The sequence below is a fragment of the Hyperolius riggenbachi genome, chromosome 6 (assembly GCF_040937935.1).
Source record: "Hyperolius riggenbachi isolate aHypRig1 chromosome 6, aHypRig1.pri, whole genome shotgun sequence".
NCBI classification, from domain to species: Eukaryota; Metazoa; Chordata; class Amphibia; order Anura; family Hyperoliidae; genus Hyperolius; species Hyperolius riggenbachi.
The window spans coordinates 169460577-169604755 of record NC_090651.1 but is presented as its reverse complement, the minus strand read 5'-3'; the positions used below and the strand labels follow the sequence as shown (position 1 = coordinate 169604755).

The 144179-nt window shown below is 43.8% G+C and overlaps 3 protein-coding genes across 6 annotated transcripts in view; 2 read left to right on the top strand and 1 right to left on the bottom strand.

Annotated features, from left to right (window-relative positions):
- The window catches only part of L3MBTL2 (L3MBTL histone methyl-lysine binding protein 2), a 336131-nt gene extending 306989 nt beyond the window's left edge, over nt 1-29142 (top strand). Inside the window, exons 13-17 of one of the 2 annotated variants that reach the window (XR_011022081.1) lie at nt 1083-1165; nt 10863-11094; nt 20698-20766; nt 23622-23764; nt 29003-29142. Coding sequence is in view for 1 of the 2 variants with exons in the window: in XM_068240208.1 (XP_068096309.1) it covers nt 1083-1165; nt 10863-11094; nt 20698-20766; nt 23622-23701 (464 nt within the window). In the remaining variant the exon portion in view is untranslated. Of the gene's footprint in view, nt 1-1082; nt 1166-10862; nt 11095-20697; nt 20767-23621; nt 23990-29002 lie in introns of those variants that run through there. The other variant, XM_068240208.1, reaches the window with a different exon arrangement.
- Nucleotides 29143-55790: 26648 nt separating this feature from the next.
- Nucleotides 55791-89746, bottom strand: CEBPG (CCAAT enhancer binding protein gamma). Of its 3 annotated transcripts, XM_068240210.1 has the most exons (3): nt 89384-89722; nt 74850-74935; nt 55791-64267 (listed from the first exon to the last, which is right to left on the bottom strand). In XM_068240210.1, the coding sequence occupies exon 3, from the start codon at nt 64212-64214 to the stop codon at nt 63801-63803; it is 414 nt and encodes a 137-aa protein (XP_068096311.1). In that variant the 5' UTR covers nt 64215-64267; nt 74850-74935; nt 89384-89722; the 3' UTR covers nt 55791-63800. The 3 variants fall into 3 exon arrangements, with proteins under 3 accessions (XP_068096311.1, XP_068096312.1, XP_068096310.1); XM_068240211.1 differs by lacking the exon at nt 74850-74935 and having other exon boundaries at nt 89384-89723; XM_068240209.1 differs by lacking the exons at nt 55791-64267; nt 74850-74935 and adding an exon at nt 79277-84958 and having other exon boundaries at nt 89384-89746.
- Nucleotides 89747-89766: 20 nt separating this feature from the next.
- SMDT1 (single-pass membrane protein with aspartate rich tail 1) lies at nt 89767-124439 on the top strand. Its single transcript, XM_068240212.1, has 3 exons — nt 89767-90000; nt 112913-113053; nt 124268-124439. The coding sequence occupies exons 1-2, from the start codon at nt 89845-89847 to the stop codon at nt 113048-113050; spliced, it is 294 nt and encodes a 97-aa protein (XP_068096313.1). The 5' UTR covers nt 89767-89844; the 3' UTR covers nt 113051-113053; nt 124268-124439.
- The last annotated feature ends 19740 nt before the right edge of the window (nt 124440-144179 follow it).

The following is a 144179-nucleotide window of genomic DNA, read 5'->3' as shown; positions in this document are numbered from 1 at the left end:
CCACATTGCCTCTCATCTGCTATGGACCTCTAGCGTTAGGCCTCACCATCTTAAAGAGACTCTGAAGCGAGAATAAATCTCGCTTCAGAGCTTATATTCAGCAGGGGCATGTGTGCCCCTGCTAAAACGCCGCTATCCCGCGGCTGAACAGGGGTCCCTTACCCCCCAAATCCCCCCTTGCAAAATCTACGACCAACTTGTCGTTGAGGCGGGCTAACGGCTGCAGCCCTGCCTCTCAGCGCCGTCTATCAGCGGCGCATCGCCGCCTATCCTCCGCCCCTCTCAGTGAAGGAAGACTGAGAGGGGCGGGGGAGAGGCGGAGATACACGCTGATAGACGCGTGTGAAGCAGGGCTGCGTGCTTTAGCCCTGCCTGAAACAGAAAGAGATCCCCGTGAGTAGACGAAGGGGTTTGGGGGGTAAGGGACCCCCGTTCAGCCGCGGGATAGCGGCGTTTTAGCAGGGGCACACATGCCCCTGCTGAATATAAGAGCTGAAGCGAGTTTTATACTCTCTTCAGTCTCTCTTTAAGCAACAGCACTGATGATCAGTTGCGTAGCTAAGGAGCTGTGGGCCCCGATGCAAGTTTTACGTTGGGGCCCCCCAAGCACTCTATACTGTACATAACAATTGATACGGCGCACCAAAACCTGCCAATGGCAACTACAGTGTCAGAGGTGCAAGAAGGGAATGGAGAGCAGTTTGTTAATGATTACAACTATTCAAAGTATCTATAGGAGTGATTATTATGAGCACAGCACCAATAGAGAGATAATATTGCAGTTGAGGGAGGGCCCTTCGGGGCCCCTCTGGCCCAAGGGCCCTGATGCGGTCGCAACCTATGCAACCCCTATTGCTACACCCCTGCTGATGACCCAGCAAGTAGTAATCTCAGGAAGCCTCAGATATTAACTTGCACTTAGGTGCTCTTAGGGAAGTGTGCATAAAAAACTTTTGCATGCAGGCTATACTTTCAGATTACAAATGCAGAGAAACTGGACAGGTATGCTCCAAGCAACATGAAAAACCTATCCTACATTCATATATGTTTTTTCCTAAGCGCCATCACGTGTATCTTTTCAGGTTATACCAAAGATAATTTTTCCTGGGAAAGCTATTTGAAGAAAACTAATTCCAAAGCAGCACCTGCATTGTTATTCAGCACTGTAAGTTGCATTTTTATGACTATTTACAATAATATATATACAGATAGGCAGTAAGTCTGCTTATATACATTTTTGTACTTTCATAAACTAAGTTTCACAGCTTGATTTCTATAAAGTTTTAAAGTCCTGTTTTGCAGGCTCTTGCTGGAGCAGATCTGCCATTAGGTGGCAAAGGCGTCAATTCACCAGAGGTTACCAACCTATTTATCTCTTGGGAGGTAATTTACCTCCTGTGATATCTCCAAATAGCAATTCTCCAGAAGTATAGGGGAAAATATCGACAGAGAGAAATGCAAGAGATAAATGTGAGATAAGTATGAGATAAATAAGTGATAGTTAGTAGTTAGTTTTTCTCCAAATCACAATTCACCAGGGAAGAAAGGGGGTGTGGCCATTCGTTATTTTTTCATCTCTTTATCCCCTGAATGAACCTGGAGATATCGTGGTTTTCACACAGCAGCTGCTGCTGTGGAAGATGGAGCCTTTTGAGCTTACTCTGTTAGGCCTGGTGCACACCAAAAACCGCTAGCAGATCCGCAAAATGCTAGCAGATTTTGAAACGCTTATTTTTCTGTAGCGTTTCAGCTAGCATTTTGCGGTTTTGTGAAGCGTTTTTTGGTGTAGTAGATTTCATGTATTGTTACAGTAAAGCTGTTACTGAACAGCTACTGTAACAAAAACCGCCTGGCAAACCGCTCTGAAGAGCGGTTTGCGTTTTTCCTATACTTAACATTGAGGCAGAAACGCCTCCGCAATCCAAAATCTGCAGCAGCCCGGGAGTATGCGTTTCTGCAAAACGCCTCCCGCTCTGGTGTGCACCAGCCCATTGAAATACATTACCCAAGCGTATCCGCAGCCACAAGCTGATCGCAAAACGCAGCCGAACCGCTCTGGTGTGCACTAGGCCTTAGAGCTTGCTTCTATTATGAGGAGACGAAGGCGCAGGAGGAGGTTCTGTTTAATCGCCCCTCGTATTTTTCGTGAGAGAACAGTTCTAGAGGTGGTGAAGAAGTTCAGACTCACTCGTGATATGATTTATGATATGGTCCGGCAGTAAAAGGCGGGAATACTCTGGTCAGGTAGTGGTAAAACTACGCCTCCTACCCACAATGCTTCACTTTCAAGCTTACAGAGAGGAAAAGTATCCCATGTAAATCATTAATGGCGTCAATTCACCAGAGAGGATTTACTAAGAGAAAAAAGGTAGGTAGTTTATCTCATGAGGTATTTTAACACCCTGGAGTCAATTCACCAGTGTGAGTGGACAGAGAGAAAAGTGTTCGATAGCAGGGGATAATGGAGAGATATGCATGAGGAAAGTGTGAGAAAGCAGAGAGTTAGGTAATCGGTATTAATGATTTACATGGGATACTTTTCCTCTCTGTAAGCTTGAAAGTGAAGCATTGTGGGTAGGAGGCGTAGTTTTACCACTACCTGACCAGAGTATTCCCACCTTTTACTGCCGGATCATATCATAAATCATATCACGAGTGAGTTCTTTACTTCTTCACCACCTCTGTCTCAGTAAAATTATCAAGAACTGTTCTCTCACGAAAAATACGAGGGGCGATTAAACAGAACCTCCTCCTGCGCCTTCGTCTCCTCATAATAGAAGCAAGCGCTAAGGCCTAGTGCACACCAGAGCGGTTCGGCTGCGTTTTGCGATCCGCTTGCGGCTGCGGATACGCTTGGGTAATGTATTTCAATGGGCTGGTGCACACCAGAGCGGGAGGCGTTTTGCAGAAACGCATACTCCCGGGCTGCTGCAGATTTTGGATTGCGGAGGCGTTTCTGCCTCAATGTTAAGTATAGGAAAAAACGCAAACCGCTCTAAAAAACGGCACTTCAGAGTGGTTTGCCAGGCGGATTTTGTTACAGTAGCTGTTCAGTAACAGCTTTACTGTAACAATACATGAAATCTACTACACCAAAAACGCTTCACAAAACCGCAAAATGCTAGCTGAAACGCTACAGAAAAATAAGAAAAAGCGTTTCAAAATCTGCTAGCATTTTGCGGATCTGCTAGCGGTTTTTGGTGTGCACCAGGCCTAACAGAGTAAGCTCAAAAGGCTCCATCTTCCACAGCAGCAGCTGCTGTGTGAAAACCACGATATCTCCAGGTTCATTCAGGGGATAAAGAGATGAAAAAATAACGAATGGCCACACCCCCTTTCTTCCCTGGTGAATTGTGATTTGGAGAAAAACTAACTACTAACTATCACTTATTTATCTCATACTTATCTCACATTTATCTCTTGCATTTCTCTCTGTCGATATTTTCCCCTATACTTCTGGAGAATTGCTATTTGGAGATATCACAGGATGTAAATTACCTCCCAAGAGATAAATAGGTTGATAACCTCTGGTGAATTGACCCCTATTAATACTGATTACCTAACTCTCTGCTTTCTCACACTTTCCTCATGCATATCTCTCCATTATCCCCTGCTATCGAACACTTTTCTCTCTGTCCTCTCACACTGGTGAATTGACTCCAGAGTGTTAAAATACCTCATGAGATAAACTACCTACCTTTTTTCTCTTAGTAAATCCTCTCTGGTGAATTGAGGCCAAAAAGTCTTCATTTCAGTGAGAAAGTAGAGGAGCTGATGCTCCAGGCAAGCTTCTCTCCAGCCACTTACCACTGCTGCTTCTTATAGCCATGGTAAGGTAGTCTCCAGTCCTCTCACTGGCCACTCTTATTTGGCTAAAGGGATAGCTAATGAATACTGCTACATTCTTTACTTGTAAAAAATACATTTACTTATGGTACAGCTGTATTCAGTGGTCATTCTTTCATAAAACTGGATTTCAGCAAACACACTCCTTTCATGGTGCACAACAGATGTTTTTTAACCATTTACCGGCAACCTAGCGTATTAAAACGTCATGCTTTTGCCTGTTAATGGCAACACGACGTTTTAATACGTTGCGCGTTCCCGCCGCCGCTCCGCACGTGTGCGCGCCACTACCGCCGCCGTTTCCGTCGGGTTCCCGTGCTGGGCGATTGGGGAAAAGGACCGAGAGGTCCTCTACCCAATCACACTGCCTGGAGTAAATGGACGCGACAGCGAACAGCGGCAGCGTCCATTCATAAAACAGGAAACTGTTAAAGTTTAATAAAGAGTAAAATAGTGTTCACTAGCGCCATCTTGTGGCCAAAAAGTATATTACACATACAAAGCACATACATATGCAAGTACATACACACTATTAATAACATTAATAAAATTACACTTACAACCCTCTGCCCCCCCCCCCCCCCCCCTAAAAAAAACACTTGTGTAAAAAAAAAAATCAGCTTAAAATAAATAAATAAATAGTTGCCTTAGGGACTCAGCTTTTTTAATCTATATTTTATGGGGGAAAATGATTTTAATTTATTATATAGGGGCAAAAAAAACAACCCAGAAAAATAACACCTAGATTTCAAAATAATATATTGTCGCCATACATTGTGATAGGGACATAATTTAAATGGTTTAATAAACAGGACAGCTGGGCAAATAAAATGTGTTTGTTTTATCCACAGGAGAATGTTTAATTTTAAAACTATAATGGCTGAAAACTGAGAAATAATGATTTTTTTTAATTTTTTTGTTTTTTTTCCCATTAAAACGCATTTAGAATAAAAAAATTCTTAGCAAAATGTACTACCCACAGAAAGCCTAATTAGTGGCGAAAAAAACGAGGTATAGATCATTTTCTTGTGATAAGTAGTAATAAAGTTATTAGGGAATAAAAGGGAGGAGCACTGACAAGTGAAAATTGCTCTGGTCCGTTAGAGTAAAAACCCTTGGGGGTGAACTGGTTAATACAGTATAAAAATCCTTGAAATATTTATATACTAGCTAGTGGCACACGCTATGCTGCATGGGGCTGGAGTGCTCGTGCCATCTCTCAAGACATTGTTCGCCACCTCAGATTGCTCGATTGGATCAATTAGATTGGACAAATCAGATTGGGCCAATCGAGTTGCATGATTGGGCTAATCAGACTTGAACAGTTGAATTGCGCAATTGCACAGCAACAGAGGAATGTGTGCATCAAACACCAAGTTAAAACCTGATCTATATGGCTTTGCAAATTTGGCCTAATTGGCTTGATCACGAGGCAATGCTCATGCAAATTTGCATTTGCTTTTGCATGCCATAATAGCCCGGTCTACAACTAATTACCGCAAAACGGGAGATAGACACGAATGGAGGCAGAGCTGCAGCTCAAAGTTCTGCCTCCAACAGGAAGGAGCTCCGCAATTTGCCATGGGCATTTCGGGGTGATTAAAGCCTTGTTTTGCCGCGGGATATCGGCATTTCAGCTAACCCATTAATGCTTAACAGGACTGGCTAAAAAAGGGTCATTTTCGAAGGGTTCAGTCTCTCCTCAAAATGCAGATAAGAAAATGTTCTATACATAATGGAAACCGGTTGAAAATGTATTTCGAGTAGAATTTAAATTAGAATAATGCTCAGTACAAACTGCATACATTTTCGCACATTGTGCCCAGTTGGCTTTGCAAATGCGGGTCCCACAACACCACTTTTCCCACAACAAAGAGCCCCCCATTCCTTCTCCTGTTCCCCTCTCTTTTGTTCTTCCCATGCTTCCCTCCCTGTTTCTTTCTTGGACACACTCTCACACTATAATTTTACCAGTTCGGTTTAAGTGGCTAGGATCACCCGTTAGACAGTATTGTGCAATACACACTTACCTGTGGATTTTCTAATGAATGCAGTTTGATGTACTGTAACTGCTAGGAGTGTGGGCGAGGAGCTAGCCTAGTCACTGATATACAGTAGCAATAAAAAGTATGTAAACTCTTTTGAATTATATGGATATCTGCACAAATTGGTCATAAAATGTGATCTGATCTTCATCTTAGTCACAACAATAGACAATCACAGTCTGCTTAAACTAATAACACATAAATAATTAAATGTTTCCATGTTTTTATTTAACACACCATGTAAACATTCACAGTGCAAGTGGAAAAAGTATGTGAACCCTTATGCTGGGAATACACAGCTCAATTCTGAGCCATTTAGATGACTCGATAGATAATTTCCAACATGTCCGATCTCCTGCCCGATCGTTTCCGCACTCAATTCCGCATTGAGGACAATGGAATAAGATAAGAAAAACAAGCGGAGGATAGGACAATCGCCTGTGGAATCGAGCGGGGAATCAATCAGGCGGGAGAATCGAAAGGCAAAATCGAGCCGTGTATGCCCAGCATTACACTAATGACATCTCCAAGAGCTAATTGGAGTATGCTGCCAGCCAGCTGGAGTCCAATCAATGAGATTAGATTGGAGATGTTGGTTACAGCTGCCCTGCCCTATAAAAACACACACCAGTTTTGGGTTTGCTCTTCCCAAGAAGCAATGCCCAAGAGCATTGAATGATGCCTCGCACAAAAGAGCTCTTGGAAGACCTACGATTAAGAATTGTTGACTTTCATAAAACTGGAAAGGGTTATAAAAGTATATCCAAAAGCCTTGCTGTTTATCAGTCCACAGTAAGACAAATTGTCTATAAATGGAGAAAGTTCAACGCTGATGCTACTCTCCCTAGGAGTGGCCGTCCTTTAAAGAGACTCTGAAGCGAGAATAAATCTCGCTTCAGAGCTCATAAATAGCAGGGGCACGTGTGCCCCTGCTAAAACGCCGCTATCCCGCGGCTAAACGGGGGTCCCTTCACCCCCAACCCACCCCCCGCAAAAGTGTGTCGTGAAAAAGTCGCTGGCTGTCTCTTCCTGGAGGCAGGGCTAACGGCTGCAGCCCTGCCTCCAGTCGCGTCTGTCAGCGGCGCATCGCCGCCTCTCCCCCGCCCCTCTCAGTGAAGGAAGACTGAGAGGGGCGGAGATACGCGCTGACAGACGCGCGTGGGGCAGGGCTGCGGCGGTTAGCCCTGCCCCAACCAGGAAGCGCTCCCCCGGTGTATCGAGGGGGATTTAGGGGTGAAGGGACCCCCGTTAAGCCGCGCTATAGCGGCGTTTTAGCAGGGGCACACATGCCCCTGCTATTTATGAGGTCTGAAGCGAGATTTATTCTCGCTTCAGACTCTCTTTAAAGAGACTCCGTAACAAAAATTGCATCCTGTTTTTTATCATTCTACAAGTTCCAAAAGCTATTCTAATGTGTTCTGGCTAACTGCAGCACTTTATACTATCACTGTCTCTGTAATAAATCAATGTATCTTTCCCCTGTCAGACTTGTCGGCCTGTGTCTGGAAGGCTGCCAAGTTCTTCAGTGTTGTGGTTCTGCTATGAACTCCCCCCTCTCTGCACACTGCCTGTGTATTATTTAGATTAGAGCAGCTTCTCTCTTCTCTCTTATCTTTTACAAGCTGGATAAATCGTCCTCTGAGCTGGCTGGGCTTTCACATACTGAAGAATTACAGACAAGGGCAAAGCTGTTTGCAGGAAGAAAAGAGCAGCCTGAAACTTCAGTGCATGAGAACAGGGACAAGAAACACACAAATGATCTCTTGAGATTCAAAAGGAATGCTGTATACAGCCTGCTTGTGTATGGATGTATTTTCTATGTGTGGACATACTGTACATCAACCTACTTCCTGTTTTGGTGGCCATTTTGTTTGTTTACAAACAAACTTTTAAAAACTGTTTTTAACCACTTTTAATGCGTCGAGGAGCGGCGAAATTGTGACAGAGGGTAATAGGAGATGTCCCCTAACGCACTGGTATGTTTACTTTTGAGCGATTTTAACAATACAGATTCTCTTTAAAGATGACTATAAAAGCACAGTGCAGAATGCTTAATGAGGTGAAGAAGAATCCTAGAGTGTCGGCTAAAGACTTACAAAAGTCTCTGGTATATGCCAACATCCCTGCTAGTGAATCTATGATCTGTAAAACACTAAACAAGAATAGAGCTCATGGGAGTATACCGCAGAGGAAGCCACTGCTGTCCACAAAAACATTGCTGTACGTTTACATTTTGAAAAAGAGCACCTGGATGCTCCACAGCAGTATGGCAAAATATTCTGTGGACAGATGAAACCAAAGTTGTTTGGAAGAAACACACAGCACTATGTGGAGAAAAAGAGGCACAGCACACCAACGTCAAAGCCTCATCCCAACTGTGAAGTGTGGTGGGGGGCATCATGGTTTGGGGCTGCTTTGCTGCATCAGGACATGGACGAATTGCTATCATCAAAGGAAAAATGAATTCCCAAGTTTATCAAGACATTTTGCAGGAGAACGTAAGGCCATCTGTCCACCACCTGAAGCTCAGCAGAAGATGGGTGTTGCAACAGGACAACGACCCAAAGCATAGAAGTAAATCAACAACAGAATGGTTTAAACAGAAGAAAATACGCCTTCTGGAGTGCCCCAGTCAGAATCTTGGCGTCAACCCGATTGAGATGCTATGGCATTACCTCAAGAAAGTGATTTATACCAGACATCAAAAGAATATTGCTGAACTGAAACAGTTCTGTAGGGGAATGGTCAAAAATTACTCCTGACCATTGTGCATATCTGATCTGCAACTACAGGAAACGTTTGGTTGAAGTTATTGCTGCCAAAGGAGGTTCAACCAGTTATTAAATCCAAGGGTTCACATACCTTTTCCACCTGCACTGTGAATGTTTACATGGTGTGTTTAATAAAAACATGGAAACATTTAATTATGTGTGTCGTGTTAGTTTAAGTAGACTGTGATTGTCTATTGTTGTGACTTAGATGAAGATCAGATCACATTTTATGACCAATATGTGCAGAAATCCATATAATTCCAAAGGGTTCACATACTTTTTATTGCTACTGTACCTGTTCAGAATGAAGGTCCGCCCCTCACATGCACTCCACCACGGGTCCATTTGTCCTTGGCTCCCAGCCCGATCCAGTTCTATGACCCTACATGGCGCTGGTTGATGTTACTCGGCACGTGATGCCATCTCATAAGTACTTAATCCTGGGCTGCTGCCGCTACACACAGAATCTCAGAAGCGCGCTTTGTGGGAAATGGTCTCATGATGTAATTTTCACATTGTGCTAATGTAATCACCAATTTGTTATTAAAATGCCATTTTCCACTAAAGTCTTCAACAATAACATAGAATTAAAAATATACAGGTAGTCCCCAGTTAATAAGCGAGATAAGGACGATAGGTTCATTCTCAACCTGAATCTGTCCATAAGTTGAAACACTGTGCTATCTATGTCCTCTGTGCCCTCCATGCATTCAGTATCCCCCTCTGTGTCACCTCTGATCCCCTGTACCTCCAGTGTCCTCCTCTGTGCCACCTCTGTCCCCCTGTTCCCTCAGTGTCCCCTTGTGCCTCCACTGTGTCTCTTTGTGCCTCATTCTGTCCACTTGTGCCAGTTTCTATCCCCCTGTGTGCCTCCTTCCCCTCTCTGCATCCTTCTGTCTCCCTGTGCCCCTTTCTGTCCCTTTGTGCCTCCTTCTGTCCCATTGTGCTCCTTTCTGTCCCATTGTGCTCCTTTCTGTCCCTCTTTGTGCCTCCTTCTGTCCCCTTATGCCAGTTTCTGTCCCTGTTCCCCTCCTGCACTTCCCCAGACCGGGTTGTACTGCAGTGCAGAGTATCGGGCATCGGAAGTAGCACTTCTCTCACCTGCTTCAAGCGCCTCCAGCAATGAGCAATCTCCTCTAACCCTGAACGCTCACTCTAATGCCCAACATTTCTTCTACTGAGGTATGTGACTTTAAGTTTGCTTACAGGTTTGTTTTAAAGGGAACCTGAACTGAGTAAAATTATCTAAAATAAACACATGACATAGCTGCAAATGAATATTACATACTTACCTCGCCATCAGTTCCTCTCAGAAGCTCAACATTTTCTTCTTACAGTGATCCCTTCCAGTTCTGATAATAGTTTGTCAGAACTGAAATATATCACTTGCTGTCAGTTAAATATCAGCTGCTGTCAGTTACAATTAAATGTGCAAGGTAATGTCCATGTTTCCCTATGGCGATATTACAGTTTAACAGTATGCTGACCAAGAAGCGGTTATGGGGTAATGGCCATACGCAGGACGCAGGAGAGGAGAAAGAGATTGAGGAGTAGACTACACGGGAGGTAAGTATGACGTGTTTATGTTTATTTTGACTTACTTTTTAGTTCAGGTTCTCTTTAAGGACTGGACTGGAGTGATAAAAAAAAATCACTCACTCTCATGAAAATGTATCACAACAAGCTAATAAGGCAAGCTTCTTATGAATTAACACTTAAAATACCAATCAATGTGTAGTGACAAGTTTTCACTTGCCTTATTATCACTGGCATGATCACCCCACGCACGCACACACCCAAAACAAACAACAAAATATTAATATTAAAATTGCATTGGACAAATGCAAATTCCTTGTACTTTGAGTAGCCGCAAATTGCAGTTCATACAGGCAGTCGGCATCACCATAAAACCAAGTCTTGAGCAGATCTGTGAGTAGGCAGTTATGTGAAGCTTGTTTCTTGTTGATGCTGTATTGCCTGTTGTACAGTAAATAATCTGGTGGTACAGATACCCCAGGTAGATGGTTTATATTTTATTATGAACTGAGAGGCATGGTCTAATAATGACCAGTCTGATGCAAGTAAAACTTTACCCTTATTTGCAGCTGCAGCAGTATATCCTAATCTGGAAGTGAGCATTGTCTCATCTATTAGTGATTTGAATAACCTTTAACATTTGGATTTTTTTTCTCTCTGTCAGGAATGTTCTAATCATGGATTTGAACCAGGTATGAAACTGGAGGCAGTAGATTTGATGGAACCAAGCTTAGTTTGTGTCGCTGCTGTGAAACGTGTTGTGCATCGTCTACTCCGTATCCATTTTGATGGCTGGGGTGATGACTACGACCAGTGGGTGGATTGCGAATCTCCTGATATCTACCCTGTGGGGTGGTGTGAATTAACTGGGTACCGACTTCAATCACCTGCAGAAGGTATTGCTTATCAATTTAAATACAACATTCATCTAAGAAATGTGTAATTAATTGCATGTGTAAGAAATGCACAATCTTAAAGGGACTCCGAGCAGTGCAGAAACTATGGAAAGATGCATATCATTTTAAAGCTCTCTTTCTCCTCTTTCCAATGATATATAAACCGCCGTCCTACACCTTTTAGTTTTCGCTATTTTCGCGATTGAAATTGTCGCGGCTGCGATTTCGATCATGAAACCAGAGAAAACTAAAAGGCGTAGGGAGACGATTTAGGTGTCGTCAGAAAAAGGAGAAATAGAGCTTTAAAATGATATCCAACTTTCCATAGTTACTTGTATTACACAGGGCGACTTTTTTCTAAAGTCAGCAGCTCCATTCTGCTGAATGCAGCTGCTGACTTTGAGAAAAAGTCGCCCTGTGTAATACAATGTAACTATGGAAAGTTGGATATCATTTTAAAGCTCTCTTTCTCCTCTTTCTGACGACCCCTAAATCGTCGCCCTATGTCTTTTAGTTTTCTCTATTTTCGTGATCGAAATCGCGGCCACGGCAATTTCAATAGCGAAAACTAAAAGGCGTAGGGCGGCGGTTTATATATCATTGGAAAGAGGAGAAAGAGAGCTTTAAAATGATATGCATCTTTCCATAGTTTCTGCACTGCTCGGAGTCCCTTTAAATGGCAATTTCTATATCAGGCGGTTTTCTGTTGACTTTGCAATCCTTTGTACACATTTATGTCACAGTTAACATAAAGTATACCTAGCCGGCAGCTTGGGTGTTTTAAGCACATAAACATTAAAGGAGCTGACTGCCTTACAGTGATCTTGGAGAATTGTTAAGGTGCCCATTAACGGTACACTTTTTAGTGAACAATCGTATTTTCAATCAGATTAATCAGATCGTATTGCATGAAAACACAGAAGCTGATGGGCCCTATCGATCTTGAATGATCACATTATCAACACTCAAAAAAGTGTGGGGAGCTCAGAGCTGGTATGCAAAAACATAGTATGAATTTTTATTGGCAATAATAACCATAGCAAAATGGCAAATAGACAAACAAGGACTGTAAACACACATATACCCTCCCATAAAAACACTGTGGGACCGACAGGTATCTGGGAGAACAACGTCCTGATCGGAGTGCACTTCTATTGTAATCAAAATGTATGCATACTTAATTCTTCAGGCCCAGAACTAACCACGATATCCAGCAATTCCTAGGAAAGTCCGCAGATATGCACTCAATCAATCCCATGTGTATATTATAAATACACGCCTCTACAATAATATGTGTACACCCTCATTACAGTTACTATGTGTTGTGTCAAACCTCAACCCCTGCCACAACTGTCCCATGTATGGAGGATTCACTCACGTGACCAGGACAGCGTCGTCAGTCCACCAGGTGAAGCTAGAACGGACCGCGGCATCTCCAAACAGGCCCTTCTGGTCAGCGGATATCTCGTGTGAAGTCTTAACACTGTGCGTACATGGAGACGAGTCACAACGCGTACCATGTGGCAGGGGAAGGAAGAGTGGTGGAGATGATACGCAGACTGAATGTCCGGGTGAAGCAGCGCCTCACGTGACATGTTTCATCACGACCTATGTGACTTCTTCAGACGTGATTACATTATGAATCGTTTTCTTAAAGGGAACGAGAGGTGAGAGGCATATGGAGGCTGACATGTTTATTTCCTTTTAAATAATGCACATTGCCTGGCTGTCTGCTGATCCTCTGCCTCTAATACTTTAATCCATAGACCCTGAATAAGGATGCAGATCAGATGTATATGACAAATCTGACCAGATTAGCTTTATTAGGTTTCACACCTCGAGTTCCTTTTAAAGAAATTATCCTTCTGTTTGGCTGATTTTGTAATAGATATGATCATAACTGCATCGAGAGATGATTGTAGGTTGGATTCTTTAGTGGTGTGTATTGACTAAATGCGATCTTATGTTTAAATTTGAATGATCTTATTGAAAATATGATTGTTCGCTTAAATTTTTACCATTGATGGAGTTTTAGTTGTCTGACATAGTTTCATGAGAACCAATCCTATAAGAACTGGACTCTGACTTTGCCTAACAGGGCAGAAAATTACTGTTATATTCTAACTGTAATCCTCAGTTAGATGAACGTTCCCCAAGAACATTTGGGAAATAGTGATCACAACATGATAACGTTTTATCTGGTGATTGAAGGGCCGCAGGGAAGCAGGACCACTAAAACTAGGAATTTTAGAAAAGCAAAGTTCAATCAACTCAGGCAGGCACTAAGTTTGGTGAACTGGGATAATGTACTACAAGGGGAGGACACTTAAAGAGAACCCGAATTCTAAGAATGATATCCGCACACAGAGGCTGGGTCTGCCTATACAGCCCAGCCTTTGTTGCTATGTAGTGGCCCCCCAGGCCCCCCCCCCCCTCTGCGCTCTGCTATGCCCCCATAAATCACAGCCAGGCTGTCGACATGCAGCGCGTCGCAGCATGCTGTGTTTACCTATGTAGTGTCACTCTCGCCGCTCCCCCCGCCTCCTGTATAGCTCCGGTCCCCGCCCGCGTCCCTTCCCTCCAATCAGCGTGACACTACATAGGTAAACACAGCCCGCTGCGTGTCGAAAGCGCAGCTGTAATTTATGGGGGTGTAGCAAAGCGCAGGGGGGCTTGGGGGGACACTACATAGCAACAGAGGCTGGCAAGCTTTTAAACTTATTCTCAATCAATATTGTAGTATGTGTATCTCATATGGAAACAAAACGTCTAGGAATAAAAACAAAGGCCTCTATCGATGAATAGAAAGGTTAGAGATAAAATGAAGTCGAAAAAGAATGCCTATAAGGTCCTAAAACAGGAGAGAACCGAGGCTGCATTAAGCAATTATAAGGAGTGCAATACAAGTTGTAAAAAAAGAAATTAGGCTGACAAAGATTAAAGCTGAAAATCAAATCACTAGAAATATCAACTCTAACCCAAAGAAGTTTTACAAGTACATCAACTCTACAAAAAGAAAGGTTGACTGTATTAGACTCCTAAAGGATGAGGGTGGGAACTCAATGGTGGATGACCAAGGTAAGGCAGAGTTATTAAATTCTTTCTTTGCTTCTGTCTTCACAAGGGAAACATCACTGTTGCAAATTACAGATGCAGAGGCCCAATTTCCAATTGTAATATTAAATATTTAACACCGGAAGAAGTGAAGGCAAGACTAAATAAATTAAAAATAGACAAGGCTCCTGGCCCGGATGGCATGCATTCTTGGCTCCTAAGGGAATTAAGTTCAGTTATAGATAAACCCCTTTATCTTATCTTCTGTGACTCTCTTTCAACTGGCAGAGTCCCAGTGGATTGGCGTATAGCCCACGTTTTCCCATTATTTAAGAAGGGCAAACAATCAGATCCAGAAAATTATAGACCTGTAAGCTTAACATCAGTTGTATGCAAACTATTTAAGGGGTTACTAGAGATACTATACATGACTTCATAGTAGAAACTAATCTTATTTCTCAGCATGGGTTTACTAATGACAGGTCCTGTTTGACTAACATGCTCAGCTTTTATGATGTAGTGAACGCTAATGTGGATATTGGGAATGCTGTAGATGTGATCTACTTGGACGTTGCAAAGGCCTTCGACACTGTTCCCTACAAAAGTCTGGTGCAAAAGATGAGGATGCAAGGACTGGGGAAGAGTCTGTGTGCATGGATAGGGAACTGGGTAATGGACAGAAAACAAAGAGTTGTGGTCAATAGATCATACTCAAATTGGGTGACTGTTAGCAGTGGGGTCCCACAGGGGTCTGTACTGGGCAGGGCTGTGGAGTCGGAGTCGTGGTGTCGGAGTCGGAGCAATTTTGGGTTCCTGGAGTCGGAGTCAGGAAAAAATGCACCGACTCCTAATGAATTTGTAACTGTAACTAAAATAGAAAATATGATAAAATGTTCTATTTCTCAGATAATAGTCATCATAAATAATGTAAGACTAAGGAAGCAGGAGGAAATAAATTATATATCAAAGTACAAATTTTATTAATGACCAAAATACAAACACATATATATGTAAATCTATTTAAAATTGACCAGAACACACAGGTGTGCCACCATGTCTAGGCCAGATGGAAAGATGTAGGGGATCCCCTAAAGAAAATATTGATAGTGCGCAATCCATCAAATATCTTAATGCAAAAAGAGGGGGAAGCGACTCCTAGCAGGTAACATTGAAACAAAAAAAGAAACAAAAAAAAAACCCTTGGAGAAAAATATATCATTGGTTTTGAAGGCCAAGTGTCCAGGACCTAAATGGAAAAAGACATCCTAGTAAAAAAGCACAGGTGTATCAGATTCCGGCTGTGTTGCTGCAATGTTTCATTGGTTTTAAAGGCCAAGTGTCCAGGACCTAAATGGAAAAAGACATCCTAGTAGAAAAAGCACAGGTGTATCAGATTCCGGCTGTGTTGCTATAATATTTCCAGTGATTTTGCAGGATCAAAAGGCTGAATAACGGCTGATAGAGAGATTCAATCCATCACAATAGGTGGTCTTACTGCATATGTTATCACAAAATAAATATAATTAAAATATTTTGTGATAACATATGCAGTAAGACCACCTATTGTGATGGATTGAATCTCTCTATCAGCCGTTATTCAGCCTTTTGATCCTGCAAAATCTCTGGAAATATTATAGCAACACAGCCGGAATCTGATACACCTGTGCTTTTTCTACTAGGATGTCTTTTTCCATTTAGGTCCTGGACACTTGGCCTTCAAAACCAATGATATATTTTTCTCCAAGGGTTTTTTTTTTTGTTTTTTTTTTTGTTTGTTTCAATGTTACCTGCTAGGAGTCGCTTCCCCCTCTTTTTGCATTAAGATATTTGATGGATTGCACACTATCAATATTTTCTTTAGGGGATCCCCTACATCTTTCCATCTGGCCTAGACATGGTGGCACACCTGTGTGTTCTGGTCAATTTTAAATAGATTTACATATATATGTGTTTGTATTTTGGTCATTAATAAAATTTGTACTTTTATATATAATTTATTTCCTCCTACTTCCTTAGTCTTACATTGGTCATATTGAGAAGTCTCAGACTTGTGGAGGATTATCTGTGATACCAATTTTTAGGACCCATTTGTCTAAATTGCATCATAAATAATGAGTATATATACAGTAATAGCTGTGCTCAGTCCACAAAAATGAAATAAACCAATCAAAATTAGTTACTTGTGCTGCTTCAATAAAGCAATCCCCGTATTTTTAAAGTCAGATATACATACAGTATCTGATTGTGACTGTATATATGATATGTACACGGGAATCTCTTATATATATACTAAATAACATCTATGCTGTAAGAATAAAGCCTGATGTGTAGCTGTGCCACTAATAGAGATGGTCAATGAGATGGAAATAATTCTGCGTTGATTCTGATTTATGCAAATGCAAGAGAGCACTCTCTTTGCTCATGAAATCAAATAATTTGATATGTTGTTAAAATTTGGTTTGGTGACTACAAATTAAAGGGTACCTGTATTTTTTTTATACATACCTGGGGCTTCCTCCAGCCCCCTTCAGGCCAATCAGTCCCTCGCTGTCCTCCTCCACCACCTGGATCTTCTGCTATGAGTCCTGGTAATTCAGCCAGTCAGCGCAGTCCAGCCACGTGCCGCTCCCACAGCCAGGAACATTCTGCACCTGCGCAATAGTGCTGCGCAGGTGTAGTACGCTTCCAGCGGCGGAGTGTGTGCATGCGCACTATGCCAGACTGGCTCAAGTACTTGGACTCATAGCAGAAGATGCAGGTGGTGGAGGAGGACAACGAGGGACTGATTAGCCTGAAGGGGCCTGGAGGAAGCCCCAAGTATGTATAAAACTTTAATTTCATCTGTCTCAGGTTTACTTTGTTACACAGTAGTACTATACTCTACATATGCACTCTGCACAGAGCTGCAGGGAATCCACTGAGAATGTTGTGCACATTGAACAGAGAGGTGTTGTCTGTCACCCATAAACCTGGTTCAGATTGTGCATGAAGAATGTGTAATAGAGGAAGAATCTCCTCATTCACCTGCAGTGTACCTGCACATCACTCTTACATGTACCCACAGTTACATTGCCTAGGACCTGATCCATGTTCAGATTGTACATGAATAATGTGTAATAGAGGAAGAATCTCCTTGTTCCCCTGCAGAGCACCTGCACATCATTCTTACATGCACCCACAGTTACATTGCCTAGGGCCTGATAGATGTTCTTTGTTCTGGTTTGTACCTTTTACAAGTACTCTTAACAAGGACTAGTTTTAGTCTAAAGGGAATAAATATAGTAGTCTACATATCCTTCTCACTTCAGTTGTCTTGTAAAATTCCTAAGCGTTGGCAGTTAAGAGACGAACTAAATGGTTTAAAGAGGCGCCCTGGTGGTATATAAAAGCGTTTAAAAGCAGTTTAAAACCGAGAAAGGTTTGAGGTTGCTTACCTCAAGGACGACAAATCTTTGTAGGGACAAAAGATTTTATTGGTAGCACAGGCAAAGCGTTTCACGGGTCTGAGCCCACTTCCTCAGGCCAATAGCAGTGCCAGGCCAATTGAAATAGCAAGCTAAGGGAGCTCCCTTAGTTGGCTATTTCAATTGGCCTGGCACTGCTATTGGCCTGAGGAAGCGGGCTCAGACCCGTGAAACGCGTTGCCTGTGCTACCAATAAAATCTTTTGTCCCTACAAAGATTTGTCGTCCTTGAGGTAAGCAACCTCAAACCTTTCTCGGTTTTAAACTGCTTTTAAACGCTTTTATATACCACCAGGGCGCCTCTTTAAACCATTTAGTGCATCCCTAACCCCCATACGATACCCGTGTGAGGGGTGGAGGCAGAACATATGTGGTTTACACCACGGTGGACATCTGCCTCCCTTCTTTTTTCCAAGGAGAGCGACCGCATCCAGGTCCTTAGTGACCTCCCCGAGTGGAGTTGGGTTAATTGTCTCCACCTGCTTCCTGTGGTCGGTTGCCCCCTTGCAACCCACTCTTGTGAGTAGATTCTTATCTTCTACATTGACAATTTTGACTAAACATATTACACTATTGGGCTCCCGTGTTTTTTGTTTCCTGTGTTTTTTCCCCAGAAGGTGTGCTGACACCAATCATCCACTACAGTTAAGAGACGAATTTCACGTTACATACTTTTAATCAACAAAATTGTAATATGCAAATTAGAGGAGTCTGAGTCGGTGGAATCCTAAACTGAGGAGTCGGAGTCGGGGGATTTTTGGACCGACTCCACAGCCCTGGTACTGGGTCCAGTGTTCTTCAATTTATTTATTAATGACCTAGTAGATGCAGTAGAAAGCAATTTTGCTATTTTTGCAGATGATACAAAATTGTGCAGAATCATCATCTCTCAGGAAGATAGTGATCTATTGCAACAGGATCTGGATAGGATGGCTATATGGGCACATAAAATGGCAGATGCAATTCAATGTTGAAATATGTAAAGTCATGCATTTTGGTTGTATCAATGGTCTAGCACAGGCATGGGCAAACTCGGCCCTCCAGCTGTTACGGAACTACAAGTCCCACAATGCATTTGCCTTTATGAGTCATGACTGTGGCTGTCAGACTCCTGCAATGCATTGTGGGACTTGTAGTTCCTTAACAGCTGGAGGGCCAAGTTTGCCCATGCCTGGTCTAGTACCATACAAAATAAATGGGATACAGTTGGGGACATCAAACTTGGAGAAGGACTTAGGAGTACTCATCAACAACAAGTTAAATAATCGTATTCAATGCCAAGACGCTGCAGCTAAAGCTAATAAAATGTTGGGATGCATTAAGAGGGAAATAAAAACTAGAGATGCTAGCATAATATTGCCCGTTTAACTCTCTAGTAAGGCCACATCTGGAATATGGATTTCAGTTCTGGGCACCACATTACAGGAAAGATATTGCAGTTTTAGAGCAGGTGCAGAGATGAGCAACAGAATTGATACGTGGGACGAAAGGTCTCACTTACCAAGAAAGGTTAGATGAACTAGGTTTATTTAGTCTAGAGAAAAGTCGCCTTAGAGGGGATCTAATTAACATATATAAATACATCAGATGGCAATATAAAAGCTTTGCGGATGAGCTTTTTGTCCCTAGGCCTTCTTAAAGGACTAGAGGACATGATCTGCGCATGGAGGAAAAAACGTTTTAGCCATTTATTTAGGAAAGGGTTCTTTACAGTAAGAGTGATTAAGATGTGGAATGCATTGCCACAGGAAGTAGTTATAGCAAATTCTATACCTGCGTTTAAAGGGGGCTTAGATGCTTTCCTTGCGTTAAAAGACATCCATGGCTACAATTACTAGGTAATGCCCAGTGATGTTGATCCAGGGATTTTATCTGATTGCCATCTGGAGTCGGGAAGGATTTTTTTCCCTTTTGGGGCTAATTGGATCATGCCTTGTAAGGGTTTTTCACCTTCCTCTGGATCAACAGGGATATGTGAGGGAGCAGGCTGGTGTTGTACTTTGTTCTCTGGTTGAACTCGATGGACGTATGCCTTTTTTCAACCCAAATAACTATGTAACTATGGAAGCCTGTTTACCCAGACGCAGCATGGTTTAGCCCTGGAGTTATTTAATCTTAAAGAAAACCTGAACTGAAAATTAAGTCATAATATACATACACACGTTATACTTACCTCCTGTGTAGTCTACTCCTCAATCCCTTTCTCTTGTGCCGTGTCCTGTTTGTCCACTGTGATCAAAGGAATTCTCTGTCCTCCATTTTGAAAATGGCCATTACCCCATAACAGCTTTTGGCATAACAGCTGACAAAATGTTGTCAGAACTGGAAGGGATCATTGTCAGAAGAAAATGGTGAGCTTTTGAGAGGAACTGATGACAAGGTAACTATGTAATGTTTATTTGAAGTTAACTCGTGTTTATTTTAAATCATTTTAAGTGTATACTGAGTGAAGCTACAAAGCAACATGTGTTCTTGACCATTGGGGCAGGAAATTGTGTACAGCTGTCCCCTGTTGTCACTTGGCTCCTATATAGTGATCTGTCCAGATGGATCGCTGTCCCCAAATATATTTTTGTCTTTGCAGGGACTTTAGCAGATGTTCTCAAAGTGTGTTGCTAGTTACAAATCCTCCCCCTCTCTATGGAGAAATACAATACAATTGTTGAGTAAGTAAACACTAAGCATAACCAGATCAAAATGATGTAAATGATAACTGACTTCAAGTATGGCAAAATCTGTTTCTTTTTAGGCCAACCACACCAGCTCCAACAGCGTGTAGGTCCTAGCTACAGTATGGCAGTGTGCACTCATAGGTAAACTTAGACAAAAAATAAATAGTATGGGCAGTGAGGTCATATGCGACAGAGTTGTGTACATGCATAGTGTGAATGCACTCTTATAGTGTATGAGTAGTTTCCCATACCTACCCTCTAATAAGATAACTATAGCTGGTGGGAAAAAAACATTTTTCAGTCCCTAAAAATGCTATTATAAGACCTTAGCAAAGTACAGGAATATCAAAGACTGGGAGCATGCTCAGTCATCTACCCTTTCCTATTATTGTAATCATGTAGTTTTGCTTACAGGTGAGCCAGAAGTGATGCAGAAACCCAGTGAAGTTAAGAAAAGAAATACTTTCATGAGTCGAAAAAGACGTAAGTAAAGGCCATTTTTATATGCTGGATTTCTTTTTCTTTTTTTTAATTATTAACAAAAATTTAAATCTGCTTATAAATATTATAGTTGGTGTTGATAGTGACTCAGCATAGAGATACTGCAGTTCTTAGTTTGTATAATTTATGAGCATAGAATTGAAACAGACTATTTGCAATTTCTATGCATATTTTAAAGAGCTAACTTTTCAACCTTCATTACTGAAATAATGGAGAACTGATGTAAGTGAAGTTATGATTTTATAGTAAAGTCATAATTAAAAGTAGCTTGGCTTTCTCTTCATCAATCAGTGTGTAAACTCAAATGGAGGGCTTGGCATCTTGACATCACGCACACCACTCTCTACATGTGCCTATAAGAAACATACACAAATGAAGCACATGCACCCACCCCATTGTTTGTCATGGTCCATAAGACCATGACACACAACAATACAAGACATAACATTTATATTGAGCTTTTCTCCTGGTGGACTCAAAGCACTTACAATTTGCAGTCACGCTCCACGAGCGACTGGGAGCATTATAGAGCTTTGAAATGGGCTCCTGACCGGTGCATGGAGCTCTGCTGTCAGCGCTGATCGGGCTGCAGCAATGACAGTCTGGTGTGTTCTTTGGACTTCATGATGGTGTTGCTTCTAATTTTCTCTTAGACAACCTCCATCACAGAGCAGCTGTATTTGTACTGACATTAGGTGCACTCTATTTAGTCATTAGCACTCATCCGGCAATGTCTATGGGCAACTGACTGCACTCAGACCAAAGGGGGCTGAATAATTACGCACACCACACTTTGCAGTTATTTATTTGTAAAAAAAATGTTTGGAATCATGTATGATTTTGGTTTCACATCTCATGTGTACACCACTTTGTATTGGTCTATTACGTGGAATTCCAATAAAATTGATTCATGTTTGGGGCAGTAATATGACAAAATGTGGAAAACTTCAAGGGGGCCGAATACTTTTGCAAACCACTGTAAGTATGCCAGTACAGGTAAGCCAGCTACAGGTGCGTTACTAAAGGTAAGCCAGTAAAGGTAAGCCAAGTATAGGTGCTCTAGTATAGGTATGCCAGTATTGGTAAGACAAGTATAGGTGCCCCCCATCCTCTGCACTATGCAGCAAGTGAGGATTACTCACCGTGCCTCTGTTCAGCGGCACTCGCACATCCGCCCCCACTTTACAGCTCCGGTCTACAGTACCGGGATGCGGCTTGATGACGTCATCAAGACATCTCCCGGTGCTGTGGACAGTAGACGGAGCTGTAGGGGATGGAGGAGGGTGTGCGATCGCCGATGGACAGAGGCATGATGAGTAATCCTCACTTCCTGCAAGTGCCAAGGATCTCGCGTGGCAGGGGAGAGAAGGAAAGGGGGACGCAGCGGGTGGGAGGACAGAGAAAGATTGATGCAGGGAGGGAGGGGAGGTCGCTGCGGGCAGGCAATCACTGGGGGGAGGATCGTTGCAGGAAAGCCGCCACAGAGAAACCGCCGTAACGTCTCTGCTCCACCGGGTCCGCTTGCGGGATTTCCTAGGATGGCTGGATAGATGTTGACACACCGTGGGTAGCACAGATCGCTATCCACAGTGTGCCGACAGGCAGCCAGCCATCCTAGGGTATCCTATATAAGTAAAAAGGCGTTCATGCAGAGGGAAAAGTACAACGTTCTGGAATGTCCTTCTCAGTCCCCTGATTTGATTATCACTGAAAATCTACACAGTGTTAGACCAAGCACTCCAATGGAGATAGGAGATAGATAGCTGATATGACCCTGATGCCCAAGGGTCGCCGATTCAAGAAACCAAGATCAGCAGCACCACTCTTGAAGAAATAACTCTTTATTCAGACACGTAATTAAAATCACATGCCAAAAAATGGGCTTAGACGCAGCTACAGCCTACTGTTTCGAATGCTTCTTTGTCAAGCTGCAAGCTTACAGCTTGACAAAGAAGCATTCGAAACAGTGGGCTTTAGCTGCGTCTAAGCCCATTTTTTGGCGTGTGATTTTAATTACGTGTCTGAATAAAGAGCTATTTCTTCAAGAGTGGTGCTGCTGATCTTGGTTTCTTGAAAATCTAGAATGTGATTTGAAGCAGGCTGTCCATGCATGGCAGCCATCAAATTTAATTGAACTAGAGAGATTTTGTGTATAGAAGAATGGCCAAAAATATCTCCATCTAGAATCCAGAGGCTATAGTAGCCATCTAGAGGCTGTTATATTTGCAAAAAGAGCATTTCTTTGGGCTGCCCAAGTTTATGCACCTGTCTGATTTTGTTATGATTCATATTGCTTAGTATTTTATGTTAATCCAATAGATTTAGTTGCACTACAGAAATACTGTTTCAATATGGCATTACATATATTAAAAGGAAGTTTCTACTTTGAAAGATCAGTCAATGAGACACACATGACTGTTATTTGCACTCTACACATACTTCACTTATAAATAAAAGCCAACCAGGACATAGTGCTCACTTTACGTTTCAACGTTTCATACTGTAGACAACCCTATCAGACATTGGCTGTGGAGCATCAACTTATGTTCAAAAATAACACTACAAGGTCTGAAATTTTCTCAAGATGTAAACTATTCCAAGTAGGTAACTCTTATTAAAGAAATCTAATATCAGTTTTACAAATACACATTTTCTATCAACCTCTGGTTATCATGTCAAGTGTTTGGATCTTTCACTTTAAATTGCCTTAATATGGTGCAATGGAATAAAACTAATTTATTATTACTGCATATGTTCATCGCTTTCATTTCCTTTCTGCATAGAAATAAAACATTTTGTATGGGAAACATACTAAGTGCCAACATTTCCTTTAACAGGTGATCGCCCTAATAAAAAGAAGACTAAAAGCCATGGCAGATGTTCAAGGAAACAAAATTCTCATGCAGGAAAAAGCTAAAGAACGGACGTGTTGCCTATCATTTCCAGTGATGTGCAAAATGTGGAGATGAATTTAAACTTGGTACACAATCAAAAGTTTCTCACTGCTTCAAATGTACCTGAAATCATGTTAAACTGCCTACTTGGCACTTTTATCACCATATCAGTGCTGCCAGCAAAGTTACACAAGCCTCTACTTCCCTCTAGCACAAACTCTAGACTAAAGGGCCATATACATGCTAGATCGATGTCGCCCAACAGAGTTTGGGATCCAATCCCTCAGGCAACATAGCTGGGCCAAGACTGTACAGACAGGTAGTTAGCCTGTGGGCTCACTACATGTTCTGTTGCAATGTGCAGGGGAAGGGGGGGGGGTGGAGGACCAGTGAAGCGGCGCAAGTGTTGTGACTTCACACGGCGGGCTGGGTGGGTGGGGAGAAAAAAACTTTCGGTTGGATTGATCCCAAACTGCACAAGTCTGTCCACGCTTTCCATTGGTGCAGAGGGTGTGTAGAGCATTGTAAGAGGATGCAGTAGCTAAGTTTATATGCATGGAAGCCCAGCTGAATGCAGGGCTCAAATACTTACACTGCTGTCTAAGGCCTCGTTCACATCTGCGTTGCTGAGAAACGTGTGAAAGCGCGTGGTAAAAAACCGTATGCGCTTGTGCGCGCTTTACTGCGCGTTTCTGTGCGTTGTGCTGTGCTTCTTTAAGGCACGTTTTGCTTAATGTAGCAGTTGTCAATAAAGCTTTGTTTTTCTATGTAAATGTATTTTTTTTCCAAATAGGGGTAAAAAACGCATGCGCTTCTATGCGCTTGGACGCGCTTCTATGCGCTTAAAAAGCGCACCCATTCACTTGCATTGATGTGCGCTTTACAGCTCAACGCACAGAAATGCATGCAACCCAAAGTTTTTGTAACGCTGCTCAGCGCAGCGCATTGATGTGAACCAGCTACATTTAATTACATAGCAAAATCAATACCTTGCTGAACGCACAGGGCAGTGCACTGTGAAAAGCGCACAGAAACGTCCCTGATGTGAACGAGGCCTAAAGTGACTGGGTGGGCCTAGAATACTACCTTAAGGTTTCCAGACACAATACTTTTTTTCAGTAGATTAGATGCTGAATATCAATAAAACATGGATTCCATGATCATGTGAGTGAACTATACAATAAGCGGCCTAACGCACGTTTCGTTGCCCACCCCTATGCATACATACAGCTCTACATATCCAAAATGGGTGAGCACCATGCACAAAATTGAATAAATGTAACAAAGCTGTACAAACATCTATAGTGTGCAGAAAGGATCAATCATATAGAGTATACAACTAGAGAAAAGTAGATCCAATAAAAACCGCACCACTAAAACCGATGTATGAAAATATAAAACAGCTTTATTCAATCACAATACAATGTAATTAAAAACAATAAATAAAAAAAACAGTCAAACTGTGCAGGGGTACATGATAATACAATATTCAATGCCAAAAAATGTAAATTCCATTCCCCTAAAAGTCCTATATAATCTAATTGCAAATGCACTCCATCCTAACTGCCATGGTAAGGCAAAGAGAAATTGTGGTGTGAACCAAGCTGAAAGAAATGGATAATAGCCAGGAAGAGGAGGAAGTCTTGAAAGGTAATAAGCCAATGCTCAGACACTCACCAAAGGTGAGTGTAAACCCCACTGTGAGTTAGTAGAGAAATATGTGAAGAGTGCTCAGAATTGGCCCAAAAAGGTGAGTAAGAAACATCAATGGCGACACACTGGTGTTAAACACGATGGCACAAGAAAGCGCTGTAAAGTGACAGCAAAAAAGGCAATCTGTGTGATGTGAAGGCTTATCGAGGCAGACGGAGGACAAGAGAGGAGAAAAGCGTGGCCCCTGCAAGCAGGCCATCGCTATTTGGCGGAAGAAGAAGCCCGGAAGAAGCCGCTAGTGTGTTTGCAGGGGCTACGCTCTTCTCCTCTCTTGTCCTCCCGTCTGCCTCTGTGAGCCTTCTCACCTTTTTGGGCCATTCTGAAGACTCTTCACCTATTTCTGTACTAACTCACAGTGAGGTTTTCACGTGGCTTTAAGTCTCTGAGCATTGGCTTATTACCTTTTAACACGATTTCCTCCTCCTGGCTATTATCCATTTCTTTCAGCTTGGTTCACACCACATTTTCTCTTTGCCTTAACATGGCATTTAGGATGGAGTGCATTTGCAATTCGATTATATTAGGACTTTTAGGAGAATGGCATTTACATTTTTTGGCATTGAATATTGTATTATCATGTACCCCTGCACAGATTGATTGTTGTTTTTAATTATATTATATTGTTATTGAACATTATGAACTTCTTTTACCTGCCAGTACTTTGCCATTTACTGTTTGGATACAGGACCCCAACTGTTTTCCCTACCTTCTTGCCCTACTCTACAGGGATACTTTGAGACTCTGGGAGGATACTAAAGTGCCATGTTTGTATGATATGATTTCATCTCCATCACAGATATCTACTTGCTATATTCTATGCCTTTGAAGAAGTAGTAGTGTGCTACAAAACGTGTGTTAGGCTGCTTATTGTATAGTTCACTCACATGATCATGGAATCCATGTTTTATTGATGTTTAAATACCTGATTTTTAGAAATGTTCAATAAATGGTACTTTTTACAATCTATGTATTAGATTCTCACACTGGCCTATAAACCCTATTGATTTTTGTTTTTCTTTATTGTACATGACTCATATTAGAGGGGTGGCCAACACTGGGATTTATCCTGTCATATACAAATTATATGCTAGATTTAATAAAAACATGACATTGTACCAAAAACCTTATGAAAAACCAGGGCATTACCAATCTGGGAGCATAAGTAGGACTGGTACACGGTCAACAGCTGCATAACTACACTGAGCATTACAGGGCTTACTGTGATAGTGCAATTTATATTTCTTCTGAAATCTTGCATATTATCTACTGCAAGGTGGTAGACAAGGTAAACCATCAATACAAAGTAGATATGGATCATGTACCTGATCCACCACTAATCTAGCACTTATGGCTAGCTTTACCACCATTCTCTCTTTATGAAGATGACTTCCTGTTAGATATTTTTTCTAAGCATGTAAAAAATTATAATCATGCATAGAAGATGTAAAAATATTGAAGATCGCAGCAGCCCCAAAATATTAAAAAGTAATGAGCTTTAGGATGTTGTACAGAAACACTTGCAAACTCCATAATAGTGATAGCAGTAGGGTATTGTACCGTGTTAGCCATCAGTAAAAGCAAGACATTTTAAATCAGGATGATACCATTTATTGGCTTACTAAAAAGAATAAGAATAAGCAAGCTTTCGGCCTTGCAGCCTTCGTCGGGCTTACAAACAGGATGTAAGCCCAACGAAGGCTGCAAGGCAGAAAGCTTGCTTATTCTTATTTTTTTTAGTTAGCCAATAAATGGTATCATCCTGATTTAAAACTTCTTCCATAATAGTGAAATAACTAATTATGAATAAAATAAAATAAATAATTGTAATAACAAAATCATGATGAGTTAAACAATTGAATCTATCCTACTCCTAAAAATGACTTTTTGAGATAACCCACAGGTTTATTTTATGCTTAAATCTAGTTTTTAATGTTTCATTGGCCCATATGCAATTAACTTTTTCTCCAAAGTTTTCCCCTAGGTGATAATTTTTCATTGTCTTTTTAAAACAACTTTTCAGCACTTTGCAATTGAAGATGAACCAAAAGTAGTCAAAAAGGTGCAATCAAAAATATTTTTAGTATTTTCTTGCTTGCTGGGGGGTTTAAAAAGCATTTTATTAACAAGGTGGGAAAATATGAATTTGAAGGAAACTAAGGAGAAAAAGTGAATTGCATATAGGCCGTTGACCCATATGCAATTCACTTTTTTTCCTGACTATCACATAGGTGATATTTTTCCACCTTGTCATAAAATGCATTTTAAACCACCAGAAAGCAAGAAAATACTAAAATATTTTGATAGTACTTTTTCACCAACATTTAGGTACTTGAATTGAAGTACTTCAATTGTAAAATGCTGAAAAGTTATTTTAAAGAGAAGTTGAAAGTTATCTCCTAGGAGATAACTTAAAGGAATACTATCGATTCACATATTTTTTTCAATTGACACAGGAATTGTTTGGGAAGTGCTGCTAAGTACTGGTGTATACATTTTAGTATCAACTTCTTTGTTTACTGTTAGCAAAATACTTTCAAACTTTACTGACGCCAAAACTGACGGCTGACTGAGCCATGAGGAGAGGGGAAATTCCCCTCACACTTGATCAGTTAACTCTATATGTAGCTCTGTGTGTGACGGAGAGAGAGAGCTCCCAACAGCTGCAGCTCCTGTGTCCTGTGTTTCTGACTGACCTGTCTGAAGAGAGCAGAGGAAATGTAACTAATTCTCACAGCTTTTCATACTGTTATTGCTTTCAGAGTTTGATATGTTTGAGATTTGCTTTCTGTAGTCTGATATGCAACTCTGGCTGTGCATTGAAGCAGACACCCCTTCTGCAATTGATTTGTCCCAATATAGCTAAATCTTACCCTCAATAAATTACAGCTTTTGCCTCTGATATCTAACATGGAAAGTAGGAAAATGTTTACACAGCTACTTAGACATTATTTGTACATTGTAATTTTAGAACACTTGGGTATCAATAGTATTCCTTTAAGAGGAAAAGTTAACTACATACTGGCCCATTTAAGCCACCAGCAAGCAAGAAAATACTCAAGATAATTTTGACAGAACGTTTCCACCTAATTTCTGGTACTTTTTTTTAATTGCAGAGTGCTTAAAAGTTATCTGAAAGATAAATTAAAAAATAATCTTAGGAGAAAAAGTTGACTGCATATGAGCCATTGTCTTGTCTCAATAAAAAAAAAAAAGACTTTAAAGCATGCCATACCTTTTTATCTCTTCCCTGCTTTCAGAAGCTCTGCATGGAAAGACATTTATGTCTGTAATTCCTTATCAATGAGAGTTAGGCTATAGTCAGGCTAGGTCTCAATTGGCGAGAAACTGTCACTTGCATGTTAACTCTTTCAGGCAGAGAAAGAAAAAAAGGAACACAGCCTAGGTATTTGTATGCTTGGCACTTTGCATACACATGCTAATCTCATCCGTTTATTTGTACCTTGATATTACTTTAAAAATGCACTGTTCATTTTATAAGTTTTATTCTCAATTTTACAGAATCATTCATTCATGTATTAAAAAAATAATAGTTTTAAAAACGTTGCATAAGTACCTGAGTTTTTCTTTGTGTTTGATGTGATTCTCTACAGCAGCTGGCAGAAAAAGAGGAGGACCAACTGTGTGATCCAGTTGACAGTATGTACTGCCCTGTATTGCTGTTGACCAATCTCCATATTGTAAAAGCATATGATCTGATGGGTAACTAATGCTGAGCATGCATGGGTCGATCCGGCGGCCGATTAGCCGCCAGATTGACCCCCGCTCGTCCGCGCGGATCGATCCCCGCGGGTGCTCCTAATTAGCCGCTCTATTCCCTGCTATTGTCCGCCGGCGGGAATCGAGCGGGGAATCTATCCGGCAGGTCATCGGACCTGTCGGATATCATCAATCGAGCCATCGGGCTCGATTGATAAGCCTGCCGTGTATGCCCAGCATTAGACCCTCATAACCAAATAAAAAACAGAGCTGTACAGAGATGTAAGGACAATAAACAAAGCCACATATTCTGGTGGCACTATGGCGTACTGGATAGCACTCACACCTTGCAGCACTGGACCTCTGGTTCAAATACCAGGTAGGGCACTATCTCTATTTTCCCTGTGTCTGTGTAGGTTTTCTCCGGACACTCTGGTTTTCTTATGAATCCCAAAATGTACCGTTATGTATGACTCTAGACTATGATTGACATATGATTATGGTGGGTATTAGATTGTAAGCCCCTCAGGGACTTGCTCTCCCAACTAGTAAGATTGTACATATAATACATACCTTGTATTGTATTGACCTATGCAAATAGTGCACTGTATATGTCTTTCCACATTTTTAACAAATCAGTCAATTGTTCCATGTAATAATGTGGTGGAGGTAAAGTCACTTGAATTCCTACACTGTAAATAAAGTTCATCTCTAAACTCCTGGAACCTCACTGTACTATCCTTACTTAAAATCATTCAAAAATATCTGAATTGAACATTATGAAAAAATCTAACTTATAAAAATGGAGGGGTGCAAAAGCACGAATTGAATTGGAGGCCCTAATTTAAAGGGACCCTGAGCTGTTCTTAAAGAGGAACTGTCGCGAAAATCTTAAAATTTAAAACACACAATACACACAAACACAAATAAGAAGTACCGTACATTTCTCCCAGAGTAAAATGAGCCATAAATTACTTTTCTCCTATGTTGCTGTCACTTAAAGTAAGTAGTAGAAATTTGACATTGCCGACATATTTTGGAATAGCCCATCTTCTCATAGGGGGTTTCTCAGGGTTTTCTTTATTTTTAAAAGCACTGAGTGAATGGCAGTTGCTCCGTCCAACTGCCAAAATAGTGTGCAGCAAGCAGGGAGGCTGACCAGCATCTTTGTATTAATCATTTTCAGGGAATGTCTTTATAAAGAATAAAGGCCACGCTGAGAATCCCCATGAAGAGATGGACTAGCCCAAAACCTGTCGGTAATGTCAGATTTCTACTACTCACTGTAAGTGACAGCAACATAGGAGAAAAGTAATTTATGGCTCATTTTACTCTGGGAGAAATGTACTTCTTATTTGTATGTGTTTTAAATTTTAAGATTTCGCGACAGTTCCTCTTTAAAATCAAAATCGGGACTTACCTGTGGCTTCGCCAGCCCCCTGTAGCCTGCATGGTGCCCCGGCGTATTCCTGGCCTCTTCTGTGATCCCACTGTCCGGTAATTCAGCGACTTCCAAGCGAGGTGCCCATGTGCGATCCAGAAGCATGCCCAACACGTCATCACGCCACGTGCCATCAGCCTCCTGCACACTTTTCTAAACTATGTACCACACAGGAGGCTGATGGTGCCCGGCACGATGAAGCGGCGGTTGCTAGGGATTACCACACCTTCGTAAGGCACCTCATTGCAGGAACTGCGATAACTTTACATTCGTCACAGCAGCAGGCAATGGAGGAAACTCACTGACATCTTTAAATATCTAAGTAGATTTATTTGGCAATACAGGTATACAGCAGAAATGGAATGCAGGCATACGACTTAAAGGATGCCTCAGCTAAGCACGAATCTAAAGTTCATCTTGAGTTTCGTGGCATATCGAGTTCAATCCTAGCGACTGGCTCTGGTTCATATTAAGAACACTCTGTTACATTACCCTAAGACCAATGCAGCATATATACAATGATACAGGAAAGGAAGTTAGAAGTGCTTTTACCTTAGACGGTCTGTTCCTCATAAACAGCCAGTCAAGGGTTAACTCTGGATCCCACCCTAGAGAAGGATCAGAAGTGTGTTATGTCTATCAATCACGTGCTGGGCCTGTAATTGGGGGGCCTGATCTGATGTCATGACAGGCACATTTTTTTTTACTGCGCAGGGCCCAGGACCTACACCAAAATTGGAGATTCTGGTGGCCTGTACACTAAATACCAGGAATGTAAATTTATGTTTTCGTTGGCCATTGTTTTCCTTTAGAAATATAACAAAACTCATGTTTTTCCCTCACTACAGTCAGCCAGTCTGCACATTTGAGCTGATATCGCTCTATGGTCTTCCTTGCAAGGGTTTGTTCCATTAAACCCTCAGAATTGTTCTTCGCTAAAAATGTATTTTAACCATTTCAATTGAGCTTTCTTTGGGTGGTACATTTTGCTAAGGATTATTTTTTTGTAAATGCATTTTCACAGGAATATTAAGAAAAAAATTGAAAAAAAATCATTATTTCTCAGTTTTCGGCCATTATAACTTTAAAAGAATACATGCTACCATAATTAAAACCTATGTATTTTATTTGGCCATTTGTCCTGGTTATTACACCATTTACATTATGTCCATATCACAATATATGGTGCCAATACTTTATTTGGAAATAAATGTGCATTTTTTCAGTTTTGCATCCAGCACTATTTACAAGCTTATAATTTAAAACATTTTCGTAATATGCCCTCTTCACATGCATATTAAAAAAGTTCAGATGGGGCGTGGCTTGGCACTGACGGAAGATGGCCGTCTGAACTTGAGCTCCCGGACAGCATCCACCAGCAGCTGCAATAAACCGGCGATATATAATCCCTAACCGGCTATGAGGAGTACTCACAGCTTGCAGAACACTGCAGCAGACTCCAAACTCACCCAGACACAGATCGGGAGAATGGTGCCTGAGATATTCCGTGCTCAGAAAAACACAGTGCAGGCCTCCAAGATGGCGCCGATCAAAGAGACGTAAACGGCGCACTCCTCTCCAGAGACTTCTCCTCCAAATAAACTGAAGGTGGGTGACCCACATCTGAATCCCCCCACACTGGCTGACATCCGCGCAATGGCGAACGACATTAAAAGCTCCTTACACTCTGCCATAGCTGAAGTGCATACGGAGGTGGTCGCCATAGGCAGCCGTATGCACTATCTGGAAGCTGCTGGCCAGAAGCAAGACACGCAGATTCAGCTACTACACAAAGTAGCTATCACCCAGGCTGAAAAGCTATTGGAGCACAATCGCCACCTAGAAGACTTAGACAATAGGGAGAGGAGGTGTAATATTAGAGCCAGATGAATCCCTGAATCTGTAACGGCCGACCAGATTCCTGATGTCCTTCAAACTATCTTTAACTAGTTACTCGGAAGATCCACAGGTACATCAATTGGCTTTGTTAGAGCCCACAGGGCTCTTAGATCCCGTATAATGGATTCCGATCTATCCAGGGACATAATCTGCTGTTTGGAATCATTTCAATTAAAGGAAGAGATCATGCGAGCAGCCAGGAATCAGGATAAGATTTTATTTAATGATCAACCTGCCTACCTTTACCAGGATCTGTCGGCGATCACTTTAGCTAAGCGAAGAGCTTTAAAACCTCTCCTTCAAGCGATCAAGGATAAAGGACTTTCTTACAGATGGAGATTTCCGTTCGCCCTGACAGTTCTCTCAGAGGGGAAAATGTACAGTTTAAAGAATGGTCTAGGCCTCCGGGACTTCTGTAAAGATCTGGGCTTGCCTACGATTGTGATCCCTAACTGGGATGGTGAATGCTCTGTTCCTGATCTGACACCTAGCACTGGTCGACGTTCTAAGAAAGTAGCTGACCCTCCGGACGAAAACGGTCACAGGCCTGCCAGCATGGATACTGATTCTCATGAAAAATCACCTGATCCTGATTCTGCTCAAGATTCCTCAGATGAGGATTGAGGTTCTACCAATTTTCTGACCCTTTCCCTCCAAATACTCTATATTTGACTTACTAGCTAGATCCTGCTCCCCCCCTAATCTACCTCCTGCTATAGTGTTCACACTTGCTATATTAAGATAATACTCTTGCTACCCTAACAGAAAGACAGTCATGCACTTCCCTATGAAACAAGACTGCTAGGTTGTATAGCTAAATGTTTTATGTTTTTGCTTTTCTTGATTAACCTATTTGATTTTGATTGATATAATATTGCAAATAGTATGCTAACTTTTATACCTACAGGTTGAACTATGCTGACGTGTTATACTTCCTAATGCTGGGGATACACGGAACGTTTCTGTACCGTGTATCGACCAGCTGATCCGGCCAGCTGATAATATTCAGCTGGCCCGATCAAGCCGCTCGACCCCCGCCCGCTCGATTCCCGCCTGCGGACAATGGCAGGGAATCGAGCGCTGATAAGGAAACGCCGGCGGGGACGAGCGGCAATCGATCCGCGCAGATGAGCGGGGATGCGGCTGGGGTCGATCTGGCGGCTAATCGAGCCGCCGGTCGACCCGTGTATCACCAGCATAAGATATCAGCATAACTACTGTAAATCTGGGTCTTAAAGGGCATGAGTGTGTTACTATTTTAATAGGTTTACTTAAGGAAGCCTATACCTCTTGTTTTTCTTTTTATTTGTGTTGGTTTTTTTTTTTTTTTAGTTATTTTTCTTTCTGTTGTGAATGAGCTAGAAAGTGTTTTAATACACTTATTAGAGCGGGCAACTCCGAGAAATCCTGTCCTAATGTTGATCCTCTAAAGCCAGGATAGGTACTGCTTGATGAATAAGGAGGGAAGATTTGTTAGGTGGGAATGGGATAGGAAGGTGTAGTTTATCGGTTCTAGGATGGGGAAGGGGGAAGACAGTGCTGCTGCTTATGCTAAATTGAGCTTATATTTTCCTAGGGATATATTTAACCTAAAAATGTTATTTGACTAAGGTGGATATAGCGGGTTATCATGTAAGGATTTTTGTTCATTTGTTGATGCCCTCTAGGTCCCCAAACAGTGTGTTTTATATACTCTGAACGAGTTTCATCCCACTGTGATTCAGATACGACCCTCCAAGTCGTGTCTGAGTGGGTAACAGATGATATTTCTGTTAATTGTTTTGCTTTATTATTCTTTTGTGATCTATCGTTCCATGTGCCGGAACATTACTATTTTCTTTTCTATTTTTCCTTTTTTTTTTTTTTTCTGGTTGGGGGCTGTTGCCGGCTGGCATTTACATTTTAGTACCCCATCTGAGTGTTACTTCTGTATATCAGCAACAATGCAGGAGCCTTCAAAAGGTGTCCCTCATGTCCCAAGACTGCTCGGAGCAATATACCCAATATACCCTATTTCAGGTCTCAGATGGATATAAACATATTATGAGTTAGGCCGCAACACAGTTACCTTCTTTTTTTTTTTATTATTATTTTCTGTTCTGTCCTATTTCGGCACATGGACATAGGCAATGCCTAGTGAAATACTGTTAAATATAATCTGATTGAGCTAATTATACTACTGTAATAATGTTTGCAGTATGTCTTCATCTAATCTAACTGAATGCTATGCAATTTGATATTTGCTGTTTTAAACATGTTAACTTGTTTTTGTTATTCCCTGCTACTTATCCAAGTGTGTAATGTTTACCTGTTTTGCTATTGATATATTCTTTTTTTCTCAAATCTCAATCGTGAAAAAAAAAAACAACGTTCAGACCTTTAGGTAACTATTTGTTTTGTTTTTGTATCTTATTGTAATTTTTTTTTTCATTTAATTTTATTTGGGTAATTTATGGTGTGGGAGGTAAACAGTTAATTTTAAATGTAATAATGTGTGTTTATTTCATTAAAAAAATGTATGTAGATGTAGTTTTACTATTTGGCCACAAGATGGCCACAGTCAAAAAAACATTTTTTTTAGTCCTGGAAGCGAGAGTGCTCGCTTCCAGGAAGCATAAGTAGGACAGGAATTTTTTTTTTTATCAGAAAGACGGCGGCTTCAGATAAGAAGCAGTTGGTCTTTCTACCGGGGACTTAGATCAATGAATGGGAATTATGTTCCCATTCATTGATCTCTGGGCTAACAGGGGGCAACACGTGTGCGTGGGAGTCCGCATCAGCGCAACAGCAGCCGCCTAGACGTGCTAATCATGTCCAGACGGCTTAAATGGTTAAAGAGACACTTCGGATATCCAGTCTTCTTGCCGAAACTGCCTCTCTAATGGAAATCAGAATTCACACTGAAAGAATCTAATCCTAACAGTCCCCCCTGAGAAGACTTGATATGCAGAATTCTTACCTATGTTCCTCTTAGTATTTAACCTTGAACCTCTATGGTTCAGACAGCGCTATGAGCTGTTTTTATGTTTCACTTTTCCATGTTCGTGCTCACACACTCTCTCTGATCTAGGTGTTTGCCCCTGGGAGAGAGAGCAAGACCTCTTGGCCTCCTTTTAACCTGGCTCTCTGGGACGCCCTACGTCTAGGCCAGGCATGGGCAAACTCGGCCCTCCAGCTGTTCCGGAACTACAAGTCCCACAATGCATTTGCCTATAAGAGTCATGACTGTGGCTGTCAGACTCCTGCAATGCATTGTGGGACTTGTAGTTCCTTAATAGCTGGAGGCCCAAGTTTGCCCATGCCTGGTCTAGGCCTATTTTGCCCATCCGCTCAGTATCCGTGTCACATGCATATCACTTGCACACTTGCATGTTTATGAAAAAGTGGAACTTGTTGGTACTTAAAAAAGCAAAGGAGCAGTGCCAAGTGTCTTCTAAAAAAAAACACCTTTTAACAATCAGCTTCTTTCTATATTTACTGTCGGAAGTTTGGAAAAAAAACTACTATCCTTGTATGATGTAGCTTAGCTTGGAAATATTGGCTTATAAGATTGTGTATTTAACACCAATCTCCTAACCATGTTGATTTGTTTGCGTAATTTCAAACACAAACTCACCTGTGCAATGATGTATATGATTGTAATACCCATCATGACAACCAGTGGGTGTAGAAAAAAAGTTTTGAACCGCAGAGGCCCAGTCTGAGTGTCCCTGGAACATCGCCAGAATCCTCTTTCACCAGGTCAGACTGGAATTCACCTGCTTGTATTTGTGTTCAAACCCTCTAAGATCTCCTTGATCGTGGTGGAATATCACCTCTAGTTTAGTGTTATGTTTGTTTAACTGCTTTAACAAAGTGTGTCTTCTGTCCCATGGCGTGTTATCTCTCAAAACTGGCACTTCCTGTGGAGCTTTGAACTTAGTTTTCTTAACAATTAGTGAAACCTCCATGACTGGATCCATATGGGATCTCTGCTCACACAGTAAGTTCCCCTTGTGAAATCAAACTTGTCTTAACAATTATGAAAATGTATAATGAATGTGTCCATAGACTTCATGTTTAAAAAACAAACGTTTCCTTCAGCCACCGGAGATATTGGTTTGGCTTTAGGGCGGATCTTTTGAATGGCAGCTGTGCATTCTGTGCTATCAAGCCAGCATGCTTCATCACTAAATCTGGCTTGTTCAGGGAAACATATGTACTTATCTGAGAATTACCAGCATGAAGACAAGTCTACCTGTTTTACCTCTCTGTCTAGTACGAAAAAATGGCGACCTCTCAGGTTATGATGCAACACATGAGGATGACACAGGTGTTCAGTTGCATAGTTCCCCTCCATTCAGGCTATTTTATGTGTTAATAAAAATAAGCCAAATAAGAAACATTAGACCAGTGGTTAAGTGGGGGGAGCTTTGAGTATACAAAGGAACTTGAATGTACAGCAGGAGATACTACCACATAAACAAAATTAAATGGGAATCCAAATGCAGAATATGTAACAGAATTGAGAGCTTTATTGAAAGACGGTAGAGATGGCTCAAACCTCCAATTTTAGGTTCGCGAAACTCGAACGCGAAGTTCCGCAAGCGTTCGCGAACATACAAACTTCGCAAACCGCAATAGACTTCAATGGGCAGGCGAACTTTCAAAACTACAAACACTAATTCTGGCCACAAAAGTGATGGAAAAGATGTTTCAAGGGGTATAACATCTGGAGGGGGGCATGACTGAGTGGGATACATGCCAAATGTCCCGGGGAAATTTACGGATTTGACGCACAGCAGGGTTTTAAGGGCAGAAATCACATTCCATTGCTAAATTGAAGGCATAAAGTGCTTTAAAACATCTTGCGTGTGTATACATCAATCAGGTAGTGTAATTAGTGTACTGCTTCACACTGACAGACCAAACTCACTGTGTGCGTTACACAGTGACTGCAACAGCTGTTTGTGTAGTGATGGCCGTGCTGGACTGGTGCGTACCATGGCGAGAGTGCAGGCAATGGTGGTTTTCAAGCCCATATAGTCAGGCTGAGGTAGCTCAATGACAGAACAATAGTGACTGAGTGTCCAGCTGATAGAATTTGGTCTGTCCACAATGAAGCAACGACCTTATTATCTTGGGTCAGGTGTGCCCCCCAACACACTCATATAGCCGGTCATTGCTTCATTGTGATACGCAAGCCCCTTCACCGCGGCAAGGTAACGATCACGAAGGAGAATTGACACATGCTAGCAGCGGCCTTAAAAATTCAGGAATCCACCTGGAGTCCTGGACCCTGTTAATGGTGGTGGAGAAGGCAGTCAAGCGGCAGAGATGCTGTGTGGGGACCGACTTAGTCTTCGGGCAGGCCTGACTGTGCTTTGCAGACAAGGCATCCGTGGTCAGATGGGCCCATGACCCAACGCTGTGTGCCAGAGATGACACCACTTGCCTTTCAACATCGCGGTACAATTTAGGTATCGCCTTTTTGAGAAATAATTTCAGCCTGGTAGCTTCCACTGCGGTGTGTGGCTTTGCTTTTGTGTGCTGTTTTTCATCCCATTGCAGTTTGTGCTTTTTCATCATGTGCCTTCGTAAGGTAGTTGTCCCTACACGGGTCTTGGTCTTTCCACGGCTCAATTTTCGGTGGCAGAGAATACAGATTGCATCGCTCTCATCTGAGGCAGACACAAAACCATTTCCACACCGCTGAGCCCTGGGATAATGGCACTTTGGTGATGGCTGCCGACTGAGTGTTAAAGAGACACTGAAGCGAAAAAAAAATTATGATATAATGAATTGGTTGTGTAGTACAGCTAAGAAATAAAGCATTAGGAGCAGAGACTTAAGTCTAATATTTGTTCCTAGTACAGGAAGCGTTAAACTCCAGTCATTATCTATGCAAATAGCCATTGAGCTCTACGACTTTGAAAAGTCGCAGAGAGCTCTGACTTCTGATTAGGTTATCTTAGCTGTATTGTGTTTTTCTTTTGCAGAGAACAGTTCAGGACAGGTCAAAAGTTCACTGCCTGTTCTGTAAAAAACTTTTAGGGCCTGTAGAATGCTGAGTAATGTGTAAACTGCAAATATTAGAGAATGATGCAATGTTATTAAAAAAAAAAAACTGTATAACTGAAAATAAAAATATGAGAATATTTTATTTTGCTACCAATGTTCTAGTAATTACCCCTACTACACAACCAATTCATATCATCATAATTTTTTTTCCGCTTCAGTGTCTTTAAGTAGGGTGCCAGAATCAGTGCGGAAGCTGAGGTGTTCTGTGTTAAATAGTCAAATACGTCCTGACAATATTGGGGGTTGATGTCACGTGCCTTCTTCTGAACACTGTACTTTGGTCGAGGGCTGCACGAAATCACGACCTCGAACAGACCTGCCGGGTTGCCTGCCTCTGCCTGTTGTTTTGTCCATATTGGGGGGGATGAAGTGAAAGGTATGCACTGACTTGACTAATACAATGTGCAATCACACAGTGAAAGGTGTACACTGACTGCTGGTATAATACAATGCGCAGTCACACAGATACAGTGAATGGTAAACACTGACTCCTGGTATAATACAATGTGCAGTCACGGATGCAGTAAAAGGTATGCACTGACTGTTATATAAAACAGTTTGCAGTCACACAGATGCAGTAAAAGGTATGCAGTGACTGCTGGTATAACAATGTGCAGTCACACAGGTGCAGTGAAAAGGTATGCAGTGACTGCTGGCATAACAATGTGCAGTCACACAGGTGCAGTGAAAATTGATGCACTGAATGCTGGTATATAAAACAGCGTGCAGTCACACAGATGCAGTGAAAGGTATGCAGTGACTGGTATATAAAACAGCGTGCGGTCACACAGGTGCAGTGAAAAGGTATGCACGGACTGGTATATAAAACAGCGTGCTGTCACACAGATGCAGTGAAAGGTATGCAGTGACTGGTATTATAATACAATGTGCACACTAGGCACTGAATGTGCTGGACCTGGCACAGTATAACAATTAGCAAGGGCCAGCTGCGACACACAGGGCTGTATATGCAGTGTCAGTGGGCCACACAAAAAAAAATACACATCATAAGAACATTAGCCCTCAAAAGAGCTGTTTTGGGGTGCTTTTCATAAACAAATATCAGCAAGGAGCAACCTAACAGACCTAACTATCGCTTTCCCTATCTCTCCAATGTCTTTCCCTTCTCTCACTAATACAGCAGCACACAGAGTGAGAAAAAGGCTGATGCTGCTGCCTTATATAAGGGGGGGGGGGGGGGGGGCCTCCAGGTGGAAGTGCAGCCTGGTTGGCTGCCATGTGTCTGCTGACTGTGATGTAGAAAGTTTAGCCCAATGATGTAGTCTAGGGAGCTGGTCGAACTCGCATTAAGTTCGCGTTTCGACGCGAACCCGCGTTCGCGCGAACAAGTTCAAGTGCGAACCGTTCGGGCCATCTCTAAAAGACTGTCTGTATAGGGGCCTCTTGGGGATGTGGAATTTAGGATTGTCAAGTCTCTGGGTGTCGGTAATATACTAGAACCCTACACTAGTACTAGAAGTCGAAAATAGAAAGATCACTCACCAGGAAGAGCCATTAGCAGTAGGATTTGTTCATTTATGCTAGGCACACACTATGAGATTTTAGGGCAGATTTACTGTCAGATTTTTATCCAACATGTCTGATCTGATTTCTGATCGATTTACGACTGTTTTCCGTTCACTACTATCGGAAAACGGTCGTAATTCAGATCGGACATATTGGAAATAATCAATCTGACAGTAAATCTCATAGTGTGTACCTAGCATAACACATCAGTTAAGGTTCAATTTTTCCTTAAATGCGATCATCCTATCAGATTTTTCAGATCCATTAAATTGTACAGAAAATCATGTTGTATGTGGAAAAAAATGAACATGAAACAATTCTTTGATCAATTGATTTGAAGACTTTTATCTATTCAAATGTTGGACTTTACATGTATCTGAAGTGAATAAATGCTCAAAGGAAAATCGAAAATTACCTTTCGATTACATTTTTGTTTTTAAACATCTTAATGTGAAATTTGAATTAACACACTGGGCTTGATTCACAAAGCTTTTTCACCTGTTTTCCTATGTTCTCTCCTTATCTATGTTACTTTTTTAAGCTTCCAAAGAGCAAAAATATAATTACGGTAAGAAAAGTATTATTGAAATTAAGTTAATCAGGAACGACTTACTTTGAGTGATTATTTTGCTATGTGCTAAAAGGTTATTTTTATCATTTAGGTGATAAATAAGTCATTTATGATAAGTTTTGTGAATAGAGCCCAATGTAGGGAACGTAGTTGAAAATACGGTAATCGTAGACGGTAATAGGACTTCATGATGGTTGTTTTTTTTTTAAAGGCATTCAAAGTAGGAGTTCCACTTTAGTGTACTGCGCAACATGTTTCAAATAGCCAATGCAGAAGTTAATAGGAAGTCTGGGTACAGCTCCCTCCCTTGTCTCTGAAGAAGTACCTGTATTGTGCATAATATGTAAGCAGTTGGCTGGAGCAGGACCCACATGGGGTGGAAATCATATCTGCTTTGAAAAATGCTGGACTAATGCTGTTTATGCAGGCTGAGTTCCAGAACGGACTCAACATGCTACAGACATGAAAATAACAGACTATTACACAGTTTATAACCATCAGTGTACATGTATCGTGGGGTACCCGGTTACACATTGGGAAGTGGCGCGCTCCATTTACTGTATATCAGATGTGTATATATTACAACCATCTTTTCTAATTATGACTTACACCTCCATCACTTTGAATGTGAATATTAGAAGGCTATTGAAACAGCTTACATACCATTATGTGTTACTATGCTGCACATCTTGTTGGAAGGAGGCCACCATATCGGCTGATGCATACTGAATTATGATCAACGATATTGCACCATCAAAAAAGTTTCAAAGCTCGTTTTTTGATTAAAAGCAAACAGACACATGACAGCAAAAATGGCGAAGTTTCGGAGGAGTTCCTCCTTTCTCAAGCCCTGTCCGTGTCTAACTATAGCCTACCTAACATCATCCTTATATACTCTGATATTGGAGAAAATTAACCAATGGTTATCAAATATTGGAGCAAGTTTATCCTTTACGTAGAGGTGGCAATAGAGAAAAAAGACTTCTATACCGTGAGGCAGTGTGGATTAGGAGACTAGACACTTTGGAACCTAAGGGACTAAATAGAGAATATGACATGACGGTATTTTTGTAGATGGATTGGTGATATAATTGTATTAGTGTATATGTTACACATAGTTGTTGTGTGTTGCCGTGGATACGCTTGTACCACGTGGTGGGGCGGAAGGCGTTCCCTTTTCCGCGTCATGCCGCTTGGGGATTATGTATGCGGACATTTGGCCGCGTACGTGGCCCCATGACGTGTGACCAGTGGGCAGCTCTTTGAGCCGCGGCGTGTAGCGCAGTTCCCCATCAAGTCCGCCGGGTGGTAGGCGGTCCTGGAGGGATTATGTCATCTACTGCGCACACGCCAATTGGTCGGCGTTTAGCGATGTGGGGCGGTGCGGGTCCTGCCATTCCGCCCCATCACGTGGTGATAGGACGTCACTGAGAAGTGTGCATAGTAATGAGAAGTTCCCCATCAGGTCCGTGAGACCAGGTAGAAGGGGATTGGTCGCCACATAGTGGCAGTGCATACAATTGGTTAATTTTCTCCAATATCAGAGTATATAAGGATGATGTTAGGTAGGATATAGTTAGACACGGACAGGGCTTGAGAAAGGAGGAACTCCTCCGAAACGTCGCCATTTTTGCTGTCATGTGTCTGTTTGCTTTTAATCAATAAAAGTGCTTTGAAACTTTTTTGATGGTGCTGGTCTCAACCTTCTATAGATGCCTTCAGGACAGTGATGATTGTTTTCACATTACACTCTATGCATGTTGAATGTGTGTGATTGAATGGTGATTCAGCCAGCTCTAGATAGGGAAAATCACTCTCCAGCACTAGGGGACAATAGTTTTTAAATGGTTTTATGGTTCTTTTTTGACACTTACAGTAAACCAGAGATCAGTCATACTTACCACTTTATACATACCTGGGGCTTCCTCCAGCCACATAAGCACGGATCGCTCCTCGCACCGCTGTCCTCCGCTGCCTTCAGCTTCGGTATCGGGTCCCATTAGTTCAGCCAGTCGCGGCCAGTCTGCGCAAGAGGAAGTGCACTCTTTGCGTATTTATCTAGCAGCCACTGGAGAGATATGCAAAGGGCGCACTTCCTCTTGCGCAGACTGGCTGAACTAATGGGACCAGATACCGGAGCTGGAGGCAGTGGAAGACGGCGGCGTGGGAGCGAAACCCTGCTCATGGGGCTGGAGGAAGCCCCAGGTATGTATAAAATTTCATTGATGCAATCACTTTTTGATAAATATATATATGGCTATACTAGCTGATGGCCCGGCGTTGCCCGGGTATGTATTTGGCTGCTGTTGGCTTTGTCCACTTTTTCTAACCCTAACACACAATTACTCAATGACCTGTGAGCTTTGCGGTCTTTGGCATCAATAATTTGCATTGAAATGAAACATATCTGATTGGCTGTGGCTCCACTCCCTGTTCTGAATTTAATAATAATAATGATCCAAACATTTTTGAAGCGCTTTTCTCCTGTCGGACTCAAAGCACTCAAGAGCTGCAGCCACTGAGATGTGCTCAAGAGGCCACCCTGCAGTGTTAACCTCCTTGGCGGTCTGATTCTTTCCAGATTTTAGGGTCTAAAAGCGGTGCAATTTTTTTCCACTCTTTCAGACCCTAAAACCTGAAAAAAATCATTCTGGCAGGGAGATCTGCAGCAAAAAAAAAAAAAAAATGTACCTTCCTGGGCTCCTGTGCTGCAGTTTTCTCTTTGCCCACAAGATGGCGCTAATATACATATAAACGAACTTCTCTATATTTCTCTAATATAGAGAAGTTCGTTTTCAATATTAGCCCCGCCCCCGATGACGTCACGCTGCCACCACCGCTCTGCTGCCACCACCACGGCTCTGCTGCTCCAACTGGCTGCCGGGTCCCCGGAAGAATAGCGGGGACATGGGGGATCCCGGCGGCCAGGGAAAGACCCCACACTGCCGGGGAGAGAGGCTGGAGTCCCGCTGCGCAGCGAGATCGCGCGCGGGACTCCACAACTACAAGTAAAGCTCTGCAATGCCTACCCCGACCTGAGCTCGGGATCACCGCTAATAGCTTATTTTTTCTACCCCGAGCTCAGGTCGGGAAAACCGGCAAGGAGGTTAAGGAGTCTTGCCTTGAAATCCTTACTGAATTACTTGACCTAGCCAGGATTCGAACCCTGGTCTTACATGTCAAAGGCAGAGCCTTTAAAGGGAACCAGAGATGAACGATTTACACAAAATAAACATATCAGTTGATAGCTTGTAAAGAATAAATGCTCTACCTGATAATTTCGCCACTCTGGTGTGCCTTTTTGAGTGTTTTTTATCCATTATTGCTCCAGGAAATATCCAATATGGCTGCCGGCTCATATCTCTTCTGCTTCCAGGTTATAAACTGTTCTGGATGTGCCTTCTAGGCTATATGAGACAAGCATGGCTGCTGCAGCAGGCTTTCATCTGTGTGCTTTCAACTATTATTCTGGTATGCTGTGTGGCTGCCTGTAGGAAGTGTCTCTCATAGAAATGAAACTGCATACAGTAGATAATGACTAGCTGCACAGTGCACACAGATACACTTGTCAGCTCTGAGTAGGGGGCCAGGAGGGGGCAGGCTTGGGCTTGAAAAGACTCCACAGAAGAGTGACTCGGCTATAATGATTCCAGGTCAAACCTAGACTGAGCCAGTCGGTGGATTCTTATCACAGTTGATAACAGATACATTAGACTGAGAAGAATAAAACTAAAAGCAGGGTGTTTACTGTCATGTTCCCACTGATAAAAGTAATAAAATACATGAGGGTGCTTCGTCTCTGGTTCTCTTTAAAGGGAACCTAAACTGAGAAGGATGTGGATTTTTCCTTTTAAAATAATACCAGTTGCCTGACTCTCCTGCTGATTCTGTGTCTCTAATACTTTCAGCCACAGCCCCTGAACAAGCATGCCGATCAGGTGCTCTGACTGAAGTCAGACTGGATTAGCTGCATGCTTGATTCAGGTGTGTGATCCAGCCACTATTACAGCCAAAGAGATCAGTTGGACTGCCAGGCAACTGGTATTGTTTAACCACTTCACCACTGAGGGGTTTTACCCCTTGAGCACCAGAGCAATTTTCACCTTTCAGCGCTCTTTCCATTCATTCGTCTATAACTTTATCATTACTTATCGCAATGAAATGAACTATATCTTGTTTTTTCCACCACCAATTAGGCTTTCTTTAGGTGGGACATTATGCCAAGAATTATTTTATTCTAAATGTGTTTTAATGGGAAAATAGGAAAAATGTGGGAAAAAAATTAATTATTTTTCAGTTTTCGGCCATTATAGTTTTTAAATAATGCATGCTACTGTAATTAAAACCCATGAAATTTATTTGCCCTTTTGTCCCGGTTATAAAACCGTTTAAATGATGTCCCTATCACAATGTTTGGCGCCAATATTTTATTTGGAAATAAAGGTGCATTTTTTTCAGTTTTGCGTCCATCCCTAATTACAAGCCCATAGTTTATAAAGGAACAGTGTTATACCTTCTTGACAAATATTTAAAAAGTTCAGTCCCTAAGGTAACTATTTATGTATTTTTTTTAATTGTAAATTTAAAAAAAAAACATTTATTACAAAAAAAAAATAATGGGGAGTGTGGGAGGTAATGAGTTATTTTTTTGTGTAACACTAATTTATTTCTATGTAAAAAATGCTTAGGGTGTAGTTTTACTATTTGGCCACAAGATGGCAACAGTAACTTTTTGTTTATTGCGACCTGCGAGCGTCCTTCTGGACGCTCGCAGGAAGTACTAGGAGGCTGTGAGTGTTTGTTTTTTTTCACAATGATCACGCTGCCCATCGGAGAGCAGCGGATCATTGCGGGGCTTAGATCAACGAACGGGAATGGATTTTCCCATTCATTGATCTCCGGGCGAGCGGGCAGCGTCGTGTTTACTAGCGGCGGGCGGTGTGTTTACGAGCGGGAGCGCGGGCAGCGGCGGGAGCGCGGAAAGTACAGATTTCTCCGTCCCTGGGGGTTAAAGGATGGAAAAAGGGACGGAGAAATTCGTATGGGCAGGGGTAAAGTGGTTAAAAGGAAACATCCATATCCCTCTGTTTAGGTACCCTTTAACCAGTACACTATCCAGCCACTGCAGTAATGACCAACTGTACCCTATTTGAGGCTTGTGCCATTAACAGTGCAAGAAGGGCAGCAATTAAATATTCCCCTTGAAAATCAATAGGTGAATTTTGATTGGCTTTTGTAAAGTCCACCCACACTGTGTTCAATGTGCACAACATTCTCAGTGGATTCCCTGCAGCTCTGAGGGGAGTGCATATGTAGAGTATAGTACTACCGTGTAACAAAGTAAACGTGAGACAGATGGGGCTTGATTCACAAAACGGTGCTAACTGTTAACACCCTGTGAAAAGTGGTTAGTGCGAAATTTTGCATGCTAATGGTTATCGCGCACAAAAATTTGCGTTAGTGCGATAAATTTGCGTTATCGAGCAAACGTGACCGTTAACGCGCAAACACAAATTTTTGCGCACGATAAGTTTTTCGCACAAAAATCGTTTTTTTTACACGAAAACGCGTGCTAACAGTTAGCACTGTTTTGTGAATCAAGCCCATGAAATTAAAGTTTTATACATACATGAGGCTTCCTCCAGCCCCCTTCAGGCTAGTCAGTCCCTCGCTGTCCTCCTCCGCCACCTGGTTCTTCTGCTATGGGTCCAGGTACTTAAACCAGTTAGGCATAGTGCGCATACACACACTCCGCCGCAGTCGGGCATAGTGCGCAGCACTAATGCGCAGGTGCAGAATGTTCCTGGCTGTGGGAGCGGCACGCGGCCGGACTGCACTGACCAGCTGAATTACCGGGACTCAGCAGAAGATCCAGGTGGCGGAGGAGGACAGCGACTGGATTAGCCTGCAGGGGGCTGGAGGAAGCCCCAGGTATGTATAAAACTTTTCATTTGTCTCAGGTACCCTTTCATTCTTAGTCACCAAAACCAAATTTTAACATATCAAATTGTTTGATTTCATGAGCAAAGGGAGTGCATACATTTTGCATAAACCAGCATCATCGCAGAATTATTTCCATCTCATTGACCATCTCTATTAGTGACTAGAGATGCTAGCAAACCGTTTGCTAGCGAATCTCTATGGGTAAATACTACTTCCGGGTCGCTATGACGTCACTCATGACGTTACGCACATACGCAGAAAGTGCCCAGCAACAGGCGCGCGATCAAGGACGCGCACCACCAGCCCAGCGCAGCCGTACTACTCCGGGTCATAGCGACCCGGAAGTAGTATAGGGTGAGAGGTTCGCCAGCAAACTGTTCCCGAACTGTTCGCTTACATCTCTATTAGTGACACATCAGGCTTTATTCTTACAGCACAGATGTTATTTAGTATGTATGTGTGTATATATATATATATATATATATATATATATGGTTGCAAAAGTATTCGGCCCCCTTGAAGTTTTCCACATTTTGTCACATTACTGCTACAAACATGAATCACTGTTATTGGAATTCCACATGACAGACCAATACAAAGTGGTGTACACATGAGAGGTGGAACGAAAATCATTCATGATTCCAAACATTTTTTACAAATAACTGCAAAGTGGTGTGTGCATAATTATTCAGCCCCCTTTGATCTGAGCGCAGTCAGTTGCCCATAGACATTGCCTGATGAGTGCTAATTACTAAATAGAGTACACCTGTGTGTAATCTAATGTCAGTACAAACACAGCTGCTCTGTGAGGGCCTCAGAGGTTGTCTAAGAGAATCTTGGGAGCAACAACACCATGAAGTCCAAAGAACACACCAGACAGGTCAGGGATCAAGTTATTGAGAAATGTAAAGCAGGCTTAGGCTACAAAAAGATTTCCAAAGCCTTGCACATCCCACGGAGCACTGTTCAAGCGATCATTCAGAAATGGAAGGAGTATGGCACAACTGTAAACCTACCAAGACAAGGCCATCCACCTAAACTCTCAGGCCGAACAAGGAGAGCACTGATCAGAAATGCAGTCAAGAGGCCCACGGTGACTCTGGACGAGCTGCAGAGATCTACAGCTCAGGTGGGAGACTCTGTCCATAGGACAACTATTAGTCATGCACTGTGCTAAGTTGGCCTTTATGGAAGAGTGGCAAGAAGAAAGGCATTGTTAACAGAAAGCATAAGAAGTCCCGTTTGCAGTTTGCCCACAAGCCATGTGGGGGACACAGCAAACATGTGGAAGAAGGTGCTTTAGTCAGATTAGACCAAAATGGAACGTTTTGGCCAAAATGCAAAACGCTAAGGCCCCGTTCACACTTACGGTTTTGTAAAAACCGCACCGGATGTCCGGACCGCACCGCATCCGGACCGGATCCGTACGGTTCCGGTACGGATCCGGTCCGGATCTGGTCCGTTTGCATCCGTTTTCCATGCGGTGTGAACACGGTTGCGGTCCGGATCCGGTTTCTTAAAGAGATAACAACCTGTATAAATACCTGGGGTTCTGGGAGGTCAGCAGAAGCTCTGGGGTCATTGTTGGAGACAGGTGGACGTGTGGAGACCATCCTTGGATACAGAGACTGCAGTTGGGACCATGGATCCAGTCATTTTTTACGCCTATTACCTGGGAATTCTCTCCTTCCTGTTGTTCACCTACTACTATGTGGGGAGAAGGCGTGCTCCTCGCAGGAGATGGTGGGTGCACCCTCTACTAGCCAGGAGGCAGAGGAAGGGAGAGTTCCAGGCCCTCTACCGGGACCTCAGACGACACCCACAGAAGTTCTACAGCTACACTCGGATGTCTATTCCCCTGTAAGTATTTAGGCCTAAATACACCAACCCCCACCATCCCTAAACACCCCACCCTCACCCCCACAACACCTCATCCCTGTATACCTAGCTAAACACACCACCCTGACCCCACACCCCTGTATACCTATCTATACACTACATCCCCACCCTCCACAACACTCCCAAACCTCTGTAAACACACCTCCCCCATCCTCCACCCAACACCTTGTCCCACAACATACTTTACAGCTTCTTCCTTTCCATCTCCTGACAGGTTTGATAACCTTTTGGAGATGGTGAAGGATGACCTAAGGAAGAAGGATACCACGTTCAGGAGAGCAGTCACACCACAAGAACAACTACTCATCACACTGAGGTATGTAAAAACAAATTTTTTTATTGAAAAAACAACAACTTTCCAACATGGAAACATTCTTCCAACATGGAAGACAAAACTTAAATAACATATCTATGGTATAGCCCGGTCAGTGTTGAGGAACACCAACCACCAACTTTGTGCGGGAAGAGTTGCAGGGCATAGCTGCCCAAGTGTCTTTCGGGGACACCAGTCCCTAAAATTAAAGTGCTTTTAAAACCTAACCACTGGCACAGGACCCTCTGAGCCATGGATGAAGGACACAGGTCAGTGAAAAGGCTAGCCCTCTCACCGACCAGTCAAGGTGTCCTTCATCCATGGTTCAAAGGGTCTTGTGCAAGTGGTTAGGAACAAGAACAAAGTGAGGAGCAAGAGGAACCGATGGCAGAGGTGCAGGACTACAGGTAGTGTCTTTCGGGGACACCAGGCCCTAAATTAGTGCTTCTAAAACCTAACCACTGGCACAGGACCCTCTGAGCCATGGATGAAGGACACAGGTCAGTGAAAAGGCTAGCCCTCTCACCGACCAGTCAAGGTGTCCTTCATCCATGGTTCCAAGGGTCTTGTGCAAGTGGTTAGGAACAAGAACAAAGTGAGGAGCAAGAGGAACCGATGGCAGAGGTGCAGGACTACAGGTGCAGTGCAACAGGCACAAGGTTGTGACCCAGGTAGTGTCTTTCGGGGACACCAGGCCCTAAAATTGAAGTGCTTTCAAAAACCTAACCACTGGCACAGGACCCTCTGAGCCATGGATGAAGGACACAGGTCAGTGAAAAGGCTAGCCCTCTCACCGACCAGTCAAGGTGTCCTTCATCCATGGTTCCAAGGGTCTTGTGCAAGTGGTTAGGAACAAGAACAAAGTGAGGAGCAAGAGGAACCGATGGCAGAGGTGCAGGACTACAGGTGCAGTGCAACAGGCACAAGGTTGTGACCCAGGTAGTGTCTTTCGGGGACACCAGGCCCTAAAATTGAAGTGCTTTCTAAAACCTAACCACTGGCACAGGACCCTCTGAGCCATGGATGAAGGACACAGGTCAGTGAAAAGGCTAGCCCTCTTACCGACCAGTCAAGGTGTCCTTCATCCATGGTTCCAAGGGTCTTGTGCAAGTGGTTAGGAACAAGAACAAAGTGAGAAGCAAGAGGAACCGATGGCAGAGGTGCAGGACTACAGGTAGTGTCTTTCGGGGACACCAGGCCCTAAATTAGTGCTTCTAAAACCTAACCACTGGCACAGGACCCTCTGAGCCATGGATGAAGGACACAGGTCAGTGAAAAGGCTAGCCCTCTCACCGACCAGTCAAGGTGTCCTTCATCCATGGTTCAAAGGGTCTTGTGCAAGTGGTTAGGAACAAGAACAAAGTGAGGAGCAAGAGGAACCGATGGCAGAGGTGCAGGACTACAGGTAGTGTCTTTCGGGGACACCAGGCCCTAAATTAGTGCTTCTAAAACCTAACCACTGGCACAGGACCCTCTGAGCCATGGATGAAGGACACAGGTCAGTGAAAAGGCTAGCCCTCTCACCGACCAGTCAAGGTGTCCTTCATCCATGGTTCAAAGGGTCTTGTGCAAGTGGTTAGGAACAACAACAAAGTAAGGAACAAGAGGAAACAAAGGCACAGGTGCAGGACTACAGGTGCAGTGCAACAGGCACAAGGTTGTGACCCAGGTAGTGTCTTTCGGGGACACCAGGCCCTAAAGTTCAAGTCCAGCAAAAAAAAAAGTACCCTGACATGGTCATCTGAACACCTCTGAACCTTGGTTGAAGGAGATGGGGCAGGGAAAAGGTTGGGCTAAAAGCCCTGGGATGGTATCCTTCCTCCGAGGATCGGAGGTATTCAGAGGAGCATGTCCAGGAACAATATGACGTTTTTTTTCAAATTGGATCGGCACCACTACTAGAAAAGGTGGGAGTTGCTGCATGGAAATCTGGACTCTCTTGGGTGCTGGTCGTGGATGAGCTGGACCATGACAGCGGTGGCCCATATTGACTGCCTCTGTAGCCGGTGTACATCTGTGATGAAGATTGCCAGGGGGGCACCGCTGTAGGTTGTGGGGGTCTAAAAATTGGTGGTTGCAACAATGGCGTGTCCATGTGTTGTTTGATCGCGTCCAGCAAAGTTGAATGGCACGCCATCATGTTTTGGGAAGGCACCTTTTCCAAATATGGTAGTAGATACATCACAGTGTGAAAACACGGGTGTGCCTGCAATTTCAGCAGTTCCTTGCTTTGTTGATGCATTTGCTGCATCATGTTCTGCAGCTGGCCCACCGACTGATGATGCTGCGCACGCAGTTGGTCGATTTCTCCTCTGTGCATCTCATGCATCATTTTAAGCTCGTCCCTGTAGTGCCCATGTACAGCTTCGAGCTCACATTGCAGTGAAGTGATGTGGGACTTGTACTGCTCCATGATATGGCCCCTGTCCTCATCTTGCAACTGCCGGGTTATGAGAGTTTGGTGGCTCTGCAGAATACCGAGAAGTCCGGAGACAGCCCCGGACATCTCGGACTCTGTCTCTCTCCTTGTTGGGGGGAGGGTACCTCGACGCCTCACTGGTGGGGTGGTCCTCACTGGTGGGGTGGCAGCATCTTCCCGTCCTCTGGCCTGCGTCGAGGTTGTCCTGTGCGCTTGTTGTGCTGCAGTCTCTCTGTGCTCTCTTTGTTCTTGGTCCCCTGGAGCTTCCATACCGGTCGATTGTGGAGGTGCAGCTTCTGCCACACTCGGTCCTGCAACCTCAACATCAAAGCTCTCTTCTCCCAAGTCATCCTCAGAGCCGAGAGCTTGGATAGCGAAGGACTCCCTCCTCCTACTCCTCCTCTCCTCGGGGCAATATGTGACATCGGCGACCTCATCATCCAACACGCTCTCCTCACTGCTGAAGCGTGCCTCCTGGGTCGGTTCCTCTTGCTCAAAATTGTCTTCAGTCCTGTAGATAAAAACAATATTTATTGGTGTGCCAAACAGCATGTGGCGTCAATTCACAGAGCTAGCAAACACTAATCAAAGACTTTATCAACCGTTTCTACCAAACGTTTGATAAAGCTTTTGAGAAAAGTTCGCTAAAGCCATGGGAATTGAGGCCAGTTCAATACATGGCCGAAGTCATGGTAGTTGTCTGCTAAAATCAGTTCTCAGTTCCTGCCCACAGTAGTGGTACTTACAGTCTAGGTTCCAAGCTTGCATTTATGAAAGATAATTGCTTGGCAAATTGGTAGTCTTTTTGTCGCTTTCCCCCGCCACTGCCACTTCGTTCGGCAAGTTTTTTCTTCAGTAGAAATTTTACGTATGCATCACGTATATTGCGCCACCTTGTCTTGAACCTTTCTCCTGTAACGACATGAAAAATTGATTTTGATTATTTCTCTTGTAGGTACATGGCAACTGGACAAACATATACATCGCTACATGTGACATTTCGTATTGGGAAGAGCACGGTGGCAGGCATCGTCTTGAGGACATCGAGGATCCTTTGGGCGCGACTGAGGGCCAGATACATGCCAGTGCCAGACACCAAGAAATGGGAGGAGATCGCCCAGGGCTTCTGGACCGAGTGCAAGTTTCCTAATTGTGTTGGCGCACTGGATGGGAAACACATCCGGATTCAGAAACCCGTTGGGAGTGGCAGCCATTATTTCAACTATAAAAAATACTTTAGCATTGTTCTGATGGCAGTGGCAGATGCGGACTACAAGTTTGTGTACGTGGACGTGGGGTCGTACGGTAGTTCCAATGACTCTGGAATTTTCCAGCGTACGACCCTTTGCCGGCTGATGGGGGAAGGCAGACTGCGTCTCCCCCGTGACAGACCCTGGCCTGGGACAAGGGCACCGGCCTACCCCTATGTGTTTGTTGGGGAAGAGGCCTTCGCCCTGTCCGACCATGTAATGCGTCCGTACCCAGACAGGGGACTTGATGCCAGCCAGCTACACTTCAATGCTCGGTTGAGCCGTGCAAGGAGAATGGTGGAGTGCACATTTGGGATCCTGGTGTCAAAGTGGAGGGTGTTCCACACGCCCATGCTGCTGAAACCGGCCAACGCAGTTGTCGTGGTGAAGGCAGCATGCATCCTCCACAACTTTGTGCGGCAGGAGGAAAGAGAGACTCCGGAACCCCCGAATGTGCTTCCACTAATGCCCCTGCGGAGGTATGCAACCAGGCCAAGGGTAGTGTCACTGCGGAACAGGGACCGACTGAGACTTTATTTTAATACACCACCAGGACGAGGGTGAATGTTTGGTTTTTAATATGTTTTTTTGAAATGTGTTTATTTTGTAGTTTCAAGTTTTTAAGTGATTAAATGTGTTAATTTTTTAGAATTGATGTTTAATAATTGGTCATTGTGTATGTTTTATGTGCACAGGTGGGGTACATCGCAGGTGGGTGGGGTACAGGTGGGTGGGATACATCACAGGTGGGTGGGATACATCACAGGTGGGGTACAGGTGGGTGGGATACATCACAGGTGGGTGGGATACATCACAGGTGGGGTACAGGTGGGTGGGATACATCACAGGTGGGTGGGATACATCACAGGTGGGTGGGATACATCACAAGTGGGTGGGATACATCACAGGTGGGGTACAGGTGGGTGGGATACATCACAGGTGGGTGGGATACATCACAGGTGGGATACATCACAGGTGGGGAACAGGTGGGTGGGCCACGGGTGGATGGGCAACACGTGGGTGACACAAATCCATAGCAAAAGTGGAATACATCACAAGCTAACCACAAGCCCCCCCCAAAAACTTCTAGTCAACATACCCTCTGTGCCTTGCTGTCTCTTGCTCAAGTGCTCAAAGTCCTCCACATACAGCTTGGCAATTTTTTTCCACAGGCCTCTGCATTTTTTGATGTTGCTGTGGTCCGCATCCCCCTTGTCCCACAGGGCTGGTACCTGCTGCACCTGTAGGATGAGGTCTTCTGCTGTGTAGGGCCTCACCCCCTCGTTATCAGATCCATCATCCAACATGTTGCTGCCAAAGAGCTCCAGCATGAAGTCACTGCTGCTCCACTCTGTGAACGCTGGGCCCATGTGGTCCCCATCCAAAATGGCCACCATACCATAGAGAAAGCATAGGAAGTGGGGTAGAACGTCCGGTTTTTATAGCCAGTGTGTTGTGCGCTCTCCGGTTCTCATTGGTTTCTATTGGCCGGATGCAACAGTCCGGCTCCGGTCCGGATACGTCAGCCGGAGGAGCCGGACCAAAAAATAGCGCATGTTGGAACGGACGCCGGATTCCGGATCCGGACGAAACGGACGCATGTGAACGGTCGCATAGACTTTCATTGCTATGCCGTGCGTCCGTTTCGTCCGGTCCGCATGCGGTCCGGCTCCGGCACGGCGATTCCGGATAGCAACCGCTAATGTGAACCGGGCCTATGTGTGGCGGAAAAATAACACTGCACATCACTCTGAACACACCATCCCCACTGTAAAATATGGTGGTGGCAGCATCATGCTCGGGGGGTGCATCTCTTCAGCAGAGACAGGGAAGCTGGTCAGAGTTGATGGGAAGATGGATGGAGCCAAATACAGGGCAATCTTGGAAGAAAACCTCTTGGAGACTGCAAAAGACTTGAGACTGGGGCGGAGGTTCACCTTCCAGCAGGACAATGACCCTAAACATAAAGCCAGAGCAACAATGGAATGGTTTAAAACAAAACATATCTATGTGTTAGAATGGCCCACTCAAAGTCCAGATCTAAATCCAATCGAGAATCTGTGGCAAGATCTGAAAACTGCTGTTCACAAACGCTGTCCATCTAATCTGACTGAGCTGGAGCTGTTTTGCAAACAAGAATGGGCAAGGATTTCAGTCTCTAGATGTGCAAAGCTGGTAGAGACATATCCTAAAAGACTAGCAGCTGTAATTGCAGCAAAAGGTGGTTCTACAAAGTATTGACTCGGGGCTGAATAATTATGCACACCCCACTTTGCAGTTATTGATTTGTAAAAAATGTTTGGAATGATGTATGATTTTCGTTCCACTTCTCACGTGTACACCACTTTGTATTGGTCTTCCATGTGGAATTCCAATAAAATTGATGCATGTTTGTGGCAGTAATGTGACAAAATGTGGAAAACTTCCAAGGGGGCCGAATACTTTTGAAACCCACTGTATATATTCCTGTGTACACTACATATATACTGTAGTCACAATCAGATGTTTATATCTGACTTTAAAAATACGGGGACTGCTTTATTGAAGCAGCACAAGTAACTATTTTTTGATTGGTTTATTTCATTTTTGTGGACTAAGCAGAGCTATTACTGTATATATAAATTATTAATGATGACTTATCTGAGAAATAGAACATTTTATCATATTTTCTATTTTAATTACAGTTTAAATTTATTAGGCATCAGAGTCGGTGCATTTTCTCCCAACTCCGACTCCAGGTACCCAAAAATTGCCCTGACTCCGACTCCACAGCCCTGATTTCCCATGCAGATTATATACTGGACTGTGAAACTTGACTGTCTTCACAGGTATAATTTGTACAGTCCCTTTTGTGATTAACACCATCATCTCCTATTCCTCACAATTTGCTGTTATGGCTGCCCATAACATTCATAATGTAATTTCATAAAAGGCAAACAGGAAGCAGGGCTTGCTGGAGTCACTAAAATAGTCCAAATAGATATTACATTAAAGCGCAACTGCACTTCAAATCTAATATTATAGTAACTAAACTACAATTGTGACGTATTGAAATACTTTTAAAACCTTGATCTTTCTTACTTTATAAACATTTTCAAAGGTCCTCAGATTCTATAGATGCTTATGCCTAGGGTGGGACTGCAGGGAAAGATGCCAATGCTTAATGGTCATATAACACAAAAACTTCCTTGCATGCAGATATCATCCTTGATATTGTTCAGACATTCAATGTGAGTGGTTCTTTACAGTAGTATGTTTTGATCATTGCCAGAATAAACTGCTGATTTTCTCGTACTCTACCCATACAGATTCATATTCAATATATTGAAAGAAGGCACACATTTCCACAAATACCAAGGCTAGAATACAGTTTTTAGTTTATTTACCAATGGCTGCTTTACTTTGTCATGTACCTGCATGCCATCTAACAGAAAAAAAACAATGAAGTGAACATGAGAGGAGATTAAAGAAATTTATGCCGCACAGCTTTTGATTTACACAGCTCTGAGTAGGAAAGTCTACTTCAACTATCTGTACATGTAAGTGTACTCTGTTTAAACTAAAGCAAAGTCTGTTGGGGCCTGTTGAACAAATGTACCTTGGCAACAATTTGCAAATACACTGCATCCACAACGCATTCCTGGTTTTCAAAGCAGAATAGAGCCACTGTTCCATTCTGGTTTCCTAAATGCAGGATGTACTTAATAACAGTAGTGGACCAACTATGTACACAAGCCTCTATAGTCAATCAGATCTCTATAATGGGGGTCAAATAAAAAAAAAAAAGGCATTTAAGACAAAAAGGGATGATTTTAAAGAGGACATCATTAAAGTTATTAATGATAATCTCCCTGTGAGGAGACTGTAATGGTGCTTTCTAGTAGTTAATTCACATTGAATCATATTCAGCGCATCACTTTTTCCATAATTTTTTATGATATGGCCTTATTCCAAAATGGGTTACATTCATTTTTTCCCCCAGAATTTTGCACACAACACCTCATTATGACAACGTGAAAAATGTTTACTTTATATTTTTGCAAATTTATTAAATAAAAAGAAAATTGAGAAAGCACATTATTATTATTTAGTATTTATATAGCACCAACATCTTACCCAGCACTGTACAGACTATATATAGTCTTGTCACTTAACTGTCCCTCAGAGGGACTCACAATCTAATCCCTACCATAGTCTTATGTCTATGTATGTATCGTGAAGCGTAGTGTATGTATGCATCTTAGTCTAGGGCCAATTTTAGGGGGAAGCCAATTAACTTATCTGTATGTTTTTGGGATGTGGGAGGAAACCGTAGTGCCCAGAAGAAACCCACTTAGACACGGGGAGAACATACAAACACCTTGCAGATGTTGACCTGGCTGGGATTCGAACTGTGGACCCAGCGCTGCAAGGTGAGAGCGCCAACCACTATGCCACCATGTACATAAATATTCACAGCCTTTGCCATGAAGCTCAAAATTTAGCTCAGGTGCATCCTGTTTCCCCTGATCATCCTTGAGATGTTTCTGCAGCTTAATTGGAGTCCCCCTGTGGTAAATTAAGATGTTTGGACATGATTTGGAAAGGAACACACCTATCTATGTAAGGTCCCACAGTCAACAGTTCATGGAAGAGCACAAACCGAGCATGAAATCAAAGGAATTGTCTGTAGACCTCTGAGACAGGATTGTCTTGAGGCACAAATCTGGGGAAGGTTACAGAAAAAAGTCGCAATGAGCACAGTGGCCTCCATCATCCGTAAGTGGAAGAAGTTCAAAACCACCAGGACTCTTCCTAGAGCTGGGCGGCCATCTAAACTGAGCTATCGGGGAGTAGGGCCTTAGTAAAGGAGGTGACCAAGAACCAGATGGTCACTCAGTCAGAGTTCCTCTGTGGAGAGAAGAGAACCTTCCGGGACAACATCTCTGCAGCAATGCACCAATCAGGTCTGTATGGTTGAGTGGCCAGACAGAAGCCACTCCTTAGTACAAGGCACATGGCAGCTCTCCTTGAGTTTGGCAAAAGGCACCTGAAGGACTCTCGGACCATGAGAAAGCAATTCTCTGGTCTGATGAGATAAAGATTGAACTCTTTGGAGTAAAAGCCAGGAATCACGTTTGGATGAAACCAGGCACCGCTCATCACCAGGCCAATACCATCCCTACAGTGAAGCATGGTGGTGGCAGCATCATGTTGTGGGGATATTTTTCAGCGTCTGAAACAGGTATAGTAGGGAGGATAAAGGGAAAGATGACTGCAGCAATGTACAGAGACATCCTGGATTAAAATCTGGTCCAGAGCACTCTTGAAATAAGACTGGGGTGACAGTTCATGTTTCAGCAGGACAACGACCCTAAGTACAGCCAAGATATCCAACGAGTAGTTTTAGGACAACTCTGTGACTGTCCTTGAGTGGGCAGCCAGAACCCAGACCGAACAGAGAGTGAATATCTCTGGAGAGATCTTAAAATGGCTGTGCACTGAAGCTTTCCATGCAATCTGATGGAGCTTGAAAGGCTGCTGCAAAGAGAAATGGGCAAAACTGGCCAAGGATAGGTGTGCCAAGCTTGTGGACTGTAATTGCTGCCAAAGGTGCATTGACAAAGTATTGAGCAAAGGCTGTGAATACTTATGTATCTATTTCTCAAATTTTTTATTTGTATTACATTTTCCAAAACCTTATGTAAACTTTGTCACGTTGTTATTATGGAGTGTTATGCGTAGAATTCAGCAGAATAAAATGAATTTAATTCATTTTGGAATAAGGCAGTAACATAACAAAATGTGGGAAAAGTGAGGCGTTGAAAATACTTTCTGCACTGTATCATGCTTGCATTATTTATAGAAATAGAATGCACAAGTTTTAGTTACAAATGTTTAAAACCATTAGTTTATTTTTCTGTTGCTATAAATAATGCAAGATTGTTATACAGTATGATAAAACACTGTGAATGTAACACTAGAACCAACCATAGCTATTTCATCAGAAACATGCTTAAGGTGACCCCCGAGGTGAAAACAAACTGATAAGATAAACCATTATATTTATCCTCCTACTCCTATAAATGAATCCCAGGGTTTGCTTTTATATTTAAACATTTATAAAGTATGTTGAATGTTTTACGGTCTCTAATCAGAGGCAGCCGTATAAATGTCCCAGAGTTAGAAAAAGATTAATAGTTCATGTATTTTATCTCCCTCTGCTCTCAGAAGTTGTATTCTGCCAGGAAAACCTTTATGGCTGTAATCTGCTTATCAGCAATGTTTACTATATTCCTGACAAGGTACGACAAGACAGAAGCCATTCCTAGAAATTAACACTTTCAGGCAGCAAAATAAAGCAAGTAAAACAGCCAGGTTATCAATGCTTTGTACAGTACATACACGTTTATCTCTTCATGTCACATATCACCTCGGGCACACTTTAACATCTTAATTGGTTCTTCTACAGGTGTGAGTTTTTATGAGCTAATTTAAATATACTGTAGATCTGTGGATTCTTAAGCTTTTGAAATCAACCTGAAACTGAAATGTAAGAAATAAAACTAAGGGTAAGGCTGCTTTTTTCAGGAGACTGCTGCCCAAGCTCTGACAAGTCTACCAAACTGCCTGCAATGTTTGTATGCAGGAAATGCAGGTACGCATCTCCTGCCATCACACTCTAGCCTCTGCATCAATGCAGAGGCCAAATGGAATTAGTGGACTTAATCCCTATTGGGGTTAAAGAGGATCTGAAGTGAATTTTTTAAAAAATGCCTAAGGAGAGGGAAGACTTTGGGTCCAATAGAGCCTTCCCGTTCCTCCTACCGTACCCGCTCTCCAGCGCTGGTTCCCCCGTTAGCAATCTCCGACCGATGGGCGGAAGACAGCTCACTTCCGCCGTTGCTGGAGGTTTTGGGAATCTTCAGGAGCCCGAGTGATTCCGAAAACGGCCGCTCAGTACTACACATGAGCAAGTGCGCAGGAATGCGAGCTCGCACATGCGTAGTATAGAGCAGCCGTCTTTGGATTGCAAAAGCCTGCAGCAGCATAAGTGAGTGGTCTTCGGGGGGACCAGCGCTGGACTGCAGGCACAGTAGGAGAAACGGGAAGGCTCTATAAGACCCAGAGCCTTCCCTCCTTCAGGGAGTATCTGGGTTTTTGTTGTTTTTTTTACTTCAAATTCCCTTTAGGAAAGCGAACCTTTTTCTCAGAAAGCAGCATTATGGCATGGTAACTAATCACATCCCTTAGTTGTATACATTTAAGTTCAGGTCAAGGCATAGGTGTATGTGTATAAGTTCAGTTTGTCCAAAACACAAAAAAATTTAAATACACTAATTCTGTTTCTTCATAATTAAAATCTTCTTTGGGAGAGTCCTGGGGATAGAAAGCGTAAGGTTAAAAAATGGAATTAAATGTACTGTGATGGAATATAACTTTCCATATCCCTTTCAGTACAATACAAATGCTGCTCTATCAAGCATTTCAGGACTCAATGGCTGTGTAATGACTTATTTAATAATAGAATATTAATAGTCTAAAATTATAATAATATCTAGTATAAGGTAAGGATTTGTTTACAGGCTAAATACAGACTTCACTGGTGGTTAAAAGAAATGTATCTAGGTTTTGGTTCCAACTACATCATAGCATCACACTCTCTATATACTATCCCATTGCACAGAAAATGTAAAATGTCACATAGGTAAGAAATAAAATGTGTAAATTTAAAGTGTACCTGAAGTGAAATTTAGTAAAAAAATGTTAACTACTTAGCCAAGTAGAGGAAAGCCTCTGGATGATCCAGATGCTTCCACCATTCCTGGGACCCTCTGAAACCATTCAACGAGTTCTTGTCAAATTACTTCAGCAGCCGTGCTCCTGTCAGCGTGTGAGCGCAGCTGCAAGACAGCTTTTTCCTCTACACGAGTGGCTCCATGCTTCTGCGCAGGCAGTCAGTGCATCTGCTCAGTGCAGCCACGCTTGCACACGGATGGGAACAAGAAGGATTAGAGAAGCCTCTGGAGGATCCAGAGGCTTCCCTCTACAGAGGCAATTATCTAACTTAGATTTTAGTAAGTAACAGGTTTGCTTTAAATGTATTGTGTATGTCATGGTCTCCCCCACTAAAAACAAAAAACTGTGTTGGTGATGTGCTTGGAGCAGTACTTAGTGAAGGAGTGGAAAAAGTTTTTAGGCAGTGGGAGCAATAAGAAAAGATAAAAAGTTTATTTTGCTCAGAGCATCTAGACTGCAGCCGCTATATTCCTTGTGTGACCAAAATGAGCTATTTTACAGCTTTCACTTTCCTAGCTGTACAAAACATCCATATGGCGTAATGGAATACAACTTTCTGGATGACTACATTAGCTGCAGAACTTTCAATCAAACCCACATCTTAAGAGTGCACCTAATGAGAACAAAAACATCTCAAACAAAATAGCTGGGCTGTTAGTTCGTTTACTACCACAATAAAGTAGCTTTCATCTGACCGTGCCTAGTGAACATCATTGGGTACTTAAAGGGAACCTAAACTGAGAATATGGATGTTTCCTTTTAAACAATACCAGTTGCCTGCCGGTCCTGCTGATGCCTTTGGCCGCAGTAGTGGCAGGATCACAGACCTGAAACAAGCATGCAGCTAATCCAGTCTGACTTCAGACTGCATGCTTGTTGAGGGGCTGTGGCTAAAAGTATTAGAGACACAGGATCAGCAAGAGAGTCAGGCAACTGGTATTAGTTTAAAAGGGAAAAATCCATATCCTTCTCAGTTTAGGTTCCCTTTAAAGAAATCTAAGTGAAAAAAAAAAAGTGGCCAGGCCTTCCAGGCCCCTCGCCGTCACCCCACACTGCTCCGTTCCTCTGCTGTCCCCCTCTGAACGCTGCATGCAAGCTTCTGTGGCTGGGAGCATTCTGCGTTTGCACATTAACTAAAAGCTGATACTGTGCAGAACACTCACGGCCACGGATGTGCGATCAAGGAGGAATGCAGTCTACGCTGCGTATGGGCAGTAGCCAGCAACTCACTGAGTCTCACAGCTTAGAGGGGGACACCGGGGGAATGCAACATCGTGAAATGACGGTAAGGGACAAGGAAGATTTCAAGGGGCTGGAAAAATCCACTGGTAAGCAACTGGTCGCATTTTCTTTAACTTTTTAGGACTCCCTTTAAAGAGATCCCGAGACGGAGCTCAGAAACGCATACTTAACCGCTTCCAGATGGTGGTGATTGAAATCTACACCGTTTAGAGGCTGTTATGCCAGGGCGTAGAGTAAACCTCACTGCAGCCGTGTGCTCTTGCCACTCTCGTCGCTCTCTGCCCGCCAGGGCTCACTCACCCTGACTGCAGAGCTCTGTGAGCCGGTCAGAAGTCTATTTCATTGGCTCCTGACCCGGTCATCAATGTGAGCAAATCCCATTGGCTTACACTGATGACAGGGTCAGGAGTCAATGAAACCATCTCACAGAGCTCTGCTGTCATACAGATGGCAAAGTGGGTGGCGCGTGTGTGTGTGTGTGTGTGTGTGTGTGTGTGTGTGTGTGTGTGTGTGTGTGTGTGTGTGTGTGTGTGTGTGTGTGTGTGTGTGTGTGTGTGTGTTAAACGGCGGTAACATAGATTCAGTGCGGCGATTAGTTAGTATGTGGCGGTTTTTGGTGCCAGCAGTGTCTGGTCCTTAAGGGGCCAGAGACTGCTGGTACTGAAGGGGTTAAATGACAACTGAAGCAAGGCTTCAGCATAACCAAGTGCTTAGCTGTCCTGCTAATCCTCTGCCTCTAATAATGTTAAGCCATAGACCTGGAACAAGTATGTGCAGATCAGGTGGTTCTGACATTGTCAGATCTGAGTACATTAGCTGCATGCTTGTTTCTTGTGTGATGTAGATAAATAGATCAGCAGTGCTGGCAAGCAACTGGTAATGTTTAAAAATAAATATGGCAGTCTACATATCGCTTTCACTTCAGTTGTCCTTTAAAGCACAACTGAAGTGAGTGGGATATGGAGGCTGCCATATTTATTTCCTTTTAAAAAATACCTGTTGCCTGGAAGCCCTGTTGATGTATTTGGTTGCAGTAGAGTCTGAATAACACCAGAAACAAGTATGCAGCTAATCTTGTCAGATGTGACAATGTCAGAAACACTTGCTGCCTGCTTGTTCAGGGGCTGTGGCTAAAAGTATTAGAGGCAGAGTATCAGCAGAATAGCCAGGCAACTGGTATTGCCTAACAGAAAACAAACATGGCAGCCCCAATATCCTTCTCACTTCAGTTGTCCTTTAAGTAGAGGAAAGCCTCTGAATCCTAATAAGGGCTTCCCTTGCTGTCCTTTGGTTCCCATTGCTGCTTCTGAAGCCTCCAGCTGTTCAGGGTTGCACTCCTTATCTAGCATGAGTGCGGCCGTGCTGTACAGCTGTGCTCATGCTTGAAGGGGAGCGTGGCCCTGATCAGACAAGCCTTTGTCAGTAATTGTTGGAGGGTCCACACTAAGCAATGGGGGACCAGAGGACAGCAAGGGAGTCCTCATTAGGATCCAGAGGCTTCCCTCTTCTTACGCAAGTCTGTGATTTTTATACCTGAGCTTTGGCTTGGGTATACTTTAAGAAACAGAACCAGGAGCTAGCTAGGTGTCCCAATTCATACAGAGACCTCTAAGGAAAATCCCTGATAGTGGTCTAGTAGAATAGCCAAGGGTCTTTACTCTACATATGAAAAATGCTTGCCCATCTGGTTAACAAGCACCAGTCAATGTTTAATAAGTGCCATCAGCAGCAGCCAGCCCATTATACCATGATACTTGGCTACCCAAACAAGTGAGTCTCAAGAATGTAAGTAACTTTCAGGTCATTAGATGTGCTTGCACACTCACTTTTTTTCAATATAATCTACCTGAAGTTACATTCCCAGCAGGATGAAAAGTATCATGTTGTGAAACCTTTACTATTATCCAAGATAAACCCAATCCTTCTAAAGACAATACACAGCAGTCTGCACTTCTACAAGAGCTTCATTCTATGTACACAAAAGAAATCCCTGTTCAGCACTTTCACTTTTCATAGCGTATGTCCCATACAAGTTATGGGGTACACTATGTTACTAATCTTCTAGCACTGGCTTTTGCCGCACATTTGTCTAGGTCAATCATATTAGTGCATATTTAGGAGTCAGTTAAAATCAAGATAGTCACGTTTCTACTTTTTAAGTTATTTTCTGGTCCTGATAAGTTTCATTTATGGACCGCAAGTTGGCAACCATATTTCTTTATAACTGCAATACACCAACAAGAATAACGTTACTGTTGCCAGTATTATTCTTGGAAACCACCAAGATTAAGCAATATGGCAAACATTTTGTAATAAAGTCCTTCATGCCATTATGAATTTAAAGATTAGTTATTGTGCATCACTCTCTTGCCCTGATGTAGAGCTAGCAGGTTGCACATTGTCTGCTAGACTGTGTGCATGCTCTAGGAACAGGTCCTTCAGTACACTTAGCTCTTTAGTTAGGAGCTTAATTTTTGCCTCAAGGCGTTCATTTTCTTCTTTTAGTTGGTTAACTCTTTGCAATGTGTCTTGAGCTTTCTGTTTGCTTTTTAACCGGCTCTTTTTGACTGCCATATTATTACGCTCTCTGCGTAGGCGGTACTCATCACTGCTACGATCCATCCGCTGTCCTTTCTTGCTTTTACTGGGAGGTGTGGCTTTACCTCCACCACCTGGGTTTAGAGGCACAAGCTGGGGAGTGGCTGGGCTGCCTGATTGGACATCACTAAGGTCTTCGGGTGAAGTAGGCGGAGGTACATTCATTGTGGATAACCTCTGATGCCGTTGAGAAGGCTGAAATTAACTCTTCTGCCGAGCTATATTAAAAAAAAAAAAAAAAAAAAAAAATTTCTTAACGTTACATGCTAAAAATAATTAACATGCTATTAAACCACAACACACTTTTTGTAAACACTGCCCAATGTATCACTTTTGGACTTAAGGTGGTCATACACTAGTTGATGCCCACCAGATCAGCCATTCTGTTTTGCTACCGAGGAGCAAAGGTCTCTTATAACTGATTTAAGTATTCCCAACAACCAGAGCATGTAATTGACAGCATTTCTACTTTGGCTGTCCTTGTAATGTCCTTTGGTTTGGATGGGCTCCCTTCTGTTGCTCTGCTCCCCATTCCTGGGTCTGACTGGAAGTAGTTACACAAAGGACAAAACCTGGTCAGAAGCATTCTGGGCATGCGTACTTGAGAAGTGAAGCGTTGCTTGTGGCGAGCATCACTTCTCCAGAAGCCATGTCCAGAACACTCGCAGCTACTGTGCACAACTGGGCAGGACTGCACATGATGGACAGAGTATGCTCCTTTCCTTTGTCAAATGGGAGGCAGAGTGGCTCAACAGAGGGAAGCTCAAACAAAGAGGATCATTAGTAAGTATTTTAACACCATACTGCACACACTGGCATGTGTAGTTTACTAGGGTTCAGGTGCACTCTAAAAGCTTTCTTCACTTATAGTGAACCCGATGTGAGAGTTATATAGATATAGGTATATATATATATATATATATATATATATATATATATATATATATATATATATCATATTAATTTCCTTTTAAGCAATACTAGTTGCCTGTCTGTCCAGCTGATCCTTTTCCTCTAACAATTTCAGCCATAGACCCTGTACAAGCATATGAAATCAGGTGTTTCGGACATTGTTTGAACTGATAAGATTAGCTTGTTTCTGGTGTTATTCAAACACTACTGCAGCCAAATAGATCAGGAGGGCTGCCAGGGAACTGGTATAGTTTAAAAAGGGAATAAATATGGCAGCTTCCATATCACGCTCACCTCGGATTCACTTTAATAAACCAAAGACTGCCTTCAGTGACAGCATTTTGGTAAGCTCACATTACCATTTACATTAAACATGAGGAAAAATAAATGGATGGGGGGATGCAGTAACTTTATTTTTCAACAAGTTATCCTGTTGATTCTGACTTACAGTCATACTCATGAGGAAACTACAGCCTGCTAGTGCTATGAATTCAACCCGGTAATAGAGGGATGGATTCCTCTCCTCCCTCCCTGTAAAGTTGCACTCATTGCGCAAGGATAGCGTTAACTCACCCAATCTCTCATTGCGCAAGGATAGCGTTAACTCACCCAATCGCACTTTCCAGCGCCGTTCACCATGGGTTGTGTCATGTGACCTGCCGTCAGTGATGTACCAGCGTGTCACATGGCACCACCGTGGCCATGGAGATCGCCACCGGAAAGTGCAATTGGGGGACTTTAAACCTATCCTTTAGTGCGCTAGCAACTCTTCAGAGAGGGAGGAGAGCGCAAGAGAGGAATGCGGGAAGCATGCATCCTGCAACTAAAAGTGCGTGCATTACATATAAAACATTTTGTATTATTCAAGTTAATTACATGGTTTGCAAAACTGACTTCTTGTGAGGTTTACCGGCAGTACAGTGGTGTAGTGGATAGCTCTCTTGCCTTGCAGTGCTGGGTCCCCAGTTCGAATCACACACTATCTGCACAAGGTTTGTATGTTCTCCCCATGGGTCTGACCATGACAGACATGACTTACTGTATTTTTCAGAATAAGACCCTTTTGCTCCCCCAAAAAACAGGAGGTTGGGTAGAGGCGGGATAAGTGGGTGGTTCCTATATTCCAAAGACACTGTAAAATGCTGTGCAGAGTACACAGGGAAGGTCTTACCCGATCCTGCCACTGCGTTCCCCAACCCCATGCCCCCCCCCCCCGCTCAGGTCCTGATGGTAAATGGGCTCCTCTTCTCTTTCTGCAGCTGTGACATTGCTGTACACTGCTGTCACCTACCGCCATTCAGCTCTGGGTCCTCTGCTATGGCGCTTTGAGTCCGCAAGGAGAAAAGCGCAATATAAATGTTATTTGTCTTGTCTTGTCTTGCTATGTGTGGCCTCAGTACTTTCGTATTGATCCTGTATTGTAACACGAGCGGCGCACATGTGCCTGGGTCATGCATGTGCACGCATGACACCTGCACACACGCACCGCTGATGTTACAGTAAAGAACCAATACGGATATATGGAGGCCGCAAGCAGAATGGAGGCCGCAACCAGACAATCATCCGCAGATCTGAAAATCCATCCTGGTGGATCTGATCTGCAAATGAATGTCAGTTAAATCGTGTGTATGATGATCTGCAGATCTCATAGACTATCATTGCAATTTGCAGGAATGGATTTTTGGCAGGAACAGATCTTTTGCAGATACTGATCTTTTGTGTCTGATCTGTGTGTGCAGCATCTTGCAAAGATTTTTTTCTGATGGGGCGTTCAGCTCCATAGAAAAGACTGTGAAGGTATGGCTCTCATACTACATGGAAGGGGGTAATATTGGTCTGTAATCTTTCATTTTCAAAAGACTATGGTCTGATGTGTGTATGTGGCCTAAGTGTATGGCTGATGGCTGGCTATCCTATACTGGAACTCCAATAGCTTGCCAATTTATACTGGGCTTGCTCACCTTTAGTGTGCAAACGTATACTGGGGCACTTATAGGATGTTAACCTATGCAGGGGCACCTATAGCTTGCAAACCTATACGGGGGCGCCTTTAGCTTGTCGACCTGTACAGGGCTCACCTATAGCTTGCCGACCTGTACCGGGGGGCACCTTTAACTTGCTGGCCTATATGGGGCACCTATAGCTTGCTGTCCTACACGGGGGACACCTATAGCTTGCTGACCAACACGGGGGCAACATATAAAGCTCACAATCTAATCCTGATATAGTCTAATGTGCTGCCATATGTTATGTATTTAGTAGCACTGATGTACTCCCTCACGGGGTACTGGACCTGGCGCCCACTTGAGAGGGAGGGAGAGGACAGGAAGGGAACACTGCACACACGGGACATTTGCATGGCAATCAGCAAAGCGCTGAAAAAGCGCTAAGTATGAATCAGCCCAGAGACTGAAAACTAAGGGCATGGAGAGAGGAAAAAAAAAGTAGATATGATCTCCGGATGAAATCCGAATGAGTTTAATTTGGATTTCATCCTCCTATGTAGTGCAGCTGAGCTAAACTTACCCAGCAGCCTTCTTCTTTAATCCGTCCCACGCTGCGTTCCAAGCCGTGGTCACATGACAACAAACATTTCCTCCTTCCGGGTTGAAGGAGGTAGCATGGTAGTCACATGACGCGGCTTGGAACGCAGCGTGGGACGGATTAAAGAAGACGGCAGATGGGTACGTTTAACACCCCCCCCCCCCCCTTACAAACCCGCTCAGCTGCACTAATTAGGATCATGAAATCCCAATGAAACTCATTCGGATTTAATCCGGAGATTATCACTGCTGATAAGGATTCATACTAAGTTTTGTAGACAAAGATTTGTACACAGTCCCTATAGTGTGCAGCAGAGTCTTGTGTACAACACTGCTCTACCCCCAGCCTCTCCGCCCCCTTCCCAAGTGCTATGTACTGTATTGATGCTGGAGCAGTCTGCTGAGCCAGTTCTGCCACCATTGGAGGTGGTCAGAGTGAGTGTAATAAGCTGCGGCTGGGAGTACACTTGTCTGTCAGTCTTCTGTATGAATTTTCTGCACACCATGCCTGCAGTGCTTCACTGCTCTGTTTTTATCTGTACGGGGGAAAATGCATTCAAGTGTGCCCTAGCCAATTGAATAACTTTGGTTCTCAGTTCACCTGTGGAGAAGGGGGGGTTCTAATTACGATTCTGACTGTTCAACTGTGTGTGCAGAAGCGTGCCTCTGTTCAGGGGTGTGTGCGCCTGTAATTAACTGGGGCAGCACAGTGGCATAGTGGTTAGCACTCTCGCCTTGCAGCGCTGGGACCTCAGTTCAGATCCCAGCCAGGTCAACATCTGCAAGGAGTTTGTACGTTCTCCCCGAGTCTGCATGGGTTTTCTCCCACATCTCAAAAACATACAGATAAGTTAATTGGCCGTAGACTATGATACATACACTACACGATACATACTGTACATAGACATAGGACTATGGTCGGGATTAGAGTATGAGCTCCTCTGAGGGAAAGTTAGTGACAAGACAATATACTCTGTACAGCGCTGCAGAAAATGTCAGTGCTATATAAATAGTAATAGTGTGTGTGTGTGTGTGTGTGTGTGTGTGTGTGTGTGTGTGTGTGTGTGTGTGTGAGCCTAGGGACTACTAGACTGACAGGGATATTGGATGCTCCCTCCCTGATGCCACAAACTGCCCTCAGGAATTTACAGTTTAAATACTGCATTACATAGTTACATAAGTTGAAAAAAAAAAAAGACATACGTCCATAGAGTTCAACCAGAGAACAAAGCATTATATTAGTGACCTCAGGAACCTATACCCTAATCCTTGTCATGTCACTGAGACAGTGATTAAAGTGTAATGCTAGTGGCTGGATAGTGTAATGGTTCAGGGCTCTGCCTCTGAGACCTGGGTTCGAATCTCGGCTCTGCCTGTTTAGTAAGCCTGCACCTATTCAGTAGGAGATCTTGGGCAAGTCTCCCTAACACTGCTACTGCCTATAGAGCGCGTCCTAGTGGCTGCAGCTCTGGTGCTTTGAGTCTGCCAGGAGAAAAGTGTGATATGTTCTGTGTTTGTCTGGGTTTACACACTGAGATTTTCTGGCAGATTTACTGTCAGAACCAGTATTTCCAACATGTCTGATTTGATTTCCGATCAATTGCCGACCGGTTTCCATTCACGTCAATAGGAAAGCGATCGAAAAATGCTTGGAAATTGATCTGAAATCAGATCGGACATGTTGGAAATACTCGATCTGCCAGAAAATCTCAGTGTGCACCTAGCATAAGATTCTAAGGACAGGTCGTGACGTGAGGCAAGGATTAGAGTTCAGAATATTTTTACTTGTGGGCGTGGCCTGATTTCAGGGTGGAGTTAAAAGCACCAGATTGCCTGTGCCTACAGGCTTTGATGACGTAAATTCGACTCAGCCCAAAATGCTTATGTCAGAAAATTGCAGCACAGAAAACATAATGAAAATTATGATTTTGCAATGTGTACAATAGCATGCTATTCACCAAGTGTGACCCCTGACTTGTATTTCAAATAACTCATTTTCTTATCACAAAGAAAACAATGCTAGTTGAAAGTATTGCAGATAAAAGCATTTTCAGGGAAGAAGCCTAGCTGGGAGGAAATTATGTAGGGAGAGGGGTTGAGAGGGATGAATAAACCATGACTCACATAGACATTTATTATGCTGGGCATAGACGGTTCGTTTATGCGCCGGCATCGATCAATCCCCGCAGGCACTTCCTTATCAGCGTTTCATTTCTACCATTGTCCGCCCGCGGGGATAGAGCGCGGTATCGACCCACCGCGGTGATCGGACAGGTTGAATATTATCAATCGAGCCATCAGCGGCTCGATTGATAATATAAAGCGAACCATCTAGGGGGAAGCAGTAAAAGAAGGGGAGAGAAACACTTGAATTACAATGAAAGATACCACTGCCAAGAGCAGATTACAATGAGTAAATCACACTTAAGGCTCGTTTCCACCATAGCGAATCCGCATGCGGCGACGAGATGCGGATTCGCTTGTTACACTGAAGTGGCCGGGGCTGTTTCCACATGTGCGGCGTGCGGGAGCGATTTGGCGGCGGGCCAAATCTGCACGACGGGACCCACCGAATTCGCCTGCGTCGGGAATCCGTGCGAATCGCCGCTAATGTATTTAATAGTAAAAACGCATGCGTTTGTTACATGCGTTTTTACCCGCGATTTCGCACCTTTTTCAATGTTATTTTGCCCTGGCAGTGTCATGGTTCATTTTGCATGGCACCCTGCCATGCGAAATCGCACGCGAAATCGCGGGTAAAAACGCATGCGGAAACGCATCCGCATGCGTTTTTACAAGCGTCGGAATGCCGGCGAAATCGCGTCGCAACAGTGGAAACGAGCCCTTAAAAAACCTGACAGCATAGAAGTGACAACAGGGGATAGAGCTGACATATAGAGATGACAGCAGAGGAACGGCAACAGAAGATAGACAAAATACAGAGCAGAAAGATGACAGGCTTGAAAACAGGCAGACATTATATACAGACACAGCCAGATTACATCACTGTAACTGCAAACTACCACAAGCTAATTTGCATGCTGCACAGTGATTGGACAAAAGGAGCAGCTGGAGGAAGGAGGGGCTAGAGGAAGTAGGAATCAGCTGGATGGCACTGTAAATTTGCCAACCGACATATGGATGCACTGTCCACTAGAATGCTGTAGCAGAAATAAGAACATCTTACAGGTATAGTACAGCAAACATACATTTATTAAAGCAGTATTTATGCAACACATCTGATAATTTTACAGTATAAAATGTAAAGGTTACTTCTGGTTTAAATGTAAAACACATACAAATAAGAAGTACATTTCTCCCAGAGTAAAATGAGCCATAAATTACTTTTCTCCTATGTTGCTGTCACTTACAGTAGGTAGTACAAATCTGACATTACCAACAGATTTTTGGCTAGTCCATCTCTCCATAGGGGATTCTCAGCATGGCCTCTTCATAAAGACATTCCCTGAAAAATCTTTATACAAAGATGCTGGCCAGCCTCCCTGCACACCATTTTGGCAGTTGCATAGAGCAACTGCCATTCACTAAGTGCTTTTAAAAATAAAGAAAACCCTGAGACCCCCTCCCCTATGAGAAGATGGGCTAGTCCAAAATCTGTCTGTAATTTCAGATTTCTACTACCTACTGTAAGTGACAGCAACATAGGAGAAAAGTAGCTTATGGCTCATTTTTCTCATTTTACTCAGGAAGAAATGTACTTCATATTTGAATGCGTTTTAAATTTTAAGATTTTTGCGACAGTTCCTCTTTTAAGTTGGAAAACCACTGGGTCTGCACAGCCTCGCCCTCCCTCCCGCTGACGTCACCAGGAGTGTATTGCACAGGCCCCGTATGGTCTGTGCCTGCGCAGTACGCTCCTGGTGATGTCAGCGGGAGCATGGACACAGCCGTGCAGGCACAGTGGTTTTCCGACTTTAAAGTCGTAAATTCCAGAAGTGAACCAGAGGCGGGGCCCAGAGCATCAGTGAGTGGCTGCGCGGGTACAGGATGTCTGCGGGGGACCATAAGAAGCCCTGGGTACGTTCAACTCATTTTCCCCCGACCCCCCCTACAGTAGTCCTTTAAAGCAAGTTTTTTCAAACATATTCATTAAAAACCAAATAGGTTTGTAATGTATCACCTGCCTGCCATGTGCCCAGCTACTGTGTTGTGACTTTCTTCTCCAAATCTCACCTTGACATGTGTGAAAGAAGTATCTGCTTCATCTGCTCTTGACCCTTGTTAATTTGCCACCCACTACATTGTCCGCTATAAGAGACCAATGTACTTCTAAATTGTGTGCTATTACTTGCTGTGTTTGATGAATATAAGTTTCATGGGAGAGGTCGCACACCATCAAGATAGTTGGGGTGCTGGACCATAAACATCAAATGAAATCTAGAAGGTCCGCACACTCTTTAAGTTGCAGATTATTTATTCATCCATCACATTACAAGCCAGATGTACTTTCAATCGGCCAATGAAAGTTTAGGGACCACGGCAGGTCCCCTTTGACAAGGTATACGACAGAATGATAACCAGGGCTGTGGAGTCGGAGTCGAGGAGTCGTGGCAATTTTGGGCCCCTGGAGTCGGAGTCGTTGATTTCATAAACTGAGGAGTCGGATGATTTTTGTACAAAATCTACAGCCCTGTTAAGTATTAGACTAAGGAGTCAGAGTCGAGGAGTCGGAGTTGGGGCCATTTTGGGTACCCGGAGTCGGAGTTGGAGTCGTGGTTTCATAAACTGAGGAGTCGGAGTCGGAAGATTTTTGTACCGACTCCACAGCCCTGATGATAACGATGAATTGATAAATATAAGACACTTATCATTTTGCCATTAAAATCCTATGGATTCAATAAAGCCTTGTTTAAAAAAAAAATTAAAAATTCTAGTGACAGAGACTGGTGCAACCACGGATGATGAGACTTCAGGCTCTTTTGGCTTCAGTAGGTACACTCTTGTTCCAGGGCGCTGACAGCTAAGCTTTCACATTATAAAGACTTCAAAACCTTTAGAAACAAAACTGTCAGTCAAGCTCGTCTGGTCTGGTCCAGTCCAGTCCAGTATGTGTCTGGATGGTGTAATGGGCTCTGCCTCTGACACAGAAGACCAGGGTTCGAATCTCAGCTCTGCCTGTTCAGTAAGCCAGCACCTATTCAGTAGGAGACCTTAGGCAAGTCTCCCTAACACTGCTACTGCCTATAGAGTGCGTCCTAGTGGCTGCAGCTCTGGCGCTTTGAGTCCGCCAGGAGAAAAGCGCGATATAAATGTTATTTGTCTTGTCTTGTCTGTAAGTTTTGCACCTTTTAGGTTTGAAAACAGTTATAGAAACACATACAAAAAGGACAGGACCGGACTAGAAATGTACACCTTTTATGTGTGAACACAGCCATAGAAACGCATGCAAAACTGATGCCAACAAAAACTGATAGGACACCTTTTAATGTGTGAACCAAGCCTAAGATATGCCAAGACCTTTGACGCCTATGGCAAAATGGTACGCAAAAGCCAGTGCTCTAGCTGCAGATAGTGACTTAATTTAATCTATAGTTCTATAGTTCATCCGGTCACGTGTGGCTGCTAGGCGTATGGGTGTCAAGAGGTAAAGGGTCGTCTTGGTCTAAATGAAAATTATTCTGTTTCCTGGAACGATATTGATGTCTATTGTATATGTAGGGTCTTAATCATTTTCTGACTGAATGTTTGCCTAAAATATATTCTGAATTGCCTCATCTGAGGAATGTTTCGCTAGATATTGATTTTGTTTGTCTATTTTTCTTTGTTTCCTAAGATAACACAGAAGTCTCCTTGCAGATTGGCACGTCTAAATCTTTATGACAACAAAGTGTTAAGCAGCTGCAACCACCTGACGACTAGTAAGCTTCTGAGGCTTCACAAGTTGTCATAGTAACTGCTATAAAAAACTTTGACCGTTTTCTGCCATGCATGGGAGGGGAGCCCCCTTCACCTCTTGACACCCATACGCCCAGCAGCCACACGTGACCGGACGGAATCCGGCGGTGATTGGGCGAAAATACCAGGAATGGGCGGGCTTCCCTCCACAGCGGCGTACCGCGCACAGAGATGGTGGGGCGTATCTTCTGGGTGAGTTTACAGTCTTTACTCATGTATTTATTAAGGAGACTTCAGGTGTACCCCACTTTTGGCCTCTGACGAGGCAGGGGGACCTGCCAAATGGCTGTTAGGCCGTCTTGTTCACCCTGTGTGATGTAACTTGCTGTACCTTCTTCGATTAAAATTCACTTAAGCATTGGAACTGGTGCCTGACCTGCTTTTCTTCTCGAAATTGGATGATTAAATATTCATGGGTGGCGAGCACAGTTTGGACAGCTGAATCCAAAGTGTAATTTACCAGTGTGCATACGGGTGCCAGTCACTACTCTATGTACATGCTAGTAGAACATGCATTATGCAAATGGCGTAGAGCTCATTTTAAAAGCAACGCATGCATTGTATACATAACACGAGCTAAGCGAATTGCGCAATGCTCGTTATGTTGTTTGCATAAACATCAGTAAAATTGCCATGTACTATCTGCACAGTAGTTTAGGAATCTGGGCCCTCCTGCTGGAAACTACATGCAGCTGTCAACTGCCCAGCAACCACAATGAATGTAAACCGCAAACATTGGTTCAAACACTGCCATTCACCTAATAATACAACAGCTGAATTGCAGTAGATTCTCAGTATGCTGACCGTTAATACCATACATTTAACTGTCCCTTATGTATACACCAGTAATCCACAGATTCTTTAAAAACTAGCTGGGGGCACGTGTGTGCATGCTACCTCCCCTCACCCTTCCTTGCCACATGCACAGTAGGCAGTTGTTTTATGCCTGTGTAGCACTGCGTCCATGCCATATTACGTCTGCCTTTTAGTATACAAGATACTTTTGTAGTATTTTGTAGCCTAATTATTGTATTTGCAATACCAGCTCATACCAAATCCCCTTCCTAGCCTGCATTCATTATGCTTAATTAAAATACAAACAGTGTAAAATATATTGTATGCTTTTTGCGAAAGATAACTCAACATAAAACCTCACAAGGTACAGCATTCACCATAATGTACAAATCCTTCCATATAATTGGAACCACTAAAATAAAGTCCCTTAAGACTATGTAATTGCATAGTTGTTAGGGGACAAACCTTTGGTGTGACACATGCTGCTTTTATTACAAGACAAAACATCTCAGCTGTGCCTTGCATAACTTCCTTGGTAACGGTGTTGTGTCTCAGATGTGTATAAGGAAGGAAAGCGCAAGTGAAAGTGAGAGAGAAAGAAAATGGGCAACAGAGAGGATTGAGGTGGACATACCTCTTTGTATTCAAACTGGAGACATGCAAGGAAACAGGATGATAGCCTGATAGGTATCAGGAAATAATACATTCAAAGCCTTGAAGCTGAAACAAAAAAAAACATTTTTTTAAGTAAATATTCAAATAATCATAATTTTGAAAAAGATAAATTAACAAAGCTATACAATCCTCTAGTGCATTTCACACGCTGCACTTGCTTACTGGAGTTTTTACCCAACAAACTACTCAGTTCTGTCTTTATGCATTACGTACCTTTACAATGCAACTACAGCCAAATTTATATTTTTAATTTTGCATAGAATCAACTTGGCCATACACAAGTTGATTTTCTTTTTTTTTTTTAACAAATTCCTGCCCGATTTCATCAAATCTGCTAGAAAATTATGTCACAAACAATTCCCAATCAATACATTTTTGGCCAAAATTGATCGATTTGGTTGTTTGCACTGGGTGGCCGATCGACTGGCAGAGACCTGTTGACCTGGCAGGCAGTGTTTTCAATTTCATGCTGAAATCTATTGAAAATCTGTATACACTGTATAGAGGGATTTGCATTTGTAGAGCAAATTAAAATTTCAGAGGATTCTGGGTAAAAATCCCCCCAAAGATTTAATGGATTTATGCTAAAATGGAAGAAACAAAAGCATGCAAAAATAAAGCATGCAGTGCATTCACATTTTGAAAAAAAAAAACCCAGTAAGTGGGAACCTTTATACGGGTTTTGTACTGGAAATGCATGCATATTTAAAAGACTCGTGTAGTGAGAGCAAACTCTTGGTGTGAAAGATCACTTTAGTGACACCAAGAAGGCTGAGTTTATATTGCTCTATTCCACCTATAGATCGTCCAATTTAGACATGTAATTTATGTCGCTTACTATCGTTTGGTCTGTGACCCCCAAGACAGACCCTTCTACCTTCAACCACTCACCTTCTCAATACAGAACATGTAATGGCAGGAGAGAAAAAGAAACTAGAACTTGTGATTAAGTGAGCTGCACGATCCTGTAACGAGATGGTGTACTGAGAAGGTGAGCGATTGAAGAGAGAAAGGGGACTTTGGGGTCGTGGAGTTTCCTGATCTGAGGATATAGAGATTGTTTAAAATCAATATCATGCTATGTCCCAGAAATCCTCTTTTCCACACTGGGCCCACCCATGTATATAGGAAAAGCTGCTAGTTTCATTGTTAAAATAAGCAGAAGGGTAGTTAGAATTTTAAAGGACACTGTAAAGAGACTCTGTAACAAAAAAAAAGTTCCCCTGCAGGGTACTCACCTCGGTAGGGGGAAGCCTTCGGATCCTAAGTCCCACGACGGTTTCGCTGCAGCCCACAGAACGCACAGCCGACAATTTGTCAGGGTGTGCAAGATTTACCTTTTCTGGCTCCAGCGGGGGCGCTGTTGTGGCTCTCCGCTCAGAAATAGGCAGAAATAGCCGATCTCTGTCGGGTCCGCTCTACTACACATGCGCAGGAGACTTGCGCCTGCGCAGTAGAGTGGGCCGACAGCGATCGCCTATTTCCGCCTATCTCCAAGCGGAGAGCTTGCGCTGGAGCCAGGAATGCCCACTGTTCGGAGGACGGGGGAAGCCTCGATAGGATCCGGAGGCTTCCCCCACCTGAGGCGAGTACCCCCCAGGGGGAACTTCTTTTTGTTACAGAGTTTCTTTATCTGTTAAAGGCAAATTACCAGTTACTTACCTGGGGCTTCTTCCAGCCCCTTAAGTTGTTCTTGCCCCTTGCAGTCGTTCTGCAACGCTTTGTTCCTCTCTGAACGATCCATGCGCGACCACGTGTCACTCGCCTCCTCCATCACATTCCCGTGACCGGTAGCGTTCTGCACTTGCGCGGTAACTAAAAATTGCTACTGTGCATGGGCAAAGCACTCCTGGCCACAGTAGCATGATCGAGGAGGTGCAAGGCTAAGTAACAAAGCAGCGTAGAAAGGTGATGAGGGCAGCAGGAGGACTTTAGGGAGCTAGAAGAAGCGCCAGGCAGGTAACTAGCCTAATTTATCTTCAGTTAAGTATCCCTTTAAAGGGAACCTAAACTGAGAAGAATGTGGATTTGTCCTTTTAAAATAATACCAGTTGCCTGGCTGTCCTGCTGATCCTGTGTCTCTAATACTTTTAGCCACAGCCCCTCAACAAGCATGCAGATCAGGCCCTCTGACTGAAGTCAGACTGGATTAGCTGCATGCTTGTTTCAGGTGTGTAATTCAGTAACTACTGCACCTAAAGAGATCAGCAGGGCTGCCAGACAACTGGTATTGTTTAAAAGTAAAAATCGATATACCTCTCAGTTTAGGTTCCCTTTAAGAGATTCCACTACAAAAGACAGAGCCTAGTCTATCAATTTGGGCTACAGCAAAGCCACACTAGAGAGGTTGAGAACGGAAGTTTACACTGTATCTTCGCATATATCTTTGTGTTTTAATGGGCCGGTTTCCATTGTGTGCAGAATCTGTATGGAGACCTGTGCAGAAAAAAATCTGCACAGCAGTGTTGTCAGTTTCTGCATGCCGGATGAGTTTTTCACATGTTTACATTTTTGTGTGTTTTCGCTGATGTCAATAGAAATGAAAAACAAACAAAAAAAATTAGTGATTACGAATGTTAATTTGCATGTTAAAAACAGATGTATACATTATGCAATTATTTGAGTTGTATGCGAATTTGCATCTGAAAAACAAAACATGCGAATTTGCCTGCTTCTAGTGGAAATAGGCCCTAACTGCATAGCTGTAATGATTCCACAATCGACACATACACATTGTCGTGCAGACTCCACTGTGTGTTGCGTTACGTCACAGTAATGCTTAGAGAACACATTGCACACATTGTTATGCCTGCTTTTTAAATAGCTGCCTGACAATGCACAGAGGAGCTGCGGCGAGCCCGCCAGTTTTGCAATCCTTTGCAATGTGCTACATGTATACAGTGTGAACTTAGGACTTGGACACCTGTGACTTTATTTGTACCAAAAACCAGACACAGTATCATCTCATTATAGTAAACTCCAAGGGACCAGGAAAAATGGTTTACAATATCAGAAATTCTGAATGTTCTAGAAATGGCCCAGCATGCCCTGGTACATTTTCTGCTGCAATTGGCCAACTCCCTCCTGTTAGAGGTACAGTACAAGCACTTGCAAATTTGGTGGACTACAAGGCTGGACAAATTGCTGGCTCCTTAAAAATTGAAGCCATGACTAAATAGAGGCAGCCACATGCTTCCTGTGAGTGCAGTGTTCTCCCCAGGCTCTTTTAGCCGGGTGCTCCACCCGGTTAGTTTTGGTGAGCACCCGGCTGTTAGCAGTTCACCTCCACGTATGCTGTAAGCAGAGTTCCACACAGAAGCACGGGTCCTGCATTCTCTCATATTGCCCCACCCGGCTACTTTTTCATGCCACCCGGCTTATTTTTCATGCCACCCGGCTGGAAAAAAATTCTGGGGAGAACACTGGAGTGGTTCCAATACTTCAGAGGGCAGGACTTAGCACCAGGGCTGTGGAGTCGGAGTCGAGGAGTCGGGGCAATTTTGGACACCCGGAGTCGGAGTCGTGGTTTTTGAAACTGAGGAGTCGGAGTCGGGAGTCGGGTGATTTTTGTACAAAATCCACAGCCCTGTTAAATATTAGACTAAAGGCTCATACACACATCAGACTATAGTCTTTGGAAAATGAAAGATCACAGACCAATCTTACCACCCTTCATGTAGTATGAGAGCCATACTCTACACAGTCTTTTCTATGGAGCTGAACTCCACATCAGAAAAAAATCTTTGCAAGATGCTGCACACACAGATGCTGTACAGACACAAAAGATCAGTATCTGCAAAAGATCTGTTCCCGCCAAAAATCCATTCCTGCAAATTGCAATGATAGTCTATAAGATCTGCAGATCATACACACATGATTTAACTGACATTCATCTGCAGATCAGATCCACCAGGATGGATTTTCAGATCTGCAGATGATTGTCTGATCTGCAGATGAATGTCAGTTAAATCATGTGTGTATGATGATCTGCAGATCTCATAGACTATGAATGCAATTTGCAGGAATGGATCTTTGGTAGGAACAGATCTTTTGCAGATACTGATCTTTTGTGTCTGTACAGCATCTGTGTGTGCAGCATCTTGCAAAGATTTTTTTCTGATGTGGAGTTCAGCTCCATAGAAAAGACTGTGTAGAGTATGGCTCTCATACTACATGAAGGGTGGTAAGATTGGTCTGTGATCTTTCATTTTCCAAAGACTATAGTCTGATGTGTGTATGAGCCTTAAGTGTCATGATTCTGATGCATTGGTGTGCAATGCATGGGAATCGCAAGGAAGATTGTACTGTCAGTATGCAAGAAACACTGAGAATGGAATTAAAGGAATAAACAAAGATTTATTGTAATCAGTCTCAAGAGATAAACAGCATAAATGTCGTACATTAAGTTCATGCACAGAGTATGCAACTAGACTGTTAAAGAGCTTACAAACAATCAGCATTAAGATCATGCAGAGAGTCAAATGGACAGGACGCATAAACAATTGAGATTAAGTTTATGCAGAGAATCTGACCATCAGGATGCATACACAATTAGCATTAAGTTCTATGCAGAGAATAGTACTATCAGGATGCATACACAAGTAGCATTAAGTTCTATACAGAGAATAGTACTATCAGGATGCATAAGCAATGGTTCAACTGGAAACTAACACATAAGCAGAATCTATCAGGTATTGCAGATGCTAAGGACCCCCGGCATATAGGATAATATGCAAAGGTCTCCAAGCATAACAATAGTGTGCACACTGAACCCCAGACCTGACTACTATATACACATGAGCATCATATACAAAGGCAGAGCATCAGAATTATAATCGGCAGGCAACGGAACATCATACATGCAGGGTCAAACCAGAGATACAAACAAGATACAATCGCTTAGGCAAAAGGTTAGTCAGATACAGAAAACAGGTCAAACACGATAATTACAGATACAAGGCTGAGCAGGACAGGAAGGCTACGACTCAGGATCAGGAACAGACTTTGATGAGCTAGCGCAGGGTGGTCTGTTAAAGCAGCTTATATAGTGTGCAAGAAAGTCAGATGACAAAATCCAGGTGATCACAGACCTGCCCTCATTAAATCTGCAATAACAGTTCTTGTGAGTAAGACCTCTGCTGGTGGCAGAGAATAGTTCAAGCAGTTTCAAACACTGAGGACACAGAGGACATCTGCTGGCAAAATGGAGGAAGTTCATCAATAGTTCAGGAAATATGCCAGCAGATGCATTTCGTAACACTAAGGAGTCAGAGTCGAGGAGTCGGAGTCAGGGCCATATTGGTTACCCGGAGTTGGAGTCGTGGTTTCATTAACTGAGGAGTCGGAGTCGGAAGATTTTTGTACCGACTCCACAGCCCTGCTTAGCACTCCTCTCCACTTTCCTTAGTTTTGCAGCGAGAAGGAATGCTCTAATCTGCATTACGAGTGAAAAACCTTGTTACTCTTACCGTTTTAACGGTATTTCTTCCAGTCCCTCAGGATGGCCTTCAAATGAGAGATTCCGTGCCCCTCCCCCTAAGGAAACACAAGCCAATCAAAAAAAGTATAAAAGCTCCACCATTTCCTCCCCACCTCAGTTTTACTTATAGAGAACACCCGCAAAAAGAATATATAAAATATCAATTATACAAATACATAAATATCTATACACAATGATAACTCATATACTTATACCTCTCTATAGGGCGGGAAACCCCAGGTCATCCTGAGGGACTGGAAGAAATACCGTTAACGGTAAGAGTAACAAGGTTTTTCTTTCCTGTGTCCCTCAGGATGGCCTTCAAATGAGAGACAAGCGAGAAACTTCTTACCACTAGGGTGGGACCACTGCTTGAAGCACTTTTCTTCCAAACGTTTGATCTTGATTTGACAAAACGTCCACTCTGTAGTGCTTAACAAAAGTATTTGGAGACGCCCAAGTTGCAGCCTTACAGGTTTGCTCCAATGATGCGCCTGCTCTTTCAGCCCAGGATGTAGATCAAGATCTTGTGGAATGAGCCCTGATGTTATCTGGAAGAGTTTTGCCATTACTTTTATATGCCATAGAAATCGCTTCCCTAATCCAACGAGAAATTGTTGATTTTGATGTCTTGCAAACCCTTATTAGGACGTCAAGACAATGAAGTTCGGCTTCTTTAACATTCTTTGGATTGTCACAGAAAGAGGGTAAGACCACTTCCTGTGAACGATAAAAAGATGAATACTTTAGGTAAATAAGTTGGATCAGGTCTAAGAATTATCTTGTCGTCCAGAATAGTCATTAATGGGTCTTTCACTGACAAGGCTTGAAGGTCTCCCACTCTTCTAGCAGAAGTGATAGCAACTAAGAAAATTACTTTTAGTCAACAAATGTATTGATATCTTCTCCAGGGGTTCAAAAGGTTCTTTAATTAACACCTGTAACACCAGTGGAAGATCCCAAGGTGGCATAACCCTTTCTGGCACCCATCTTCTCAGTCTGATTACCTTCATAAATCTTATAACAAGGGGATCTCTAGCCAGCTGTTTATCAAGGAAGACTGATAAAGCTGCTATCTGAACTTTTAGTGTCCCTGGAGCCAACTTACGCTCCACTCCTCTTTGTAGAAAATCCAATATTTCAGGAACTCCTGCTCCCTTTCCTGTTTCCTTTCTCCAGGCTAGAAAAGTCTTCCAAACTCTGAAGTAGATTCTCCTGGTTACTGGTTTCCTACTATTTAGAAGAATGTCAATCACCTTTTCTGAACATCCCTTCTTCCTTAATAAGTCCCTTTCAGGATCCAAGCTGGAGCCACTGAGGATCTGGATGAACTGCTTTTCCCTGCGTCACCATGTCCTGCGACACCGGTAACTTGAATGGTTCCTCTAATGCCACTCTCTTCAACTGTGGAAACCAGCATCTCTTTGGCCACCAGGGTACCACTAGAATCACCAGGGCCTTGTCTTTTACAATTTTGCACACCACCTTCTGGATTAGCTTGAATGGCAGAAAGGCATATATCAGACCTTCCCCCCAGTGAACTGAGAATGTATCCAGACGATTCCGCTGAGTACCTGTCTGGATAGAGCAGAAATCCTTGGTCTTTGCATTCTGTGCTGTAGCAAACAGGTCTAGTATCGGCTGGCCCCATCTTTCTACAATTAACTTGAAAATACGTGGATTCAGCTCCCACTCGATCTCCAGTATCAGCTGACGACTCAGAGTGTCTGCCAAAATATTTCGATCTCCTCTTATATGGACTGCCGTTAAAGAAAGTAGATGATCTTCTGACCATTCCATGATCTCCAGAGACAGGTTCAACAATATCTCTGATCTCGTACCTCCTTGCTTGTTGAGATATGATATCACCACCATGTTGTCTGAAAAAACTACCACTTCCTTGTTTACAATCTTCTCTTGAAAACTTATCAGCGCATTCTTTACTGCCAAAAGTTCTCTGTAATTTGATGATTTCCTGGAAATTTCTGTTGACCATTGTCCCTGAGCCTGAAGGTGCGCACAATGAGCACCCCAAGCACTGGCATCTGTTGTTACTCTCACTGGATTGTTTTGTCTCCACTTCCTTCCGCCGGAAAGAGTCTCTGAACTCCTCCACCAATCTAGCGAAATTTTCACCTCTCTGCTTATCAAAACCTTGCGTTCTAGGGATTCCTGCGTTTTGTCCCAGTTCTTTAAGATAAACTTCTGAAGTACTCTTGAGTGAGCCTGAGCCCACTCTACTGCTGGTATTGCTGATGTCATTAATCCTAGGACCAACATCAATTCTCTGATTGCTAAATTTCTTGAAACCTGAACTCTTTCCACTGACCTCATTAATTTTACAATCTTCTCCTGGGTCAGAGAAATAATTTCCAGATCTGTATCGATCATAAATCCCAGAAACGTCATGGTTTTTGATGGATTCAAATCTGATTTTGCTGTATTTATTATCCATCCTAGAGACTGCATAATCTGTAGGCACAGAACACAGTCCCTTTCTAATTGATTCTTGTCCCTGTTGACAATCAAAAAATCGTCGAGATAAGGGATCACATTTATCTTCTGTAAATGAAGAAACTGGATCATCTCCGCTACAATTTTTGTGAAAATCCTTGGTGCTGATGTCAGACCAAACGGGAGAGCTTGGAATTGATAATGGGCAGTTAGACTTCCTTTCTGGATGGCAAATCTCAGGTATTTCTGATGACCTGGATGAATGGGCAAATGCAAATATGCATCCTGGAGATCTATTGAAGCCAAGAACATCCCCTTCATCAGCACATTCCTCACCGAATAAATATTCTCCATACGAAACTTCTTTTCTTTAAGAAAAGGATTCCGTTTTTTCAAATTTAAAATCATTCTCTGATCCCCTGACGGTTTCTGAGCAAGGAACACATGGGAATAAAATCCCCTGTTTACTTGTTCTGGGGGCACCCTGCAAACTACTTTCTGAGAAATTAATTTTGCGACTGCTCCCCACAAAAAATCTGCTTTGTTTTGGATTTTTGGAAGAATCGTAATAAACTTTCTTACTGGGGCAAATTTTGAAACTCCAGGCGGTACCCGTCTTTTATGAGTTTCAAAATAAAATTGTTGTTTGTGATACGACTCCAATTTGGTAAAAACCATTGAAGCCTGCCCCCCACTTCCGCCTGATAGTCATTTATCATCCGAAGGTTTAGGATTCCCTGGCTTATTGAAAGCTGGTGATCCTCTACCTCTTCCTCTTGAAAAGGCCCATCTGCCTCTGGTTCCAGATTGAGCACCTCTTCCTCTACCTCTGGTGAAAAAAAACTTGTTTTGGGACGAAAAAAACCTTTTATTCATTATCTTCTTTTTCTTATGAGGTAATTTCTTACCCTTTTCAGCTGATCTGCTCAACACAGCATCTAAATCTTTACCAAAAAGTAAATCACCCTCAAAGGGCATGGCACACAGCCTTTGCTTTGAGGTGATGTCTCCTTCCCAAGTTTTTAACCAAATAGAGCGTCTTGTAGCATTTGCCAGAGCAGCAGCTCTAGCCGAATATCTAAGAGCCTCGGCCGCAGCATCTGCCAAAAAAGCCACAGCCTTCAAAATTAACGGAAAAGACTGCAAAATATGTTCATGAGGAAGCCCCTTAATAAGATCCTCCTCCACAGCTTCTACCCATGACAACAAATTTCGGGCTACACACAGAAGAAATTTCCGGCTTGAAACAGAACGTAGTAGCTTCCCATGTTCTTTTACTAAGAACATCAGATTTCTTATCCATTGGATCTTTAAGTAACCCTGAATCCTCAAAGGATAAATCTGAATCCTTTGAGTACTGTGAAATTGCCGCATCAATCCTAGGACACTTGACCCAGGTTGCTTCATTAGATTTGGCAAAAAGAAAACGTCTCTTGAATGAATTTGGAATAAAAGCTCTACGTTCTGGTTCCTTTCATTAGTCAGAAATAATCTCTTTTAATGAAGAATGTACTGGGAAGGATCTGTTAGGCTGAGATTTTAACCCCTTATAAATTTTGTCCTGAGTTGACAAAGCAGGTTCTGACACCTGAATTCCCTCATTTTCATAAATAGCTCTTAAAAAGTTCAAGGGTATCTTCAGCAGAAAATCTCGAATTTTTGGAAGTGGAAGGTTCTTCCTCTTGTATCAAACTATCTCTTTGCTCGCCTTCCTCCATAGACTCCTGCTCTGAGGCCTCACCCTGTTCCAGGGAACCCTCCGGCTGGGATACCTGGCTACTCGCCCCCTGGACTGAATGTACAGGATCCACCATGGCAGAGCGAAAAGCTTTAAACGTAGTACATAATTCTTCCTTAATCATAGACACTAAATCCTGCACAGCTTTGGTACTGGATGATATAGGTGCTTCACATTTCTCACAAATTGATTTTTTGCAAGACTGAGACAATTTTACATCACAAACATCACATCTTCTGGACTTGTCTGTACTCTTAGTAGCATGACCAGATTTAGAAGAACTATTCTCCGATTTTCTATGTTTTTTTGTATCCACATTGGTTACATCTTGCTCCTCTGAAACATCCCCCTTAGGTCTGGATCTGGATGAGCTGTTTCCTTTCTCTGTACTTTTGCTCTGAAAAAATACCAGAGAAAAAGAAAATGAGTAACCCAATCTATATACAAAAATCAGATATAAGCACTGACCATATACAAATATACCTGTCCTGTAGCAAGAGCATTGCTCTGGGCGCTCTGCACAGCAGCAGAAACCTGTGAATCTGCAGGAGAACTGGGCTGCTCCATCTCCTTGCATCAGCACAGAGTTTCCAGACCACATAACAGACTCTTAGTCTGTTTAATAGTCTCCCTAACCCCTCCTCCGCATTACCTGCAGCTGTCCGTATCCGCTGGACGCCAGGACCACAAGGCGGAAGGAGGAAGTGATTACGCCGTCGTCATAATCCGGAATGCGTCATCAAAGACGTAATACGCGTTCCCGCGAGACCTACCCGGAAATGCGTCATAATGGACGCTATACGCGTGCCCGCGACAATCCCGCAATACCTTCCTGCAAGCCGGCTGCCTGCACTCAACGCCGCTCCGCTCGCTGTACCGTCGCACCTCGCAGAACCCTGAGGCAGACGGTAAACATCTTGACGGGGGGACTAAAAAGGGAAACCTGGCTCCCACCAGAAACACCAGGCTATACTAAAGAAAATAACAAACTAGGAGCAGATTGGCTCATGCTGCCGGGTGGACCGGGAAACACAAAAAACTGAGGTGGGGAGGAAAGGGTGGAGCTTTTATACTTTTTTTGATTGGCTTGTGTTTCCTTAGGGGGAGGGGCACGGAATCTCTCATTTGAAGACCATCCTGAGGGACGCAGGAAAGAAAGTAGCCTATACTGCGCTTCACACATTACCAGGAGCGTCATCACTAACAAGAGAAGAGATACCCAGGAAGTGCGTACAATCCCATAGGAGGGCTGTGATGATACTTTTATCCATGGAAGTGGTAATGCTGCATGTTCTTGTTTACAGTTACATTATTCCTCATTTTTCCCAGGCTGTTTATTTGTACCGTACTGTATATCCAGCGCCGGTGCCATTCTTCTTGTCTTACAAATGTTTTCAGGCATCAACCCACCTACATATGTTGCATCAGACATGTCATAACATGTCCAAAATCTGTCCAGAGTCCATATTTATCATGCAAAAACGATCCTTATCAAATTACCTCTATAAATGTATTCAGGGCTGTGGAGTCGGTACAAAAATCCACCGACTCAGGTTAGGATTCCACTGACTCTGACTCCTCTATTTTGCATATTAAAATTTTATTAATTGAAAGTATGTAAAATGAAATGCATCTATTAACTGCCAACGCTTAGGAATTTTAAAATACTGAAGTGAGAGGGATCTGGAGGCTGCCATATTTATTCCCTTTTAAACAATACCAGTTACCTGGCTAACCAGCTGATCTTCTGCCTCTAAAATTTTTAGTCATAGACTAAAACTAGTCCTTGGTAAGAGTACTTGTAGAAGACAGGAACAATGAACATCTATCAGGCCTTAGGCAATGTGACTGTGGTTACATATAAGAGTGTTGTGCAGGGGAATGAGGGGATTCTTCCTCTATTCCATGTTCAGATTGTGCATGAAGAATGTGTAATAGAGGAAGAATAGCTTCATTCTCCTGCAGAGTACCTGCACATCACTCTTATATGTACCCACAGTTATATTGCCTAGGGCCTGTTCCATGTTCAGATTGTGCATGAAGAATGTGTAACAGGCCCTAGGCAATATAACTGTGGGTACATATAAGAGTGATGTGCAGGTACTCTGCAGGAGAATGAAGCTATTCTTCCTCTATTACACATTCTTCATGAACAATCTGAACCAGGTTTATGGGTGATAGACAACACCTCTGTGTTCAATGTGCACAACATTCTCAGTGGTTACGCACCCCGAGGGGGTTACTGTGTAACAAAGTAAACCTGAGACAGATGAAATTAAAGTTTTATACATACCTGGGGCTTCCAGCCCCCTTCAGGCGAATCAGTACCTCGCTGTCCTCCTCCGCCACCTGGATCTTCTGCTATGAGTCCAGGTACTTGAGCCAGTCTGGTGTAGTGCGCATGCACACACTCCGCCGCCGGGAGCATACTACACCTGCGCAGCACTATTGTGCAGGTGCAGAACGCTCCTGGCTGTGGAAACGGCACGAGCCAGACTGCTCTGACTGGCTGAATTACCTGGACTCATAGCAGAAGATCCAGGTGGCGGAGGAGGACAGCGAAGGACCGAATGGCCTGAAGGGGGATGGAGGAAGCCCCAGGTATGTATAAAGCTTTTATTTTAATTCGCCTCAGGTACCCTTTAATTCATAGTCACCAAACCAAATTTTAACAACATATCAATTTATTTGATTTCATGAGCAAAGAGAAAATACATTTGCATAAACCAGCATCAATGCAGAATTATTTCCATCTCATTGACCATCTCTATTAGTGACACGGCTATACATTAGGCTTTATACTTACAGCATAGATGTTATTTCGTATATATAAGAGATTCCTGTGTACACATCATGTATACAGTCACAATCAGATGTGTATATCTGACTTTAAAAATATGGGGACTGCTTTATTGAAGCAGCACAAGTAACTCATTTTGATTGGTTTATTTCATTTTTGTGGACTGAACACAGCCATTACTGTATATATACATTATTTTTAATGACTATTATCTGAGAAATAGAACATTTTATCATATTTTCTATTTTAATTACAGTTACAAATTCATTAGGAGTCGGTGCATTTTTTCCCGACTCCAGGCACCCAAAATTGCTCCGACTCCACAGCCCTGACCAGAAGAGTGTTAGGGTCCACCACTGGGAGTCTTAGGCCCGGTTAAAATTAGCGTTCCCTGTCCGGATTCGCCGGGCCGGATCCGGACCGTATACTGTACAAACGGGACGTACGTTCCGCATAGCAATGCAAAGGCTATGCGGACGTTCACACGTGTCCGTTCACTTTTCCAACATGCGCTATTTTTTGGGTCCGGCTCTCCGGCCCACGCACCCGGACCTGAGCCTGACAACACCATCCGGAACACAGGAACCAATGGGAAACGGAAGGCACAGAACACACTGCCTACAAACACCTGACATTCTACCCCACTTCCTATGCGTATCCAAGCGGCCATTTCGGATGGGGACACATGGGCCAAGCATGTCTGGAGTGGAGCAGCAGTGACAGACGTGCTGGAGCTGTTTGGCAGTATGTCGGAGGTGGAGGTGAGGCCTACAGCGGAGGAACCTGATTCTACAGGTGCACCTTCTGCTGACCCCAACATTTTTTTATTTAAATTTCGCTATTTTTTGCCCACGGATCCGGATGGCAGCCTGATGCAAACGGTCCGGATCGGAACCGCACAGTTCTGATCCGGATCAGGTCCTGATCCGATCAGGATCCGGTCCGTTTGCATGGTAAAACGCAAGTGTGAACGGGGCCTTAGGGATCGGTAGAGGGAGAGTTCCATGTGAAAATAGGGTAAGGTTTAGCCATAGCAAAATATTGGTAAGTATTGCTAATATTTTAATATTGGAATTCAGTAGTAGAATATCCCTAATATTCTACTAGCGGCAAACTCCTGCGCCCTTTTTTCCAAGAGCCTTTTTTTACATGTATGCACCACAACCAACATGCTTTTTAAAACCTGCAGCCTTGATGTAAGAAAAAGTTATATTTACCTGCGGTGTGATGCCCTGCAAGGCCGCCCTGAAGACCCCGCACCACTCCCGGCACTTGCAGGGGGGCAAGTGCCCTTCCTTACTGCATTTAATAACCAAGAGTTTTTTCTTCGAGGCTAGAGGGGAGGGGGCAGACGCAGGAAGTGGAGTGATGCGGAGTCTTTGCGGGGCATCACACCACAGGTAAATATAACTTTTTCTTACAGTAAGGTTGCAGGTTTTTGTATATCAGCCTAGAGGTCCTCTTTAATGTACCACCTAACAGCACACTTTTCAGTAAAGAAGCACCCAAGCAATCAGATAAATGGGATCAGATTTGCAGAAAATCTCGTATTTACCCAAATTCCCCAAATTATCGATTCTAATGGTGATTGTTCAACCACAAATTAGTTGATCATAAAAACTTTTTAATAATCAGTACATTCTATTCTTCCCTGAAAATTGTACCTTTAGTGGGCACCTGTAGGCACCCCTTACTTGGCTATGCTCGAATCATGAACTCATGCTAATAAGACTTACTTTCAGGAAGTGCTAGGACTAGGTGGAAACTAAACGTATTTCTCTCTTGGGGCGAGTGCTTACATCATTATTACTATACACAAGTAACACGCGGAACTTTACATTAATATCTAGATCAGGGCGTAAAATTCATGGAAGAGCCCACTAAAGTGACTTTCTGGTAGCTTTCCCAACTTAGAGCTGTTCCCTGAAAATAAACAATATTACACATGAATATATGCCAAGCGTGTGCCCTCGCTTTCTCTGTGAGCCTCGAGACTAGGATCTGTTATTAGAAGTCCGATACCTGAGTACAAGAGTCGTGCAGCTGTTCGGGGAGGGAGCCCTTTCCCTCCCCCTCTTCCACCTTCTCTTTTCACCTCTCTGAGTAGCGTTCTTCCTTCCTTTCGCCACTACGGGGTCAAAGACTAGACGAACCGCACAAAAGCTCGTTGCGAAATCACACGGGTCTTTCCCCGAAAAAGCAACATGATGCAATCCTGTACAATAAATGGCAGGGCGAGCAGCCAATCAGAGGCTACATCCGATGCACCAGCATACTATTGAGATCTCCGAGTTACGGTCACTAGGGGGCGTCCGAAGATTTAACGCATGTGTCAGTTGTTTCTGCTGAATCTAGAAAGTCCTTTCAACCGGTCACGTGAAATAGTTATGTCAAGTTCCCAGGTCCGGTCACATGACCGTGATGTCATACAGGTTTATCAGTCGCTGCTACCCGTAGTAGGTGGTTGTCATTTGTGCTGCAAGATGGCGGCTAGCGTCAGTGCTTTTTCTTTGCTGAGGGTGCGGCTGGCGCAGCCCTTGTTCCTGCGAGGGTCGGGGAGGTCATCTACCGTGGCTAGTCTACCCAAGAGGACTGCTGTCACTACCAGCACCGGTGCCCTCTACCCCAAGCCGGAGAAAGTAAGCATATAGCTCTGCTGTGAGGAGAGCAAGCCTATATCAAGCAGAAACAATGATCTGAAATTAGTTCCTAGTCATTTCTTTGGTGGTTCAGATAATATAAAGGAGCTGAAAAAAATCAACTTTTATGTTCCGGAACACAGATTTTTGTTTTGATAGCTGGGTTGTTATATATCGCAATTCAGTTTAGCTACAGCTACTTTAAAAGAAAATGGCCACATTTCCCACTCCTACTAGTCTGGTAAGGGTAGTCTGCGATAGTCTAATTTAGGGGACCCAGCAAGAAACCGCATAAGGAAATTATGCTAACATGATTGGGTTTACGGCACCCTCTCGAACTGCTAGGTATCAGATAGGTTGTAGTAAACTACACCCACACTATTTGGCCAGTCATAACGATTCGTTCTGTAGTGGGTGCTGTGATTGCAGAACTGTCGGGGCCCGTTTCCACTTGTGCAGTGTGAATTTGTCGCGGAAAACGCAAAAACTAATTCACACGCGGATGCAAAATTTAACGTGAATTTTACCACGAATTCGGGGGCGTTTTCGCATATGTTAATGAATATGCAAATGTAACCATGTCACTGCCTGTGTGCTTTTACATTGATTTTATGTGAAAACTCCTGCAAATTCGTGGTAAAATTTGCGGTACTTATCCGTTAGCCGGGCGCATCCTCTAGGTGGCGACAAAACCCCACCAGATTTACATCTTTCCCTACTATCCATGTCGGTCTGGAGGGGGAATAGTAATTAGCGCCACCTGCCGGATGCGCCCGGCTAACGGATAAGTACCAAATTTGCATACGAAAATTCATGCAAATTTCCTATTAAATACATTGTATGTGAATTCTGATGGCTCTGCCGTGCAGATTTTTTCTGCACAGAAAAATGCTCAGAAATCCTGACAAGTGGAAACGGTCCTATCCATTTGTATTGTCTATGCGAATCAGCATGCAGGAAATGCATGCAGATTCGCTCTAGTGGAAACGGGCCCTTTTTGAGTACATTTGAAATCGGCGCCGGTAGACTTGGGCGCAGGATACAGCGGTATATGGCTGATCCTGCTTCTGCACAAGTCCGGGCCGATTTAATTACTATTCCCCCTCCAGGCCGCCATGGATAGTGGGGGAATGAAATAATTCGGCTTCCAGCAATTGCTGGAGGCTGAATTATTATGTTTTTAACCTCTTGAGGACTGCAGGGCTAAACCCCCCTAGTGACCAGGCAATTTTTAGTTTAAAAGGCCACTGCAGCTTTAAGGCCAAGCTGCAGGGCCGCACAACATAGCACACGAGTGATTTCCCCCCCCCCCCCCCCCCCCTTTTCTCCCCACCAACAGAGCTCTCTGTTGGTGGGGTCTGATCGCTCCCCCATGTTTATTTTTTTTTTAATAAATATTTGTGTTGCTGCTTTTTTTTAAATAAAACCCTCTTCCTTTAAATCCCTTCCCTCCCTCGCTCCCTCCCTCCCCACAGCCGGCCAATTACGGCGATCGGCTGTCATAGGCTTCTGCCTATGAGAGCCGATCGCTCTCTTGTCCCCAGTGCAGCGCTGCTGCTGATCGCAGCGCTGCACAGAGTAAATAGACGGCGATCACGCCGTCTAACAGTCTCCCGAGTGGCAATAGCCGCTCGGAGAAACTGAGGGCTCGTTTCCACTATAGCGAATCCGCATGCGGGCCCTGCATGCGGATTCGCATACTTAATGTTAGTGGATGGGGCTGTTTCCATGTGTGCGGCGGCGGCGTTTTTCGTTGCGGGGAAAATCTGCACGACAGAGTCGTGCAGATTCGCGTGCGGCAGGAATGCGGGCGAATCGCCGCTAATGTATTCCATAGGGAAATCTCATGCGGCTTTGTCATGCGGATTTCCCCGCGATTTCGCATGAAAGCCAATGGAATTTAACACAGGCAGTGACATGGTTAAATTCGCATGGCTCCTTGCCATGCGAAATCGCGGGTAAATCTGCATGCGGAAACGCAGCCGCATGCGATTTCTTCAGCGGTGGAATCCAGGCGATTCCGCACCGCTACAGTGGAAACGAGCCCTGAAGGCGGGGCGGAGCTCCGCCCCTCCAAGCAGGAGATGCGCGCGCAGTCTGCGCGCGATCTCCTGCAAAACAGAGCCCCAGGACTTTACGCCAATTGGTGTTAGACGGTCCTGGGGCTGCCGCCGCGGCCACGCCCACCGGCATGACGCGGTCGGCAAGAGGTTAAGCAACCTCGGCTCCGTCTGACGGCTCCGACGTTACTCACTGAGGGCTGCAATAGGAGTGATTCCTATTGTAGTCTATGGAGGCACCGTCTGCGCCCAAATCTAGCAGCGCTGAAAAGCACTGCTCCGCTTTTTGAGGTTTTCTGCTATGCCACCTGCCCCTACTCTATAGATATGAGTTAATCGTGCAATTTACATTTTCATGCAGTCATTAACACTGCATAGTCCATGGGCAGTAAGGTAAAGTTAGAGGGTGGAGAAACACAAGAAAGTAAATAGTGAATACATTAAATAGAACCTGGGCCCTCTATGCTCCAGGGCCCCATAGCAGCTGCTATGGCTATTGCTACGCCCCTGCTCCCTTGTCTTAGGTTTGACATACCAGTTCGTTATGTTTCCTGCACCTCCACTCAGCGCAGGAAGTGGATCCTATTGTTTAAAAATAAGATTCGCTTCCACCTGTAAAAAAAAAAAAAGTGGATCTGTTTGCAAGTCCAGACCTGACTCCTTTTTCCGGGGCGGAACACAAAACGCAGACGCAAATTAAAGCCTATGATAGGTTGGTCACCACGCCCACCTTAATTTCCGATACATGTTCCCCAGTTCTGCCAATGCAGACTCCTCCCTGCAGAAGCATGGTGATTCCCATTGGATTACAAAAGGCCAATGGGAATCCTCCGCAACACAGAGCATTTACGTTGGTTGATCAATGAAAATTTTCCCTGTTGCTAGAGAAAATTGGACTCTTGTAATCCAATGGAGAGCCCCATGCTCCTGCCTTCAGTCTATGAGCTACGGGACAGAGCTGATTGCAGCGACTGAACCAGGGGTCGTGAGTAATACTCGTGTGACCCCTGGTTCAGTCGCTGCAGTCAGCTCTGTCCTGAAGCAGATAATAAAGAGCAGATAAAAAAAGTGGAGTTCATGTGCTGTTTTACATCTGCTCCAAGTGGGGACCAAGCCTTAGGCTCCCTACACACTATGTACGATGCATTGTGATACAAACGCAATGCTGCCAAAAAGTCGCATCACATGCTAGACAGTGCACTCAAAAATAACATTTGCAGTGGCATGCGATGTAATACAGGCAAAGAAGCAACTGACCAATGTGCATCTTGATCTACAAACATTGTGCAGGACATTTGGGCTATATTCACAATCACACATGCGGTAAGCGATTTTTTTTTTTTTATTATTTTTATTTTTTTCCCCTGCTATATTTTTGGCAGTGATCATTTCTGCGTTTTTTCCTCATTCAATAAGAAAAATTTCCACATGCGAGAACAGTGCATTAATTATTTTTATGCAACTTTTTCTGCAATTTTTTGTTTTTTGTTTTTTTTTTAGGTCCAGCAAACACAGCGCTCAAGGTTCCAGGACTCCATTTAAGTCAATGGGCAGCAAAATATATCACAAAGTACTTGTAGGTGATATAAAATCAGTAGTTAAGTCAGAAATAATAAGCCCTTTTTCTTTGCAAATTTAGATTTTATTTGTTTTGGCGGACATTTTTCTGCATTATTTGTGCACTTTTACCACACTTTTTACGCATGCGATAAAACCATGTGTACAATTTTACGCATGCAGTGGAAACTTGTAAAATTTTGTGAATGTCAAGATGGTCTTATTTCAGTCAGCACTTTACCACTTTTGCATTTCCGCATGCAGAAAGTTATTGTGAATAGAGCCAAATGTTCGTAAGTCTAGTAACACACTGCATGTTCTGCATTGTAACAATGGAATAATTTGCATTGCAACTGCTGAGGTGTGAACTGTTCATAGACTTGAAACGCACAGCATTACAGTGGGTAAACAATGCACTGCAATGTGTAAGTGTGAAAGTACCATAAGGCAGTGCCACTCGTCCATCGTACTGTCCACCACTTGTCCCAAAACCAGTCGGTGACCATAAGTATGGGGCTCCCTGTTGGATTGTAAAAACAAACTTAATCTGAATCCTGACTAGCAACAGGGAGGGTTCGCATTGGTCCACCACGAACCAATGAGCATTTTCCTCTGTTGTAGCAGGATTCCTATAGGATTTTTGAAACCAATGGGGTGCCCCATGCTTTTTCTGGTCTCTGATTTCCTGCAGTGGAACGAACAGCAAGGGCAGAACAGTGGACAGTATGCATGGGACAGGTTAGAGTTTTACATGTGGCAACCAGCCTAGTGGTAACGGACACCGGTGACAATTGTGGAAAAAATCCAGCAGGTTGAGACTTTGAAGTCCTGTCCATGAACGTTGTTTGCTTGGTCTGATTGACAGTGTGGACGCATTCTATTAATAACATAGGATGCGTTCACCATCCGGTTTTGTCTTCCTGCATTCCAGAAAACACTGCATTTTTCTCTAGTGTGAATGGACTATAGAGCTGGCTTGCACTGAATGTTAAAGGACCACTAAAGCCAGAAAATAAGCAGTTAAAATCTGATAGAATTGGCTGTTTGTGTCTCTTCCCCTTTTCTGAATTTGAACCCCAGTCACCCAATTCTAATTGAGGCTTTCCCCTCTTCAGCCTCTGGGATCAAGCACTGGCAGCTCTCAACCAGCCTGTAGCAATATTTATTTACCTGCACTCCTGCACAGGCGCAGTACAAGCTTCTTCTCGGGCTCTGGCGGAAATAGCTGAGCCCGATAATTATTGCCGAGTGCTGGAGCCCCTGCTGCGTCGGATTGTAGGGGGCTGACAGGTGGCCAGGCTTATTTTTTCCATTGATGTGAGTAAATGAAATCTGATTTGCTGTTGTTCCGTTCAGGTGTGCGTGGGGGGGTTATGAAATCCCAAGAACATACGTTCTCAGGTAGTAAGGGATCTGTTGCGTTGAAATTGGTCAATGCGTTTGTGATCGCAGCACACACACGTCCGATTTATTTACATATTTATTATATCTATGATAACTGATCAGTTGTCCTGCAGCAGTGCATTGTGGAAAAAAAAACTTTGTTAACCACTTCACCACTGAGGGGTTTTACCCCCTGAGCACCAGAGCAATTTTCACCTTTCAGCGCTCCTTCCATTCATTCGTCTATAACTTTATTATTACTTATCGCAATGAAATGAACTATATCTTGTTTTTTTCGCCACCAATTAGGCTTTCTTTAGGTGGGACATTATGCCAAGAATTATTTTTTTCTAAATGTGTTTTAATGGGAAAATAGGAAAAATGTGGGGAAAAAAATAATTATTTTTCAGGTTTCGGCCATTATAGTTTTTAAATAATGCATGCTACTGTAATTAAAACCCATGAAACGTATTTGCCCTTTTGTCCCGGTTATAAAACCATTTAAATTATGTCCCTATCACAATGTTTGGCGCCAATATTTTATTTGGAAATAAAGGTGCATTTTTTTCAGTTTTGCGTCCATCCCTAATTACAAGCCCATAGTTTATAAAGTAACAGTGTTATACCCTCTTGACATAAATATTTAAAAAGTTCAGTCCCTAAGGTAACTATTTATGTATTTTTTTTAATTGTAAATTTTTTTATTTTTTTTTAATTACAAAAAAAAAAAAAATGGAGTGTGGGAGGTAATGAGTTAATTTTATGTGTAAAAGTCATTTATTTGTATGTGAAAAATGTGTAGGGTGTAGTTTACTATTTGGCCACAAGATGGCCACAGTAACTTTTTGTTTTAATGCGACCTCCAAGCTTCCTTCCGGAAGCTTGGAGGAAGTATAATGAGCATGGACACGTGAGTTTTTTCTCACAATGATCGCGCTGCCCATAGGAGAGCAGCTGATCATTGCGGGGCTTAGATCAACGAACGGGAATGGATTTTCCCGTTCATTGATCTCTGGGCGAGCGGGCGGCGGCGGTTTTACTAGCGGCGGGCGGTGTGTTTACGAGCGGGAGCGCGGGCAGCGTCGGGAACGCGGAAAGTACGTGTTTCTCCGTCCCTGGTTTTTAAAGGATGGAAAAAGGGGCGGAGAAATACGTACGCGCGGGGGTAAAGTGGTTAAAATAGGCATATGTGAACTGACCCATAGGGAAACATGGATATTTCCTTCACCTAGGCTTGCACATTGATTGTCTGTTCAGTTACAACTGACCGCAACGGGCTCTCCCTCCATGTTTTCTTAAAACAAAAGTTTGCTTTCCTAAAACAGAAAGAATTTGCGATAATTCAGGTTGGAGTGAGCTCGAGATGTCTCCCAGGCACCACTGCTGAATATATGCAAATTAACCATTGTACCCTTAGACGCTAAACACACCTCCAGAACCGCTGGAATGCAATGATGTGTCAGCTTGTTAATATGTACAGAGCCATAATAATCCAACATGCATACAGACTGTTTCGGATTGTTTGATCCTCATCAGTGCATGGCATGGATTAATTTGGCTCTATGGAGTAGGGCTTGTAAATCTAAGGGTACAATGGTTAATTTGCATATATTCAGCAGTGGTGCCTGGGAGACATCTCGAGCTCACTCCAACCTGAATTATCGCAAATTGTTTCTGTTTTAGGAAAGCAAACTTTTGTTTTTCTTAACATCTTAGTAAGGGGGCTTTTAGGACCATTGTAGTCCCTCACACACCCCAATGAGTTCTGGGTCACCTCCATGTTTTCTAGACACAGAACATTTTATATTGCGCTTTTCTACTGGCTCACTCAAAGCACCAGAGCTGCAGACACTAGGACGCGCCCAAGATCTCCTTATTAAATAGGTGCAGGCTTAATGAACAGGAAGAGCCAAGATTCAAACTTTGGTCTCCTGTATCAGAGGCAGAGCTCTTAACCAGTACACTACCCAGCCATTTCTAACAGCATAATAGCCTGAAAATCGTGTATAATCAAAAATGTGCCATTGGTGCACTGTGAAAATTAAATTTGGGCATACATTAACCACTTGTGTACCCCCGGTACGTATATATACACCGCTATATAGTTCATTCGCGTATCAGGCAAATGTATACGTATTTTTACTTACCGCTGCAGTTTCTGTTCCCGGTCATCGCAGTACTGCTCTTCCGTGATCGGGTAATGGGAAACAGCTGTTTCCACTTATCCTCCACGACAGAGACCATGAGACTGCCTTGCCTATTCAAGGGACAGGAAGCACAAACAATTTAAAAAGGACACTCCCACTTCCACCCCTCAGTGCTTTCCTGTCCCTTGGGATAGGAGGAAGCGGTTCTCCCTGGGCTCTGTCCAGCAGTCCAAGGATAAGGCAGCCGTTGTCTAACTTCCAGGGGCAGCTGAGTCGGTGTATCCTGGGGAGGCGCCAATCTGCATGCCACCGGACCCTATGTTTGGGCCTAGTATGGCGGCGTTCTCGTAGGCCGGGAGCGGGCGGAGATTGCTCGCATTGCATCCCTTCCGCCGGATGTGATGTCAGGACGGAAACCTGAAGTGTGGTACACAAGGACGCCGGAGGGAGTGCCTGCATTAAAGCATTATAAATTAAGAAGCCTCGCAGTGCACATGGTCTTACTGAGGCCTCTGGAGACCATGAGTGAACTTTCCGCTCGGCGCGGACCTTCCTCCATTACCACCATCTGGAGTAAGTCTAAAGCCTCATCTACACGGGTAGGTGAGGCGGCGATGTGGCTTATCAATCGAGCCGCTGATTCGGCTCAATTTGATAAGATCCGACAGGTCGGATCTTGCTACCGCCGATTCCCTGTGAGGGGACAAAGGCGGGGAATCGAATGGGGACGCGGTAGGTACACGCTGGGGCGCGGAAGAGGCGATCCAGCGGCAAATCGAGCCGCCGGATCGGAGCCTCATCTACGCGTGTAGATGAGGCTTTAAGGCTACATGTGGCCATCCTATGCATATCTTTTTTAGGATGTTTGCTGATAGCCATTCCCTTATGTCTTTCAGGTGGTTGCTCCTAGAAAAGACTCACCATGTTACCAAGTGTGGTATTTGTAAAAATAAATTATCCTCCTCTTATAAGCAGGGCTGTGGAGTCGGAGTCGTGGAGTCGGGCAATTTTGGGTGCCTGGAGTCGGAGTCGGGAAAAAATGCTCCGACTCCTAATGAATTTGTAACTGTAATTAAAATAGAAAATATGATAAAATGTTCTATTTCTCAGATAATAGTCATTAATAATGTATATATACAGTATATATACAGTAATAGCTGTGCTTAGTCCACAAAAATGAAATAAACCAATCAAAATTAGTTACTTGTGCTGCTTCAATAAAGCAGTCCCCGTATTTTTAAGGTCAGCTATACATATCTGATTGTGACTGTATATATGATGTGTACACAGAAATCTCTTATATATACTAAATAACATCTATGCTGTAAGAATAAAGCCTGATGTGTAGCTGTGTCACTAATAGAGATGGTCAATGAGATGGAAATAATTCTGCACTGATGCTGATTTATGCAAATGTATGCACTGTCTTTGCTCATGAAATCAAATAATTTGATATGTTGTTAAAATTTGGTTTGGTGACTACAAATTAAAGGGTACCTGAGACGGATGAAATTAAAGTTTTATATATACCTGGGGCTTCCTCCAGCCCCCTTCAGGCTAATCAGTCCCTCGCTGTCCTCCACCACCCGGATCTTCTGCTATGAGTCCTGGTAATCCAGCCAGTCAGCGATGTCCGGCCGCATGCCGCTCCCACAGCCAGGAACATTCTGCACCTGCGCAATAGTGCTGCACAGGTGTAGTATGCTCCTGGCGGCGGAGTGTGTGCATGCGCACTACGCCCGACTGGCTCAAGTACCTGGACTCATAGCAGAAGATCCAGGTGGTGGAGGAGGACAACGAGGGACTGATTATCCTGAAGGCGGCTGGAGGAAGCCCCAGGTATGTATAAAACTTTAATTTCATCTGTCTCAGGTTTACTTTGTTACACAGTAATACTATACTCTACATATGCACTCCCCACAGAGCTGCAGGGAATCCACTGAGAATGCTGTGCACATTGAACACAGAAGTGTTGTCTGTCACCCATAAACCTTGTTCAGATTGTGCATGAAGAATGTGTAATAGAGGAAGAATCTCCTCATTCCCCTGCAGAGTACCTGCACATCACTCTTACATGTACCCACACTTACATTGCCTAGGGCCTGATAGATGTTCTTTGTTTCGGTTTGTACCTTTTACAAGTGCTCTTACCAAGGACTAGTTTTAGTCTAAAGGGAATAAATATAGTAGTCTACATATCCTTCTCACTTCAGTTGTCTTGTAAAATTCCTAAGCATTGGCAGTTAAGAGACGAATTTCATGTTACATACTTTTAATCAACAAAATTGTAATATGCAAATTAGAGGAGTCTGAGTCGGTGGAATCCTAAACTGAGGAGTCGGAGTCGGTGGATTTTTGGACCGACTCCACAGCCCTGCTTATAAGAAACCCCTTTGCCATTCATGTACTGCTTTTGTGGTTAATGAGGAAAATGCTGATACTTTCAAATTGATGTTTAAAGCCTCATCTACACGTGTAGATGAAGCGGTGATCCGACGGCTCGATTAGACGCCGGATCGCCTCTTCCGCGTCCCCCGGATTTGATTTACCGCCGGCGCCGCTTATCTTCTGCTCGATTCCCTACCATTGTCCCCTCGCGGGGAGCGACCGGGGAATCGGCGGTGGGTAGATCCGTCCTGTCGGATCTTATCAATCGAGCCGCATCAGCGACTTGATAAGGAACATCGCCGCCGCATCTACGCGTGTAGATGCGGCTTTACACTTTTCAATCTGAACTCAATAATACTTATGTTGTATTGAGAGAGAATTTAATTGCTCAAGCTTCCTCAGTTCAGACTGTTCAATCAGTTCCTGTATCAGGTGATTTTGATAAAGCAGGTACTTCTGGTGTGCAAAGGGTGGAATCCTCTTCTGAAGAGGTAGCAGAGGCTTCATCAACTTAGGAGGAGGAGACTCCTAAGATTCTCGTTAGATTAGGAAAATTTAAATTATCTCCAGATAGTACTGAGGATTTACTTAAAATTATTCGTACCACACTCGGGTTACCTATTGAAGCATCCAAGGAACTGTCTATTGAGTATGAAATGTATATTGAGCAGCAACCGACTAATTTTCTGACTTTTCCTGTACACAAATCTATGTCTGATGTTCTTTTACAGGAATGGAAAGAACCAGATAAAAAGCTGTTTCAAATAAAATCCTCAAAAAAGGCGGTTTCCTTTTTGATGATGCTGACTGTGATAAATGGACTAAATGCCCTAAGTTAGACTTGGCTATCTCTAAACTATCTAAGAATTCACCCATTCCATTTGAAGTACATGGCAAGCAAATGAACAGCGCTACCTAAAAACAGACAAGTGCCTACCTGCAAAAGAGTGCAAGCCCCACTTGTGGGATAAAATACACACCTAGCATACACATGACCTGTCTACCACTGGAGGATGTTGGTTTCCGTAACAGCTTGCATGCAACCTATTAAAGGACTTACGAGGCGAAAAAACGTAATTTTGGTCTTTACCTGTTTACTATGTGAATCCATAGGTGTGTTACAATGCGTCCTCCGTTGCATTCCGCCTTAAAAGTATCTTTTATATTCCCCCCCAGGCTACGACCCGACCCCACAGCACGGGTCGTCTCCTATGCCACATTCAAGATGGCCACCGCAAAGATCCGCGGCTGCGCAGTACGCATGGCGGAGACTGCGGCTGCGCAGCTCTCCGCCCTCGCTGTGAGCGCGCCCGCTGTCACAGTAGGATGACGCTAACAGCGAGTACGCGGCTGGGCGAGGGTGGAGAGCTGCGCAGCCGTGGATCTTTGCGGCGGCCATCTTGAATGTGGCATAGGAGACGACCCGTGCTGTGGGGTCGGGTCGTAGCCTGGGGGGAATATAAAAGATACTTTTGAGGCGGAATGCAACGGAGGACGCATTGTAACACACCTATGGATTCACATAGTAAACAGGTAAAGACCAAAATTACGATTTTTCACCTCGTAAGTCCTTTAAGTACTCGTCCCTCCCACTGCGAAGAAGTCAATCCTCCATGGGAGGGGACCTAACACTAACTAAATCCTAACCTATGTATATGCATAGCCTGGGTGCGGCTAATCAAGTAAATTCGAAAATTGAGCAAAAGGTGTATCAGCGCATCACCAGGCTGCCTCCGAATGGCCTCGAATCTGAGGTGCGCTGAGCCCCCCCAGAAACTGCAAACGCACCTTGAACCCAAACGGAAGCTCTGCATATACACCAAAAGCAAAGCTGTTAAGTGGGAGCAGCTGACCAAAAACTAATTAATTAAATTAGTACATGGCAAGGAAATGAACAGCGCTACTTAAAAACAGACAAGTTTTTCCATTTGAAGACACTGGAAATTTAAAAGATGTGTCTGATCGTAAAATGGAATCCCTCCTTAAAGTGAACCTCCGGACTAAAAATCTACTGAGCAGAACTGAAAAGGCTTGGTGTTTCTTTAAGTTTCACAGCATCAGAACTTTGTTTTTCTTACCAAAGCATCATTTTTAGCTGCATTTTTAGCTAAGCTCCACCCACCAAAGAAAACTGTCCGGGCTTTTTTTTCCCTGATGCTGTGCAGAGCATGATGGGATTTCCTATGTTGTTCGCGTTGCCTAGCAACTGGGAGGGGGGGTTTAGCACACAGGGCAGTTGGAACTGTCTCTCATGCTCCCTGTCACCTCCTTTCAACCAAAAAGATGGCTGCCCTCATGAAATCAAACATGTGCCTGTTCTTTTAAAACAGGGTGGGTAAGAGATTACATTACCTATCTATTTTAATTAACATAACGAATGTAACTAAATTTAGGCTGAAGTTCCTCTTTAAGCGAGCCTGGGAAGCAGCGGCGTTCCCTCCTATTTTAGCTGCCACATGTACAGCTAGATGTCTGTCAATTTGGTTAACTGAGTTAAAGGATAATGCAGCCTTTCAAAACCTGCATTGTGTAGGTAAAGAAAAGGACATACTCACCGCTCCCCTCGCTCCCTGCCGTCGGGTCCAGCTCGTCAGCCACAGCTCCCGGTACTGGCCGACTCTCCTGACCCCTGACCCGGACATACTGCGCCGCGCATGCGCAGTATGTCCTGTAATCTTCGCTTCTGGCGTCGCATTATGACGCCAGAAGTATGGACACTCCCCGCCTCCTGCGTGTGCGCTCCAGCGGCTCCACTATAAAGCTAGCATAGTGGAGCCGCTGGAGCGCACACGCAGGAGGCGGGGGAGTGTCCATACTTCTGGCGTCATGATGCGACGCCAGAAGCGAATATTACAGGACATACTGCGCATGCGCGGCGCAGCATGTCCGGGTCAGGAGAGTCAGCCGGTACCCGGGAGCTGTGGCTGACGAGCTGGACTAGATGGCAGGGAGCGAGGGGAACGGTGAGTATGTCCTTTTCTTTACCTACACAATGCAGGTTTTATCTCTCTGCAGCCTTTCGGCTGCAGTATCCTTTAAGAGAACCATTTAAAAGCAGGTACTCCTGTTTCTGAATTACTCAATTCTGTGTCTGTTCTCTCTCTTGCAGCTAATTTTCTTTGCAATGCTTCTAGTGAGGCGGTACGAATTGCAGCATGCATTTCAGGGTTAATCAACTCTGCTCAATGCTTCTTATGGTTTAAAAGGATGGGATGGTGACCTCACAGCTAAAAGTAAGTTGTGTTCACTGCCGTTTGAAGGAGGTCTCTTTGGTCATGCCTTAGAGGAAGCCTTAACTAGAGCTGCGTAAAAGAAACAAGTATTCTCTCTGAAAAAGAAAAGAGCATTTCAGAGGAAAAACTTTTGTTTATACAAAAATAATATGAAAGTAAAACGGATTCTGGTAAAAGGTGGCAAGTCCATAGTGGTGCAAAATCCAAGGGTTTTTTGTTTAAACCCAAAGCACAGGCTGCTTCCACTCAGCAGTCCGAACAATGACGGTATGCAGGTGGGAGGGAGATTAAAAAACTTTCTTCCAGCTTGGGAAAACATTTCCTCAAACAAATTTGTGTTGGGAATAGTCAGATGAGGGCTCAAATTGGAGTTCATCTCAAGACCCCCTCCCACTTTCAAAATTACCGCCCCTCTTCAGACTCCAGTCCAACAAACGGCTCTGGAAAATGCAGTTATTTTACTGTTCGAAAAGGGGGTGGTCGAGGAAGTTCCAATCTCACGAAGGAGGAAGGGATTTTATCCCCCTCTATTCCTTGTCCCAAAACCAAACGGGGAGTTTCTGTTAATTATCAACTTAAGGAATTTAAATGTATTCCTCTGGTACAAGCGTTTCAAAATGGAAACAATCTCTTCGACCATTCTTCTTCTGAGCAAAGATTATTTTCTAGCATCAATCGATCTCATGGATACCTACTATCATGTCCCTATCTTTCCAGAACATCAGAAGTTCCGCAGAGCTGCAATTTGGAATCCAATCAAAGCTGGTTCACTTTCAGTTCAGGGCTTTGCCCTTCGGCCTCTCGGCAGCGCCTCGGGTATTTACCAAGGTGATGGTGGAGCTGGCGGCCTTTCTGAGACTCCAGCATGTCATTTTGATCCCCTACTTGGAGGACATTCTAATTGCAGCACAAAGCAAGGAACTTCTGATGTCCCATCTTCAGATCACTCTGGCTGCCCTAAAAGATTTAGGTTGGATCCTAAACTACAAGAAGTCGGACCTTGCTCCCTCTCAGGCAAAGGTTTTTTTGGGCATAGTACTGGACACCAGAGTTCAAATGTCTTTTCTTCCAGAGAAAAAGCTTTTGGATCTGATAGATCATGTGAAGTTCTTTCTAAGAGCAGAACATGTCTCAATCAGAGAATCTATGTTTCTGTTAGGCAAAATGTCAGCTTTTATTCCGGCAGTTCCGTGGGCACAAGCAAGGTCCAGAATACTCCAGATTTCCATTCTGTTACAATGGAACGGAAGTCAGGATTCATTGGACAGACAGTTCTGGGTCTCCAGCCAGGTGAAAAACTCACTCGGTGGGTGGAAGTAAAAAACCTGAAGAAAGGCGTACATTGGATTCGACAGCATCCTGTGGTTGTAACAACCGATGCAAGTCTATGGGGGTAGGGAACCCACAGGAATTCCAATTTGGTTCAGGGTCAATGGAATTCAGTAGAGAGGGAGTTTTCCTCAAACCACAGGGAGCTTCTTGCTGTATGGAGAGCAGTGAAGTCGATGGAATCAGCTCTGAGAGGCAAGCATGTTGTCATTCAGTCAGACAACAGAACCGCCATTGCGTATTTGAACAAGCAGGGCGGTACTCAGAGTCCTCCTATAATCTCACTCGCGCATCAGATTTTTTTCTGGGCAGAGGAAAACCTCTCTCTGAAAGCAGTACACTTGAGTGGCAAGGAGAACAGAGTTGCAGATTTTCTCTGCAGACAAACTCTCCTGTCAGGAGAATGGTATCTCAACAAGAGGGTGTTCAGACAGATCTGTCAGTTCTGGGGTCTTCCAACAGTGGACCTATTCGCCACTTAAAAAAACACGCTTCTCCCTGGATCCAAGGGGTTACCCAGAGGCGATGGATGCTTTCACACAGGACTGGAGTCTGGAGAGGGGCTTTGCATTCCCTCCCCTAAATTTGATACCTCGAGTCCTTCAGAAGATGGTTCAGGATCAGGCAGATTTAATCTTAGTCGCTCCAGATTGGCCAAAACGAGCTTGGTATGCTCTTCTGTTAAAATTAGCGATGGACCAGCCCTGGGCTCTTCCTCTGCGAGAGGACCTTCTCTATCAAGGCCCAGTTTTTCATCCAGTTCCTGCCCAGCTCAAGCTGAAAGCTTGGAATTTGAAAGGAAAATTCTTCTGGACCAAGGCCTTTCAAATGGTGTTATTAGTACTCTACTTACTTCCTGAAAAACAGTCACTTCAACCATTTACCACAGTGTGGAAAGGTTTTTTTTGTGTGTAAATTTAATCAGAATTCTCCAAAGTTTATTACTAATTTTTCTATTCCAAATATTTTGGAATGTTTGCAGGCTGGGCTGGAGAAAGACCTCAAGCTGAGTACACTGAAGGTGCAACTAGCTGCATTGGGAGCATACTTTAATGTTTCTTTTCCTTCTGACCCTTTGAACGGTTCTTAAAGGCTGCCAAGAAAGACGGTTTTGTCAAGACCAAAATTCCCCTCCTAGGACTTTAATATCGTTCTGAAGGCCCTGACGGGATTCCCGTTTGAGCCCTCGTCTGACTGTTCAATTAAAGATTTGACTCTTAAGACTTTATATTTAGTTGCTGTTACTACGGCTCATAGAATTAGAGAGATTCAAACGATCAGTGTCAGATCGCCCTTCATGACAATAATGGAGGATAGGATTTCATTTAAAGTACCTCCTTCTTTTGTTCCAAAAGTAGTATCTACGTTTCATAAAGATCGGGAGATCCATTTACCTTCCTTTTGTTCCAATCCTTCAAATGAGGAGAAAAAATGTCCAGCGCGGCGGGTGGTACACAAGACATGTCTGGGGTGGCTGGGACTGATAGTCCACACAGGTTCAGAAGGACGCGCGCGCGTTGAGAGGCAGAACTTTTATGACAGCCAGAAGGGAGTCAGCTGACCAAGCCGGTCAGCTGACGATTGTACCAGTTCCCATTGGTCCAGCACTTAGGGGAGGCGCTGGAGAGCGCTGGGATATATATACTGGGTGCTGGTCATTCGCTGGTTGTCTGCCGTTGCGATCACTACGTGGAAGCACTCAGACCTTATTGTCAGAATCTGTGTTATCATTCTGTTATACTTCAGACTAGTTCCAGGGTGTTGATGATCACGGAGCTCACACCCAAGACTAGGCATTGTTTATTATCTGTTATGACCTTCTGCTTTCCTGACCACTCTTGTGTTCACTGATTTGGTACTTCGCTATATCTGATACTCTGTTGCCAAACCCTGCTTGCCTTAGGATTACCAAATTAGCCTCCTGTTTTTGTACCTTGTATGTCAGTGTGTTGCCGACCTGGCTTGTCCGACCTTGAGAGCTATCTCCCCAGTTAAGAGAGAGTTCACAGATCAGTCAGTGCCATTCTTCTATTGGTGTCACTCACGCTCTGGTCCTTCCCTCTCCCAGTCTGACTCCTCCCCACGGGAGAGTCTCAGGCTGTTGAAAGGTACTACTCCAGCAGTATTCCTTACTGCCTTGTACCTGTCCTCCTGGTATTAGTCTCAAAGTATTACTGTTGCACCAAACACTCATTTCTCTCAGGTGTCCAGAGGTTAGTAATATATCTGATTATCGGTGATACTGCAGATCATCAATAATCGGGTATATATCTGTATTCTTGGTGATGCTGCAGATCACCAATAATCAGACCCTCTCTGTGTTACACCGATCGTTACAGGATAACAATCTTTTCATAGAATTTCAGGGGGCTAGAAAAGGTTACAAAGCCTCTAAGAGTACTCTTAGTAATTGGTTAAAATTATGCATTTCTAAAGCATGAGTTATCACATATGTCTGCGCCATCTGGAATCAAAGCGCATTCCACTAGGGCAGTCTCCTCCTGGGCTGAGAGGGCATCTGCGTCTGTTACTGAAATTTGTAATGCAGCCACTTGGTTTAACTACAACACGTTTATCAAACATTACCGGTTAGATCTTCAAAATATTAAAGATTTGGCTTTTGGACGCAAAGTGCTTTCTGCAGTTGTCCCGCCCTGAGAGGGGAGTTATTTTGGAAATCTCATGGTCTCTGTCGTGGAGGATGAATGGAAATATATGCTTACTCTTACTGGTAAGATGAGTTCCACGAAATCCTCCACGACAGGCCTAAACCCGCCCTGGTATGGCAAGTACACTTCTATACTCCAAGTAATATGTAAGCACTGAGGGGTGGAAGTGGGAGTGTCCTTTTTTAAATTGTTTGTGCTTCCTGTCCCTTGAATAGGCAAGGCAGTCTCATGGTCTCAGTTGTGGAGGATTTCGTGGAACTCATCTTACCGGTAAGAGTAAGCTTATATTTCCAAACCTGATCACAGTGCCTCTGATGAAAAAGAGCCTGTGGCAGTGAGATGCAGGCTCTCATTCACAAAACTCAAAGCAAACTGTTACACACACACTAGTTCCTGTCTACTGTTAACAGCAGACGGGAATGAAGTGTAGTGCCATCTTGTGGCCAATAAGTAAAATACACCCAAATATAGGTGGCCCTGGCCGTGCTCCTCCTTGATCATGCTCCCGTGGCTTGGAGCGTTATGCGAATGCACAGTTTAAGATTTAAACTGCCCATGTGCAGAACACTCCCACCCATGCGGCCAGGGCCATGCATGCACGATTTGCGCATCTTTTTTGGAAGAGGCAGCAGCACACGAGTGGATTGGAACCACAGCTAGGGACCTGATAGCAGCCCCACGTATGTTAAACTCAACTTCTGTGCCTCGCCTCGGGTATCATTTAAATACGTAATGTGGCAAAAATCTTTCGAAAAGGTGCACACTTTCAAATCATTATTTTATAGTCTTGATTATTAATTGGGAAATTAATTTATTTAGGAGATCAAGCGGTCTTAAGCATGTGCACACATTTCACTAAGAGTATAATCACATAAGGGAAGAGAGAGCCCTGCCTATTTGAGTTTACATTCTATGGAGCTAAAGTAAACCTGGATTTTAATTCTAACCTTATATTCTAATAATATGGTGGTTTCCTCTTTTTAGATTAATTTACCTCTCGGTTTGCTCCAGCGTTGCTCTGGTTCTTCTAATCTATTCTTCCGGAAGTCCTTCACACAGATGCAGAAGTTGACATGCCTCCTTTCCTCTGTGCACAGACCGTTCCATTCCTTGTTCACATCATAAATGGCTGACGCCAGCGCTTTGGGGTTTTTTTTTCTGCGCCTCCCGGCACTTACCGCTATGTTAGGGATTTTTTTGTAAAACGTTTTTGTAAGTGCTTTTGCAGAGCGATTCGTTTTCACTTCCTGATGTTAATCAGGAAGTGGAACTCTTTCACCTGGAAATGAATAAATACAATGTATTTATTCATGAAAGCGCTGGTGAAATTGTTATACAAAGCGCTTTTGCGATTTCCCTATACCTTCCATTGAGGCAAATCACCCGGAAAATGGTACAGGCAGCGCTTTGGTGAGCGGATCAGAATCTAACCATTCATATGTGAACATTCTCACAGGGAATCGTGGCACAAGCGCTTTTAGGGCGATTTAAAAAATTGCCGGCGCTTAAAAAAAAAAACTAAAACGCTCTAAGTGTGAACAAGCCCTTAGTTCACTTTTGCTTTGTTGTGGCTTCCTCTGCCAATTATCTAACATGTTTTGGCTGCCCCGATGCATTCGTGAGAGATCTCTTGGGATAATGTAGTCCAGTCGCGTCCCAATCCTTGCGGGCCACAGCTCTGGTACACTGCAGTGGCAGATTTAAATGATGGCAAAATTTACTATCATTAGGACCCTCCTGCATAGCTGATCCCTGCACAGGTAAATGTTATGGATATCACCATATCTTGTGGGTTGAAAGGAATGGCATGCTGCGTATAAGGACAGGTGTCTCACAAATGAAAACTGTTCTACACAACACAATCAATTCATGGTCTCTGTGATGTGTATTTAAATCTAAATTCATAAAGTTCAAAATCACCATTGTTTTATGCGAATCAGGGCTGTGGAGTCGGTACAAAAATCATCCGACTCAGTTTTTGAAACCTCTGACTCCAGGTACCCAAAATGACTCCTCGACTCTGACTCCTTAGTCTAATGCTTACCAGAACTAAGGATTTGGTACAAAAATCCGACTCACGACTCCTCAGTTTATTTTTATTTTTTTAAACACAATTTTTATTTTCATCTCCTCAGTTTATGAAACCACCGACTGCAACTCCGACTCCACAGCCCTGATGCAAATTGAATACAAATTTAAAAAAACAACTGTACTCTGGATTAGATACAAAACTTAGCTAATCAATGATTTAAAGTGCACCACTTATGGGCTGTACACACTAGAAGGATGTCACCCGACGGCGATTGGGATCTGATGCCTCAGGAAACATCGCTGGGCAGTGTGATGATATATTGTGGTGATATGTACGGTAATATGCAGAACATAGCAGCCATGTTGTATCTCGTGGAAGCCCTTTTTTTTCATCTGTGATTTATCTTTCATATGTGTATGTATGCCAGTCTGCCAGCAAGCTTCATGTGAGTTCCTGTATGTAAATGTAAATTAAAGGGAACCAGAGAGGAACTCTGTTTAAAAACAGAAAAAGCTTTTATACATACCTGGGGCTTCTTCCAGCCCAATACTCACGGATCGCTCCCACACCGCCGTCCACCGCTTCCTGTATCAGCGGTAGCGGGTCCCGTCACTTCCGGCGGACGCGGCCAATTGTCCGCATGAGCAGGGGCTCCCTCCATACCCTTACGCGTGCGGCTGCTCAGTATGCAGCTGCACGCGTAAGTGTATGCCGGGAGCCCCTGTGATGCGGACAATTGGCCGCGTCCTGCCGCCGACTGGCCGAAACGGCGAGACCCGGTACCGCCGGATACAGGAAGCGGAGGACGGCGGCGTGGGAGCGATCCGTGCGTATGGGGCTGGAGGAAGCCCCAGGTATGTATAACAGCTTTTTTTCTGGGGCCTCTGGTTCCCTTTAACTCTACATTCATTGTCTAGCAGGAGAAGCTACCATTGTCTGCTTCTAATTAGGAAACACTTAATCAGACAGTTGCTTTGAAGCCTATACAGGTGATCGGCTACCCTTTGGTCTGAATAGCTACCCTTTTGGTCTGAATACTGTCTCATATGTATACTCTTTGTCACCGGTAATCTGTGCTCCCAGCAAGGAAAGAGGTAATTAGATAACGAGCCCCTCTTTTGTCCGGCATCCTGCAAAGGTGTTGCATTGCTTTGATCTTTGTGTATATGTAAACAAGCCAAAATACAATCCAGACTAAAATGAGTCTGGACAGTGGAAGCTAACACAGGAATGTTTGAAGTCTACATATGACAGCCTACTGGAAGTGTGTGAAGTGTTTTGAAGTCTATGTGTAAAAACAGGAAAGCTTTGACGGTCGCATATCACAAAAAGGATATGACAATCTGAGAGATTGCATTAGTTTTGGGACTGAACATTAAATACCCCCAGACCACACTGCGGACTATAGAAGTGGCCTTGTGTATCTTTGTAACTTTTATTTTGTAATTTTTACTTTGTTTTCTGTAAATCTTTTGTATATATTATTTTCTGCATTGTTCCACTTTTTTCTGGAATATTAAATCGTTATTTAATAAGTTTGACTTCTGCTGTACTAAGCTAACGCTCATAGCCTAGAGACTGCAGTGTAACTTGCATTACAAGATTCAGTGCCTGATTGGGCCTTGCTTCTGTACGATTGTACTGTGTGCGCGTGGCGTTTCCGTATTTGGCCTAAAGCGCAAAGCTGACCCAAATACGAAAACGCGGATTGCGTGCAGATCACTCGACAGCAGAGTGGAAGTGTCTAGCAACAGCTACACTGAAGTGTTCTGAGTGGTCACAGCCTTGTATTAGCTCGACTAAGGCTGCTTCCCCCTCTCGATCTGGTCAAACCCGCAGTCGGGAACTATATCTGCAGGCTTGCCGCGGGGCCGGTTCCTGACAGGCAGAGACTGTACAAATGTGTAGTTTGCCTACAGGCTGATGCATTCTGTTGCAATGCGGAGGGGCACACATAGCGACACAAATTTAGATGTCTGCAAAGCTATTGGGCGTTGCTCATCCCAGTCAGTCTACCTTGTGGATCGCTGGTCAGTCGGGGGCTACTGTGTACACATGCCAGATTATCGGCAGAGGCAGTTGTTATCGGCTGCATCAGCCAACTGTAATCAAGCGTGTGTACAGGCCTTTAAACTAGCGTCTATTTCCAGGGCAGCACCCCTGAAAAAAAGCAACCCCCTTCCACTCTGCCTGGACAGGAAGTAGATATTTAAATTAGTACAAATATGTAAACGGACACCTTAACGGTAATCTGAAGTGAGAGGGAAATGGAGCCTCCCCTTATTGATTTCATTTTTAGACTATGCCAATTGCATGGAAGTCCTGCTGATCCTCTGCCTCTAATACTTTTAGCCAAAGAGCCTGAACAACCATTAGCTAATGCTTGTTCAGGGTCTATGGCTAAAAGTATTAGAGGCTTGTTTCAGGTGTAGGATTTGGACACTTCTGCAACTAAAATGATCAGCAGGACCAAGGTTGTCCATTCCCGACCCCTTTAATATTTAACTGGCCCATCAGACAAATGATCTCCAGGATACACTTTTGGCCGTACATTGTTTTTGAACTGTGCTGAATTGCGCTACCTCAGTAAAAAGAACTGCTCAAGCACGAAGTGCGCAAACGCTCTTTTATTGTGCACGCACAATTCACAATCGCTTGTTCTTGTGAACTTCCAGGAGCGGAAGAGACCCTGACGACAATCTTCTGTAACAGGATGGAAGGTCTCACTTACCAAGAAAGGTTAGATAAATTGGGTTTAGTCTAGAGAAAAGACGCCTTAGAGGGGATCTAATTAACATGTATAAATACATCAGAGGGAAATATAATAGCTTGGCGATTGAGCTTTTTGTCCCTGGGCCTTCTCAGAGGACTAGAGGACATGATCTGCGCATGGAGGAAAAAACGTTTTAGCCATTATAGGTAAGGGTTCTTTACAGTAAGGGTGATTAAGATGTGGAATGCATTGCCACAGGAAGTCGTTATGGCAAACTCTATACCTGCATTTAAAGGGGGCTTAGATGCTTTCCTTGCGTTGAAAGACATCCATGGTTACAATTACTAGGTAATGCCCAATGATGTAGATCCAGGGATGTTATCTGATTGCCATCTGGAGTCGGGAAGGTTTTTTTTTTCCCTTTTTGGGGCTAATTGGACCATGCCTTGTAAGGGTTTTTTTCGCCTTCCTCTCGATCAACAGGGATATGTGAGGGAGCAGGCTGGTGTTGTACTTTGCTCTCTGGTTGAACTCTATGGATGTATGTCTTTTTTCGACCAAAATAACTATAGAACTATGTAACATGGACAGTAGTAAGTCCTCTCGCACACCAGACTTGTACAGTAAAAGTTTTGGCACACTTGAGATGTGCTGTAAGGCCTCTTTTTAACATGGGAGGCTAAAGCAGAGAATTCACTACCTCTCAGCTGCTCATATGCTTTGTAGCACTTGGAATAAGCAGGAGAGAGGCAGACACCATATTGAGCCACAAGTGAGCATGGCCACTGCTGCCCTCAAACATTACGCCATGCAGTCGGTTAACCCCACCACATGGCAAACGCTGGCATGAGTGGGCTTACAAAACACTGCCATTCATCTGCATTAAATTGCACTTGAAAAGCACTTGTGTCCGTCAGAGAAGAGGCTGCCCTACCTGATAAGTGTGCAGTTTAGCCATCTGAAAGAAGCATAATTCACCTAGTCTGTCTAGCTCACACAGGGAGATGGACGAGGCTGTTGAGCTTTCATGTCAGGTGACAGGAGCAGCGTTGGTGCAGGACTGGCTGTGTATATTGTAGGGTAGAGACTGTCTGTACAGATGCAGTGCTGTATCCCTTTTGCAGATGCAGTCTAACTGGTCACACATGTTGCGTTTTTTTTTTATTGACAAATTAACCTCATCAGAGAATTATATGGTTCATTTTGGCAGTGTTTTGTAAACTTACAAGCTTTACATGCAAAATAATATTTTATCAGTGCAGCATTTGTGCTATCTTAATCAATGGTAATGTTGAGAAATTACTTTTTTTTTTTTTTTTTTTATATTTGATGAGAAAATATGTACATGTATATATTTAAGTTTTTTTTTTGTTTTTTTTTTTTTTTCTGCTTCCTTTCTAGGTAAGTTTTGGTCTGCTAAGAGTCTTCAGTGTAGTGGTTCCATTCCTATACTTGGGAACGCTCATCAGCAAAAACTTTGCTGCCTTACTAGAAGAGCATGACATTTTTGTTCCAGAGGATGATGATGACGATGATTGAGAGGTAAATAAATTTTATTTTTTTTACACAAATGTTTATATTCTCAAATAAATCCTTTTTAAAAGTACCTCCTTAGAATCACCTTCTCTGTCAATTTCTGCACTAGAGACTTCCCCAGCATGAGACAGAAATCTTCTCAAACCATTTGTCTTGTACACATGCTGGTGTACAACGGACCCCCACCTCCTTAAAGTGGCACTGAAGCCATTTTAAAAATATAAAGCAGATACTTACCTAAAGAGTTGGAGGCTCTGGGTCCTATAGAGCATTCCAGTTCTCCTGCTGGTCTCCGCGTTCCCTTGCAGGCTCCCCGTTAGCAGTTCACGACCAATTGGTCGTGAACTGCCATCTTCTGTGTTGGGGTGACTTCGGCAGTCTTCGGAAGCACTCAGGCTTTTAAAGACTGGCTGCTCCGTACTGTGCATGTCTCTGGTGCACACGCAGTACAGAGCCGCCGGTCTTCTGAAGCACGAGTGCTTCCAAAGACTGCTAGAGTCTCCCGCGGCTGGAGATTTAAAACAAGAAGTCTGCAGGGAATCGAGAACGGTAAGGTACTGAGTATCTGTTCTTTGTTGTGTTTCTGTTACACTTCAGACTTTAACCACTTGAGGACCAGAGGTTTATTTTTACAGTTCTGCACTTTACAACTTAACGGTTTATTGCTCGGTCATACAACTTGCCACCCAAATTAATTTTACCTCCCCTTTCATCTCACAAATAGAGCTTTAATTTGGTGCTATTTGATTATTGCTGCTGCTGCTTTCGTTTTTTAATACAAAAAAAAATAACAAACCTATAGATAAGTTAATTGTCCCCAGACTATGATCCAAACACTACACTACTAATACATAGAGATATGGCTTTGGCAGGGATTAAATTGTGAGCCCCTCCGGAAGGACAATTAAGTGACATGACTATACTTTGCAGCGCTGCGTAAGAGGTCAGCACTATATAAATGTAAAATCATTTGATACTAAAAAAACAGCCTGCCTGGGGGCTTGGGCCCACTGTGTTTACTGATGGGAGAGCTTCCATCAAATCTCTCTCCTCAGCGGAATGACGCCATATGGTGATGCGAAGGAACAACAGAGATTCCCTGCTGCCGCTAATCTGCATTAGGTAGACGGCAAACGGATAAAGGACAACCTGAAGCGAGAGGTATCTGGAGGCTGCCAAATTTAATTATAAACATTACCAGTTGCCTGGCTAACCTGCTGATCCTCTGCCTCCTAATACTTTTGGACCCTGAACAAGCATGCAGCAGATCAGATGTTTCAGACATTGTCAGATCTGACAAGATTAGCTACGTGCTTGTTTCTAGTGTGATTCAGACACTACTGCAGCCACATAGACCTGCAGGGCTGCCAGGTAACTGGTATTGTTTATAAGGAAATAAATATGACCGCTTCCTTATCCCTCTCACTTCAGTTGCCTGGGTCAAAGCTCAGGATCAAAATCAGTTATTTACATTAAGAGGATCATCAGGATCCTTTTGAGGCTTCCCTCACTACTCAAACGTACCCCGTTGCTCAGCAAAGCTCCGTTTTACATGCAACTCCTCTTCCTATAGCGTGGCCTTGTCGCTAATCTTCCGGGGGCTGCGCTCTGCGACGGGGGACATCAGAGCAGGGAGGGAAGCCTCAATAGGATCTTGAGGCTTCACTCTTTTAAGGTAAGTATCTGATTTTGTACCTCAGATTCGGCTCGGGTACTCTTTAAGGCCTGGAACCCACTGCAAACCGCAAACGCTAAACGCAACCGCTAGCAATTTGTAACAGCGGTTTGCAAGCGGATTCATGCGCGTTTGCGGTCGCGTTTTGCAACATTGTATTTTTTTGCCCAGCGGGTGCGTAGCGTTTTGCGGTTTGCGGTTTTATCCTGATTGGTCGTGTGAATAATTTTTCATTTTGTTACATTGCGCTGCACCGCAAAACGCTAGCAGAACCGCTCAGTTTAGGTTTTGCTGAGCGTTTCCACTAGCGTTTCAATACTTTACATTGAAGCGCTAACGCTCCCAAAATGCTGCAGGTCCTGCGTTTGCGTTTCTGAGAAACGCAAACGCTCCTGTGGAAGTTGCCCCATCCATTAACATTAGCACAGCGTTTTGGCAAACTGCTAGCGTATCGCAGTGCTGCCAAAACGCTGCTAAAAGCGCTCCTGTGGGTTCCAGCCCTAAAGGCGTCACTGATTGACTTGCCTGGTAGATGGTCTCAGTCAAGCGCATATTTTCCGATGTTTAAATTGTGGTGCTTTTAAGACAGGCAGGATGCTGGGGAAAAAAGTTTGGCATAGTACAGCAGCATTGGGTTTCACTTTATGGTTAAGCTATGTGCACACAGAAAGATAGATTGTGTGTAACGGCCAATGAATAAGATTGTACCGCGATCTAGCCTTAAAAATATCCACACGAAGTGATGAAAAAGACTATGAATATTACGGTAAGCGATCAGATCATTAAACAATGGTGAATGTAGGCAGAGTGCCTACATCCACCATAGACTTTGTGGACACATCGTTTAATAATCGATTGTAGCTCTCTACTAGTGATGGACATTTCTAGGAGAACTCATGTAGAAATATGTGATTTGTTTGATCAGATTTGCAAAGTTCTGGTTTGCTGTGATCACATCCTATTTCAGCACATGATCATGACTTGCATATCTATGACCTGATTAAATTGATCACATGCTTGAATGTTGCTGTTTTTTTTGTTTTTGTTTTTGTTTTTTTTTTACTCCAGCAAATTTGTGATTGGTTACTTGTTTGCTTGCTGTCAAAAAGTAATTTTTTTGTATAATTACCGCTGGATGGGAGTCTGACACACTGACAAAAAATAAACTGTATTTTGTGCACATTATGGCTGCAGTCCATCTTCTGGAAGTGATCCTGAATATTACAGTAGACGTAAACTACTATGCAGAAAAGGTGAACTGATGGACTCTACATGCCTGGTTCCCACTGTGAAGCATGGAGGAGGAGGTGTGATGGTGTCGGGGTGCTTTGCTGGTGACACGGTTGGGGATTTATTCAAAATTGAAGGCATAATGAACCAGCATGGCTACCACAGCATCTTGCAGCGGCATGCTATTCCATTCGGTTTGCATTTAGTTGGACCACCATTTATTTTTCAACAGGACAATGACCCCAAACGCACCTCCAGGCTGTGTAAGGGCTATTTGACCAGGAATGAGTGATGAGGTGCTGCGCCAGCCACCACAGTCACCAGACCTGACCCAATCAAGATGGTTTGGGGTGAGCTGGACCGCAGAGTGAAGGCAAAAGGGCCAACACGTGCTAAGCATCTCTGGGAACTCCTTCAAGACTGTTGGAAGACCATTTCAGGTGACTACCTCTTGAAGCTCATCAAGATAATGCCAAGAGTGTGCAAAGCAGTAATCAAAGCAAAAGGTGGCTACTTTGAAGAACCTAGAATATGACATATTTTCAGTTGTTTTACACTTTTTGGTTATGTACTGTACTTCCACCTGTGTTAATTCATAGTTTGGATGCCTTCAGTGTGAATCTACAATGTTCATAGTCATGAAAATAAAGAAAACTGTTTGAATGAGGTGTGTCCAAACTTTTGGTCTGTACTGTATATGCATCCTTATTTACTAAGGCCTTTCTCGAGTTCTCCAAGCAACTCTAGTAGGAATGTGTCATAAGTGATCCAGTACATTTGGACTGGATTTAAAAAAAATAAAATACATTTGGTAGGATATTTACGTCCTTACCTGGATCATATTGAAATATAATGGGATCTGCTAGAATTAGTTGTGTGATTAGTCTCATGCAGGCACACCCATTGAAAGGAAAGAAGTCCTAATTCTACTTGCAACCACAATTCTTAATAAAACCACTTTTCACACAACCACTAATTTTCTTGGCACGCTTCATCATGATCTGGTATTACCAAGCTGAGAAATCATGTCTATTTAACCACTTCGGGACCACAGTCTTTTCGCCCCTTAAGGACCAGAGCCTTTTTCTCCATTCAGACCACTGCAGCTTTCACGGTTTATTGCTCGGTCATAAAACCTACCACCTAAATGAATTTTACCTCCTTTTCTTGTCACTAATACAGCTTTCTTTTGATGCTATTTGATTGCTGCTGCGAGTTTTACTTTTTATTATATTCATCAAAAAAGACATGAATTTTGTCAAAAAAATGACTTTTTTAACTTTCTGTGCTGACATTTTTCAAATAAAGTAAAATTTCCTATACATTTGAGCGCGAAAGTTATTCTGCTACATGTCTTTGATAAAAAAAAAAACATTCAGTGTATATTTATTGGATTGGGTAAAAGTTATAGCGTTTACAAACTATGGTGCCAAAAGTGAATTTTCCCATTTTCAAGCATCTCTGACTTTTCTGCGCACCTGTCATGTTTCATGAGGGGCTAAAATTCCAGGATAGTACAAATACCCCCCAAATGACCCCATTTTGGAAAGAAGACATCCCAAAGTATTCAGTGAGAGGCATGGTGAGTTCATAGAAGATTTTATTTTTTGTCACAAGTTAGCGGAAAATGACAGTTTGTGACAAAAAAAAAAAAAAAAAAAAGTTTCCATTTCTTCTAACTTGCGACAAAAAAAAATGAAATCTGCCACGGACTCACTATGCTCCTCTCTGAATACCTTGAAGTGTCTACTTTCCAGAATGGGGTCATTTGTGGGGTGTGTTTACTGTCCTGGCATTTGGGGGGTGCCTAATTGTAAGCACCCCTGTAAAGCCTAAAGATGCTCATTGGACTTTGGGCCCCTTAGCGCAGTTAGGCCGCAAAAAAGTGCCACACATGTGGTATTGCCGTACTCAGGAAAAGTAGTATAATGTGTTTTGGGGTGTATTTTTACACATACACATGCTGGGTGGGAGAAATATCTCCGTAAATGACAATTTTTTTATTTTTTTTACACACAATTGTCTATTTATAGAGATATTTCTCCCACTCAGCATGGGTATGTGGAAAAATACACCCCAAAACACATTATACTACTTCTCCTGAGTACGGCGATACCACATGTGTGGCACTTTTTTGCACCCTAACTGCGCTAAGGGGCCCAAAGTCCAATGAGTACCTTTAGGATTTCACAGGTCATTTTGAGAAATTTCGTTTCAAGACTACTCCTCACGGTTTAGGGCCCCTAAAATGCCAGGACAGTATAGGAACCCCACAAATTACCCCATTTTAGAAAGAAGACACCCCAAGGTATTCCGTTAGATGTATGGTGAGTTCATAGAAGATTTTTTTTTTTTGTCACAAGTTAGCGGAAATTGATTGTAATTGTTTTTTTTCACAAAGTGTCATTTTCCGCTAACTTGTGACAAAAAATAAAATCTTCTATGAACTCGCCATTCTCCTAACGGAATACCTTGGGGTGTCTTCTTTCTAAAATGGAGTCATTTGTGGGGTTCCTATACTGCCCTGGCATTTTAGGGGCCCTAAACCGTGAGGAGTAGTCTTGAAACCAAATGTGGCAAAATGACCTGTGAAATCCTAAAGGTACTCATTGGACTTTGGGCCCCTTAGCGCACTTAGGGTGCAAAAAAGTGCCACACATGTGGTACCGCCGTACTCAGGAGAAGTAGTATAATGTGTTTTGGGGTGTATTTTTACACATACCCATGCTGGGTGGGAGAAATATCTCTGTAAATGACAATTATTTGATTTTTTTTACACACAATTGTCCATTTACAGAGAGATTTCTCCCACCCAGCATGGGTATGTATAAAAATACACCCCAAAACACATTATACTACTTCTTCTGAGTACGGCGATACCACATGTGTGACACTTTTTTGCAACCTAGGTGCGCTAAGGGGCCTAACGTCCTATTCACAGGTCATTTTGAGGCATTTGGATTCTAGACTACTCCTCACGGTTTAGGGCCCCTAAAATGCCAGGGCAGTATAGGAACCCCACAAGTGACCCCATTTTAGAAAGAAGACACCCCAAGGTATTCTGTTAGGAGTATGGTGAGTTCATAGAAGATTTTTTTTTTGTCACAAGTTAGCGGAAAATGACACTTTGTGAAAAAAAAAACAATACATATCAATTTCCGCTAACTTGTGACAAAAAATAAAATCTTCTATGAACTCATCATACACCTAAAAGAATACCTTGGGGTGTCTTCTTTCTAAAATGGGGTCACTTGTGGGGTTCCTATACTGCCCTGGCATTTTAGGGGCCCTAAACCGTGAGGAGTAGTCTTGAACCCAAATGTCTCAAAATGACCTGTGAAATCCTAAAGGTACTCATTGGACTTTGGGCCCCTTAGCACAGTTAGGCTGCAAAAAAGTGTCACACATGTGGTATCGCCGTACTCAGAAGAAGTAGTATAATGTGTTTTGTGGTGTATTTTTACATATAACCATGCTGGGTGGGAGAAATATCTCTGTAAATGACACATTTTTGATTTTTTTTACACACAATTGTCCATTTACAGAGAGATTTCTCCCACCCAGCATGGGTATGTGTAAAAATACACCACAAAACACATTATACTACTTCTCCTGAGTATGGCGATACCACATGTGTGACACTTTTTTGCAGCCTAGGTGCGCTAAGGGGCCCAACGTCCTATTCACAGGTCATTTTGAGGCATTTGTTTTCTAGACTACTCCTCACGGTTTAGGGCCCCTAAAATGCCAGGGCAGTATAGGAACCCCACAAGTGACCCCATTTTAGAAAGAAGACACCCCAAGGTATTCCGTTAGGGGTATGGTGAGTTCATAGAAGATTTTATTTTTTCTCACAAGTTAGTGAAAAATGACACTTTGTGAAAAAAACAATAACAATCCAATTTCCGCTAACTTTTGACAAAAAATAAAATATTCTATGAACTCATCATACACCTAACAGAATACCTTGGGGTGTCTTCTTTCTAAAATGGGGTCACTTGTGGGGTTCCTATACTGCCCTGGCATTTTACGGGCCCAAAACTGTGAGTAGTCTGGAAACCAAATTTCTCAAAATGACTGTTCAGGGGTATAAGCATCTGCAAATTTTGATGACAGGTGGTCTATGAGGGGGCAAATTTTGTGGAATCGGTCATAAGCAGGGTGGCCTCTTAGATGACAGGATGTATTGGGCCTGATCTGATGGATAGGAGTGCTAGGGGGGTGACAGGAGGTGATTGATGGGTGTCTCAGGGGGCGGTTAGAGGGGAAAATAGATGCAATCAATGCACTGGGGAGGTGATCGGAAGGGGGTCTGAGGGGGATCTGAGGGTTTGGCCGAGTGATCAGGAGCCCACACGGGGCAAATTAGGGCCTGATCTGATGGGTAGGTGTGCTAGGGGGTGACAGGAGGTGATTGATGGGTGTCTCAAGGTGTGATTAGAGGGGGGAAATAGATGCAAGCAATGCACTGGCGAGGTGATCAGGGCTGGGGTCTGAGGGCGTTCTGAGGTGTGGGCGGGTGATTGGGTGCCCGCAAGGGGCAGATTAGGGTCTAATCTGATGGGTAACAGTGACAGGTGGTGATAGGGGGTGATTGATGGGTAATTAGTGGGTGTTTAGAGGAGAGAATAGATGTAAACAATGGATTTGGGAGGTGATCTGATGTCGGATCTGCGGGCGATCTATTGGTGTGGGTGGGTGATCAGATTGCCCGCAAGGGGCAGGTTAGGGGCTGATTGATGGGTGGCAGTGACAGGGGGTGATTGATGGGTGGCAGTGACAGGGGGTGATTGATGGGTGATTGACAGGTAATCAGTGGGTTATTACAGGGGAGAACAGATGTAAATATTGCACGGGCGAATTGATAAGGGGGGGGTCTGAGGGCAATCTGAGCGTGTGGGCAGGTGATTGGGTGCCCGCAAGGGGCAGATTAGGGTCTAATCTGATGGGTAACAGTGACAGGTGGTGATAGGGGGTGATTGATGGGTAATTAGTGGGTGTTTAGAGGAGAGAATAGATGTAAACAATGGATTTGGGAGGTGATCTGATGTCGGATCTGCGGGCGATCTATTGGTGTGGGTGGGTGATCAGATTGCCCGCAAGGGGCAGGTTAGGGGCTGATTGATGGGTGGCAGTGACAGGGGGTGATTGATGGGTGGCAGTGACAGGGGGTGATTGATGGGTGATTGACAGGTAATCAGTGGGTTATTACAGGGGAGAACAGATGTAAATATTGCACGGGCGAATTGATAAGGGGGGGGTCTGAGGGCAATCTGAGCGTGTGGGCAGGTGATTGGGTGCCCGCAAGGGGCAGATTAGGGTCTAATCTGATGGGTAACAGTGACAGGTGGTGATAGGGGGTGATTGATGGGTAATTAGTGGGTGTTTAGAGGAGAGAATAGATGTAAACAATGGATTTGGGAGGTGATCTGATGTCGGATCTGCGGGCGATCTATTGGTGTGGGGGGGTGATCAGATTGCCCGCAAGGGGCAGATCAGGGGCTGATTGATGGGTGGCAGTGACAGGGGGTGATTGACGGGTGATTGACAGGTGATTGACAGGTGATTGACAGGTGATTGACAGGTGATCAGGGGGGATAGATGCATACAGTACACGGGGGGGGGGGGGGTCTGGGGAGAATCTGAGGGGTGGGGGGTGATCAGGAGGGAGTAGGGGGCAGATTAGGGACTTAAAAAAAAAATAGCGTTGACAGATAGTGACAGGGAGTGATTGATGGGTGATTAGGAGGGTGACTGGGTGCAAACAGTGGTCTGGGGGGTGGGCAGGGGGGGGTCTGAGGGGTGCTGTGGGCGATCAGGGGGCAGGGGGGGGGGAAATCAGTGTGTTTGGTGCAGACTAGGGTGGCTGCAGCCTGCCCTGGTGGTCCCTCGGACACTGGGACCACCAGGGCAGGAGGCAGCCAGTATAATAGGCTTTGTATACATTACAAAGCCTATTATACACTGTTGCAGCGGCGATCCGGATGCCAGTAACCCGCCGGCGCTTCCGAACGGCCGGCGGGTTACGGCGAACGGGGGGCGGAGCCAGTCCCCGGCGGCTGATCGCGTCACGAATGACGCGATCGCCGCATTGCCACTCCCGCAGCCGCCCCCGCCGATGGGCGTATTGCGGTCGTTTGGGCCCAGACTTTGCCGCCGCCCATCGGCTGGGGGCGGTCGTTATGTGGTTAAAGTATACCAGTAAAAAAAAAAAAAAAAAAAAAAGCCCCTATGGAGTAGGATCCTAATGAGGCTTCCCCCAGTCTCTGTAGCCTCGGGGATACAGCACTGGCTCCCCAAAAAATTCCCCTGAAGCAGCAATATTTGCCTTCAAGAATCCAGCGCAGGCGTACTAGCGACTTTCCGATGGGCTCCAGTGGAAATATTTCCGCCTGAACGGAAAGCCGCTACTGTGCATGCGCTGGATCGCCGTAGGTAAGCATTTAGCTCCCCAGTGTTCTGGGGTACAAGCACTGCAACAGAGGACGGGGAAGTCTTGTTAAGATCCAGAGGCTTACCCTTCCGAGGTAAGTACCCCCCAGGGGCTGTTTTTGTCATTACAGGTTTACTTTGATACTGAATATTGGAGATAATAAGAAAAGAGGCGCCAACAGGATAAAAAAAACACTAAAAACTTAAAAACCTATCTTGATAATAGTGGAGGCAGTGGTGGACTTACCTCCTCCAAGCAGAACATACGACTGTGGATTTTCAGTCAAAACAATTTTATTGGATACTCCAAATAAAGTGCAACACGTTTCACAGGGTACAAACCTGCTTCATCAGGCAATAACAGGAGTAAATAGCATCTGCCAGTATCCTAAACGCTGAGCGCCTCTGTGTTAACTAAATATTATTTATTGTATTTATAAAAGCGACAACATATTACGCAGCGCTGGACATTCGTTTAGGTTACAGATAATATTTAGGGTTGACATATAGCAATTCGACAATACAGGAAAACAAGAAAAACCAGATCACGCAGCACAGTAGGTGTACAAGGTAATGCTTAGTCACTGGGTGGGAGCATGGAGATCAGGCAAGTTGAGTTCACTCAAATGCATAGCATGGGTGCACAGTAATGGAGGTGCATGGTCAGGTCGGACACAAAAGGAGGAGGACCCTGCCCGAAGGCTTACAATCTAGAGGGAGAGGTAGGGATACGAAAGGTAGGGACCGGAGTTCAGCTGCGAGTTTAGAACACTTGTGAGGGGTGGTAGGCCAGAGTGAGCATTCTGCTTCCCTGTCACATTTCCGCTTGACTTGGTGTGGCTAAAATACACCTGAAAATGCAACTCCTGCTCTAACAAAAAAATCTTAGTCAAGTGGTCATCTCTCTTCTGTAGGTTCTTGCACTCTTTAGTGCCCTCCTCTGAAATTGGGTGATGATGGAACTCCATGAGAGGAGTTGTCTTGTTTAGAAGAAATTACAATCTGTAGACTTCAGTACTTGCAGAATATTTATAAGATTCACATTATGTGAAAGCAAAGTATTTTCGTTTTTAATGTTTATCATTATTTACGGTTACTAAAATTTAAAGGACCACTATCGCGAAAATTGTAAAATTTTAAAATACTCGTAAACACATACTAAGTATGTTTTTTCCAGAGTAAAATGAGCCATAAATTACTTTTCTCCTATGTTGCTGTTGCTAGTAGAAATTTGACAGAACCGACAGGTTTTGGACTAGTCCAGTGATCTGCAAACGTGGCTCTAAAGCTGTTGAGGAACTAAAAGTCCCACAATGCATTTGCCTTTATAAATCAGGACTGTGGCTGTCAGACTCCTGCAATGTATTGTGGGACTTGTAGTTCCTTGACAGCTGGAGAGCCAAGTTTGCAGATCACTGGACTAGTCCATCTCTTTATGGGGGATTCTCAGCAAGGCTTTTATTCTTTGTAAAGACATGCCTGGAAAATAATTTATGCAATGATGATGCCCAGCCTTCCTGCTTGCTGCACTCTTTTTGACAGTTGGACAGAGCAACTGTCATTCACGGAGTGCTTTTGAAAATAAACAAAACTCTGAGGAGATAACTAGTCCAACACCTGTCTTTCTATCAGATTTCTACTACCTACTGTAAGTGACAGCAACATAAGAGAAAATTGACGGCCAACATACTTCTTATTTGTATATGTTTACAAGTATTTAACATTTTACGATTTTCGCGATAGTGGTCCTTTAACATTCTTACAAAAAAAAGTAATCGTGTACTGCTATTATCAGATCTTGTGCCACTAACGCTCTGTTTTTATTATACAAATTCATCCAGTTGTTGACTGGCAGTTGATGTTTTCCTTTTGTATCTTTGCAGATATTTTTCTATTGAAGACCATGTGCAATGATGGTACCAACTGAAAAGTCTCTCGTGATGCTAGCCACTGATTTGCTGCATGTTGTTTACAGGGCTTGTGTGACTTTGAGTGTGGTGGTGCAATATCATGGGTTTGGGAAAATCATAATAAATACTTTATTTAAATCCTAAATTTATGAACCAGTTTTATTTTCCCTTATATGTTGGATCTCCCGCATCAATGGAGTGTCATCCAAATTTCACATAAGACACAGCGAACAACCGGATTCTGATAAATTTAAAAAAAAAAAAAAAAAAAAAAAAGTTGGTGGTCCATATGCAATTAATTTTTTCACTTGAGTTATCTCCTAGGAGATCATTTTCATCTTCTCTTTAAACTAAATTTCCAGCATTTTACAATTGAAAAATGACCCAAAATTTGGTGAAAAGGTACTATCAAATTAAGTATTTTCTTGCTTGCTGGTGGCTTAAAAGGCATTTTATGACCAGTGAAAATATCACCTAGGAGAAAACTTAGGAGAAAATACCGATATTATACAGACATACCCTTTAGCATGGCAGATGAATCTCCAGCGCTCTCTAGAGGAAATTACATGCGATGTATCACATTTACATAAGATGGGATTTTACACAAACCACATAGTCAAAATGGATTTCCACATAAGGTCACACAAGATGGCTTCCATGTCCTGTATGCCATCACACTGTATATCCTAACACTGATCACATGATATGATGTGATCGGGATCCAGGTGATGGTGTCAGCGTTACAGCTCCACTCGGTGGTGGAAGAGGGGTAATGGAAGAGTCTCTTTCACCATCCCTCTTCCACCACCAAGTAGAGCTGTAATGCTGACCTCATCCCCTGGATACAGATCACGTCATATCATACGATTGGATGTCATCTGGATCCCTAAGAGAGGGCTTTTCAACCCTGTCCTCAAGTACCACCAACAGTGCATGTTTTGTGGAAATCCACAGGGGCAGTTAATCAGCTCTGCTGAGACTCTAATTACCTCACCTGTGAATGTTTTTTTTCTGCAAAACATGCACTTTCGGTGGTACTTGAGGACAGGGTTGAAAAGCCCTGCCCTAAGACATGTGAGAAGTTTAGCACTGCTGCCGTGGGTGGAGTAGAAGCTGATCCAGCTGTCTAGACAGATAAAAGGTTAACATACATCTTTGTCCATAACCTTAGATCAAAAGAATAAACACAGGCTCATCCCTGAGAGTAGAGCATGCCAAGCTTCTAACTCTGAGGAATTCAAGACTTAAAGGAGGCATTAAACTTGAAGAAGGTATTTAAAACTTAAAGTGGATCCGAGATGAAAAACTAACTATAACAAGTAACGTGTCTATCTTATCTAAAGTTTAGATAGTTTACACAGCAAATCTAGCTGCAAACAGCTTCAACAGTTTACGATTTATTCCTGTGATACAATGAGGGTAGCCATGTTCTGTTTGTCACATTTCACACAGGCAAGCTGATCTGTATCTCACACTCCCCTCTCCTACTCCCTCCACCCCTCTGCCTCTGAAATATCTGGCTAGTAACCTCCTCCTCTTCCTGGCCAGACTGAGCTCCCATAAGCCCTTGCTACTAAGGCTGAGCGTGCCAAGGCTCTCTGGAGAAGCTGTGGACGAGGCTTGTTTAGTTTATAGGGAATTTTGAGTATTAAAACAAAACAAAAAAAAAGTATTTGGCTTAAGGTGCCCACTAATGATCTACTTTTACCATTTCTGTGTAATAGAAAGGACTACATAAAGTATCTATTCAATATATTCACTCAATTCACTACATAGGTTTGGTAAGATTGGACAAAAAATGACTCATTAGTGGGCACTATTAGAGCGTTCTAAGCAAATATATGAACTACTAGTGACCTTAGCCCGTTTAAAAACGGGCAAGGTCCGTCACCGCTGCCAGAGTGTGCTCGCCGCACGCGGACAAGCATGTACGTCCGTCCCCTGGCTGTCCTGCTCCCTGTCCAGAGTGTCCCTGCCGCACATGCGCAGTAGCGCAAACGCAGGGACACTGTTTTATTATAGAGGATTGACTAGAGCTTGGCATGGGTAATGGACAGGGGGCCCTGCTATGGAGTTGCATCAGAGCAAAGCGGTTGCTTTTGTGAGCATGAGGTTAGGGATGCAAGGAAAAAATGTGCTAGATCTGGAAAACATGGACTCCAGGAGGAATTTGCTGAGTAATTTTAAAAGCTATCTAGATAATTATCTTCCATATCCCTCATTATGATATCCTTTATATTCTGCAGCCTCATGTGCTGCAGGTAGGGGGTTTCTAGACTGTGTAAAGTAACAGATTGCGCTACTATGGAGACAGATGCCTCTTTTTTCAGTAGCGCAATCTGTTACTTTACATTGTATTCTCTAGTAAGGGATTGGGATCCTTCAACAGATATTTGCAGCTACAGGTGTAGGCGCAGCGCTATCCCTCTTTTTTCGGGTTTCTAGACTGGCTATACTGTATGTTTAGTCTTGTTTGTTCTCATTCCTACACCTGTGCATGTTGGGAAAGTGGTTTGGTACTTGCAAAAATCAATAAAAAGAAACTTAAAAAAAAAAAAAGTGAACATGAGGTTAGAGGGATATGGAGGCTGCCATATTTATTTCCTTTTAAGCAATACAGTTGTCTTTTTGTCCTGCTGTTCCTCTGCCTCTAATATTTTTAGTTGCGTGTGGTCCAGTATTAGTCATGGAGAGAATCCAAAGACATAACCACAAAAGTTGTTTAGGTGATACCTTTAATGACAACTTTTGTTGTTATGTCTTCGGATTCTAATATTTTTAGCCATAGACCCTGAACAAGCATATGTAGATCAGGTGCTCTGACAATATTGTCAGAAAGCCGCATGCTCGTTTCTGGTGTAATTCAGACACTACTGCAGCCAAATAGATCAGCAGGGCTGCCAGGCAACTGATATTGTTTAAAAGGAAATAAATATGGCAGCCTCCATATCACTCTCGCCTTGGGTTCACTTTAAACACTACATTTTGGCTGGCTGGTAACACCACCATGTGTCAAACGTACCGGGTGGTATTAACAACCATTTGGCAAGCGAGCAGTTCAGCCTACATGAAGTCGGAAGATATGAATATTATGACATTAAGGCAGATAGGTAATGTTAAAGTATACCTGTGAGAAAATATGATTAAAGTTAGATACTTATCAGTTAGGGCCCTTTCCACTAGGGCGGTTTTCGGTGGCAATTCTGCAGAGTTTCCCCGCACATGATTCGCACGGGGAAACTCTGCCATAGGGGATGACGGGGCCACGGCGGAATCGGTTGCGGGATCGATTCGCCCGGAACCCCCCACAGAATTCGCGGCAGAGGCTCATGGTATTCGCCTGCGATCCCACCCGCTCAGTGCGTCTGCGAGATGCACACCGCACTAGTGGAGACGAGCCCTAAAGGAAAAGCGTTGGATAATTCAGTTCTCCCCCATCCTTGACCACTGGGATTTAGCACTGGGAACCTCCAAACATATTCGACATGGGTTTGTCAAATGGCCGCTCTTCAATGCGTGTACAAGTGAGGCTGCACTGGGCAGGCGCATGTACGGCCTTGCACAGTAGCACAAAGCCATTTGTGCACAGCTTTTTCTCCCGTGTACGAATGTCTTTGTGTTACTGTGCGGGCGTGAGTCATAAACGGACGGGAGCGTGGCTGCTAGGAAGTAGAGTTCCAGTGAACAGTGGTGGATTGGAAGAGGATCAGAGAAGCCTCTGCAAGCACTGCTGTAATGAGCTGACACTCATCCACTACCAGTCTACATACAGGAGGAGTGCATGGCTGAGCTGTCACTCAGTTGAGAAGGTGGTAATACCCCTGATATCCTGGAGCAAAATTCCACGACTTTCCAGGTCGTGGATCTTGTTGCCCGGGGAAGGCAGAGGTTTGCGCTGTAGCTCTCTCCAGTTGCGTCAATCTCTGCAGATCTCTGCCTCTCCCCGCCCCTCTCAGTGAAAGAAGACAGAGGGGCGAGAGGAGGTGGAGATTGACGGGACAGAGGCAGAGCTACTGCACAAAGCTCTGCCTCAACCCAGAAGGAGCCCCAAATTTTGCCCCGGGGATTTCAGGGGTATTGATCGTTCTGCCGCAGTAATGCGACGTTTCAGCTATGGACTTATTGCTGTACAGGACTGCCTAGTAAAAAGAGGTATTTATTTTTTTTTTTAGGCTTCAGGCTCTTTTTAAGGCTTAGGCCAATTAACCTTCAGACGAAAAAAAAATCCTTCCTGGCTCCAGATGGCAGTCAAAATCGCTGGATCAACACTGCTGGGAATTACCTAGTAATTTAATACAAGAAAAGCATCCAAGCCCCCTTTAAATATATATATATATATATATAACTTTTGACAAAAAATAAAATCTTCTATGAACTCACCATACTCCTAACGGAATACCTTGGGGTGTCTTCTTTCTAAAATGGGGTCATTTGTGGGGTTCCTATACTGCCCTGGCATTTTAGGGGCCCTAAACCGTGAGGAGTAGTCTTGAAACGAAATTTCTCAAAATGACCTGTGAAATCCTAAAGGTACTCATTGGACTTTGGGCCCTTTAGCGCAGTTAGGGTGCAAAAAAGTGCCACACATGTGGTATCGCCATACTCGGGAGAAGTAGTACAATGTGTTTTGGGGTGTATTTTTACACATACCCATGCTGGGTGGGAGAAATACCTCTGTAAATGGACAATTGTGTGTAAAAAATCAAAAGATTGTCATTTACAGAGGTATTTCTCCCACCCAGCATGGGTATGTGTAAAAATACACCCCAAAACACATTGTACTACTTCTCCCGAGTACGGCGATACCACATGTGTGGCACTTTTTTGCACCCTAACTGCACTAAGGGGCCCAAAGTCCAATGAGTACCTTTAGGATTTCACAGGTCATTTTTGTTTCAAGACTACTCCTCACGGTTTAGGGCCCCTAAAATGCCAGGGCAGTATAGGAACCCCACTAATGACCCCATTTTAGAAAGAAGACACCCCAAGGTATTCCGTTAGGAGTATGGTGAGTTCATAGAAGTTTTTATTTTTTTGTCACAAGTTAGCGGAAATTGATTTTAATAGTTTTTTTTCACAAAGTGTCATTTTCCGCTAACTTGTGACAAAAAATAAAATCTTCTATGAACTCACCATACTCCGTACGGAATACCTTTGGGTGTCTTCTTTCTAGAATGTGGTCATTTGTGGGGTTCCTATACTGCCCTGGCATTTTAGGGGCCCTAAACCGTGAGGAGTAGTCTTGAAACCAAATGTCGCAAAATGACCTGTGAAATCCTAAAGGTACTCATTGGACTTTGGGCCCCTTAGCGTACTTAGGGTGTAAAAAAGTGCCACACATGTGGTACCGCTGTACTCAGGAGAAGTAGTATAATGCGTTTTGGGGTGTATTTTTACACATACCCATGCTAAGTGGGAGAAATATCTCTGTAAATGACAATTGTTTGATTTTTTTACACACAATTGTCCATTTACATAGAAATTTCTCCCACCCAGCATGGGTATGTGTAAAAATACACCCCAAAACACATTATACTACTTTTCCTGAGTACGGCGGTACCACATGTGTGACACTTTTTTGCAGCCTAGGTGCGCTAAGGGGCCCAACGTCCTATTCACAGGTCATTTTGAAGCATTTGTTTTCTAGACTACTCCTCGCGGTTTAGGGCCCCTAAAATGCCAGGGCAGTATAGGAACCCCACAAGTGACCCCATTTTAGAAAGAAGACACCCCAAGGTATTCCGTTAGGTATATGGCGAGTTCATAGAAGATTTTATTTTTTGTCACAAGTTAGTGAAAAATGACACTTTGTGAAAAAAAAACAATAAAAATTAATTTCCGCTAACTTTTGACAAAAAATAAAATCTTCTATGAACTCGTCATACACCTAACATAATACCTTGGGGTGTCTTTTTTTTCTAAAATGGGGTCACTTGTGGGGTTCCTATACCGCCCTGGCATTTTACAGGCCCAAAACCGTGAGTAGTCTGGAAACCAAATGTCTCAAAATGACTGTTCAGGGGTATAAGCATCTGCAAATTTTGATGACAGGTGGTCTATGAGGGGGCGAATTTTGTGGAACCGGTCATAAGCAGGGTGGCCTTTTAGATGACAGGTTGTATTGGGCCTGATCTGATGGATAGGAGTGCTAGGGGGGTGACAGGAGGTGATTGATGGGTGTCTCAGGGGGTGGTTAGAGGGGAAAATAGATGCAATCCATGCACTGGGGAGGTGATCGGAAGGGGGTCTGAGGGTTTGGCCGAGTGATCAGGAGCCCACACGGGGCAAATTGGGGCCTGATCTGATGGGTAGGTGTGCTAGGGGGTGACAGGAGGTGATTGATGGGTGTCTCAAGGTGTGATTAGAGGGGGGAATAGATGCAAGCAATGCACTGGCGAGGTGATCAGGGCTGGGGTCTGAGGGCATTCTGAGGGTGTGGGCGGGTGATTGAGTGCCCTAGGGGCAGATAGGGGTCTAATCTGATAGGTAGCAGTGACAGGGGGTGATTGATGGGTAATTAGTGGGTGTTTAGGGTAGAGAATAGATGGAAACACTGCGCTTGGGTGGTGATCTGATGTCGGATCTGCGGGCGATCTATTGGTGTGGGTGGGTGATCAGTTTGCCCGCAAGGGGCAGGTTAGTGGCTGATTGATGGGTGGCAGTGACAGCGGGTGATTGATGGGTGGCAGTGACAGGGGGTGATTGATGGGTGGCAGTGACGGGGTGATTGATGGGTGATTGATAGGTGATTGACAGGTAATCAGTGGGTTATTACAGGGGAGAACAGATGTAAATATTGCACTGGCGAATTGATAAGGGGGGGTCTGAGGGCAATCTGAGCGTGTAGGCGGGCGATTGGGTGCCTGCAAGGGGCAGATTAGGGTCTGATCTGATAGGTAACAGTGACAGGTGGTGATAGGGAGTGATTGATGGGTGATTGATGGGTAATTAGTGGGTGTTTAGAGGAGAGAATAGATGGAAACACTGCGCTTGGGTGGTGATCTGATGTCGGATCTGCGGGCGATCTATTGGTGTGGGTGGGTGATCAGATTGCCCGCAAGGGGCAGGTTAGGGGCTGATTGATGGGTGGCAGTGACAGGGGGTGACAAGGGGTGATTGATGGGTGATAGGTGATTGGCAGGTGATTGACAGGTGATCAGTGGGTTATTACAGGGAAGGACAGATGTAATTAATGCACTGGCGAATTGATAAGGGGGGGGGTCTGAGGGCAATCTGAGCGTGTGGGCGGGTGATTGGGTGCCCGCAAGGGGCAGATTAGGGTCTGATCTGATAGGTAACAGTGACAGGTGGTGATAGGGGGTGATTGATGGGTGATTGATGGGTAATTAGTGGGTGTTTAGAGAAGATAACAGATGTAAACGATACATTTGGGAGGTAATCTGACGGCGGGTTTGCGGGCGATCTAATGGTGTGGGTGGGTGATCAGATTGCCCGCAAGGGGCAGGTTAGGGGCTGATTGATGGGTGGCAGTGACAGGGGGTGACAGGGGGTGATTGATGGGTGATAGGTGATTGGCAGGTGATTGACAGGTGATCAGTGGGTTATTACAGGGAAGGACAGATGTAATTAATGCACTGGCGAATTGATAAGGGGGGGGGGGGGGGGTCTGAGGGCAATCTGAGCGTGTGGGCGGGTGATTGGGTGCCCGCAAGGGGCAGATTAGGGTCTGATCTGATAGGTAACAGTGACAGGTGGTGATAGGGGGTGATTGATGGGTGATTGATGGGTAATTAGTGGGTGTTTAGAGAAGATAACAGATGTAAACGATACATTTGGGAGGTAATCTGACGGCGGGTTTGCGGGCGATCTAATGGTGTGGGTGGGTGATCAGATTGTCCGCAAGGGGCAGGTTAGGGGCTGATTGATGGGTGGCAGTGACAGGGGGTGATTGATGGGTGATAGGTGATTGGCAGGTGATTGACAGGTGATCAGTGGGTTATTACAGGGAAGGACAGATGTAATTAATGCACTGGCGAATTGATAAGGGGGGGGGGGGGTCTGAGGGCAATCTGAGCGTGTGGGCGGGTGATTGGGTGCCCGCAAGGGGCAGATTAGGGTCTGATCTGATAGGTAACAGTGACAGGTGGTGATAGGGGGTGATTGATGGGTGATTGATGGGTAATTAGTGGGTGTTTAGAGAAGATAACAGATGTAAACGATACATTTGGGAGGTAATCTGACGGCGGGTTTGCGGGCGATCTAATGGTGTGGGTGGGTGATCAAATTGCCCGCAAGGGGCAGGTTAGGGGCTGATTGATGGGTGGCAGTGACAGGGGGTGATTGATGGGTGATAGGTGATTGGCAGGTGATTGACAGGTGATCAGTGGGTTATTACAGGGAAGAACAGATGTAATTAATGCACTGGTGAATTGATAAGGGGGGGTCAGAGGGCAATCTGAGCGTGTGGGCGGGTGATTGGGTGCCCGCAAGGGGCAGATTAGGGTCTGATCTGATAGGTAAAAGTGACAGGTGGTGATAGGGGGTGATTGATGGGTGATTGATGGGTAATTAGTGGGTGTTTAGAGGAGAGAATAGATGTAAACAATGGATTTGGGAGGTGATCTGATGTCGGATCTGTGGGCGATCAATTGGTGTGGGGGGGTGATCAGATTGCCCGCAAGGGGCAGGTTAGGGGCTGATTGATGGGTGGCAGTGACAGGGGGTGATTGACGGGTGATTGACGGGTGATTGACGGGTGATTGACGGGTGATTGACAGGTGATTGACAGGTGATCAGGGGGATAGATGCATACAGTAAACAGGGGGGGGTGGTCTGGGGGGGGGTCTGGGGAGAATCTGAGGGGTGGGGGGTGATCAGGAGGGGGCAGGGAGCAGGGGGGGGGATAAAAAAAAAAATAGCGTTGACAGATAGTGACAGGGAGTGATTGATGGGTGATTAGGGGGGTGATTGGGTGCAAACAGGGGTCTGGGGGGTGGGCAGGGGGGGGGGTCTGATGGGTGCTGTGGGCGATCTGGGGCAGGGGGGGGGAGAAATCAGTGTGCTTGGGTGCAGACTAGGGTGGCTGCAGCCTGCCCTGGTGGTCCCTCGGACACTGGGACCACCAGGGCAGGAGGCAGCCTGTATAATACACTTTGTAAACATTACAAAGTGTATTATACACTTTGTATGCGGCGATCGCGGGGTTAACATCCCGCCGGCGCTTCCGTATAGCCGGTGGGATGTTGCGGCGAGCGGTGACAGGCGCCGGCGGAGGATCGCGTCACGGATGACGCGATCGCTCCGCCCATGCCCTTAAATGGACCGCCGCCTCTGTGGGTGAGGCCGTCCTGAAGGGCTCCACTTCCCCGCCGCCCCTGTGTAGTGGGCGGTCGGGAAGTGGTTAGGAAAGGCAAAAAATCAGACCCAGGAAATTATAGACCTGTAAGCTTAACATCAGTTGTATGCAAACTATTTGAGGGGTAACTAAGAGATACTATACATGACTTCATAGTAGAAAATAATCTTATTTCTCAGCATCAACATGGGTTTACTAAAGATAGGTCCTGTTTGACTAACATGCTCAGCTTTTATGAGGGAGTGAATGCTAATATGGTTATTGGGAATGCTGTAGATGTGATATACTTGGACTTTGCAAAGGCATTCGACACTGTCCCCCACAAAAGTCTGGTGCAAAAGTTGAGGATGCAAGGACTGGGGAAGAGTCTGTGTGCATGGATAGGGAACTGGCTAATGGACAGAAAACAGAGTTGTGGTCAATGGATCGTTCTCAAAATGGGAGACTGTTAGCAGTGGGGTACCACACGGGTCTGTTCTGGGTCCAGTGCTCTTCAATTTATTTATTAATGACCTAGTAGATGCAGTAGTGAGCAATGTTGCTATTTTTGCAGATGATACAAAATTGTGCAGAATCATCAACTCTCAGGAAGATAGTGTCATATTGCAACAGGATCTGGATAGGATGGCTATATGGGCACATACATGGCAGATGAAATTCAATGTTGAAAAATGTAAAGTCATGCATTTTGGTCGTACCAATGGTCTAGCACCATACAAAATAAATGGGATACAGTTGGGGACATCAAACTTGGAGAAGGACTTAGGAGTACTCATCGACAACAAGTTAAATAATCGTACTCAATGCCAAGCCGCTGCAGCTAAAGCTAACAAAATTTTGGGATGCATTAAAAGGGAAATAAAAACTCGAGATGCTAGCATAATATTGCCCCTATTTAACTCTCTAGTAAGGCCACATCTGGAATATGGAATTCAGTTCTGGGCACCACATTACAAAAAAGATATTGCAGTTTTAGAGCAGGTGCAGAGACGAGCAACAAAATTGATACGTGGGATGGAAGGTCTCACTTACCAAGAAAGGTTAGATAAACTGGGTTTACTTAGTCTAGAGAAAAGATGCCTTAGAGGGGATCTAATTAACATGTATAAATACATCAGAGGGCAATAAAATAGCTTGGCGGATGAGCTTTTTGTCCCTAGGCCTTCTCAAAGGACTAGAGGACATGATCTGCATGAAGGAAAAACGTTTTAGCCATTTATTTAGGAAAGGGTTCTTTACAGTAAGAGTGATTAAGATGTGGAATGCATTGCCACAGGAAGTCGTTATGGCAAACTCTATACCTGCATTTAAAAGGGGCTTAGATGCTTTCCTTGTGTTGAAAGACATCCATGGCTACAATTACTAGGTAATGCCTAATGATGTTGATCCAGGGATTTTATCTGATTGCCATCTGGAGTCTAGAAGGAATTTTTCCCTTTTGGGGCTAATTGGACCATGCCTTGTAAGGGTTTTTTCACCTTCCTCTCGATCAACAGGGATATGTGAGGAAGCGGGCTGGTGTACTTTATACTGGTTGAACTCTATGGACGTATGTCTTTTTTCAACCAAAATAACTATGTAACCTCCAAGACATCTTTTCCAGGCTAAATAAGCCCAATGTATGTAACCTTTACTGGTAAGTAAAACTTTCCATCTCTAAAGATTTTTTTAACCCCTTTTCTTTTTGTTACAACCCTCCATCCCTCTGATTAATTTAATGGCTTATCTCTGTACTTGTTCTACAACTCCAATCTTTCTACCTGTAATGTGGTGCCCAAAACTATATTTTTTATACTAAACTAGTAGACCCAAGTCTGTTTAAAAACGGGCTCTAGATCTTTTTTTTTTTACCGCCGCCGCCCCCAGTCACTGCGCGTGAGATGAGCCGCTCTCCCCCATGTAATTTCAAGGAGGCTGAGTAGCAGCAATTGAACAGACAGGAGAGCGGCTCCATCGGCTCACTGCACAGCCGCATCATCAGAGGCAGAGCAGCAGGACTGAACCATAGTTATAGGAAGTCCGGCTCTTTTCAATGAATCGATTCATTGAAAAGAGCCGGACTTCCCATCACTACGGTTCAGTCCTGCTGCTCTGCCTCTGATTCTAAATCGATTCTGAACAGTAGTGATGGTAAGTTCAGCTCTTTTCAATGAATCGATTCATTGAAAAGAGCCGGACTTCCCATCACTACTGTTCAGAATCGATTCATTGAAAAGAGCCGGACTTCCTATAACTACGGTTCAGTCCTGCTGCTCTGCCTCTGATGACGCGACTGTGCAGTGAGCTGATGGAGCCGCTCTCTCTTCAATCGCCGCTACTCAGCCTCCTTGCAATGACATAGGGGGAGAGCCGCTCATCCCGCGTGTCTGCGCTGACACCTGTCTCCTCCATTGCCTGTAGAGCAGAAAGTACGGGGGTCCTTTTTATGCAGCGGCGCCGGTGTATAGGCTACAGAGTGTGAGTTTGGCCGCCCCCAGTCACTGCGCGTGCGCGCGCACACAACGCTGCCCACCCACCCACCTCGCTCCCTGGTCCCTCCAGCAGTACGTTACTGTGCACGCAGTAACAAAATACCAGGGACACGGACGCTGCAAAACTGCTGGATGCAGGGAAATTATAGTATAGGATGTGGCCTTACAAGAAATTTAAACATGGGCAGTATTATGCTAGCATCCTGAGTTTGTATTCTCCTTATGCATCCCAAACTTTTATTGACTTTAACTGCTGCTGCTTGGCGTTTGAAAACGATTAGTTCACTTATTGTCACCCAGTACTATGTTCATCTCCATGTTTGATGTCCCCATCTGTATACCATTCGTTTTGTATGGCGCTAGACACTGATATGACCAAGATGCATGACTTTACAGTTTTCCATGTTTCTAACATTTAATTTCATCTGCCGTTTTCTTGCCCATATAGCCATCCTATCCAGATCCTTCTGTGATACGTCACAATCTTCCTGCGTGTTGAAAATTTTGCATCCTCTGCAAAAATTGAAACATTACTTTCTCTTGATTTGTTAAAAAAAAAAAAAAACATTACTTTCTTTATCATCTACTAGTTCAATAAATAAATGGAATAATACTAGACTCAGTACCAACCCCTTTGGTATCTTGCTGCTAACAGTTACCCATTTTGACCTACTCTGCCTTCAGTTAGTCAGTTCCTTATCCATGTACATATATTATTCCCCAGTACTTGCATCCTCAACTTCTGTACTAGGCTGTTGTGGGGAACAGTATCAAATTATTTTGCTAAGTCCAAGTATATCACATACAGTATTCAGCTTTACCAATATCCACGTTAGCAGTGGCGTACCTAGGGCATTTGACACCCGGTGCTGGGTAATACACCCACCCCCACCTAAAAAAAAAAAAAAGGGGGGGGAAAGAAGTGAGTGCGGCGTGCTAAGTGCACAATGATGGGTAATGCCAGATATAGGTGCCCCAGTATAGGTAGCCTGGAATAGTTGCATGCAGTATAGGTAGCTTGGAATAGTTGCATACAGTATAGGTCAATTATGAAGTGCACGTAATTGCGGGGTTAAACTCCGGTATACGGCCAGTCTACCTCCGATTCCGGTCTAGTGCCAGCTACTCTTTCTTCCAATTTTTGTGTATACAGTATAGGTAGCCTGTAATAGTTTCCCCCAATATAAGTAGCCTGGAATAGTTGCCCCCAGTATAGGTATCCTGGAATAGTTGCCCCAGTATAGGTAGCCTGGAATAGTTGCCCCAGTATAGGTAGCCTGGAATAGTTGCCCCCAGTATAGGTAGCCTGGCTGGAATTGTTGCCCCCACCATGTCTCACAGACATACCTTACTTAAATTACTGTGTCCTCCAGTCCAGTGCCCACTGTTGCCTCTCTCACCCTGCCCACTGAGAGGGAATGTGTGTGTCTCATTATCACGCTCCCGCGGAGTACCACCGCTTGCTGCTGCCCGCTACTCCAACCCAGGCTGGGTAACCACTCCTGACTCCTCCACTCCAGTCGGCAGCTGCCAGCATGCTCAGGAGGAGGAAACCGGGAATCCAGGAACTGACGGGGTAACGGAGGCCAGGTCTGAGCCAGCTGCAGCCAAACCATGCAGAGGAAGCAGAACAGGTACTGCTGGCTGCCGCAGCTCGCAGCTGAGCTGCATCATCAGACTTCTGTCTCCGTTTGCTCTCCGCAGGACACAGGTGGATGTGTACACTTGGGTTGGCCTTTTTGACACCTCCTCTCAGCCTGTCACTAGAAGCGCCACACCGCCTTACGCCCAATGAACCGTACACTGCACGTTCGCATTTACCACCTCATAAAAGCTAAACATGTTAGTCAAACATGACTTGTCCTTAGTAAACCCAGAGTGATACTAAGAAATAAGATTGTTCTCTGCTATGTAGTCTTGTATAGCATCCCTTAGGAAACCCTCTAAACAGTTTGTATTCAACTGATGCTAGGCTGACAGGTCTTAAAGCGGATCCAAACCAAACATTTTTTTTAATTCAAAATATTTAGTTGCATCACTCTGACACATACAAAGATAAATAAACACTCCTTCAAGCCTATGATCATTTCAGTGCATGCTTTTCCCCCTTCTCTTTTCATAACTAGGGTTATACAGGTGGCAGCCATTAGCAATTCCTCCTTTGCCAGACACCTCCTACTCCACCAGTTTGCCGGATTCTGTCCCGGCAATATGAAAGGAAGGGAGGGGTTCCTCCAATAAATGTAGAATATTTTATATTTGTCATCATGCAGCTGAAAAAAGGCTGCTATTTATTATTATAATTTTGAAAATAGATTTTATTTCTGAAATCTTGTATTTTTAATTTGGGTCCACTGTAAATTTATTGAATCATATCTTCAAAAGAGAAGGAGTGACAAGCACTCAGCAAACGTGCAATTATTTTGTGATTATGCCCGCGTGTTAACTTTAGCTGTGCAGTCATCTAAATCTGATTGTCAAATCCACAGCAAGAAATGCACAGGGATGGGCACAGGCTTAGGGCTGGTGCACACTAAGAGCGGTTCTGAACTTTTTTTTAAAACGCTTGCGGGGGGAGGGGGGGGAACCCGCTTGGCTAATGAATGTGAATGGGCTGCTGCACACCAGAGCAGTTCATTTTTTCCCAAACGCAAACTGGGGTCCTGCAGCATTTTTGTGGTTTTCTGAGGCATTTCTGTAAAGTATAGGAAAGTGGAAAATCGATCTGAAAAATGCTAGATCAGAGCGATTTTCTAAGTGTTTTTGTTACAGAAGCTGTTCAGTTACAGCTTTACTGTAACAAAATATTAAATCTGCTACACAAAAATGCTCCAAAAATGTTAGGCATGTTTAGAAAATCTCTCTAAACATGCCTAGAAACATGCCTAGAATCACTCTAAAAAAACCTCTTCAAAAACCACTAGCGTTTGTGGATCCGCTAGTGGTTTTTGATTTGCACTGGCCCTTACATTTATTGTGCAAACAAGTATATGCAGGGCAGGCCATTGGTGGCAGTCCTGTTGGTCATCTAGCATCAACAGTGTCTGAATCACAACCCTGAAACAAGCATGTTAGTCAGACTTGAGTCAGAGCACCTGACCTGCATATTTGTTCAGGGTCTATTGCTAAGAGTATATAGCCCTGCCCCTATTGTAATATTCTGCCATGTCAAGATGATCGCTCTTCTTCCCTAGGACATTCTGGGAAATCAACTAATTTCTGCTCAACAGACAGATAGGATTAAAATAACATCAGTAAAGATGCTAGCACCTGTGATACGTTTAGGAATTTGACTGCCTCCTGTTTAAAAGATAATTGCTCCCCTTTAGAAATCTACATATTGTTAGAAAGCTGGGAGCCTTGGCTTTCATTTGCACTAGGCCCCTAATGTGTGTGATGCACCGTTCCTGAGCTAGGGGGTGTCCACTGCATCTGGCTGCAAGGAGCACTTTGAAGAGCTGCAGGAGGGAGAGTGCTCAGGAGCATCCAGCTGCTTGTTTGGGTATGATGCAGTACCTCCAGCCCTGCTCAGCGTTTTCTGCCTCTCTGTAAGTACTGGAGAAGGGGGGGGGTTGGGTTTGGGGTGACAAGCCTGAGCTGGCACGTGGAACGGTAAACGAGAGCGGGAGAAACGGTGCGGCGAAGGGCTGCCACTTCTGGGTTCTCTCTCCATCTTCTATTCCCTCACAGTGCTTGCTGCTGTTTTTCAAGTACTGGAGGAAAGGAGGCTGGTAGGTTTGGGATGACAAGCCTGAGGGCTCTTTCACACCAGAGCCCTTTTCTGCATTGTAACGCAAAGCTAGTTCTTTGCGTTAACCAAGGTAAAATGAAAGTCCATAGACTTTCATTTTACCTTTCAAACCCGACGCTGCGTTTCGGTACGTTGTCGTCGTCTGGAGCCGTCGTTTTCCGTCGGGTTCAATTAATAGCTATCGCCGCTGATTGCGTCGCACTGCAGATACCCGACGACACGTCACAGACTATCAACGCGTGCAGGAGAACGGCTCCTGCACGCATTGTCTGGTGTGAAAGGAGCATGGGGAGTTGGCAAAAGACAGAGCCTGTCTAACTTTAACATGCCTAGAGGGTGAGGGCCAGAAGAGACAGATGGATGCTGCTCTCTGCAGCCAGGCGCAATGGACACCCCTTGTTTCATACCCCTTAACTCAGGAACGGTGGATTGCATTCATGTGGGGTATAGAACATAATAAATTAAATAATTAAAAGCCAAGACTTTCACCTCTCCAGCGTTGTATGTAGGAGAGTAAACAACTTTTGAACAGGAGTCAAATTTGATGGACAGGAAAATACATAAGTACCAAATAAGCCATTTTTTAACTTATTTACAACAAAGTATCCCTTTAATACCCAAGGATGGATGCCATCTGTGCCTGGTGTCAGTTTTGAATTTATTTAGTCTTGCCTGCACTTCTTCCTGCGTTAAGTATTTAATATTACAGTTAGAAGATTGACTCGTCTGCCTCTGTAATTTGCAACAGTGCTGTTTCCTTCCTGTGAAGACAGAAGCAAAGAAAGCATTTAATAACTCTGCCTTACCTTGGTCATCCACCATTGAGTTCCCACCCTCATCCTTTAGGAGTCCTATACAGTCAACCTTTCTTTTTTTTAAAGTTGATGTACTTGTAAAACTTTTTTGGGTTAGATTTGATATCCCTAGCGATTTGATTTTCAGCTTCGATCTTTGCCAGCCTAATTTCTTTTTTTACAATTTTTATTGCACTCCTTATAATTGCTTAATGCAGCCTCGGTCCCCTCCTGTTTTAGGACCTTATAGGCATTCTTTTTCCTCTTCATTTTATCTTTAACCTTTCTATTCATCCATAGAGGCCTTTTTTTTATTCCTAGATATTTTGTTTCCATATGGGATATACATACTACAATATTGATTGAGTATAAGTTTAAAAGCTTGCCATTTCCCTTCAGTGTTTTCCCCTTGTAGTACATTACCCCAGTTCACCAAACTTAGTGCCTGCCTAATTTGATTGAACTTTGCTTTTCTAAAATTCAGTTTTTGTGGTCCCGCTGCCCCGTGGCCTATCAGTCACCAGATCAAACGTTATCATGTTGTGATCACTATTTCCCAAATGTTCTTGAACCTGCACATTTCATACATTATCTGGTCTATTAGAAATGATCAGATCCAGTAACGCATTCCCCCTAGTTGGTTCCGTTACCATTTGAGCCAAGTCATTGTCCTGTAGTGCTGCCAGAAATCTGCTGCTTTTACCATTTATTAAAATCAGCAGGCTGGGGACCTTCCGCATCTGTAATATGCAACAAAAATGTATCCCTTGTGAAGGTGTTAGGATGGAACTGCTACCTTGACCTCTTTAATGATATACAATAAAACCTTTTTTACTAGTTACAAAAATGTAACTGGTTTTAGCCTGCAGAACAGTAAAGAGGCATGATAACTCCCATGGTATCCCTCTTTACACCTCTGGAATAAACCCAATGAATTTCGGATAAACTGAAAATTTTCACCTGGTAAAAACTTTGATTGGCCAGTCCAGAGACAACAAAGGCACTTACAGTATTTGCAAGAACCGTAAAGGAGCTATTTCTATGGCTTGTTTTTCCTTGTCCCAATGTAATACCTTAAATCCTTTAAAACATTTTAGTATGGGGTACATCATAGAATTACATATCCAAAATCCTTTTATTCTTAAGGTGTGTGTACTCGCACAATAACTATCGCCTGTAAGGATCAGGATTCAATCCCTAGCGTGACAGTGAACAGTCAAGCATTGTGTACTCTTTCTATGGAGTGGCTAGGAGGGACGACAGTACAGCACACTATGGAGTGGCTGGTAAAGCAGGACAAGATAGTCAATGGCAATCAGGGCCGGATTTACCATAAGGCACACTAGGCACAAGCCTACAAGCGCCTGATTGGTCAAGGGGCAGGTTTATATAATGTCCCCTTTAAATTTAACAGCCTGAAACGCAAAAGCCGCCGCTCGCCTCCTTACTTTCATCATAGACTCCGGCGGCCGCAAGTGAGTGAGGGGCGGGCGGCTAGAGACTCACACACACAGAGTTATTACGTGCCGCTCTCCCCGCCCACCGGCCGCCGTATCCATGCCTGCACGCAGCGCTTTATCTTGAGTGAACAGCTGCGTGCACAGGCAGCAGGGGGCGGTGCGATTGTCCCTGGCTGGGAGTTTAAGGAACCACGTGGGCGGCCAAAGCAATGGGGCATCACATCCTGGACAAGTTGCACAGACTAATTAGCCTGCCTGCCCGGTGCGCCCAGAGTCCGATGGAGGGGGTGGATGAGAGGGACAAATCGAGCGGCACAGGTAGGCAAAAAGCTCCGCCCCCCTCTCCTGTCCTGTACTAAAAGCACCCAACCAACATGTGTATTTAAGTGACAGGCGAGGAGGGGGACGGACGAAACAGCCCTGCTTCTGTAGGTATGAGATAGCCCGGCTGCACTATATACAATATAGCTTCGCCCCCCGCCCCACATGTATACTATTGGGGGTTCGAAGCTGTCTCTTTGCACACATGAGACATTGTGTGACAGTGCCCTGGTGGTCCCTGGAGAGTGAGACTGACTTGCTGTCACAGGCGGTCAGCGGCACTCAGGCGACCAGACACAGTAAGTGGCCGTCATACTGTTTGTTCTTAAGCATGCCATCTCATAATTGGTAGTAGTGTCCTGATACCATGTGCATATACTGCCTCCTGTGACACCCACTACCTTGCATTATTAATTAATCTGATCAGGATGCTTAATCAATAGTGCAGGCAGTGCAGTGTTACAGAGCTTAGTGATGCACATTGTAACACGTTACTGGCTTCTTTTAGGCTGATGTCTGCAGCGAGGGGGACAGGCACTGTGTGAGCTCCGGACAAGTTAGGCCAAAAGATAACTTGCCGGCTGCATGCTTCCTGGTCCCCCCTCTCTCCCTCCTCCCATCATGTGGTCACCTCTCTCTGATGGGCTCTGCATCTCCAGGTAGAGGGTTATTATGGTGGCAGACTTTCTCAGTCAGACTCAACATGTCCCTGCCAAATATAACTGGTGAGATAACTCTTCTTTATTTCCACATTGTCTGTCTCCTCTGTACTTATTCCATTTCCCCTCCTATATTTCCCCCTCTTGCTCTGTCTTTCCTGGTCCCCTCATATTTCCCTTACTTCTGGCTCTCACATCTATCTATGTCTCCTCCCCCTTCCTCTTTCAGCCATTGTCTCTAATCAGCTTCCCAACAAAAAGGTAAAAAATATTATTCTACTGTACTATATGTAGAATTAATCCCACTGGCTGCTTTTCCAACTTAATGACATTGCACCTTATATCAATTGGGAACGGAACGCAATTGCGAGAAGACTTGCGCTAGCCTGCTATTGCTTGTGGAAAAAAAAGCAGCGCTCACTAGTGGGAAATGAGCACCGCGATCTACATGTAAATCACAATGCTCTAGCGATCAGCAAAACTGCTGCGATCTGCATTCTAAAGCAGATCACACCTAGTGAAAAAGGGCCCTAATTCCTACCATAGTCATTGGTTAATGGCCTACCTACGATATTATGTATTTATATAGCACTGACAGCTTCTGCAGCACTTTACTGAGCACATAGTCATGTCACTGACTGTCCTCAGAGGAGCTCACAATCTAATCCTGCCATAGTCATAGTCTAATGTCCTACCACATTATTATTATGTATTTATATAGCACTGACATCTTCTGCAGCACATTACAGAGTACGTAGTCATGTCACTGACTGTCCTCAGAGGAGCTCACAATCTAATTATATCATAGTCATAGTCTAATGTCCTACCATATTATTATTATGTATTTATATAGCAGTGACATCTTCTGCAGCACATTACAGAGTACATAGTCATGTCACTGACTGTCCTCAGAGGAGCTCACACTCTAATCCCTACCATAGTCATAGTCTAATGTCCTACCATATTATTATGTATTTATATAGCACTGACATCTTCTGCAGCACATTACAGAGTGCATAGTCATGTCACTGACTGTCCTCAGAGGAGCTCACACTCTAATCCTACCATAGTTATAGTCTAATGTCCTACCATATTATTATTATGTATTTATAT

Coding starts and splice junctions, on each gene's coding strand:
- SMDT1 (XM_068240212.1), top strand. CDS start 89,845: ATGGCGGCTAGCGTCAGTGCTTTTTCTTTGCTGAGGGTGCGGCTGGCG. Junction 90,001..112,912: donor TCTACCCCAAGCCGGAGAAA/GTAAGCATATAG, acceptor CTTCCTTTCTAG/GTAAGTTTTGGTCTGCTAAG.
- CEBPG (XM_068240209.1), bottom strand. CDS start 83,501: ATGGTTTTTACCAAATTGGAGTCGTATCACAAACAACAATTTTATTTT.